This window comes from Lissotriton vulgaris, chromosome 5, assembly GCF_964263255.1.
Source record: "Lissotriton vulgaris chromosome 5, aLisVul1.2, whole genome shotgun sequence".
In the NCBI taxonomy this organism is placed as follows: domain Eukaryota; kingdom Metazoa; phylum Chordata; class Amphibia; order Caudata; family Salamandridae; genus Lissotriton; species Lissotriton vulgaris.
This window is the reverse complement of record NC_141693.1, coordinates 1403605362-1403749540: the sequence shown is the minus strand read 5'-3', so window position 1 is coordinate 1403749540 and position 144179 is coordinate 1403605362.

Sequence of the window (144179 nt, the reverse complement as noted above, 5' to 3'; positions counted from 1 at the left end):
GGCTGAACTCCCTGGTGTCCCGCCGGTATCCCTCCATGTTTTTTTTAGAGTTCTGCCATACCGGGCCCTGCAGTTTGCGGGTCAGGTACTCGCCTCCGCCTTGCGCCACTCCCACCACCCCTGCCAAAACGAGCCAGCCTGCGCTTGTGGGCACATTGGATCGATGGGACCCATGAGTGACGGCAGTGGTGGTGTTGTCTTCCACCTCCTGGGTGCCCGGCGAACCTTGCCCCTCATTGTCAGACTGGTTCTGTTGTGGCTTATGGGCAGGGGTCCAAGCTGTCTGCTGGGATGTGGCGGGAATGGGTGTGATGGTTGGCACAGATGTATCTGATCCAGCAGCTGCACAGGTTTGGGATCCAGAGTGGCCAGGTTGGTTGGGGTCATCCACGGTGTGTTGAGAGGCATCACTGTCGGTGGGGTCAGGGTCCTGCTGAGCCTGGGACTGGGATCCATCTCCCCGCTGGTTGGGGTGGTTTCCACAAGTTGCCCTGTGGGTGTGAGAGACAGACACTGTTAATGCACTATCATGCAACATCCAATTTTGATATCCATTGTCGTTAGCACTGTTCCACCTGCTTTGGATTGTTCACTTGTATATGGATATGTTCTGGGATCAGATTGAAATGTGCTCAGGGGTCATTGACATGTTCGGTACAGTTTACAATGACTGGCACGGCCATTGCTGTGGCTTGTGTCGCCAGCACGACACAGATTCGGCTGTGCTCTGTGTGCCCCAATCTGCACAATGCAGCGTCAATCCTAATGCCTGGTTCAAGCATGCACAGGGTTTAAATGCAGCATGTTTATGATAGAGACTGAGTGGAATTTTTCTGATTTCAGTCAGCAACTTTTGTGAGGTGTTGCTGTGCCGTGAGGGCCACCCACTGCCAACCCCCCTGGACCAGTACACCTTTTTCTGGCACAGGGCTTTAGAATGTGGCACTTCTCTAAGATGCATCACCTTGTCAATGCCCAGGTCCATGGTGCTACTTAAGTGCATCTACAGCGTCCAAAAGCTGTGGCTACAGCATTATGTGAGAGGCACAATGGACTTGTGATTCAGCACTGTGCATTTTTAGCTTGGATGCGTCATCAGATCAGTATTTGTGTTGTTGTGTTACATGACGATTGTGACAGTGGTGCACTCCATTGCCTGTCCCCAGAGGCTCTGTTTCTGTAAGGGGGTGTATGACAGGCCATGCTAGTAGTTTGAGTGTGATTTGCAAGTGGACGTCCCTCGTAGTGTGTCTGTCCCCCCATGAAGCATGCTGCCATGACGGTGGTTGTGAGTTCCTGTGCAGGATATCTGACCTTGTCCTGGTGTTAGTGTTTGCACTGGTCACAGGAGAGCCTTGTGCTGCCTACACCAGGGCCCAGTGTCAGCTATCTTGTCAGTACTTTCACACTACCTGTGCATTGGCATGGTGCATGGGTGTGTACCTGGACCATATGGGATGAGTGCAGCCTCCTACCCTACACCTTGCACCCTCTCACCCTCCCCCTTCCAGCCTTCTGGCACTCCCCTTGCACCCACCCCCATTATGTTAGGCACTGCTGGGAGTCATAGCCACCCACCCACATACCCCCCCATACTGTTAGGCACTGCTGGTAGTCATTGCCACCCACCCACATACCACCCCCATACTGTTAGTCACTGCTGGGAGTCCTCTGCACCCACCCACATACCACCCCCATACTGTTAGGCACTGATGGGAGTCATAGCAACCCACCCACATACCACCCCTATACTGTTAGGCACTGCTGGGAGTCCTCTGCACCCACCCACATACCACCCCCATACTGTTAGGCACTGCTGGGAGTCCTCTGCACCCACCCACATACCACCCCATACTGTTAGGCACTCTGGGAGTCCTCTGCACCCACTCACATACCACCCCCATACTGTTAGGCACTGATGGGAGTCATAGCCACCCACCCACATACCACCCCCATACTGTAAGGCAGTGCTGGGAGTCCTCTGCTCCCACCCACATACCACCCCCATACTGTTAGGCACTGCTGGGAGTCCTCTGCTCCCACCCACATACCACCCCATACTGTTAGGCACTGCTGGGAGTCATAGCCACCCACCCACATACCACCCCCATACTGTTAGGCACTGCTGGGAGTCCTCTGCACCCACCAACATACCACCCCCATACTGTTAGGCACTGCTGGTAGTCTCCCCATGTTACATGAGTTATTTGTATACTCACCAGGCTCCATGGCTCCTTCGATTTCGTGAGCTCCCACCGGTGGTAGCAGGGCCATGACTTTCTCCTCCCAGGGATAGTATTGTGCAGGTCTGCGGGGACCACCACCTCCATTGTGGTGTGCATGGGCTTAGTCTTTGTCCATCTTCCTCTTGACCATCCTCCGCAGATCGTACACCCTTGCCTGGCAATCCCTCCTGGTGCTCCTGATGGGTGCAACAGCATTGACCTTATTGATGATCCTCTCCCACAGGCGTGTTTTCTCTGCAATGCTGCTCTGTCTGACCAATGCACCAAACAGCTGTGGCTCAACTCTGATGACTTCATCTGTAAGGATCTCCATCTCCGGGTTAGTGAACTTTGGATTCTTTGGTGTGGTCATGGTGTGAGGTGGATGTGATTGGGGGTGATGGTGTGTATGGATGAGGGTGTGTGGGTCTGATTGTGAAGGGGGCGGCGTGGGTGTGAATGAGGTAGGGTGTATGTGTGAAGGTGTATGGGTACAGTTGTTGGTGTCCTGTCAGTGTCTTTGCGCAAATAGGTATGTTGCAAAGGATGATGGGTTGTATGTGTGGGCCTTCTTATTGGTCCATTTGTGGGTGTGGCTTATTTTGAATTTTTGGTGGGTGTGTTATAAGGGGTGGATGTGACTTGGGCCCTCTATTTGCCTGTTTGGATGTGGCCAGGACATTGTTTTCCAATGGTGTGTACACAGGAAACATGTTTTGTGGTGTTGTGCGATTCGTTTGCACCCTCCTTGTGCTGGTTTCGGGGTTCGCGTGCGCTTTATTAGTGGGGGTTGTGCGGTTCGTATTTGTTGGTGCTGTTGGCTCATGCGGGACGTTTTTGGGGTATTCACGTACGCTTTATTGAATGGGGTGCGTTTCGTATTTGTTGGTGTGGCTGGCTCATACGGGACGTTTTTGGGGTGTTCGCGTAAGCTTTATTGAGTGGTGTGCGGTTCTTATTTGTTGGTGCGGCTGGCTCATACGGGACGTGTTTGAGTTGTTTCAATGAGTGGTGTGCGGTTCGTATTTGTTGGTGCGGCTGACTGATACGGGCCGTTTTCGGGGTGGGGGTTCGCGTACGCTTAATTGAGTGATGTGCGGTTCGTATTTGTTGGTGAGGCTGGCTGATACAAGCCATTTTCGGGGTGGGGGTTCGCGTACGCTTTATTGAGTGGTGTGCGGTTCGTATTTGTTGGTGCGGCTGGCTGATACAGACTGTTTTCGGTAAGTATTGGTGGAAAATTCGTTCCGCTTGCGGAATTTGTGGATTTTCCGTGATTTCGCGATCTGCGAATTGCGCTAAATTGCAGCAAAATCTACGAATTCACGAGCCGGACGAATTTTGCTCAAGAAGCACTTACAGGGTTACAGCAGGTGCCCAAGTTGAAGCTCATTTCTTTGTAACCATTTACAATTAACTTCAACATGGGCACCTGCTGTAACCCTGTAAGTGCTTCCTGAGCGGCGCCTCGTTGCCTACTTGCAACTATTCTCTGACCCTCGAAGCAGGGTCAGAGAATAGTAACAAGTAGACAACCAGGCTCCATGTACAGGAAGCACTTACAGATATAGATAAAGCAGGTGCCTGAGTTGAAGTCAAATTCAGTAACTGCTTAATCAGCCCCAAAAAATTGTGTGCTTTGTCGAGGCTGGGCAGGTGTGCTTTCTCCCCATATCTACATTCGAAAATTATCTACGATGCTTGCTGGAGGCCTTTGCATCCTTGACTTTCACAAGTGCAATCTCTGTGCAGTTCCTGTAACCAGTAGCTTCTTTCTCCCCATCTGCTGCTCTGATCGGTGCCTGACGTTTTTTATACACAGAAGAGGCATGTGAACTTGCACAGAAGCCCCCCCGTTTGCCCCCCGCACACTAGCGGTGTGCACCATCTTCTGCCCTTTACCCACTATGATGGACAGCTCACTCGAGGGACCCTGGCGCCCTTTGGCGCGATGGCAACGTTAATCAGCCCAAAAAAATTGTGCACTTTGTCGAGGCTGGGCAGGTGTGCTTACTCGCCATATCTACAGTCGAAAATTAGCTATAATGCTTGATGGAGGCCTTTGCATCCTTGACTTTCACGAGTGCAATCCCCATGCAGTTCCTGTAACCAGTAGCTTCTTTCTCCCCATCTGCTGCTCTGATTGGTGCCTGACCTTTTATACACACAAGAGGCATATGAACTCGCAAAGAAGCCCCCCCCCGTTTGCCCCCACACACTAGCGGTGTGCACCATCTTCCGCCCTTTACCCACTATGATGGACAGCTCACTCGACGGACCCCGGCGCCCTTCCGCGCGATGGCAAAGTTAATCAGCCCCAAAAAATAGTGCGCTTTGTCGAGGCTGGGCAGGTGTGCTTTCTCCCGATATCTACAATCAAAAATTAGCTTTGATGCTTGATGGAGGCCTTTGCATCCTTGACTTTCACGAGTGCAATCCCCGTGCAGTTCTTGTATCAGTAACTTCTTTCTCCCCATCTGCTGCTCTGATCGGTGCCTGACCTTTTATACACACAAGAGGCATGTGAACTCACAAAGAAGCCCTCCCTGTTTGCCCCCCCACACACTATCGGTGTGCACCATCTTCCCGCCCTTTACCCATTATGATGGACAGCTCACTCGAGGGACCCTGGCGCCCTTCGGCGTGATGGCAACGTTAATCAGCCCCAAAAAGTTGTGCACTTTGTCGAGGCTGGGCAGGTGTGCTTTCTCGCCATATCTACAGTCGAAAATTAGTTATAATGCTTGATGGAGACCCTCGCATCCTTGACTTTCACGAGTGCAATCCCCATGCAGTTCCTGTAACTAGTAGCTTCTTTCTCCCCATCTGCTGCTCTGATCGGTGCCTGACCTTTTATACACACAAGAGGCATGTGAAATCGCAAAGAAGCCCCCCCCCCCGTTTGCCCCCCACACACACTAGCTGTGCGCACCGTCTTCTCACCCTTTACCCACTATGATGGACAGCTCACTCGAGGGACCCCGGCACCCTTCGGCGCGATGGCAAAGTTAATCAGCCCAAAAAAATTGTGCGCTTTGTCGAGGCTGGGCAGGTGTGCTTTCTCCCCATATCTACAGTCGAAAATTAGCTATGATGCTTGATGGAGGCCTTTGCATCCTTTGACTTTCACGAGTGCAATCCCCATGCAGTTCCTGTTACCATTAGCTTCTTTCTCCCCATCTGCTGCTTATCGGTGCCTGACCTTTTATACACACAAGAGGCATGTGAACTCGCAAAGAAGCCCCAACGTTTGCCCCCCCACACGCTAGCCGTGTGCACTGTCTTCCCGCCCTTTACACACAATCAAAAATTAGCTTTGATGCTTGATGGAGGCCTTTGCATCCTTGACTTGCAATCCCCGTGCAGTTCTTGTATCAGTAACTTCTTTCTCCCCATCTGCTGCTCTGATCGGTGCCTGACCTTTTATACACACAAGAGGCATGTGAACTCACAAAGAAGCCCCCCCCCCTGTTTTCCCCCACACACACTATCGGTGTGCACCATCTTCCCGCCCTTTACCCACTATGATGGACAGCTCACTCGAGGGACCGGGCGCCCTTCGTGCGATGGCAAAGTTAATCAGCCCCAAAAAATTGTGCGCTTTGTCGAGGCTGGGCAGGTGTGCTTTCTCCCCATATATACAGTCAAAAATTAGCTATGATGATTGATGGAGGCCTTTGGATCCTTGACTTACACGAGTGCAGTCCCCGTGCAGTTCCGTAACCAGTAGCTTCTTTCTCCTCAACTGCTGCTCTGATCTGTGCCTGACCTTTTATACACACAAGAGGCATGTGAACTCGCAAAGAAGCCCCAACGTTTGCCCCCCCACACGCTAGCCGTGTGCACTGTCTTCCTGCCCTTTACACACTATGATGGACAGCTCACTCGAGGGACCCTGGCGCCCTTCAGTGCGATGGCAAAGTTACACACACATGGTCACTGGAGGCAACTCTTCTTGCCCTACGCAGCCGTAGTGCAGGAAAAGCACTATACATTTACCCAACGAGGTAGCCCTTACTAATTAGCCAGTAGAAAGTACTCCAGTTAAGTATGGTGCAAAATCGCAAAAAAATCCACGATTTCGCAGGGAAATTCGTGAATTCGGGGATTTTTTTGCGATTTTCCGAACCGCTGATTTGCAAAATTCGGCCATACTTAGTTTTCGGGGTTTGGGGTTTGCATGCGCTTTATTGAGTGTTGTGCGGTTCGTATTTGTTGGTGCGGCTGACTGATGCGGGACGTTTTCGGGGTGGGGGTTCGCGTACGCTTTATTGAGTGGTGTGCGGTTCGTATTTGTTGGTGCGGCTGAATGATACGGGCTGTTTTCGGGGTGGAGGTTCGCGTATGCTTTATTGAGTGGTGTGCGGTTCGTATTTGTTGGTGCGGCTGACTGATATGGCTTATATGGGCCATTTTAGGGGTGGGGATTCACGTATGCAATATTGAGTGGTGTGCGGTTCGTATTTGTTGGTGCGGCTCGCTCATACGCGATGTTCTCCGTATGAATCATGCTTCAGGCGCGACTACGTTTGCCCGTACTAATCCCGTACTCGTCCCTGGTCTGAATAATACTTCTTTGGTCGTATGGCATGTTTACAAATGTTTACAAATCAGACGGTTTGAGTTCCGACGCCATTTTGTAAGGGTCTTCGATTATGGTTCGTACGGTTTGCTGATATTCGGACGTATTTTCTGGATATGGATCTTACCACGCAGTTCAGACGGTCTTTTTTCATTCGTACGAAGACGGCTACGAATACGAATCGTACGACGTTTTTTTCTCCCGAATCGGAATCGGCCCCATTATGTATTTTTGAAAAAATAACTAATTTCTGAATATTTAATACATATATTTACAAATAATTAAAAACATTACAAAAAATGTTAAACACATACATTTAAAATACATACTAAAATACATAACACTAATATAAATATCGATATTATTATCAACAATATTTTTGAAAACAATATTACTTACTTCGATATTACTTACTTTGATATAAAAAAACAATATTACTTCCCTTAAGGTCGATATCCTGGTCAGCTATATTCTTGACATTGATATTCTGTCCCTAAGATATTTAAAACTTGATATTAGTGTAGGCCGATAATAAAAAATCAATATTATGTCAACCAGATTCTGCTTGCCTAATTTCCAGCTGAATAGTTTTGCAGTAGAATATGTCAATGTTTGCAGTCCTTCAATTTGAATAAAATAATTAATCCAATTTTTATTCAGACTCCCCTTTTTGCCTCGGAGTAAGATTTCTCTCATTTACATATTTACAACACCCGCTCCCACACACACCGCATCCACGCCCCATCCAGTGTTCTTTCCTGCGTTTCCCACCTCCCAGCTGTCCAGTCCCCCCGCCGGAACTTCCCAATGGCGGCAACTGTGCTGCCACACGCAGCGGGCGTACCACTGGTGTGTGAAAGGTATATATGGTATATATGGAGTTACAATGCATACCACTATATCACATTCCATTGCAATGCATTGCAATGCATACTAATACTAGGCATATTGCAACAGTGGGGAAGGTGTTGGATTGCTGAGATGTAGACATTACTATTCCCACTTCAGTGAGTGCAACCCTAAAACTAATCCTTGCACCCCAAAGCAAACCCTGAACCCTAAAAATCATCTTTAATCCCCCAAAACACACCCTAAAAATCCTAGTTGACCCAAATGCACACCCCAGTTTTTATGTCCGACCCCCGACACCCATACGCATCCTAAAATTTAGAAAAATACCCCATTACTGACCTTACAATGCGTTGTAATGGAATGCGATGTATAGGCACATGTGTTGTTGGATTTGTGTTACAAAGGCATTACAATGTGATGCCTGAGATATAATGGACGTCTTCCATGCCAAAGGCAAGCCATAGGTAAGCCCGTCTGCGTCCACCTGCCCCTGGCCCGCGCTCAGCACCAAGGACCCTTCCTCTTGGACACTCGACCCCTACGTCGCCAGCACCCTCCTCCCCATCAACCCTGGATGCCACATCGCCTGCCAGGACCAACATCTGCTCAGGACTGGATATTCCCATTGGCATCACTGACGGCTACTAAATCAGCCGCAAGGACCACCTCGACTGTCCAGGAGGAGGCATTGCCATCACCTACAGAAGCACACTCCGACTGATCATGCACTCTAATGACCCAACGTGACCATGGAAAACTTCAACTTCCAGATCAGGACCAATCCCAACCCCATCCTCTGCAGGACCCTCATCTGCAGGCCGCCCGGGCCATGGACACCCATTCTCCGATACCAATATAGACCTCATTGCACACCAGGATCTCCCATACACCAATAAAATCTTACTCGGCGAACTCAAGTACCACCTGGACAACCCCAGTGACCAGAACACAACCCCCTCCTGGGGTAGCTCCCCAACATCAGACTCAAGCAGCTAGTCCCGCAGCAAGCCACATAGCAGGACACACTGTCAAGCACGTCCCCTCTGCCATCAGGACCTTAAACTACAGCCACACCACCGGACTCTCCTGGACGACCATCATAGTATACATCATATCTTCACCACACCCACCGTACACAATCACCATCATTGCCCAAAACTTGGAGCTGGATCAAGGCCACCAAAGTACTTCTCGTCAACTCCCTCAGCACCACCACTTACAGACGATGACACTTTAATTTAATTTAATTTTATATTCTTATATAGCCCCTGATTCGACCCCGAAGGGGTATCTCCGCGCTTTTGCCAGTGGAAGAATATAACTTGTGCTAATCCATGGTCAGAGGGATAGTTAGACTTTGATTATGTGGTTTAGATGTTTATAAATAAATGAGTTTTGAGGGATTTTCGGAAGGTTAGGTGGTTAGTGATTTGTCTCAATATATGAGGCAGTGAGTTCCAGAGGACAGGTCCAGTGTGGGCCAGGGCGCGGCCTCCCTGCCTGGATTTTTTAATTCTGGGTACCTGTATTAACTGTAGATTGCTGGAACGTAAGGATCGTCCAGGAACATAAGGTGAGAAAGCTTTTGTCAGATACTTGGGACCGGTACCTGACAGACATTTGTGAATAGTGCATAGGATTTTGAACTTAATGTGTTGCCGCACTGAGAGCCAGTGGACTGTAGTCAGCAGAGGGCGGGAGGGAGTCCGAGGTGGAACGTTAAGGACAAGCCTCGTCGCGGTATGTTGGACTATTTGCAATTTGTTAAGCTGTTCTTCATTAGCTGATAAGAGAAGACCATTGCAATAGTCCAATCTGCTGATGACTAACGCCTGGACCAGTGTCTTCCTATGACTGTCAGGTAAGTATTGAAAAACCCTTCTAAGCAGTCCAATGGCACAAAAACAGGTGCCAGCCACTTGTTTTACATGTTTTTTCAATGTTAGCGCTTGATCTAATAGCACCCCCAAGTTTTTAACGGCCTGTTTAGGACTGGGAACAGGTCCCAGTTCCAAGGGCCACCACTCGGGGGACCATAGTGTTGCTGCCTCCCCGAACAACATTACTTCAGTTTTTCCTACGTTACACTGTAGGCAGTTCTTAGACATCCACTCTGACACTGCCCTCATTCCATCTGCAAATGATTTTTTTAGTGCAGGCATGAAGGTTTTAAAAGGGAACAGAAGTTGGGTGTTGTCGGCATACGACACCGGGGTGAACCCAAAGGATCTCACTAAGTCAGCCAAGGGGGCCACATACACATTGAATAATGTGGGGCTTAGGCATGAGCCCTGTGGCACTCCCTTGGAGAGCTCCCTAGAGATGGATTTGTGGGAGCCCAACCTGACTTCTTGAGAGCGGCCTGAAAGAAAGCTCTCCATCCAGGACAGAGCCACACCCCCTAGTCCCACATCCCTCAGACGACGGAGAAGCACCTCATGTGACACCGTATCGAAAGCAGCGGATAGATCCAACAGCACCAGAATCATAGACCCCCCTCCGTCCAGCGTCATCCTGATGTTATTGGTCACTGCTAGGAGAGCTGATTCGGTGCTGTGGTTGGGCCTGAACCCTGATTGTGAGTAGTCCAGGCCCTCCATTGCTTCGATATGTTTGGATAAATGGGTGTTCACGTGCTTCTTGGTCATCTTACTGATGTACGGCAGGAGGGAAATGGGCCGGAGGTTCGAAAGATCTGTCCATGAGGATGCCGCTTTTTTCCTTATTGGGTTCACCACCGATTTCTTCCATTCCATTGGGACCTGTCCTTCTGGCAGTGAGATGTTCATCACAGACTGAATGGAAGGTCCTAAGAGGGTGATCGAAGGGGCGACCATTTTGGCAGGAAGGAAGTCATTGGGGGACCCAGATTTTATGTGGCTGATAAGGGGGGGAAGATCTATGTCACAGATTGGCGGGAAGGATAATAATTGATTTTTGTTTTGTTTGGGTGAGTTATGTGGGAGAAAATTCGTATTCCCAGCGCTACTAGAGGCCAGTATTTTATCATAGACGAGATCTCATCACAGAGGATCTGAGAGAATTCATCGGGGCTCTCACAGGCTGTAGGTTTAACAAAGTTCTGTAGTATTTTAAACAGCTCCCTTGGACAATTACCCGCCTCCGTAAGTTGTTGGGTGAGGCTGTTTTTCCTGGCTTGTTTTATGTTTTTGTAGTAGGTTGACTGGGCCTCTTGTTATATTTTCTTGTTCTCCTCAGTTCTCAATTTCCTCCATACTTTTTCCGCTCGTCTGCATTTCTGCTTCTCTATTCTAAGCTCCTGTGTATACCAGATTTCTTGCTTGGAGGATGGATATTGCTTATGTAGCTTTAGTGGGGCCAGAGTGTCGATGGCTTGCTTAAGTGAGTCATTGAATCTATCTAGTGCAGTATCCGCTGAATCCTCATCTGTGAAAGTTGGTTGTTTCCAGCTTTCCAGCAGCTTCCCCACCGATACTTTATGCCACTGTCGACGCCAAATTGGTGGGAGTGGCGCTTTATTTATTAATTTTGTCGGGCCCGTTAAAATGAACTCTATCAGAAAGTGATCTGACCATTGAATTTCTTTAGCAGGTGAGCATCTTACTTTAGTGCAATTGGAAAAAAGTGAATCCAGAGTGTGACCACCTGTATGGGTAGCACCGCTATTCTGCGCTTTTAATCCCAAAGTGGAAAGATCTGCGATTAATGAAACTGTTTCGGGATGTACCAGGTTGTCCATGTGCACATTAAAATCTCCTAGGAGGATGAAGTCCTCCTTGGATTTAAAATGGGGGGCTAGTAGCTCCAAAAGGGAGAGAGCAAATTCCGGATTGGATCCTGGTGGACGGTAAACTAAAGCACCTTTCCAAGAGATGTGGCCTGCCGAGGCAATTTTAAAAATCATTATTTTAAGTTGTGAACTGTACCTTTGTTCTAGAATTGTGACTGATGGCTAAGCCACCACCTGTTTTATTGGCTCGATCAAAATGTAGAATCTTGTAGCCTGATGGAACCCCTAATGTTATGGCTGTAACCGTGTGAGGTTTCATCCAAGTCTCGGTTAGGAAGCAAATATCCGGCTGTATGGTATGAACTAGATCCCACTGCAGCGCGCAACCACCACCGATGGATCTCCAACAGTGCCAACCCCTCAAGAACAGCACTGCATCAGTACCTTACACCTGCATAATGGGAGGTGTAAGGGTGACGCAGCGCCACAGGGATAGAGTGGCCCCATGCATTGCTGGAGTTGGGTCATGGTTGTGACATGACTGCAGCAATGGGTGACATTAGCGCAGACAGATACGTCAGGACTCCAGACATATCTGCCATTACTTGCGTCATGGAGTGCTGTCCAGCAAATACAGCACATCTGTGATGTCGCAAGAAGGGGATAGTGAAAAGTGTTGCAATGCTGTCTTGTCACAGCACTGCAACGCTTTCCATGAGTGAGGCCCTGGAAAGAGCACTATCTTATTGATGGTGCACAGTCCTGCCCTGTAGTTTTGTTGCAGGGCAGTGCAACAACATTGCTTGCAGCGCAGTCAAGAAACAAAACCTGCCCAGGGATTATCTCCATTTTTAAAACCAGTTATTTTCTGGTCTTAAAAAACGGCCTCTAATTGCAGTTAGAGGCAGTTTTTTTGGTCCTCCAAACTTAAGGAGTCCCCTTAAATATCGCTAAGTGGAGTTAGCGGCCGTTTCTGCATGGGAACGCCTCACTTGCATGTCATTATCTCTAACAGAAGTGGCGATCTTTATAATGGACAAATAAAACAACAATTGATGGACAGAATGCAAAACAATGTCATACATTCAGCCCTCATCAGCCAGGATAGCTTGACTCCAGAGGCATAGAGAACACAGGACCCACGTCTGGGCATACCCGTCCCACTCAAGGTGACAAATGCAAAAGCAATTGATGGACAGAATGCAGAACAATGTTGTACATTCACCCCAGTACAGAGATCTGGGCCTAAACCCTCAAAATGCCATTCCAGTTTATCAGAGGTAAGCGGCAGCTTGTACATAAGGCGATAAAAATCTTGCTGCAAACCGTCTGAAAAGTGCCGCTAACACAGTGTTAACTCCTTATACTTATGCCCCTCTCTCCTTTGTGGTTCAGAATTAATCAGGTGTGTTTCACATCCCTAATCCATCCATACAAAACTTGATTAGAAAGAAAAATCAATTAAAGCCACATTTCTCTTTGTTTTCGATTTAGGTATTCATCGGATCCAAGTGCAGTGCAAAGTATACAGTGAAAATGAGGGCAGACTGTACTCTGCTATACAAGTATTGTCGTTGGGGACCGTCACTTATTTTTCCTCTTCTAACATTTCCCAAGAGCAGCAGAAGGAAACGGGCATAAAGATGAAAGAAGAGGAAAGTCAAAGACGGAAACAGGAGCCCACAGGAGTGAGATAAAGAGACAGGGAGTGTCTGGCCATGGGAGAAAGCGGCCTGGGGTGGATTGAAGACTGCATAGTGTTGACATTTAACAGTGCCGGTCGGGGACTTCTGATGGAGCTTTGGGTACCGGCACTCATTATTTTACAAATTAAGCACTGAATTTTTCAAATGGGCTGTGTAGACTTTTTTTAAATTATTTCCAGTGTAATGTTCTTATCGTAAAAGTTACATACCTACCAGATATGATAGCTAACAAACCCGAACGGTGATAGATGCGTTTTATTCAATTCTGTATCCCACTATCTCACTTCAAACACTTATTTAAAGATGTGTCATCACACTCCAAAGATAGTTTGAAGTTTTTCACTCTCTGTGGCTGATATATTCTGGTGCTATTTCTGGAATACAGTACATGCAATTTAGGCACACTGCATATGATAAAACAAAGTGATAATTATCAAAGGCAGATGAAGCATTTGTAGTCAGACTTTTTAGTCAACTATGACAAGACTTGCAGGTTTATACATAATTACAAATTATAGGTTCCTAATTTGAAAAAACTTCGGTCCAATCCCTGAGTTGTTTATTCATTACACGAATCTGAATATAAAATGTGAAGAGCAAGGCTTCTGAAGCTTACAGCCACAATGAAAGAAAAGAAGAGGTTTTGAAAATGCCAATGGGCAGTGTAATATACAGACTACATCACTTGACTTTCTAAACAAACGTGCAAAATTTGATGAACATTTAAGGGAGACTAGAAGTTTAAAAAAACAACTACAGAGTTTGTTCCTGAGAGCTGATTATAGATTTGTGTTTGTAATATATACACAGATGAATAAAACAAATTTATAGGCAGGCAGTTGGGAACATCTGCCTAAATAGTGAAAAAGCCAAGCTATAGCTTTCTCAAGAGAATATTCAAGGAGCAGGGTTATATATTCCAGACTGGAAAAACAAAAAGTTTAAATGCAATGCAAACATTTGTCGTATGCAAGGCTGTAAACAGTGTCGACAGTTTTTATCACAGTACGTCTGAAATCAGTGGTTACTGGTGAGATAGTTCCTAGAGGAAAATTGAGCAAGATTTAGCAAAGACAACAAGGATAGCCATGCACTGGCTGAATGTACAGCAGACCCTGAGACCATGTCTCAATAAATGCCTGTGTAAGGCCTACCTAGCATCGGAAAAACGTAGGAAATAGTGCTGACCTTTTAACTCTTCACACATCGGGGGAATAACAGCTTACTCAACCCACGTATACCTATCATAGTTTTCATCTCAACAAGAAATAGAAACCATCCAACTCATCCCGAGAGGGGCTTCTAGACATTCAATGCACCGGACACTCATACATAGATGGGACTTTGATGTACTGGGCATCTCGGTTGCATTTATTCAATGAACTGACTGTCAAATGACATTGGAATCAGAGGGACAGGCCTAACATGACTCTCATCTTTCTTCAAAAACTATCCTCAACATGTTAAACTTGGCTCCTCCCCAACGAAAAACCCCTGGCATCACCGGCGATTTAACTCAAGACTGCCCTCCTCTGCCAGCTCCCTTCAACCAAAACAGCCATCAAACTAACTTAAAACTTTTCTTACTTTGTATGTGTGCTTTACAGTAGCGTACACATGCAAAAATCACGACATTTAGAGAAATACCTTTTCTAAAATGTAGTACCTGCCTCCTCGTAATTTTTTGACACAAAGACCAATTTGTTACTGTTAGTAGAAATGGCTTTGTGTCAATAACCAAAGGTGGTAACATAATAACACCCATTTACCAACTATGGCTTGCCCCCTTCCTGATGGGAACAGTCCAGCCCGAATTGCCAGGCCAGGTCCTCGGATGTATGACGTTACAACGCATGCTTTTACCACGCATGCCTTTACAACGCGGTTTTTACAACGCATAGTGCTTTGGGGCACTGGATAGTGAATAGTTTAATTTACTATTCCAACTCCAGTCCCCGTGGATAGTAGGGAAGGTGTTGGATAGTAAATTAAACCTATTCCCTATCCTAGAGCGCCCCCCAGCGCAATGCGTTGTAATGGTTTGCGTTGTAAAAGTTGCGTTGTAAAGGCACTGCGTGGTAAAAGTTGCGTTGTAAAGGATGTTTCCCCAAGTCCTCCCTAGTTATGTCTTTAGCTTGGTTCTAGTGAGACCGGGACTCCTATATGGGCATACCCAGCACACTTAGGCCATTAAATGCAAAAACAAGGTGATGGATGATAGGAGAAATGTTTCTCTATCTCTAAATGTTTTGAAGTTTGCATGTGTGCTGTACTATAAACTCCAAATGATTGATTAGGATGCTGCCCGAGTGATAGTCAGTGGCTGATAGGTGGAATGCTCGGATTAATATCTCACAGGTCAATTAATGACACTACTTCCAGAAACCATATCTCCATATGCAATACAAAACATAAACATTTCAGGAGAAGACCAGTTCGAGTGAGGGGCTCAACCATTTGGAACTATCACAGTATCCTTAGGTTTAAAGGGTACAACTTGTAGTTTCTCAGCAAACTAAAGAAACATCACTTTGCTGTCATCTATGGTTCAGAAGCAGCATAATCTCATCACTGCCCTGAATAATGAGCTAACATCCCTTTGCATCAATCCTTCCTCAAAAAAACTAACCCGCTACCTGCACACAATATGGCAGGTATATGATGGTTGTACTCCCCCCCCCCCCCCGACTGCCAAAGCTTCTAAGTTAAAATTTCCTCAATGTATAAAGAACATAGGGGTCGATTAGAATGCTGGTCAGAAAATCATTCCGACCGCCGTTGTAGTGGAAATTAACCGTCCACATGCACAGCGGGAATACCGACGGTCAGATTATGATGAACCGCCAGAAAAATCCAACCGTGGAAGACTGATTCCATGAAACTCTGCCGGGAACATCAGGAAAAGCTGAAAATCATTCCATGGTGGTTGGATTTGCTGCGGAAAGACCCCAAACCACTGTCCGGCCAGGGGATTGACCACACGTGAAATTAGGATACGATTGTGGCGATAGCGGAAAGATCAGTTGTTTCCGACAACAGGATCACAACAAATAATGAAAGGGAGGTCCGGTGGAAGGGCTGTTGCATTCCAACCGCCGCAGTCACACCAGAAGAGTAATGGAAGTCAAAAGCAACCACACAACAAGGCTAGCAAGTGTGGCTATGAATTTGGTTAAGCCTCAAAATACAGCTAACACGTCACAATGACACATCCCCATGGCAAGTACAAAATATATTCACCAGGTCAACCCACACAACACACCTGACATGAATACTCCATTTGACCCACCCACATAAATGAGTATAAAACCAGCCCCTTCCCTGACCAGAAGCTTTTGCACAACTCCACAACTGAAGGGCCCAAACCCACAGCTCAAAGGAGAGGTAAATCAGCACACATCACACCATCACAGCCACACACATACCAGATACATCAGCACCACCACCTTCACACCTGCTTTTTTCCCACATTTGTACATCACACATCATGTCACAGAAGAAGATGCCCAAATTCACTGACAATGAGTTGTCAGTGATGGTAGATCCACATTTGTTTGGAAGCATGGTCCAACAGACAGGTAGCCACAAAAAATCTAATATGGGCAAGGATAGTCAACAAGGTCAATGCAGTTGGGATCACCCCATGCACCCTGCTTGACATCAGAAAGAGGTGGCATGACCTCAAGACCAGGGTGAAAAAGTGTGCCAACAAGAAGACTGTCGTTGGCACTCCCATTCCACCACTAACATTGGGAGGCAAAGATGCTTGCCATACTGCATCCAGAGAGTCTCACAGGAATAGCCGGGAGCAGTGGAGGCTGGTAAGTTACAAAAAAATTCTCCCATTACACTGCTATGTACTGTCTTGCACAACTAGAAAGCTACACTTCCTAGGCTAAAATACACATATGGGCAACTCACTCTTCCCAACACATGTCTCACAGATCTAACATTTACTCCCTCTGATTCACCCCAAAGGTAGATAGCAACATTCCCAGTGTGGCATGTGTACAAGCAGCCAGTACTACAACTCCCACCAGGCACCCTTGTTACACAGCTCAGCAGGATGGAGCACTCATCTTCCCAGCCATGTGGCAGGCATTGAATTACTCACCTTCACCTAAAAGGTTGGAAGCCATCTTAACAGGGAAGGGTGTTTGTAGGTAGGAGGCCAGCACTACAACTCCCACCAGGCCCCCTTGTCCCACAGCTCAGCAGGATGGAGCACTCCTCCACCCATAACCATGTGGCAGCCATTCTATTGCTTATCTTCACCTAACATTTAGGTAGCCATCCTAATAGGAAGGGGGGTTTGTGGGTGGGAAGCCAGCACTACAACTCCCACCAGGCCCTCTTGTCCCACAGCTTAGCAGGATGGAACACCCCCCCCACCCCCCACAACCATGTGGCAGCCATTGCATTGCTCTCTTCAAACTTAAAGGTAGGTAGCCATCTTATCAGGGAGGGGTGTCTGTGGGTGGGAAGCCAGCACCACAAATCCCACCAGGTACCCTTGTCCCAAAGCTGAGCAGGAAGGTATACTCCTCCCACTCATAACCATGCGGCATCAATTTCCAGCCACTGTGTCACCCAACAGGTAGGTAGACAGTGCATGCCCTGCCATCCTTCTCAAAATGCATGAAACGATATGACCACACCAGCCCTAACATGTCATCCAACTTCGCATAGATCAGATCCAAAAGCCATATCCAGTGTGCAGACAGCTAAGCGCATGTAAATCTCTTGGAAATTAAACTTTGCACCACCAAGTCACATGTTGAAGATAATCAGGGCCCAGTCATGCACACCACTGAATGCAATGTGAAAGTGCCATGGTGTCAGAGCATGAAGGCCCATATGAACACAAAACATGCATAGTCAATAGGACAAACAAAGTACAGTGCATGATATGAAAACGAAATGTATAACATTACAATGGCTAGTTCTTGCTTAGCTGAAACTGATTTTATGCAGAGCACAACTAAAAAAGATGCATCACATAAAGTGTGCCACAAGTCGTTAGATGGCGACATGTCCTTGCAATCACACAATCTGTACGTGGCACATGGTTTCTCTTTACATGTCACACCATGGACAAGTAATGTATGTACCTCAACACCATGTCATGATGCTCAGTATCTTGCAGCCATACCAAGTGATTGCAATGTAAAGTGTGTGGTGTATCAGATGTAACATCCAAACATTTTAACACCAAGCTTGTTCAGTGCATTTTGATTACCATTTCACCTCTGTTTAAAGGAGCTCCACAAGCAACTGATGCAGAAGACAACACCAACCTGCAGAGCCAGTATCCCCCTGAACATGAACTCTCGGATGCAGACACCCTACATTTCTCGGATGAGGAGCAAAAACCTGGCCCATCTGGACTGCCAGGATGCATCCACGTCTCAGGCCCTCCTTGTCCTCACCACCACCACCGCCACAACCACAGCAACAACAACAGCGCTGACCCATGCTGCAATGACTTGTGCGGTCTCAACCAAAAGCCCTACCACTGCTGCCTTCAACATTCTCCCTGCCTCAGTTGTTACCAACACCACCACACAATCAGAGGAGGGCAGGGAGAGTTTGCAGGAGTGTTGAGTGGTCAGCAGGGTAGGTGGGAGGGCAACTGAGGGACAAATACAGGAGGACACTAGGACCGTAGCCCTGGCCACCATCGCCAGAGTCCTTGAGGCATATGAACAGACCCAGGGACAGATGGGCCAGGTTGTGGAAGAAGTGTGTGAGCTCTGCCTGCTGCTGAGGTCCATGGACACACATATGGGTCAAACTGTGGACCTCATGGGCCAGCTCGTGGGTGTTCTGAGGGATAGGCATGTGGCCCAAGCATGTGGCCCCATCCAGTGGCCTGCATGCTACTACTACCACAAGCTCAGCTGCGGCCACAGAGAGGGGTGAACTGCAACAAAATGACTCCTTAGACACCGCTGAGCCCACAACAGTGTCCCCCCTGCTAAACGTCTGAGAAACATCAGGGGATAATCACATGGCAATGCACCATCCAAATGCTAGTCGCGGAGCCAGTCATGATGGCACCTCCGTTCCCCTTGACATTGACTTTGTTGACTATCCTTACCCACTTTGCCATGTTGATGGCAGGTGTCTGTTGGACTGTGTGACTACATCAATGTGGTGACTACTCTAATTGTCTCATTTACCATCACTGACAACTCATGACTTCACTTAGCACCATTTTGTCACAAATACTCATTATAAATAAACACCCTTTACACACCTACGTCTTTGTGTCAGTTCCATGTTTATCACACTATGTACAATGCCAACTCAGAATCCATTGCACCACAAGCTCTGATTGTGGTGAGGCATTGAGAGGGTGAAGAGACCTAGAAAGACACAAGAGAATGACATTTACTTGTCAGGTGATGCCTTCACAGCAAGAAGGCACCACTAGTCATCAAGGTACACAAACCAGCACACATTACAATGAGCAACAACATCAATATAGACATGAGGTAGCTGGTCACAAATTCCCTGTGCCACACACATCAGCTATTAGCACAAAGCCAGCAATAACCAGCAGTCAAAAAGCAATTCTAGGCCTTGTCACAACCATAAAAGACAAAGACAACAGACAATGTCACTGTTGTACAAGGTCACTTAAACTCAAGGGAAGTAGTTGTTGATGAGCTGTTGACGCAGGTCAACACCTTCCTCTTCCCACTATCGTCGTCACTTGACATGTGTGGGTTTGCAGGGGGGGGGGGATCTGCTGCTCATCATCATCGAGGAGCAATGGGAATCTCTTTGCGCAAGGCCAGGTTGTAGAGCATGCCGCATGCAACTACGATCTGACACACCTTTTGGGGAGAGTAGAGTAGTGCACCTCTGCTCTTGTGCAGACACTGGAATCTAGACTTCAGAAGACCAAAAGTACGCTCCACCATTTGACGTGTCCTCCCATGTACCTCATTATAGCGGATTCCTAAGTGGGCTCAGCAACCAAGGCTGGTTGGGATACTCAGAGTCACCTAGGTGTGAGATATACAGACCAATTACGTAATATAAACAGTAGCTGAGAACAGCATGTCACAAATACAGCACACTACTTGACTCTGCGTACTTACCAAAAAGCCATGCATGCTCCGGATGCAGATTTCCTATCAGCTGTGGCATGATGCTGATAAGCAGTATGTAGGAGTCATGTGCTGATCCTGGAAATCTGCCACAGACATGGGAGATTATCATATCCGCTTGGCATACCCCTTGCAAATTAATGGAATGGAAATGCTTCCTGTTCCTATATATTTGCTCACATGCCTGTGGTGTAACCAATCCAAAATGTGTGCAGTCAATGACGCCAACAACATTTGTTATGTTTCCAATGTCATACAAATCACCCTTCACAGCTGCCAATTCATGTCTCCTGGGAAAATGGATGTAGCGGTCCTTGTATGTCATCATTGCGGACAGGACATCACATCGCACCATGCTGAACATTGGTTGAGACATCCCAACTGCGCTGGACACAGTGTACTGAAACGAACCAGTTGCAAAGAAATGCAGGGCCGCCATCACCTTAACTGTTGGTGTTAAAGCAGTTGCATAGGTTCTGTGAGGCCTCAGATAGAGCCCCAAATGACCACGTAGGTCTTAAAGGGTGAGGCGATCCAGACGGCATTTCCTTACGATGTTCTCATCCTCCATGTTTGCCAGCACTGTAAATGGACGCTGCACATTTAATCATCTCCTACATAAAATGAAAGTGAACACCTGTTAATTTAAGTCCCCTATGAGATGTGTCAAACATCTTTCATATTTACTGACATCAGGGGCCGCTGTTGGAGCATTTTCCTACGCCGTGTGGGGAACGGCTCAATGTACCTGCCTCTCTTCCTTCCCTTGCCGTGAGGGCAACGGCATCTTCATCCCGTGCCGTGAGGGAAACTGCTGCAGGGTGACCACGCCGGACCCACTGCCAGCGGGTGAACTACAATTCCCAGAAGCCCCGGGGTCCGGCGCAATGCTAGTGACACCATCAACGCGCCCGGAAGCGCATTAAGAGCCGGGAACACCTCCCGCCCCGCAGGACGTTCGCGGACAGCGCCGGGAGAAGCCCGGGACAAGTGTGGGACAGGCTGTGGCAATCTGGGGCAGGACGAGGCTCAGCTGGGCCCTAAACCCTCGCCATCGCAGCTTGGGCCACCTACCCCCATTCCGTGAGACATTTAAACTTTTTAAGTCATAAGGACTCTGATTTGTTATATTTGTTTCAATTCTTTACTTCATTGCATTTTTTTCATGATAGCTTTTGGATTTTAACATAAGTATTGTGTGCTTTGCTGGCGGCTCTACAATGTCTAAACAGAAAACTGTGAAAAACCCTTCAGTGCCTGCCACAATGGATAAATATTTAGTTAAAGTAGTCAAGAAAATGAATAATGACCGGCGATTATCACTGGGCCGTGGTAGTCCCCCCACTCTGTCGACTTCTTAAGGCGTATCTGCTTTAGATGATAGTCGTGAAGCTGAAAGTGTGGATATTATAAACAATGAGGTACCTGTAGTAGCTGTATCCAACCGGGTTGTGATGGATGATGACTCTTCTGACACACCAAACACACCAGTACAGGCTTCCCCAGCCCGTAGATTAGTCAGAGCTTGTAGGAAAGTACCAAATAAACGTGGGGGTAATCGGAATTAAAAAAGAGTAGCAACCCCCCCCAAAAATATAGTAGGCGAAAAGTGTGCTATGGAGAAGGAAGGTACAGCCAAACTGAACACTGAGCAATTAGACATTCTGGTTAGCCTTATTGATCCCAAGTTAGAAAGCATTATTAAACCCTTAGTGGCTAAATTAGATTTGATCTCTGCAGAAGTAACCAGATTTTGGGGGCCTTTTGGATACTCACATTGCCCTGGGTGGAAAACAAAAGATCAACGAGAAGGGCACCAGAGTGAGCAAAGATGTAAAATTCCTTCTGAGGGGAGGCATAGTGTTAAAGAGACAGTCCTACTAGATAACCCACCGAGAATTTGTCAGGAAAATAAGGCTTTTACAGTAGCTGAGAGCAAAGAAGGTTGGACAGAAGTAAAGAGAAGGCGTTATATTAACCTTCCCCCTGGTTGTGCCCTTTATGTGGTCGTCTTAACTAATGTCCCGCCTATTGATACATGCACAACCCAGCCCCAGCAAGAAACACATGACTCTCTAAAAAACAAAAGTTTCATGGTTGCATAGGCAATATGGGTTTCCAGTTGCCTATTCTGACCAAATATTAACAACTAGAAGGGTCAACTGGATTGGAAACTCCACCAAGAATAGCAGGGGTGATTGTGTTATCATTAATTTTAAACATCCCCAACATGTCGCTACTGTTTTGTTAAGAGCTGCATCCTTACCGATTGCTGATAATACTGTCTGTGCCCATCCACTTGGTTATTTTTATAGCCACCTTATTAAAGCTCCCCCTAACTATAGCAACAGCACCAGGCAATTTCCATTTATTTACCGGCCTGGTCTGGATATCCCATTGCGAAATCGATTTCATGCCCTAAATAGTTTGGACTCTAATGATTGACTCCCCCAGGTTCATGAGCCCTCCCTGCGTGAGATCACAGATACCTTGGTAACCGAGACAAGTGAAAACCATTTGGGTCATGAGCCGAACCGGGTGGACAACCTAGATCTGATCTACGACCTTGGGGTCTTATCAAGCAGAACTCAAAGGGAGGAAGATGGTAATAATGTAACTACGATACCCGATAGTATTGGAACAAAGGTTAAAGGGATAACAATTGCTAGCTGGAATATTGCCGGGTTGAAATCAAAGGGGAATGTGCTAGGTTGGCTGGATCTTATTAATATCTATGATATTCTAGAAACGTGGTGCAGGGAAGATGTCAATTTTGAGGGGTTTGTCTCTTACAACTTGCCGGCGCATGGCGCTGGTCCAGGTAGAGCTAAAGGTGGTCTATTGATATTAGTATCTATTTATCGCCCGATTGTAGTCAAAAGGTACACAGTTGTGGGAGCACATGTGCAGATCCTTTGGTTATTTGAGGACCAAGGACGTAATATTCTACTGGTTAATTACTACAATAATATTTTTGATAGCTCAAGGGTAACCGTAGTACATGATCTGGCAAGTGCCATTGAAAATCTAATTTTAGAAGTAAATATTTCTTTTGATTTCATATGGGTTGGTGATTTTAATACTCCATTATGTGAATTCCTAACACAAAAAGTCTGTGGGTTCACAAACAACGCCGGATTTGATGACCTGCACTTTGGTCATAACAGCTATGGGTGAGGCACTACACTCACTTATGGGCTGCTATGATCTGGAAATTCTGGGTTTTGCAAAAGATAAAAATGGTGAAACTATTCCTACCTTTAAGAACCGGCACACTAGTTCGGTCATTGACCATGTGATCATCTCTTCTAGCATTACTTCTAGTTGTGCTGTTCCTAGGACTGAAGAAACTTTTTTAAGTGACCATAATTGTATCATCCTGGAAACAACTTTTTGGGGTGGAAGTTTCGTTAAAATGAGCACCACAGTTACTAATGTGGAACCACACAGACCAAATGGAGTAAGACTAAGATGGGCAGGGGACAAAGCTAATGAATTAATCGGTACTATTGTCAGGGACTGTTTGGTTGATATTATCTTCATCCTTGATAATAGTACCGACTGTAGGCAGGTTTTAGTCTCTTTTAAATGAATCAATTGATGCCAGGTTCACTAGGCACAAAAGGGCTCAGAGTAGAAACGGTCCTGGTTGGTTCGACCATATGTGCACTAGCCTTTTAACTGAATTGAAACATGCACTTGCCAAAAGGCCAAGGGACATTAATAACATAAGAAATTTAAGAACAGAATATAAGCATGCTCTGAAACGGAGGAGGTGTGAGTTACAGCAGTTGGCCTGGGATTCTCTTAACCAAGCTGCTGAATTATCTAACAGTACTCTGTTCTGGGCTACTGTTAACTCTCCTTTTTTGAAGGGAGAAAACACACCAGAGTTAACCTTGAATGTCTCGAGCGATGGCTGGGTTGTCCATTTCTCAAACATTTTTGATTCAAATAGCTATGTAGATTCCAACCTTAGTAGGTGGACTGTTCTACCATTGGATTTCACGGTTAGTGAGGTTGAACTTGCCATACGTGCTAGTAAGGGGGGGAAAGCCCAGGGCCCGATGGGGTGCCCATCGATGTCTATACAGCAGCGCCTGAGGTGTGGAGCCCTCTAATTGGCCATTGTTTTTAATGCCGCAGTATGCACTGAGGCCCCCAAAACATGGGGGGAATCTATTATTATCCCAATATATAAAAAGGGCAGTAGATCTGAAGCGAAAAATTATCGCCCCATTTCCCTTCTTGACTCCTCAGTTAAGCTCATGAGTAGAGTCATGCTGGCCAGGCTAGAGGAATGGGCCGAGCAAGAGGGAATTCTTGCCGACAGCCAGTACGGATTTAGAAAGGATCGGGGTACTCTCGATCAGTGCATAAACCTTGATTTACTGATCGGGAAATATACTGAAGCAGAACAAGGATCACTGTACCTTTCTTTTGCAGACCTAAGTAGTGCTTTTGACATGGTTGACCATTCTATTTTATGGCCAACCCTGTTACAGCTAGGAGCACCTGAGGGTATCATCTTTTTCCTAGTGAGGCTGTACAGGAAATTACAAACATCTGTGCGTTACGGCGCTAAAGGTGAATGCACCCCAAAATTCAGTGTCAAAAGAGGGATTAGACAGGGCTGTGTATTGGCCCCCCTACTTTTTATACTATTTAATTACGGAATCAATACAATTTAAAAAAATGTTAAAGCAGATGCCCCCCCAAATCAAAGGTGTACCAGTCCCAGTGTTATTATACGCCGATGCCGCTGTTTTGCTCTCCATAAATCCTACAGCGTCTGCTCGAAGGATTTTCTGTCTTTATCAAAGACAGAAAACTGATTATTAATAAGGGGAAAATGCACACCATGACGTGTGGGGCCAAATGTACATTTTTAAATACCTTTTTTTCAGATCCAGAAAAGGTGCAACAAGTAGATAAGTTTTGTTATCTTGGTATAACCTTTTCCAAGGACAGAAAATGGTCCAATGAATTCAGCAATATTCGCATTAAAAAGGCCAAAAGTGCCCATGGTGTTTTTAGATTGGCTGCAAAGGTGGGGGACCGACACACCAGAGATATGCTTAAGATTTACCAAGCAAGATGTGTTACAATCGCTTTCTACGGGGCAGGAGTGTGGGGTCACAGAAGTGACCATCACTTGCAGCAGGACAAAAACTCCTTTCTAAAAAAGCTCCTGTCTTTACCAACCTCTGCTCCCGCTGAGCTAATCCATCGGGAACTGGATTCCAATTTTCTAATTGATCTGTTATCCCTGAGGCCACTTATGATTTGGCGGTCAATTTGGCTCCAGGAAGAAAAATCTTTTAACAGATCAATTATTGAGGATTGTATCTCACTGGATAAACATCTAAATATACCCTGGTAAAAATATGTCATTTGTTTTTCAGAGATTTTCAATTGAAACGTCTTGACTGATCCCAGTGCAGCATCCCAGATCCCCAAAATAGAGCTGAAAACCAAATTCTTGGCTTTTACAACAAGGAAGTGGGCCTTAGCCTATGGATCTTTATCTACTGTTATGTTTTATGATAGTTATCTCACTACTGGAGGTTTCCCCAATTATTTGGTTTGGGTGACAAGGCCATCCCACAAGTTTGTGCTGACCAGACTAAGGTTTGGAGTAGCACATCACTTAGTGGCCCTGCCTAATCTTAAGAGACACCCGCTAGGGCCATGTATGTGTGATGGCGTATCTAAACAGAGCACTTTGCACTTTTTACTTTTTTGTAAACTGTATATGAATTTCCGTACTGCCTATCTGAAACCTATGTTTGTTAAATATGGTGTACGTACAGTTAACCAGGCAATGAGTTTAATTTTTAACTTGCAATCTATCGATATCTGTTTTTATACTGCGCCGTTTTTAACCCAGTGTATTAATGTTAGGAAAAGTATGTGTTTTTAAGAACCATGTCTGTAACGTTCTGTTGTTCTTCGCCCTGAAACCTGATGTATTGTTATCTTATGTATGATTCTTTTTGTTGTGCTTTTATGGTTATTTTATATGTACCGAATAAAGCTTCATGAATTGAATTGACTGACACAGCGCCAACAAGTCTGGACTGAAACTACAGCTTAATGCACAACTTACATGCAGAGACACCTTGATCTCATGTAGTTGGACGGATCACTGACAAAATATAGAATACAAAAATATAGAATACCCAAAATATCGAGGAGAAAATATAGAATGACAAAATATCGAAGTCCTATCTAAAAACAGGTAAGTACAAAAATATTGAATCAAAAATATAGTTGAAAAAAATATAGTTAGTCAAAATATCGATTTTTTTTAAATGTCTTAAAATAATTTAAAATTAATTAAATAATAAAAATAATTACATAAAACATACTTAAAAATACATAAATAACCTTCAAATTATTAAATATTTAATTTAAGCAAAAAAATAAACATACAATTTTAGTTTTTTAACACATATTTATTTATATTAACATAATATTCGTAAAAAATATACAATATTTTTACAGTTGGATAGTGAGGGTAAAACTTACTATTACCACTCCAGTGAGTAGGATAAAAGTTGGATAGCGTAGGGGTAAAAATCACTGTTCTCACTCCAGTGAGTGCAACAGTAGGAAAAGCGTTGGATAGCATAAGGGTAAAAATTACTATTCCCAATCCAGTGAGTGCAACAGTAGGGAAAGCGTTGTATAGCGAGAGGGTAAACATTTCTATTCCCACTCCAGAGAGTGCAACAGTAGAGAAAGCGTTGGGTAGCGTAGGGGTAAAAATTACTATTCCCACTCCAGAGAGTGCAACAGTGGGGAAAGCGTTGGACAGCGTAGGGGTAAAAATTACTATTCCCACTCCAGAGAGTGCAACAGTAGAGAAAGCGTTGGATACCGTAGGGGTAAAAATTACTATTTCCACTCCAGAGAGTGCAACAGTAGGGAAAGCGTTGGATAGCGTAGGGGTAAAAATGAGTATTCCCACTCCAGAGAGTGCAACAGTAGGGAAAGCCTTGGATAGCATAGGGATAAAAATTACTATTCCCACTCTAGTGAGTTTAACAGTAGGGAAAGTAAAGATTTAATATATTAATACAAAAAATATATATCAATACCAATAAAAAAATAATTAAAATAAATTGTCAATGTAATATTATGTAATAATTAATCAATTGAAATTCCAGATAAATATTAGTAATACAAATTAATTTCCTATTAATACAAATTAATTACCAATTAACAATAAATTAATAATACATTAAAAAGCAATACCAATAAATAAATAAAAATGATTTACTTAATTACAATTAAATTACTTCCCACCCTATTTCCCTATAAACCCACAACAGAAAATAAATTAATTAAATTAACATAATTATCAATTAATCAATTATTAAAATTACCAATTAAAAATTAATAAATTACCAAATAAAAAATATGTAACAATTAATTCAAAATGAATATCAATAAATAAATTAACAAATTTAATTAATTACAATTAAATTACTTCCCACCCTATTCCCCTATAAACCCACAACCCACTACGTAAAATAAATTAATAAAGTTAACATAATTATCAATATATCAATTAATAATAATTAATTACCAATTCAAAAATGTATTACCAAATAAAAATTAATTAATTAACATTTAAAAATAAAAAAATAATTAGCAATTAATTCAAAATGAATACCAATACATAAATTAACATATTTAATCAATCACAATTAAATTACTTCCCACCCTATTCCCCTATAAACCCACAACCCGCTACAGAATTAAATTACGCAAAATTAAATAACATTAAAAATACTTTTAAAAAATCGATATTATTAAACATTCAATATATTTTAATACCTATATTATATACTTCGATATTTTAACTTTCTATATTTTAAAAATCGATATTACATTACTTACCTTCAACTCGATATTTTTCACCACTATATTCTGTCCATTCGATATTTTGTCCATTCTATATTTTTACTTCGATATTAGTGCTATTCTATATTTTTGATTTGATATTATGTCTGTATACCAGTTGTACATGTGGTCAGAATGTACATACTGACTACCTCCAAAACAGATTCTGACTATGTGAATGGAAAGTAGTACATTCCAACATCTTGTGTCCCAAGCCCTGGGAGCAGATGACACTGCACATGTTTGAAACATCAATACTGCTGACTTCTACGTAGCTACTGTACCTGCCTCACCTTCTTGCTTGCGTCACACAGAGCACACATTTGCCACACAATGAGCGTAGTGTGTGTAAGCAGATAACTATCAAAATGATTTCAGCAATCTACACAGTGAAACAGGCACATTATGTAGTCAGTTCATCATTACTGTGGGTTGATTAGCCATCTCACACATTGACATGTTCACCAATATGAGAGCCCATTACACAACAGATCTGTGTACATGCACACAAATATCATATGTGACATGTGAGTAAGTACATGCCAATGCATAGGAACATGTGCATTGATATGGCATGAGTAGTCATCAGTGAGTTCAATATCACACTGGCATTGAATTTAGAAATCAGGTTGCATATTCATTGTAAGTGTCTAGTGTTCCATGATGAGAATTGGCCATTGCAATTGTTACAGAATGATGTGTCCATAGGTGCAGTATGTGTGCTCCGCCACCGCAATCCCAGTCATTGGCCACAATTGCAAAATGCCAATTCGGGGAAGTGACAGCCTGGCCACCGCCTCCATTTCAGCCAATGGGAACTGCGATCGCGGTAGTGAATTCCACATTTGAAACCCGCGGTAGGCGTTCTCCGCTACCACAGGCCCGGTCATTGGGTAACATTGTAAGATGCTAGATTGCGGTGGAGACCGCCTGGCCCCCGCGTTGTGCCAAAGCCAATACCCATGTCATAGCAGCCAATGGGAACCGAGATCACGGTAGTGAACTCCTTATTTGAAACCAGCGGCAGGTGTGCTCCGATACTCCGATTCCGGTCATTGAGTACAACCAAAAGATGCACGATTGCAGTAGCGATGGCCTGGGCCCTGCGGTGTGACACCGCCAATGGCCATCCTATTTCAGCAATGGGAACCGCGATTGCAGTAGTGAATTCCACATTTGAAATCCGCTGAAGGCGTGCTCTGGTACCGCGGGCCCGGTCATTGGGTACAATCAAAAGATGCACAATTGCGGTAGCGACCGCCAGGGCCCATGGTGTGACACCCCCAATGCCTATCCCATTTCAGCCAATGGGAACCGCAATCCAGGTAGTAAATTCTACATTTGAAACCTGCGGTAGGCGTGCACCGCCACTGCGGTCCCAGTCATTGGTTACATTTGAAAAAAGCTGACCATGAGCACCAATTGCAGCAGCTGAGTACCACTGAAACAACCCCAGGGGGCTATATATGTCTGTGAGAGAGCCACACATTTTAATTGCATCCAGACACTGCTGCCTGCCATTCTTCACCAACAACTGCTGCTGTTCCTGTCTCCTGAACCCAGTGATGGTGAGAACTGAGAACATCAGGGCCTCTTCCTTCACCACAGAGGAGCTGGAAGTCCTGGTGGACGACGTGCTTTCACAGTATGGGAGGCTATATGGTGCTTCAAATGCATTTGTAAGTGTTTCAGAGTGAAAGTTTGAGAGTACTCAGAATCCTCACATGACATTGCTCTGCAGTAGTATGTGCCTGTGTGTGCAAGTTACTGTGCATGCATCCTCATATTTTATATACCATGCTCCATACATGGCCTAGTAAATATTGTACTTGAGTATTTGGGGAGTACGGCAACATGGACATTTCTACAGCCCTTCTTCAGCAAGAAAAATACAAAAGTTGGTCAGCGACTGGGTAATGTAAACGAGTGATACACTGCCAAGTATGCTGACTTCACGTCAATGTGGTGTGTAGCCTTATTTCCACAAATCCAGGGCTGCATTAAAGGATGGGAGGGACATGCAGTGTTTTTGCTGCCATATAGTCACACTGCTGATTTGGACGGTCGAAGTCTGCAAAAAACATTTCCTGTTTTATGTGATGTCATAGTCCACAATGTTTTCACATGCTCATTTGTGATACTGCAAAGATATTTCATCCAGAGGGTGATGAAGAATGGGTGTACAGTTTTCATATTGCCCCCATGGATATGTGTTCATTATGCACAAGAGTAAAATGCCTAAGTGTAACACTTTTGGTGTTAATTCACCTATGACACAGCAGATAAATGTAATTTGGTGATATAATGCTTCCATTGTTTTCATTATGTGTTCTGTCTCGCATGTGTAAGCACTGTTTGCCCTCTCATATTGTACATGCATGTGATTTTTTTAAGTTGGCCCATGTTTAACCTCAGTGTGAGTCCCCTGAACTCAGACAAAACAGAAGTCCTCATCTTAGGTAAATCCCCCTCTGCATGGGACGACTCCTGGTGGCCGGAAGCCCTCGGAAATGCACCCATCCCGACAGACCACGCACGGAACCTTGGCGTCATCCTGGATTCTTCACTCTCAATGAACAGACAAGTCAGCGCCGTATCCTCTTCCTGCTTTAACATTCTTCGCATGCTCAGAAAAACATTTCGCTGGATCCCCTCCGAAACAAGGAAAACAGTCACCCATGCTCTAGTCACGAGCCGACTGGACTACGGAAACACCCTCTACGCAGGTACCACCGCCAAAATCCAGAAGAAACTACAGCGAATCCAAAACGCCTCAGCCAGGCTCATATTAGACATCCCACGCAACGAACACATCTCTGGTCACCTTAAAGACCTCCACTGGCTACCCGTCAATAAGAGGATCACTTTCCGACTGCTTACCCACGCACACAAATCACTCTACGACATCGGACCAGATTGCCTCAACTCTCGACTGTCCTTCTACACCCCCTCCCGCCAACTTCGCTCTTCCAACCAAGCCTTCGCCACTGTTCCTCGCATCAACAAGACCACCATGGGAGGCAGATCCTTCTCATACCTGGCTGCCAAAACATGGAACTCACTCCCCGCTTACCTTCGCCTCACCCAGAACCATCTAGCGTTCAGAAAGCAGCTTAAAACGTGGATTTTTGACAAATAATCCACCTCCCCTTCCTAAGCGCCTTGAAACCCTCTGGGTATGTAGTGCGCTATATAAATGTTTTGACTTGACTTTTTTTTGACTTGACATAACACAGTGTCACTGAAACCTTCCAATCTTGTTTCCCATGCCTGCAGCTTAAGGTCCACCAGCATAAAGCCATATGAAGGGCCATTGCACCCAAGGTGTGGGCTCTGGGTATCTCCAACCGATGGCACACACACTGTCACAAGAGGAGGGATGACGTCTGCCGGCTGAGCAAAAACGTGGCAGAGATGATGCTGGGGGTGCTCCCTCGGACTGACAGGTTGGTGCACGGGAGCATGACACCACAAATGGCCCGCATCTTGACAGTGACACAGCCAGAGCTGGATGAATGCTTGAGGGACCATCAGCAGCAAGTTGTGGGAGAGTATTCTGCGAAGTGTGACTTTGGGTGTGAGTGACTGCATGAATCCCAAGCCTGAGCCAGTACGGAGCTCTGTGATGCCTCCAATGTGATGCAATGGCTTCTAAGTGGCCTCTGTGTTGAGTGCAGCAGTTATGCATTTTCACAACCTGTAGTTTCTCATATGTTTAATACAATGGGCCTTGTCATTGCAAGATGATGTGGCCTTGTGACATATGCTGTATTATGAGTGTCATAGACATCACCTGGCAGTGACCAGCAGTGATCATCATCTTAGTGTGCATTTATAAATGTGTGCTGCACACAACTTAAACTTTGCGACTACTACAAAGCTGACACCAATGCGCAACTGTAGTTGTGCTATAAAGCACAACATGGTGGATAGCAGGAGCTTACGGTAATTGCAAAAGGACATATGGGAGTTTGTATTTGTGGTGTTCCCTTAAAGTGACTCCATCTGTGACAGAGGCAACATGCTGAGATGTATATTTATCTCAATTACAGGCACGTATGTATGCTTACAGAGATTAGTATGTTAGGTTACAAGGAGGCAGAGGCCAGCTATTTGGCTGTGTCAATGTCACATGGGACATTATTGTCAACTATGCATATTTCCATGCATCTTATGATGATTGCATGAAGGTTGCACATGCAGACTGCACATGGTGGTGTGCAACATTGGGGGATCATTTTCTAGTTGTGTGCGTTGCTTGCATATGATGTTTGTGAGTATGGCACTATACTGAACATATGTCTCTGGCCTTTGCAGCATCTACGAAGGGCACGGAAGTACAGGGGGCCGACACCAGTGGGGAAGTTTCTGGCATGACTGCTACAGATGAGCTCACTGACACTGATGCGATCAGTGCCACGGAGGGGGACAGGAGTGCCCTGGATGAGTCACGTCCGGAAACAACAACCTCCACATCATCTGACTCAAGTGGTGACTCCTCAATGTTGGCGCAGGGAGTTTGAAATCTGCCTCTTCTTCCACCACACATCGTCCAATGTCCACCCTCCTGGATGCTCCCACAAGTGCTGTCTGTGCCTGCAGCCCCATGAAGGGTAGAGTCGTTTCAAAATGCTTTATTCGGTTTGTATAGATACAACCATATAGCAACATTCATAAATACATTTGAAGTCACTTTTATAAAGAATGATGAAACATGCTAAAACAATTACATTAGTACAGGTAATCAAGATAAAATCTGGAAGAGAAAATAATCACTAAGTATAGCGTCAGTTTACACGTTTGGTGCAAGGAATGCCGGGAGGAGTAATACTAAATGAAAGGCCTATACAGGGCAAAAAGTGCAGTAGTGTGTGCAAAATAAGCAAGGATTGGACATAGCATTTAGCAGCAATTTAGCAAATTAATGCAAAACATATCACATCAATGTACATAGGATAACCACATGTAAATAGCAGCCATTGTAAACGTTTAATACAACATGCAAATAGGTGGTACTTAAACAAGAGACCTATTCTAGGCCTAAAGTGCAATAATATGTGCAAAGTATGCAAAAAAAAGGGAACGTTTGTATTTAGCAGCAATTTTTAAAGTGTAGTGCAAAATTTGCTAGGTGAGGTAGTACCAGTCAAGGCGAGGCTTAGACTGAGCATAAAGTGCAATAGTGTGTGCAAATTATGCAGGGGATAGCTAAAGTGCAATGTCTACAACTTCTCTTACGTATTTTGGCATCAATTGTATACAATCAGAGAAAGGCCTGAACTGGGCATAAAGTGCAATAATTGTACAAAAATATGCAAGAGTAACTAAGGTGCATTGTCTATAAATCTATTACATATTTATCAACAAATATATACAAAAAATTTTAAAAAAAGGTATAAGTCCAGAGGGAAACAAGGCCAAGGGAACAGTCAATACAGGGTCTAAAATCATGATAAAAACCAGAGTTCACGTATAAGAGAAATGCATAAGGTTTGAGGGTAGCTCACAATTGATCAATAGGTGTCTTTTCCAACGGGAATCATATAATAATTGATTTCCTGTGCCTAATACATTTAAGGACAAAAGTGGCTACACGATAACATATGTTAGGGGACGACAGGTCAAACAATAGTTGCATTGCAGCTCTTATATCATACGTACTGTATTCTAAAAATAATTGTTTTAGATAAAATTTTCTAAAACCAGTATAAAAGTTACAGAATAATAAAAAGTGGCAGATACTCTGTTTCGATTTCCCATCGCATGGGCACGGGCAAGACCCCGGCTTCTTTGTAGTAGGGAAGGCCACCAAATGGTGGACAATACCCAGCCTCAGGCGTGCCAAGACGAAACGATGGGAGTTAATACTGACGAATGTAAGGTATGATGCAAATCCTGTATTTAGATTGTATTCCAGGTACAGTTTAAAAGTACTTTGTGTAGCATACCCCTTCATTCTGATCCCTTCAGCATGATCTATGTAGGTAGTTTTAAGGTCACGCTTCGTTAAAATTGATTCTGTTGGGGTATCTTTAAAAATATCCTGACCAAAAAGGGAATTATACCAGTAAGAAATGTGTTTTAGCCAGGGGATTTTTGAGTGCTGGTCCAGTTTAATACAATCTAAAATTAATTCCTGGGTAAACTTGGTTTCGTCTTTGGCCCAGATAGAACGCCAAAGGGAGAGGGGACGTAGTGCAATTAGGTCTGTGGCATGGTGTATGCCCAACTCCCTATGTATAATTTCATTGGAAGCTGAGGCAGGAAGACATAATAGGCGTTTAAGGTACCTATTTTCTTCCTGCTGAATGGAGAGGGCAATCTGGGAATTATATCCCCATATCCCTGCTCCGTAAAGGGCAGAGGACATGCACCTGGAGTTATAAATAGAAATCATCTCCCTTATTCTACGCCCCCCTAGTTTGGAGGCGAATCTGAAGATGCAGTTTGTGTTTCTAATCATCTTCATGCCTACGCAAGATTGCTCATTTGCCCATCTCCCGTCCCCAGAGAAAGTAATGCCTAAGTAACAGAAATGTTGCACAGACTCAAGTTTATCCCCATCAAGGAAAAATGACTTGCTTTTCTTTAGTTTCTTCCCACAGGTCATAGTCATAGTCTTACCCTTATTAATTTTGAGCATTCTGCCTTTAATAAAAACGTTGAATTTGTCAATTAACTTTTGGAGCCCATTCGCGGTCCTGGAAATCAGGACCGCGTCGTCCGCATATAAGAGGACGGGTGTTTGTTTGCCATTTATCATAGGGGCATCTGCATAGGACTCTTGTAGGGACTGATCGACCTGATTTATAAAAAGGGAAAACAACAAGGGTGCTAAAACGCACCCTTGCCTAATCCCTCTACCTATTTTAAAAAAGGGGGTGCACTCTCCATTTGGTCCAAATCTAACCTTGCTTGATAAGCTACTGTACATTCTGGCCAGCAAGTGAATAATTTCGGGGGGTGCGCCCATAGCGAGTAATGTTGGCCAGAGCAGTGTGTGTTCCACTAGGTCAAACGCCGAGCTTAGATCGGCAAAACACATGAACAAATGCCCTTCCTTTGCTCTTGTGTACTTGCCGATGATAAGCTCAAGGTTCACACACTGCTCCATGGTTCCTATACCCCTTCGGAACCCATACTGAATGGGTGATAGGACTTTATTGTCCTCAACCCAGGACTCTAATCTTCCCAGAAGCACGCGACTCAATATTTTTAATGACGAGTCCAAAAGAGAAATTGGGCGATAATTACGTGCTTCAGCCCTTGAACCTTTTTTAAACAATGGCACCAAAATGGATTGACCCCATGAGGTAGGTAGTTCATTCTCAATAGCAGCATTAAAGTAACGTGTTAAAATAGGCGCCCATAGGTCAGTCTTAGATTTAAAAAAGTCCACAGGGACCCCATCTGGGCCCGGGGCTTTCCCCCCCTTGCTTTTCTCTATAGCATCCTGCACCTCATTTAAAGATACTGTAAACATTAATTTCTCCCATTTAAAATTAATTGGCATTCCAGTTAAAACATTGGGATCTGCAGCCAAGGTACAACTAAAAGAACAATCAGAGTTAAAAATCCCAGTGAAATGTATAATCCAATCTTGACAGCTGACATGCGAGGTAAGTTCGGGGATGTTGTCATTCTTTAAGAACGGGCTGTTTACAGTGTCCCAGAAGAGTTTGTGATCTTTTGTTTCCGCTGCCCGATCTAATTTAACCCATGCCTCGTCCTGTAGTTCTCTCTTCCGGGCAGCCAGGGCGATTTTGTAGTTGTGACGGTCTTCCCTTATCTTACAGTGGTCTCTCGGTTGTGTATCTAATGAGGTTTTTAGCCTTTTTAGTGACTGGACACAGTTATCATCAAACCACGCTGTCTTGACTTTTCTTGGCTGCCTTGATTTGCTTGTCAATGATTTCTCAACAGTTTGGGTGATAGTTAGAAATTTAGACAGCAAGATTTCTGGGCATGGTGTTGGGGATAAACAGTACTCCACTTCTCCGTAGCAATTAAGGATTACGTTGGTGACAATTTTGGTAGGGTCAACTTTTGACCATTTCACCCTCATCCCATTTGGTCTTCCTACGGAGATGTCCTGAATAGGTTGGCCGTGAGAGTTCCTTTTTGACGGCCAGCCCAATAATTCGACAGATACACTGTTGTGGTCACTGACCATTTGTTCGATTACCCACACATTTATATACGTTGCAGAGCTGGAGACGATAATGTGGTCTATAAATGATTGGCTGTTCCTTCCATGGAATGTCGGGCATCTAACATTGTTAGCATTCATATTGCATTCAAGAAGTTCCAAATCATATTTAGCCAGTAGGTTATTCAAGGCACTTCCTAGGATGTTGTGTGGGAAGTGGTTGAAGACGCTGGTAGTTTCCCTTCCAGAGTATTCCTCCCTGTGGCCACAAGCCCCCTTGAGTGCATAGGAGCACGTTTTGATATTAAAATCTCCGGCCCACAGGATTACCGCTGGTTTAATGGAGCTTGATAACATTGTGTCAATAGCCTGCTCGATGTCGGAGATAAACAACTCCTGGCTGTGGCTAGCGATGTTATTGTAGAAATTCACAATTATTAGATCTTTAGGTCCATTATGGGTCACACGCAAAACGGATGCATAATCTCCCAAGACTACATGGTTACTGACCCAAAACTCAGTCAATGTGGTAGATAGCAGAGTCACTAACCCCCCCTTAGCGCGACCGGCCTGCGAAGCCACAGCCAGCACGCTGAAGGAGGAATATCCCTCGACATGTACTTCTGCTCTGTCCCACGTTTCTTGAAGGCATATGATGTCATAGCCTTGTTTAAGAAAGCCATCCCATACGGGTGTATTTACCTTGGAAGCTAGGCCCGCTACATTCCATGTGATAACCCTCAGTGAACTTGCCCTAGATACATGGGGTGGAATGATTTCTGTTGTGGCTGTCGATGACATTTGATCGCCTAGATGGTTTACAACAGTACAGGTGCTGTTAACTATCGTTGCCATGTCGTTAGGGCTGATTGTGGGGTTCTCGATGGAAGGTTCATTTGCAGGGGGGATTTCAGGTGGGCATGTACGGTTGGGGTTGGCTATCGTGATTGGATTATTTAGACTTAGAGCAGAGGTGTTTATATGGATTTCACTTTCTTCAGTAGATGTATCCGGGAGTCAATCGTTTTCATCAAGAGGGTTGAACATCTGGAATCTATTAGATGTTGGAACCGTAAATTGTCCAAAGATGTTACTTGCAGGCCCGATTGTATTGTGGTAATTAAGATAGTTGGGGTTAGGCATTCTATACAATTCCATAGGTGGTTGTGGAACATGCTGGTTATTAAATACATGAGTGGTCGGGGGATACAAAGGGTGGGAGGGGTACCCGGTTAATTGTACAGGTGCCTGCTGTGCAGATGGATAAGGTGTATTAGTTGCTCTAGGATGTTTAAAGTTCTGCGTGGGAGTCTTAAACCCCACCAGGTTTCTATAGAAATAATCCAAAGGGAACAGGGTTGTATTGTATTCATTATCAGAGGGGATGGGTGCGTTCAAGATGGAGTCACGCGCCCATTCGGTGGTTTTATAATTTATTATTACGCAGTCCCCGTTTATTTCCTTTTTACTTGGACCCACCCATCCTACCCTTTGAGTTGAAATAATTTGGCCTGCACCACTTAAGGGGAAGCCACAGTTGTGGACCAGCCAATATAAAATTTTATTTTTAAGAGTTTCGCTGTTTTCAAATTGGGAGGGTTTGAGTTTTGGTACGTTGGCAAGGATTGCTACCAGAGGTCTACTTTCTGGTGGAAGATTGATGACGGCGGGGATGATATTGTTATAGTAGCTACGCGCCGGTGGGTTCCTACTTGCTGAGGTGTGGTCCTTGGGCGCCTCCCCAGTTGCTCTGTGAGAAGTGGAAGGGGATGGGCCGTTATGGGTGTTACTTTGTAAGGTTACGGTTTTACAGGTAGGTGCTGGTGGATTCGTATTGCTCACTGATGGAGCCTGTGGTTTAAGTGCAGTATGGGCAGTTGTTTTAGCCTTATTCCTGGTAGATACATTTGGGATGGGTAAAGTGGTTTGTGTAGTTTGTATAGTTTGTATAGTTTGTATAGTTTGAGGGCCGAGGTGTTCAAGGATGTCTAATTTCGCTAGGCCCAATTTTTCCAGGTTTTCCACCTTTTTACCTATTTGGTCAAGTTTGTCATTTAGGGGGGCAATAAGATGTTTCATAGCATCCGTGATTTGGACCAGTATAGACTCCATATTAACTACCGTTCCTGTATTAGGCATCAATATTCCATTAGATGGATCTATGGGGGGTGTTGGTAAGATGGTCTTCTTTCTTTTGCCCTTTGGTTTCATACATCCCCTTAAGAAAGCCTGCGGTTTCCTAATGTGAGTGCGTCTGGTTCTGCGATGGGCAGTGCCCTGGTTGGTTATATTACTGTCGCTGCTATTGTTGGCTAGGTCTATTATATGCATAGTATCTACATTATCGCAGGTAAACAATGATGCGCTAGGCGCAGCACTGGGGCCCGGTTCCTCAGATGGTAAAACATCAATCTGTAAGTTAGGAGTTAGGGATAGGCGACTGTCCATATCTATGAGTTTAGTGGGAGATGTAAGAAGGTCTACTGTAGGTGGAGGCACAGTTCCAGGGGGCCCTGTGTAAGATTGCATAAGAATGGAATCGTTGGATAATGCTGTCATGTTGATATTATATACAGTGCTATCAGCAGGTTGTGGTGTGCGGTGAATTAGACAGGCACTAGGTGGTAAAGACAAGCGTCTCTCAGTGTTTTCGATGGCATTTGCTACCACTACAATTGTCTGTTGAAGCATGCGATCAATAGCAGTTAACGTTGGTAATGGTGTCTTGGTTTGGGCAGCGGTCCTTGCAACGGAGCGTGTGTTGATAGGCGTTTTTTTAACCATGTTCTTGGTGGTGGGTTTAGATGCAGTTGGAGCCATTAGCAATATATATTAATCACAAATCGGTGTTACCTTGTTAGTCGCTGCGAAATTGGCCAGGGGGTAGTGCCCAGCCCAGGCTCTTCAGGCCTCTGAGGGCCACAGAGGGACCGCCCTTTGCCCGGGCTTAGCCCCGGGCACGTCCCCGCGCGCGGTCCCGCAGTGCGGTGAAGACCGGCCCCTTAAGCGGCGCCTCCGGGCGCCAAGCCTCTACGCGACTTCCGCTCGCGTCGCGGAGGCTGCTGGGACTTGTAGTCTCTACTCCCCCTGCACGGCTGCAGGCCCGATGGTGAAGGGCAGCAGCGGGGGGAGGAGACAACAGGCAGCTGGCGCGATGGAGGAGGCACTGGGTCCCCGTGCTGTGTGGCTTGGAGGTCTCCGAGGTCCCTGGGTCTTGATTAGCAAGCAGATGGAGGGTCCGTCGAGCAGGTAGGCTCGCTCCCTGAAGCGCTGTGGGCGACACCCGTTCCTTCGCAAAACCGGCCCCTTAAGCGGCGCCTCCGGGCGCCAAGCCTCTACGCGACTTCCGCTCGCGTCGCGGAGGCTGCTGGGACTTGTAGTCTCTACTCCCCCTGCACGGCTGCAGGCCCGATGGTGAAGGGCAGCAGCGGGGGGAGGAGACAACAGGCAGCTGGCGCGATGGAGGAGGCACTGGGTCCCCGTGCTGTGTGGCTTGGAGGTCTCCGAGGTCCCTGGGTCTTGATTAGCAAGCAGATGGAGGGTCCGTCGAGCAGGTAGGCTCGCTCCCTGAAGCGCTGTGGGCGACACCCGTTCCTTCGCAAAACCGGCCCCTTAAGCGGCGCCTCCGGGCGCCAAGCCTCTACGCGACTTCCGCTCGCGTCGCGGAGGCTGCTGGGACTTGTAGTCTCTACTCCCCCTGCACGGCTGCAGGCCCGATGGTGAAGGGCAGCAGCGGGGGGAGGAGACAACAGGCAGCTGGCGCGATGGAGGAGGCACTGGGTCCCCGTGCTGTGTGGCTTGGAGGTCTCCGAGGTCCCTGGGTCTTGATTAGCAAGCAGATGGAGGGTCCGTCGAGCAGGTAGGCTCGCTCCCTGAAGCGCTGTGGGCGACACCCGTTCCTTCGCAAAACCGGCCCCTTAAGCGGCGCCTCCGGGCGCCAAGCCTCTACGCGACTTCCGCTCGCGTCGCGGAGGCTGCTGGGACTTGTAGTCTCTACTCCCCCTGCACGGCTGCAGGCCCGATGGTGAAGGGCAGCAGCGGGGGGAGGAGACAACAGGCAGCTGGCGCGATGGAGGAGGCACTGGGTCCCCGTGCTGTGTGGCTTGGAGGTCTCCGAGGTCCCTGGGTCTTGATTAGCAAGCAGATGGAGGGTCCGTCGAGCAGGTAGGCTCGCTCCCTGAAGCGCTGTGGGCGAGTCTCCTTGCCCCTGCCCTCAGTGTGGAGGCGGTGGACCTTTGTGCCAGCAGTGTGGGGGTCAGACTGCTCTCCTGAATGCCTTACAGGATCATGTCAAGAAGTTGGCACAGGTAGTTGCCTTCATGGAGGGCATTCATTATGACGTGAGTGGGCTACACAGAACTGTCCAGTCTTTGTACTCCACAGTGACGGCAGCCATTCAGCAGTCACAGGCTCTCAGTCCAGCTCCAGTCCCTTCAGCAACCACCCTGCCAGTGGCACCACCTGACAAGAGTGCCCACACGCCACTGCCCTCAGAAACCAAGTCTTCCACACGCAGCACCCGACAGCAGCACTCCAAGTGGTGCAGACCACAGACACCTTTTCCACAACACTAAAGAGGCACACAGGAGCGCAAATCAAAAATCCCATCACGTGACACTCAGGGGCCTCAGGCCAAGAAGCAGGCCTCAACCTCACATTCATCAAAATCACACCATCCAAAGGCACTTCCATCCCACACCTGCTCCCAAAGACAAACAAACAGTTGCCCTGTCTGCTGTGAACCTGGTGCCTGCAACGACTAAGCACAAAGACTTCTCTAAGGTAGATTCACCCACTATGTCATCTCCCACCCACAACCCTGTGAAGCTGGGACAGGAGAGATAAGTGAGGGTTTACCTGATCACCAGGGGATGCAGGGGAAGAGGCAAGTCCTCCTCAAGCGTACCACCAGACCCATCAAATCCCCACAGGGAGAGCCATCTGCACCTGATACACCTTAGGTCGAGAGTGAGGCTGTTGTGCCCACCCCACTTCCCACTCCAGCCAAGACACGTGTGGGCTAAGGAATCCCCAAGAAGTTGAGACCCATCTCTCAACATTCACTCTCACACAATGTGTCCCCCAGCAGCATGTCTCTACCTCCCCGTGCCACCACAGCACCTTGTCCAAGAAGCCCTCAGGCTCCCACAACCACTGATGCCTCTACCTCAGCCAGTCCTCTCTCTCCCAGGTCCAGTCATTCAACTGGCCTGACAATCAGCCACCTCCCAGTTCAACTGACATCCGAATTTGAGGCAAAGTCCCACTCCCAACACCATCTCTCGCACAGTGGTGCCTGGACAACCCATTTTTATCCCCTAAGCTGGGGTGATTCCAATGGCAGCGTACAGTGTTACCCATTCCCTGTGCAGTTTCTCATTCACACATGTGCATACTTTGAATTTGTATTAGCCAATGGCCTTGTTGTTTGTCATTTTGGAGGCCCATTCCCTGTGCAGTTTGTCATGCACACATGCGCACACCAGAACTATGGACTGGCCAATGGCCTTGCTGTTTGTCACTTTGGATGCCCATTCTCTGTGCAATTTCCCACGCTCACATATACATACTTTGAATTTGTACTGGCCGATGGCCTTGCTGTTTGTCACTTTGGATTCCTATTCACTGTGCAGTTTCTCATGCACACATGCACACACCGGAACTATGGACTGGCCAATGGCCTTGCTGTTTGTCACTTTGGATGCCCAATTCCCTGTAAAGTTTCTCATGCACACATGTGCATACTTTGAATTTCTATTGGCCAATCGCCTTGCTGTTTGTCACTTAGGATGCCTATTCCCTAGGCAGTTTCTCAAGCACACATGTGCATACTTTGATTTTTATACTGGCCAATGGCCTTGCTATTTTCTGCTTTTGATGACTATCTGGTTATTATGTAATAAAGACTGTTACTCCTGTTGACTGCTTTGTCAGTGTCCTTGCTAAATAAAAGTTTTTATGTATGGGTATCGGTTCATGTTACACATGCTCTGTATGCCACTTTAACATTGCCAATTACTTGTTTCACTTCGTCAGAGCTTTCCAGAGGTAACAAGTTCTTTTGTCTTTCTTGAGTCAGAGGCTTGAGGGTGCAATGATGGTTGTTTGTGATGATCTACTATTCTCCTAATCATTCTGTGGTCAGGTTTGCTAAATTATACACATGTCATGTCAGGATGCAATACCAGAAAAGAGGTGAATGCTATCCCCAGGATTACTTGTGGGGTGGCCCGGGTCCGGCATTACTGTGGGCTCTTTCTTGATGTGTGCACAGCAGTGTTGGTGTGTAGTCATCTTGTGTGTGTCTGTGTACATAGTCACATGGGTAAATTATAATGTGTACACTTGAGTAGTCATACAGTGTGCATAGCCCGTCATTGTCAGCAGTGTTGATGTGTATGTGCCCCTGCAATGTCAACTTCACACATGTATGACCCAGGTAATAATGTGTGCCTGTTGGATTATATTGTTAGACATGCCCTTCAGATTGTGGGCACATGTAGGAGTTGTAGGTTGAGCACTGTGCAGTGTGTCGATGTGTCCATGCACTCCTGGGGGACACCTACTTGTTGTTGCTGCCAGTTGTGAGTATGCAGATTGTGTGACTGCAAAGTCTGTGTTGTGTTTTGTTGATCAGCCATGTGTCTTGTTTATGTTTGTGCTTACTGTGCTCACCTGCTCACTCAGCCTCACTGACATTATTAGTGAGTTTTCTCATGCATTGCTGTCACTTGACACATTTTTGGCTCCAGTATGGTATGTGGTATGAGATTGTGAGTAACTCCTCTATGTGTTTTTGCACTGTACACTCCTCACCTGTCCACACCACTTCAGTCTCATGTCTTCAACTCCATGTGTGAGGATGATCTGTGTAAAGGACCAATGTGCCACTCAGGAGAGTTTTACAATTAGTTTCATGTTATTTTCTTCTACTAGTTTGCAGTCATGGTTGCTCATGTGCAGTGCATATGTTTGAGCAGCACAGTCCTCTAATCATGTTGTTTGCATCTGGGTTTCCCTGAGTTGTGCATCTGTGGGTGAAGGCTAAGCTGAATGTGTGTTTGCTGAGGTACTGCTGCCCTTCCTGAGTGTGATGTTATCTGTGTAATTCAATGATTTGTGTTGTGGGAGTTCATGGTGGGGCTCTCAGATATGTGTGCTACTGGTTTTGTTGTTGTGCACACACTGCTTGGTGTGCATGCAGTGTTGTCAATGTATGTTGGCTTTGTATTTGGTTGGTGTGCATCCCCCTGATATCCAGCTGAGTTTGCAATAGGATGGATTGGTATGTACATCTGTTGTGTTTTTTTATGGATGGATGCAGTGTTTGGCCTGTGTTGGCTTTTTTCTACTGACAGGTGCAATTTGTGTGAAGTTCTATTTGCATGACATTGTGTGTGAGTAGTTTGTGCATTGTGATACATTCAGATGTGTGTTGCATGTGTACTGTGCATTTTTTCTTTGCGTATGTCACATGCAGCAAAGTGGATTCATGTTCATGAGGTTGCTTTGAGTGCGCAATACTGCCCTGTCCTCCTATTTTTGACCTGTCACTTGTCAGGTTTGTGCATTTGCATGCTTGTGGTACACTATGACACCATGTTCACTTAATGACTGGTGTGGTGTAAATAACAGTGCTAGCTGATTTGTCCCCTTGATCCCAGTTTTTGTTCATGATTGGCTTTTGATGACACAATTATTGTTTATGTTGAGGTAGGGTGTTTGTGCATTGGTCCAGCGTAACAATGTTGTGTATTCTGTCTAGGGTCACACTGCCTTTCCACTTTTTGGCTGCACACGGCTGGGCTTGTTGGACTTCTGTGGATGTTGTTTGTGAGATTTGTGTTTGGCTATTGTTTTTGGGTCAGAATTGGTGCAGACATCCCTGAGTGAGTCTGACATTTTTAGATGCACCACAGGGTGTGTGATTGTTTGTCAGTGAACTCTCAGGACATCATTTACACCATTATGTGTGTTTCTCACAGGTGTTGAATGTTGCAGGTGTGAGATGGGGAGATGAGGGGTATGTGTGAAGGTCCTACTTGGGTTTGACAGTCAGGAAGTGTGACAATGAGCCATGTGTCTTGTGCTGGTGGCATGCACATGTCAAGGTAGTTGACACAGATGTGTGGCTGGTCACTGTATGACTTCTGACACTCCCTATCATTCCTGTACCTATTCATGGCTTGCATTGATGTATCCCTGAGTTGTTGTACAGAGGTCACTGTGGTTTAATTTCACTCACTGTGCCACCCATGTCTGATTTGAGGGCCTAAGGGTAGTGTGATATCCTCCTCCTCTTGCATGTGATGGACACATGCTATGTGGTTTGCTCCACGGCTTTCCAGCACTGTCCACCTCACTTTGGGCTATCCCATTTATTGGGCTTCATTGCTTCTGACATATGGTATGTGTATGTGGCAGAGTGTCAGTGTGGGTTCTTTCTGAGGGACTTGAAAAGCAGTCTGAACAGTTCAGTGGTTGTTCATATGCAGTGTGAGTCTTTCATTTCTTAATTATACTCTGTTTGTTTCACATGAGTGGAAGGTAGGTGTGAGGAGGAGGGTTGTCTAGCCCCTGACCTTCTGTGCAGGGTGTTCATCTTTGCCCCCACCTTCCCAGTCAATCTACCTTGCCTTTGATGTTTCAGGTGCAAGGTCTAGCCATTCCTGGCTGATAAATTGTGCAGGGGGCACAGGAGGGGCACACAGCATGTGCCCAAATGGGTGTGGGAAGCATACTGTGGGTAGGGTGAAGGTGGAGCCATATGAATTAGGCCAGAATGCTCATGCAAGGCACTGGGCCTGCCTTCTATATTATGTGCAGGTTTTCCAGCATCGTCACTGCTTCAGTGACTTTCTAGGATCATTGCAGTGATTTTGCAATTGATGGGTGACCCGGATGAGGAGGTGTGGGTTTTCTATCAGGCAGGACATGTGTGAGTACACTGGCGGATATGTTCCTGTCCCCACTAGAGTGTCTGATGTGGACAGGAACCGTATTTAAGCAGAGGAGTTGTATATTGTGGTTGTATGCAAAGTTGTGTTTTTACATACCTGCGGTGTTGCCTGCGGTGACATTTTGCTTGCTGGTAGTGGATGAGAAACAGCAGAGGAAGGGCTTGAAGAGCTGGATCCATAGTGGTCAGAACTGCCTAGAGGTGACTGGGAATCTAGTTTCGCTCTCCGCAGTAGTGCTACCTCCGTCTCCGGGTCACTGAATTCTCCGCTGTGGTGTGATGGGCTATTTGTGGCATCGTGATTTGTCTGGCAGTCAGGACGTCATTCTGCACAGCGGTGTTTCTCCAGTGGCTCCCTCCGCCACCGTTGCGGATGGAAATTTCCGGAGGATCACTTAACTCCAAAGCTGATGGAAAATGGGCTACTGTTGCCCATTGTAATATGGTGGATGTGAGGACCACTAATGGAGTGCTTAAAAGGACATTTTACACCACCACCGGGCACGCTGATGTGCCTATGACCGCCATCTTAATGAGCCCCTTAGTTTGAGTCTCGAACAAATACATTTTTAATTGATCCTGTCTTGTTTTACCTTGCTGAAGCGAGTTGATGATTATGATGATATGATGTCATATAATAATAATGATAACAATAACAATCATGGTCATTAGAAGAAGAATAAAAATAATATTCAATTCTATTACTTTATTTGAATACATATTGCATCAATAAAAGTACAATAAAAAGCCATACTATCCACTACATGATAATAATCATAAAACATAAAATATAATATACAATAATACAAATATGTCCCTGTCAAAAGTGCATAAAGGGCTTTATCATATTTCAGAACTATACTGTGGTCATAGACCAACCTGCTATTACAGCTGCTTTAAAAAAGGCACCAAGGCAAATCGTTTCATTTTCATCTACCAGGTGAAAAAGTAATTCTAATACGTCCTTCAGATGTCTGACTCTTCTATTCTTTAAAAAGGGGACCAGAAAAGGTTTGGAATACATAAGATAAAACTCACTGAAAAACATAAATTGTGACATTGATTGTCTGGAAATGCCATTACAGGGACATGGTAAAAAATAGAGAATGTGACTGTAACCCTGCGGAAAACATAACAATTATTTTGCTGTATCAGCCCTATGTTGAAAAAAAAGGCTTCATTGCCAGCGCCCTTTGACACTGGTCAAATACATTGCCATGCTATCGGGATGGGTAAACACTATATAGGTTACCATGCTCTTCTTCACAGAATCCTTGTGCAGTCTGTTGGAGGTTGCCTGATCGTATAATACCTGTGGCAAATTGTTTCTATTGATATCTAAGTTATTGATCTCTGACCCTGCTCGCAGGCAGGTCGCTCCCCATGCCGCCAAACGGCTGCCAGCTGCTTCGTGCCTGATACTGCTGCCCGCCTTCTCTCGCCGTTTTCCGGCTGTTCCCACTCCCCCCTGCTTCCCCATTGGCCACCGGCTCCCGCCTCCCAGCTGCTCCTCCCTCCCTCTCCCCCTCTTATGGAGGCCGTGCGGTGGTGAAGGAGCGACCTCTGACCCTGCTCGCAGGCAGGTCGCTCCCCACGCCACAACACGGCTGCCAGCTGCTTAGTGCCTGATAATGCTGCCTGCCTTCTCTCACCATTTTCCTGCCGTTCCCACTCCTTCCGCCGCTACGTCCCTGTGGCCCCTCCCCCCTGATTCCCCATTGGCCACCTCACTCCCGCCTCCCAGCTGCTCCTCTCTCCCTCTCTCCCTCTTATTTATTTTTTATTTTTAGAGTTTTCTATAGCGCGAACTTGAACCGATTAGGTTATCAGAGCGCTTTACATAGCACCAGTTCCGTTACATGTTATCACAGCAGTTTACATAGAATCAGTTACGTTGCACATTTCAGGATCTAGAACCGATTAGGTTATCAAAGCGCTTTACATAAGACAGCATTCGATGTCCAGTGCCCTCCTCCGCCGTGTAGCGGGGGACCTCTTCCAGCCCTCCGAAGTCGTCGAGCTGTCGGGACTAGGCTCCTGGAATTTCAGCTGCCCCTTTACAACTAATTTGTTTGAAGTCATGACGGAAATCTCAATCCCAGCAGCAACCAAGTGAGCTCTCTGTCTCCAAGTTTCTCTCCGCGCTTGGTGATAGTCTAGTATTTTGGATTTAGGCAGCTCGCACTGGTCATGTCACGTGACAGACTTCAGGAAACCTCGTTGTTTTGAGAGTTTTTCTCAAGGTCATAAATTCCCACAGCACAATATTTCCATCTTAATTCTTATGCGTGGAAATAACAGGAAACTAGCAGCAGGTCGGGAGGCAGGCCAAAAGTCCAAGAGAGGGCAACACAGGATTAGCAGGAGGCCGGGGACAGGTTGGGGCGTGCCAGTGGAAGCGGCGATCGCCATCAGAAGTCGCCTCCGGCCGCCATCTTAGGGTCAGGCAGGCGCTGGGAGGATTCCCTCGGTGGAGGCAGCGCAGCGGGCATGCAGCAGCAGCGCGCAGCAGGCGTGCCGCTGGCGCGCCAAAGGCAAGCCCATCTGCACCCATCCGCGCCTGGATCGCGCCCAGCACCAGAACCCCTGGACCCCGCAAACGCCACAACACCAGACTCCGCTACGACACCAGCACCCTCTACGCACTCAACGCCGGCTGAAACCACACCTGATTCCAGGCCGCCTCGAAACGGACTCATGGACCTTTCTCCTGCCACACCTGCAGCTTCACCTGCGACAGAGCCACCAAACCTCTAAGGACTGGACCCAACCACCTCTGCTGCATACTCCTCAACACCCACCGTCGAGCTCTGGGATCTGCTCGATACCTCCGTCTTCCTGACCGAGACCTGGTGGTACAACTCCTCGGCGCCCGACATCACCATAGCCTTCCCGGACGGCTACAAGATCACCCACACGGATTGTGCGAACGGAATCCGAAGAGGAATAGCCATCCTCCACAAGTCTACCCTCAAGGTCACCACCCACGCAGATGACACCCTCAACACCGCCAAACACCTGCACTTCCGGATCCACACCGACCCCAATACCACCCTCAGAGGAACACTCATCTACAGACCCCCGGACCCCGAGCTCAGTTCAGCGACTCCATCGCCGACCTCCCCAGCACCCACGCACTGGCCTCCATGGACTACATCTTCCTTGGGGTCCTGAACTTCCACCTTGAGAACATCAACAAAGCCAACTCCGCCACCCTGATCAACAACCTCGCCAACCTCGGCCTCAGACAATTTGTCACCACACTCACCCACGCCGCTGGCCACACGCTGAACCCCGTCTTCTCCACAGGCACCCAAGTCGCCTTCTACCACACCACCGAACTCCACTAGACCGGCCAACGCTGCATCCATTTCACCTTCAAGAAACCAACCATGCACCACCGCACCCAACAGCTACCTCACCGCTGCTGGAGCAAAGTCACCCAAGACCAGCTGATCACCAACTTCGCTCAAAACCCAACCACCGACCCCACCAACCCAGAAACCACAGCCCGCAGCCTCAGACAGTGGATCGACCACTGCCCCAACACCCTCACCCTGCTGAAGAAACCCTCCAAAAACCACACAAGCAAGAGAGCCACCTGGTTCACCGACGAGCTTCAGACCTCCAAACGCACATGCCGAAAACTGGTGAAGATATGGCTCCACAAACGCACACTGGATAACCACGCAGCCCACAAGTATTCCACCCGCAGATATCACCACCTCATCAGATTAGCCAAGAAACCCTCCCTCAAAGACCACCTGGATAGCAATGCACACAACAGCAAAGAGCTCTTCAGCATCGTAAAGGAACTCTCCAACCCTAGCGCCAACGACATACCGCCCTCACAAGAACTTTGCGACTCACTAGCTATCTTCTTCCTCCGCAAGATCACTGACATTCATGACAGCTTCAACACCACGACCGCCCAACTACGCCAGACCCCACCTCCCCTGTGAACACCAACAGCACCAATCGCCTGACCTCCTGATCCAACGTGAACAACAACGAGACATGCAAGGTCATGAACTCCGTCCACTCAGGATCTCCATCAGACCCGTGCCCACACCACGTATTCAACAAAGCAGACACAGCCATCGCACCCCAACTACGGAAGGTCATCAACATCTCCTTCAAAACAGCAACATTCCCGGAAAGCTGGAAGCATGCCAAAATCAACGCCCTCCTCAAAAAGCCCAAGGTGGACCCCAAGGACCTCAAGAACTTCCGGCCCATCACCCTGCTCCCGTTTCTGGCGAAGGTCATCGAGAAAGTCGTCAACATGCAACTGGATCGCCACCTAGAAGACAACAACATCTTGGACCCGTCCCAGTCCGGGCTCAGACAAAACCTCAGCACCAAGACAGCTCTCATCGCCGCCACAGGCGGCATCAGGCGCCAACTTGACAATGGCGATACATCAGCCCTCATCCTCCTGGACCTGTCATCCGCCTTCGACACGGTCTACCATCGCACCCTAAATACACGCTTCCTAGAAGCCGGAATCCAAGAGAAGGCCCTTCACTGGACCACATCCTTCCTCTCCGGCAGAACCCAGAGCGTTTGCCTCCCGCCCTTCCGATCTGAAGCCACCAACATCATCTGCTGCGTCCCCCAGGGCTCACCCCTCAGCCCAACGCTGTTCAACGTCTACATGGTCCCCCTTGCACAAGAGGCCCACCAACACGACCTCAACATCATCTCCTACGCCGAAGACGCCCAGCTCATCATCTCCCTCACCAAGGACCCGCACACCACCAAAACAAACCTCCACGAGGGAATGGAGGCCGTTGCCGACTGGATGAGGAACAGCCGCCTGAAGCTGAACTCAGACAAGTCTGAGATACTCATCCTCGGACCCACCCCCTTCTGCCTGGGACGACTCTTGGTGGCCGACCACACTGGGAACAGCACCAACACCCACCGACCATGCACGCAAGCTAGGATTCATCCTCGACTCCTCCCTCTCCATGTCTAAACAGGTCAACACAGTCTTCTCCTCCTGCTACAACACCCTCCGCATGCTCCGCAGGATCTACAAGTGGATCCCGACCGAAAAAAGAAGAACGGTGACACAGGCCCTCGTCAGCAGCAGACTGGACTACGGCGACGCACTCTACACAGGAATCCCAGCCATACACCCGTCAACGACTTGCGGAATTACGTAGGAGCACTAAAGTGATGGACTATGTGTAGTGTAGACAGTGTATTGGGGTGGAGATGGCTAGAACTGAATTAAAAATACCTATCTAGTGGGCGGCATAGATTTATTCTTGTTCCTAGTCGGTATGATCTAAAAACGGAGTAAGACACTAGGGGTCCTAATTACAATGGGTTATGTGTACCTAGCATTTTAAGTCAACATGTTTCGAGCATTCCCCAAGCTCTTCATCAGGACTACACAGGGACCAGCCCTGTGTTCGCCATTCCTAATCATTCTCAAATGAGGTGAGAAAATACTTAAATATTTAAATACTTTGCAAAAGTAAAGCATGCATTAGTACATACATATTTGGAATTGTCACAAAGTCTCTGTAGGGTACAAAAACACATATAGGTTAAGGGGTTCCAAGGTCCCTTTCATGTTACATCGGAATCTCTGTAACAGTAATCGGTACTCACATCATTATTGCGTCACTCACAGCACCTTTCATATATTTCCAAATTGGATTGGCTGCTGCTATTCATGTAATTAGGTTACAGCGCTTCTCCATACCAGTACCCTCAATCAGGAATTGCCCCAATCCCACCCTACCTCCTTTGCTATACGCCAAGATGCTTGAGTGATCTAACATACCTCCTTGTGACCACAGTAATCCCTTTCTGGCATTATCGCAATTGCCTCAATACTTGCCCCCTGCTATTATGCTTGGCTAAAATTCCCTCGGGCATGCAATTTTTATGTCCTGATGATGATCCCAATATTTTTTCTACCGTATTGAAACGTTGTCGACCTTATATGCACTGTAAACGCAATTGAATTAATTACTGATGTGTAACAGTGTCTCTACATATTGTTTGCTTGTTGCATTTCTTAATACAAGTTACAATCATTTTTTGACATGCCTCAGCCTTTATCTGAATTTGTAAATTTCTGTTAATTTGTGTCCTTGTATATATGTTGCATTGGAGGCAGGATTGAGTCTCACTTTTATTGTTGTGTTTTATGTGATTTGATACATTATTACATTTCTGTCTGCAGGACAGCTTTGATTTAGCACTGATTTCAGGCCTAAATTAATTGTTTTCTGTGTGAATCTCTTCCGCCAGGGACTATTTTGTAATTGTAAAGTACCACTACCCAAGGTCCCTGACCATTCCAATTGGTTCTCTTGTTAATTAAACACATTGTTTTATCATGTGGCCCTGTCTTGCAGCAATTTAGTGCATCTAACCAATGTGCCTTTGCCAGAAAGCATGCAGGTATTCTTTGTTCCCCATGCCTCCTTACTTGCTGTAGTTGTTTGACCATGTGACTGGCAGCCATTTTGTGCATCCAGCCAGTATGCCTTTGCCATTTGACTGCATATGTTCTTTGTACCCCATGCCTCCTTGCTTGCTGCTGTTGTTTGACAGCTTGTTTCCTTCCCAGTGTAAGAATTGGCTTTTGTAGTTTGGTTTGCCCTGTTCCCATCATGCACTGGGACAGGAACAGACTAATTTGCATACAGCCAGGTTCTGAAACTGGGATGGTGCAGTGAGCTAAAAAACGGTGTTGGATCTAGCCCTGATCTCTTGACTGGGTGAGAGTATTCTGTTTAATTCAGAGACTCTGTCCCTCACCACCCCTTGTTGTAAATATTTTTGTCCACCCTAAGCGTGGAAGGGTATACTCAGATGTGACTCCCTTGCTCATTGCACCATCAGGATTCAAGCAAGCCGGGCCGAAGACGGCTGAAATGCCAGAAACCGGTCCCCGGTAGCTTGTTTCCTTCCCAGTGTAAGAATTGGCTTTTGTAGTTTGGTTTGCCCTGTTCCCATCATGCACTGGGACAGGAACAGACTAATTTGCATACAGCCAGGTTCTGAATCTGGGATGGTGCAGTGAGCTAAAAAACGGTGTTGGATCTAGCCCTGATCTCTTGACTGGGTGAGAGTATTCTGTTTAATTCAGAGACTCTGTCCCTCACCACCCCTTGTTGTATATATTTTTGTCCACCCTAAGCGTGGAAGAGCATACTCAGATGTGAGTCCCTTGCTCATTGCACCATCAGGATTCAAGCAAGCCGGGCCGAAGACGGCTGAAATGCCAGAAACCGGTCCCCGGTAGCTTGTTTCCTTCCCAGTGTAAGAATTGGCTTTTGTAGTTTGGTTTGCCCTGTTCCCATCATGCACTGGGACAGGAACAGACTAATTTGCATACAGCCAGGTTCTGAAACTGGGATGGTGCAGTGAGCTAAAAAACGGTGTTGGATCTAGCCCTGATCTCTTGACTGGGTGAGAGTATTCTGTTTAATTCAGAGACTCTGTCCCTCACCACCCCTTGTTGTAAATATTTTTGTCCACCCTAAGCGTGGAAGGGTATACTCAGATGTGAGTCCCTTGCTCATTGCACCATCAGGATTCAAGCAAGCCGGGCCGAAGACGGCTGAAATGCCAGAAACCGGTCCCCGGTAGCTTGTTTCCTTCCCAGTGTAAGAATTGGCTTTTGTAGTTTGGTTTGCCCTGTTCCCATCATGCACTGGGACAGGAACAGACTAATTTGCATACAGCCAGGTTCTGAAACTGGGATGGTGCAGTGAGCTAAAAAACGGTGTTGGATCTAGCCCTGATCTCTTGACTGGGTGAGAGTATTCTGTTTAATTCAGAGACTCTGTCCCTCACCACCCCTTGTTGTAAATATTTTTGTCCACCCTAAGCGTGGAAGGGTATACTCAGATGTGAGTCCCTTGCTCATTGCACCATCAGGATTCAAGCAAGCCGGGCCGAAGACGGCTGAAATGCCAGAAACCGGTCCCCGGTAGCTTGTTTCCTTCCCAGTGTAAGAATTGGCTTTTGTAGTTTGGTTTGCCCTGTTCCCATCATGCACTGGGACAGGAACAGACTAATTTGCATACAGCCAGGTTCTGAAACTGGGATGGTGCAGTGAGCTAAAAAACGGTGTTGGATCTAGCCCTGATCTCTTGACTGGGTGAGAGTATTCTGTTTAATTCAGAGACTCTGTCCCTCACCACCCCTTGTTGTAAATATTTTTGTCCACCCTAAGCGTGGAAGGGTATACTCAGATGTGAGTCCCTTGCTCATTGCACCATCAGGATTCAAGCAAGCCGGGCCGAAGACGGCTGAAATGCCAGAAACCGGTCCCCGGTAGCTTGTTTCCTTCCCAGTGTAAGAATTGGCTTTTGTAGTTTGGTTTGCCCTGTTCCCATCATGCACTGGGACAGGAACAGACTAATTTGCATACAGCCAGGTTCTGAAACTGGGATGGTGCAGTGAGCTAAAAAACGGTGTTGGATCTAGCCCTGATCTCTTGACTGGGTGAGAGTATTCTGTTTAATTCAGAGACTCTGTCCCTCACCACCCCTTGTTGTAAATATGTTGTTTGACCATGGGGCACTGGCTGGCATCCATTTTGTGCATCCAGCCAGTGTGCCTTTGACAAAGGCTTGCATGGATGGAGGTGATATCAGTTTATTCATATGCTTGAGGATCATTGTGGTATGTAGATTAAGAATTTGATTTGATGACCAGTTCTTTTATATGACACACATTATTTTTTATTTAGCATCTCCTTGTCTCACAATAGGTTTTTCATCTTCCCATGCAAACATCAGCAATTATTGATTATTTTAAAATTGTAATTTCATCTTTTTCATTTTTGTATTTTTCTTGTATTTTTTTATTTTACTTTAATTTGTTTAACTTTAATTGTATTTTATTTTACATTTTTTAAAATATATATTTGTTATTTGTTTTTAAGCTTTTTCCATTTTACCTCGTCGATCCATCCATGCATGCATCCACCACAGGAACACATGAGTGCACCAGCATTCCGTTTTTTAGGTATAATTCCATTTCCTCCCAGACACCCTGACTGTGGTGCACTCCAGAAACATCATTCATTTTTTTAATGAATATTAATTTCCCTCTTTACCACATTCCCTGCCATAAGCGCACACTAACCTCCATTTTTTTTTATAGACTATTATTCCGTTCACCCATGCAGTTCCCTGAGTGCAACAGGAGTCTCCTTTAGAATATATGGACATAGAGGAAAGAGCTCTATCTGCATATTGTGTATTATCCAGAGGGGGTATTAAATGTTATGGTATGGTGGTGTGGTTTGACTTTAATGTGGTTATACTACCTAAGTACACCAACACCAATAATATTGCCTTTGTACTAAAACTGCAGTAGTTCCATGTTTCACTAAATGTTTTCCTTGCTTGCTTCCTTTTAGGTGCGCAAGAGAAAAAGAGACTTCACCCACTGTAGTGCCAAACAGAAGGCCTGAACATACAGCGACATCACACGCCAGTCCTCCAATCTCTTCCTCTTGTGCACCTTAGTGCCACTGCCAACTGAGAGCTTTAAGATGGCCCCAAGGAAAGCTGCTGCTAAGAAAGTGCTTAATGAGAAGAAGTAGCTTTTCACCAGTGGTGTGTGGGCACAAAACCTTTTCGCACAGCGTTGTGTACCTGCTGCATTGTCCTACAGGGTGGAAGTTGGGAGCAGCACTCCAGCATCAACAGCACAACCCCAACTTAAGCCAAAGAACATGTCTGTCAGTAAGGTAGCCACTGCAATCATGTCTATGCCGACAAGCAAAGATTTGAATTGGATTTGTCCCTTTCGCAAAGTAGTTCCCAATCATTCCAGGAAACAGAGTAAAGTAGACAGCAGCCACAGTCAGCAATAGCACATCTTCCTGATGTTGTAACAGAACTTGAGGTTGAGCATCCTGCCGAGCAAGAACCTCCTCTTTTAGAATAATTGACTCTCAGATGTACTACAAGAAAAAGGAAAGGTACTACTCCACCATTCCCACCAAATGCTAAATCTGATGATGATGATAGGGATGCGGCGTGGACCCTGCCAAAGTCCGTAAAACACCAGGAGAGGCAAGGGAAAAGAATAGTTTGTGAAGCTTTAGAATTATAGAAGGGGATTATGAGGAGGATGGTGATGACAAGCTAGTCATTGTGGAAGATGACACAGAGGAGTCTGATATTGCTATTCAAACTGCTCTCATGAATATGGCACAGGTAGTACCGACAGCTCCCATGTTTACAAAGTCCCAACTGAGACATGCACTAACCACTACATCAGTAAAAGTAGGCACTGCAGAAAGGCAATTAACGAGCCCAACACCGCCAGACGCAACTTTCGAGAAGGCATGGAAGCCGTCGCCAAATGGATGAAAAACAGCTGCCTTCAACTAAACACCAACAAAACAGAAGTACTCATCATGGGCCCAAACCCCGACGCCTGGAGCGACACCTGATGGCCCACCGCCCTCGGAAACCCGCCAACCCCGACAGACCACACACGCAACCTGGGAATCATCCTGGACTCCGAGCTCAAAATGGACCGCCAGATCAACTCTGTCTCATCTTCCTGCTTCCACACCCTCCGCCTCCTTCGTAAGACCTTCAAATGGATCCCCCTCGAACACCGAAAGACAGTCACTCACGCCCTGGTCACCAGCAGACTCGACTACGGCAACGCACTCTACGCCGGAATAAACAAAAACCTCATCCGCAAGCTACAGAACATCCAGAACGCCGCCGCAAGACTGGTCCTCAACCTGCCAAAACACTGCCACATCTCCCAGCACCTGCGCACACTCCACTGGCTCCCCGTCGAGGCGAGAATCACCTTTAAGATACTCACCCACGCACACAAGGCCCTCCACGGCACCGGACCAGCATACCTGAACAGCCGACTCAAATTCCACGCACCCCAAAGGACCCTACGATCAGCCCAGCTTTCCTACGCCGTGGTCCCCCGCACCAGAAAGACCAGATCGGGAGGCCGCTCCTTCTCCTTCCTCGCGGCCAAAGCATGGAACGCCCTTCCGCTCCACCTCAGACAGACAACATCGCTCCCCATCTTCGCAAGAAACCTCAAAACCTGGCTCTTCGACAGACCCCCTCCTTGATGGAATGGAACCTGCACCCCCCACCCCTATCGCCTTGAGACCCTTACGGGTGAGTAGTCGCGCTTTAACAAACTCCTGATTGATTGATTGACGTCACACCCACCTACCTCCAGTTCTTCTTCAGACTTTGGTCGTGGCCCATTAACAATGTTCTCCTCCCCAGCATGAAACTTTTTTATGATTAACAAAGATGAGGAGAACATTGCATTTTGCACCATTTGCCCCACTGGTGTTCATTGAGGTAAGCCTGGTTCACATTATGGTACATGAGGCCAAAAGACTCATATGAACATATATCCTCCAATCAGCTGGGAGGAGTCCCTTAAATAAATTGCTGAACGTGGTTGTGGCGCTTAAAGTGAGGCAAGCCATGAAACATCAGCTACAAGTCCAATAACGGTGGGATGTGATGATCATGCAAAGCAGCCCTGTTCCAAGCAATGCACCAGCAGAATCAACTGCCTCTGTGACTTCACAATGGCACAAGACGTAGACACCACAACATGCAGTGACTGCCACACCATGATGCGCTCTGAGACTACCACCACCTATTTCTCAAAAGTCACCTGACAGTGGCCCCCAGAAAAGAAGAAATAATTACAGGCTACTATTACGGGCATGTTTAGGCAGGAGGGGCCCTATGACCACAACCACCCAAAGGCACCCTTGTTGAATGGTGAGCTGGCAAAATTGTTAGCGCTGGACCTTCTCGCCTTTTCTTTTGCAGAAGGACTGGGATTCTTAGAATTTGTGGCAGCCAGCTGCCCAAAATAAAAAGTTCCAAGTCTGACTTATTTTCCAGCGTTGCTGTTCCAGTGTTGCATCATGATGTGTTGGCACAATCAGGAATAGTCACGTGAGAGGGAGGAGCATCGCTGAGTCGTGGAGGAGAGCGGAGCGAGGCGAAGGCTCCTAAAAAACTGCCGAAATACTGCCGGCTTGCAGAGAAAATGCCTGGTCTTTCCCTGAAACCTGCGAACTTGCAAATCCGTACCCCAGCAGGAGAGGAGAAGGGGAATAAGGCTGTATCCCCCGCCGCAGCTTCCGTCCGTCCGTTCATCTGTTGTCATCTTGACGAGGTGAGGCGAGGCTGTGTTTGAGGCGAGGGAGGGGGGCAGAGGCACAAGACGCGAGCGCGGCTGCCGATTGAGGCAGCCGCCAAGTAAGAGCCCAGAGAGTTGACTAGAAAGGCAGCTTGACTAGGTCCAGCCAGCCCAAGGTCCTCTCCGTGAGCTCCTCTCGCTGCCATTCCCACCTTCTTTCGTGTGTCCCCCAGTCAACACCAGCCAGCAGTTAGTAGATAGTTAGTTAGCAGAAAGTAATCAGCAACTAGTATACCTAGTAGCCTGCCGCCAAAGAAGTCACGGGAGCTGTTGGGGTCAAGTTTCCCAGTCCGCCCTGTCTGCCCAGATATTATCCTCTCAGTGGCACTCTCAGTGGCACTACAGTAAAATTGTGCCGCTCGGAGGTGGATTCGGTGAAGAGACTTCTATGGGGCATTGTGTACTACCGGCGCTACTGCGAGGACTGGCTGCCCGTGCGGCAACGTTCTCTTCCCGCCCCCACCACACTTGGGAGCATATGCTTACTTTGGCTGGCCTGATCTCTTGCTGGACTCTGGGGGGTATCCTGGTTCTCTCACGGACAGTGTGCAACTTGGGGCTATTCACTGCCTGGCTCCCCCGCTTCGTGGGACTGCGAGGACCAGCGTGCCTTGTGGCTTGGTGATCTCCCGCAGCTGGTCCTCTTCCCGCTCACACCTCCATTGGTATTTAATCACACACTTACCTGCGTCTCACGGGACGCTCGCGGGGGAAGCGCGGGCGAAGCCCAGGCCAAGGGCGGGCCCGATGTAGCCCGTTTGAGACCGAGCGAGACTGGACTGGGCCCCCCCTCTAACTCCTGGCTTATAATGCCCTGTTAATGTTTGGACTTTTTGATATTGGAGTAAGTGTGCTCTGGTCTTACTTTAGACACAGAAATGCCTGCCCGGGAGAAAAGGAATAAGACTGTTGATGGGTCACTGTTATTAGGTACACTAGATAGTTTTATTACTAGAACGAATTCTGTTATAGATCAGGGGATAAGTTTGATGGAAATGCGGGTGTCACAGGATTTGGCATTCGCAAAAAGGTCTTCTATGGGTCACCTGGCCAATGCACATACACCGGAACCCACTAACAGAACAAATACCACTGACATTGAGGTGCTTATGCACAGTCCTCCCAGCCGCAGGGTTCTTTCTGCTCCCTGCCAGATCCCAATACACTCACAATAGTGGATCCGCTAACAGGCTTAGAAATTGTGAAAGTGGTAACAGAGGCAGTAGAGGACAGTCCCCAAAATTTAGGAAATACTAGACAACTACGAGGAAGAAAGGAGGGGGCAATACCAAAAAGGAAACAGCCTGTGCCTGTTGCTGCAAGTAGTAAAAAATCTAAATCCACTAAGGGTTTGGATCAAAATGCAACAACAACTGCTGTAAAACCAGTGGCAGTTTTGAACAATCAACATTCCAGTATTGAAGGCAGTGGTCTCGCAGGTTCAAGTCATGTTGAGACACCAGGAATTAGTGCAGATAACAACATAAATAATATACGGGGAAGATTAGGTTCTGAGGGATTTGACGAGGACTCCTTTTTAAATAACTTGGCATCCTTATTAAAATCCTTACTCGCCCCTTTGGAAGAGAGACTTCTGGGAATCGAAAATCAGCTTATCAAGTTGAAGGTAGAGGTAAAGAGCAGTAAGGCGGGTAGGAAGCCCAAAAACAATTCAACGGGTAGACAAAAAGTAATTGTGGCACCCGATGTACAGCCCACACAGCAACACACGGGACCAGTGGTGCTATCCAAAATAAGTCTCCCAAAGGTAGTAAAAGGTCCCAGAAACTCTCACTATACTCCTGGTTTTGTGGGCAAAGAATCTACGCCACTTGCATTACAATCTAAAGCTGGTGAAAGGGACACCTTTGATGAAAACCCCAGGCGGGTGAAACCAGTATTACTGCCCCCACAATCGAACCCGTATGTTATAGTTCTAACGGGAGTTCCCGAACTGAAAAACTCTAGTCATGAACCATTCATCTGTTTAAAAAACAAGGTAGTACATTGGCTCAATATAAATAGACCGCTACCCCCTCACATGCGAAGTAACATCATGATGGTGCGCAGGGTACCCTGGGTGGGACATACACCGAAAACAGTCGCAGGAGATTGCGTTTTGGTTAACTTTAGAGATCCGCACACGTGGAGTATATTTGCTTTTGGGAGCAAAACAACTTCAACACTAACCAAGGAACAACGATAGAAGCTACACCTCTATTGTTCTTTTTTCCACCATCTACTTGCTCGGACATCGCTGGAGTATGGTCATACGTGGGGCATGGACAGGGACATGCTAGGGTGGGTGGATATAGACAGGGACCTCCATACTTAGAGAACCACCTATCATTACAACATACGTTTAGTCCTCTGGAAATGGTTGACTGACTGAATAGCTTTAAAATCAGTATCAAGTCTCTAAGAGGGGGAGGAGGCATAGGGCAACGCTCCATCCTCTTGAAGCAAGATCATTATACTAATATTGATTGCCAACCTAATGTAATTAGTATATGGGATTCTAATGTCAGTACCAATCCAAGAATTAACTGGCCAGATGTAGTGAATAGTAACAGAGTTCCAATTTCTTTGATTAGTGAAGGGGACCATTTGAGAAATGAGCCTGTTTCAAGTCTTATAGTAAATAGGGAGTCCACAGGTCGGGAAGATCTAATTACGAGCCCCACAGTGGAAAACGGGACCGTCAATATAGTAGAAACTGATACATCGTTAATAGAGAACCACAACTCCAAGGTATTAAGACCTACTGTGTCTGAGAATAAGTTGGCTATCCTGTCATGGAATATTGCTGGGTTAAGATTAAAAAGGGGGGACACAAACTGGGAGGCTTTTCTTTCAGCCTACCACATTATTGCCCTACAGGTAACACGGGAAGCTAGAGATAGTTACTACCTGGATGGTTATCAATCATTTATTACATTTGCAATACTATCCACGATGGGGAGACCTAGGGGTGGCCTTCTGTTGTTATTTAGCCTGAAACTCCTATATAAAGCGGTGTTAGTAGTGACAAGTTCGCCAAATATCTTAGCAGTAAGATTGGAGGGGGAAAACCTGCCTACAATCCTAGTGGTAAATTTTTATAATTCTTTTACCAGGAGCGATGAATTAGACCATTTAACAGCATTATCAGGGTTTTTGGATGATTATGATGAACACAACAATATTTTTCATTATTTGTTAGTGCTTGGTGATTTTAATACTCATGTTTGTCACAAGCAATGTTTGCAGAATATGGATTTCGAAAATGACCCACATGGGAATACTCATTTTGAGCACACTAGGAGTGGGTTGTATTTGGAGAGTTTTTTTATCAACATATTATTTGTTTGCCCCAACGCAATGGGAAGCTCAGCGCCCTGTCCCAACGGTAAATGGACAAGGCAATGAATCCATTATTGACTTTATTTTAGTGTCATGTCTTTTGATGGATGAAATAGGCCCTTTTAGTGTCGAACATAGAGGTTTTAGTGACCACAATCCACTCATGTTGACCATTAATATCAGGGCCCTTAAAAGTGAAATTGTCTCATCCAATATCCCAAATACTAACATAGCCTCCAAATGTCAAGGCCGCAGACTAAGGTGGGAAATGATTACCCCCACAGATTTTCTGGAAAACCTGAACAGGAGTAAAGCTGAGGATCTGACTACATGTTTAGGTGTAAACTCAGACCCTATGGATATTTTGGATGCTTTTAATCGTATTAGAGAACAGGTAGCAGCAAATTTGACCAGGAAAAGTAAAATAAGGCCTAAGAAATTGAAAAATTGGTTTAACCAAGCCCGTAGTGACACCCATGCAGCACTTTTAGAAGTGCTAAAAGAGTCTGGTAAGGACGCGCAGAAGATAGCGGAGGCAAGAAGGGCCTATAAAAAGGCTAATAAGTGGAGGAAAATTGAGCTCAAGGACATGGATTGGGAGGAACTGACCAAAGTGAGTGTTCTGAAAAGTAGCACTCAATTTTGGAATGTGATCAATAGTCCCTTTTTTAATGAGACAGAAAATACAAATCAGGACTGTCTCATCCCACCAGAAAAGTGGGTGGAGCATTGTGGTGGCTTTATGCGGAAATTAATAACTCATCTCTTGTGACTCAAGGTGATATTTCGCAGGTGGGAAAGATCACTTTTACTAGAGAAGAGGTCCTGGAAGCTATTGAAACCACAGCACATGGGAAAGCCCCTGGTCTTGACGGGGTACCGGCAGACCTGTATAGAGCATATCCCCGTTATTGTGCAAAGATCTTAACTTCAGTTTTTAAGGCAGTTACTATAGTGGGTCCCCCAGCATCCTGGGGTAAAGCAGTTATTGTCTCAATATTTAAGAAGGGCTCAAGAGAGGATCCGGCGTGTTATCGTCCGATCTTTCTCTTGGACTCGGCTGCAAAGATAATGGGAAAAGCCGTCTTGGTGCGGCTGACAAATTGGCTGGAAGAGAATGCAGTTATTTCAGACCTACAGTACGGGTTTAGGAAAGGAAGAGGTACTGCTGGCCAATGCCTCAATTTACATCTTGTCATAGGAAAGTACACAGTCGCTAAGAAGGGGGACATCCATCTAGCTTTTATGGATCTGTCCACTGCTTTCGACCTTGTAAATCGTCAGAAATTGTGGACTTCCCTGTTTGACATAGGTCTGGACCCGGTACTGATATCCTTTCTAGCAGTCATCCATAATGACACTAGTGCAGCAGTCCGCTATAGTGAAAATGGGAGCCTAACGGACTCTTGGCCTGTAAAGCGAGGGGTTAGGCAAGGGTGTATCCTTGCACCTTTACTGTTTACACTCTATATAAATAAATTGGGTGATGCCCTAATTTCATCATGTAAGGACATCCCGAGAGTTGGCCCAAAAAAATCCCTGCATTACTATATGCTGACGATACTGTGCTAGTCGCTAGGACGGCAAGAGGATTACAATTACTCCTAGACTGTTTTACTAATTTTATGGACTCCCTGGATCTGAAAACAAATTTTAAAATATCACATGTTATGTCACTAGGAGGTGGACGGGCGAAAAGAGCACCTTTTTTTCTGTAAAGGACAGGCACTTATAAAAGTGCCTACCTTCCCATACTTGGGTATTGTATTTGACGATAGAAGATCGTGGGTAATGCAACGTGCACTGAAAAAAAACACATTAGCGAGGGCCACAAGGGCCCTGATGGGCTTTGCAAAACGTCTAGGCTGTAAGCCATTACCAGCTATTATGAAAATCTATAACGCCAAATGTTTGCCCATGGTATTATATGGGAGTGAGGTGTGGGGTTACACTGATTCAAGTGAGATCCAAATGGCAGAAAATGTCTTCTTCAGAAAAGTATTGTCACTACCACAATCTACAGCAACTTTTAATGTACATGAAGACCTGGGGGCTGGTTATATTTCTGATCAGATTGCTGTAGCACCGATACTAGGGTGGTTAAGAATTTCGGCACAACAGCCCCAAATTTAAATCAATTAATTATCCAGGATTGTTTGACCTTAGATAAGGCCTTGGCTATACCATGGATCCGTTACAATAAAACTCAAATGGACATAATGGGTAGCCCGGATTTATTTAGAAACCCTAGGGCCTTAAGTAAAATTGCAATAAAGACAGAAAAATCCCAATTTCTAAATAGGTTGAAGGCCCAAAGGGAAGAAGAGGAATTGATAAAACCATCAGTTAGAAACTTTGTTATGTGAAGCACGGGGAGAGAGATCCAGCCGTACTTAACCACTTCCCTGCTAATGACAAGGTCAACTCGTCATGGGTTTTACCTGCCCTGTGCTTATGACGAGTTGACCTTGTCATGAACAATGGGAAAAAATGATCTGCAGCACCCAGCGGGAAAACCCCTTAGCAGCCAAGGTGTTAACATTTATTTTTTTCAAATTCTTTTTATTAGCAGAGTAGATGTGGACGTTACATCGTGTTGTGACATAATCATATTTCAAGCATTCTTGTACATACACATATCCATGTCAAGTATCTCAGTAACATTTAACATTTAACATTTTCCGTTTTGATTTTGTCATATAGCCCAACCATATACAAACTAAACTCCCCCCACCCTCACCCTCCCTCTCCCAGCACTCAATTAGTTACTTTGAGAATACATGTTACATGGCTATAACTAGCACAATGGCATCACATGTTTTAATGCACCACGTGTCACATGGGGACGATATATCGTATGATAAGTCTATTAGGTTTTGCCTTTGCACCTATATCTGCTGGGTCTGCCGAGGTATGTATCAATACTGGCCGTCTAGGGGGTCATGGTAGCTCTCCTCTTGTCTCTCTGCCTCTACGCAACTGATAGTTCAGAGTCCGATTCAGGGTAGCCATCAGCCTCGAAAGCCCCCAGTGTAGTATTCCATTCCAGGGAGGATGAGTTCTTCCTGAGGCCCCTACGCTCCTCACGTTGCAGTGCCTCGCCCTCTGCTCTACCCCAGCGTATCACCTCTGCCCTCCACATTTCTGGGTTTGGCGGTCTAGCTGACTTCCATCGCATGGTTATTGTGCGTTTTGCCAGTAGTAAGGCCAGGTCTGTGAATCGGGTGGAGACACTTTTTTTACGCTCTGTAGGCCCAAGCCCTAATACAGAGTAGGCTAGAGTGGCATATGGCTTGGAAGGTGCCAGTTTAATTAGGGTGTCATGCACCGTTGTCCAGTAATACCCCAGTTTCAGGCAATCCCATAACATGTGTATCAGATGCGCGTTCGCCGTGCTGCAGCGGGGGCAACTATCAGGTGTGTTAGGGAACATTGCGTGTAAACGGTGCGGCGATAGGGATGCCCTGTGTAAAATCATGAGTTGTATGAATTTAAATTTAGGGTTGCTTGAAACTTTTTGGGGGAATTTGAGGATACGTTCCCATTCTTAATCTCTGAACGGCCTACCCACATCTTCCTCCCATTTAGTTCTAAGGGGTTGTAGTGAGACCGCCCTCCCAGTTCTTATTCCGTTTGTGATCCATTTCGTCAAATGACTGCCCGTTCCCATGAGGTATTGCATCGTCAATAGTGGGTTCGTGGGGGTTCCTCGCCTGTGGGCGCCCATGTCCTGGTTATGTACCCGCGCACCCGGGCATGTAAGAGGAATGTGCCCCCCGGTGTATAGATATCTTTTATCTAGGAACCCGATTCAATATTGTGACTTTATGCCCCTATACGGCTATAATCAATAATATCCCTATAATGGCATAATAATCAGAACCATATTTCAGTAAATCGCCCCTGCAGTCCAAGACACGGCAGCACCTACTTCCTTAGATTCCTAGAGAGCACACCGAGTTCTTTCGACACACCAAAACCCCAGCAACCTGGGAAAGCCCCGCTTGCTTTGTTTTGATTTGTAATAGAACTCCTGCGAGCACTGTAAGAACGGCCAGTTCTTAGTGACATCTTTATTGACGTCTTATGTCCAAACCTTACGTCAAACTCGGCACCTTTCAGGTATAAATATACCAACGTTGCCTTAAGCAAACACACTGTGGTGATTCTGGAGCAGAGCAGCTAATCTACTTTCTGAGAGCCCAGCAGAAGCGAGAAGCCCACAGACGCTGCCCCTCCTCTTTGACGAGCTGAGAAAGACGCTGTCTTTTTTCCTGCTGAGAAAATCCAGCTCCGGCGTTTCCAGCCTACCCTTGCGGGTGACTGGAATATTGAGTCCTGAGAGGGAGATACCAGACCTCCTACATTCTATTCCCAAGGTACAGTGCTGACTAAACCCTTAGAGAGTATTCTTGAACAGATCCTTGGCAACAAACCTACTTAACTTAAACTGCTACTTACTTACTCCTTCCCACATTTTAGGCTTAGGTCAGGTACACCGGGGTAGGAGTAGTTTAGAAGCACCAGTTGAGCACGTTAGCCTATGTATATATGTATACATATTTTATCCATTTTAAAGTGTCTTATGGCTAAGAAACCATATCAATGCTTTTACAGTATTATTTCATAATACTCCTTTTACTGTACGTACTTTACTTTACAATAAGTATTGCAATTGTGGCAATTCATTTCTCTTGCATGAGAATGAAGACTGCTCAATAAATAATACCTTTTATTGAAAACGCCCGTCTCTCTATTCTCTGCACCCTGGTGAAATTAAATATGCACAACTGACTGAGTGAAATAGCTGTCTATTGTTTCACACAACTCTAGAGATTGACTCTTATTCTGAGGGAGCAAAGTTGTCATGTTTATGCGGTTGTCGGAAGCTGAATCTCTTCTTGTCTGAGCCAGGGAAGCTGATCACTTCCTATTCAGTCAAGAAAGTTTCCAGTGACCTCTGAGCTAGCTGGCGCAAACCTAAATTAAGTGTAACATAGTCAGTAGAGACCTAGAAGACCTCAGTCCTACGTCTACACTGCTGTTTATTTTATTCCAATGCACAGGGTCTATAGGGAAAATAGGAACTACACTACATGGCGCCCAACGTTTGGTAAGGCGATAAAACTAACGCAAGACGTTAGAGTAACTCAGTTGTGCTTTTTCAAACAGACCCTTTCTATTTCATGACATGCCTCAGCCTTTTTCTGAATTTGTAAATTTCTGTTCATTTGTGTCCTTGTATATATGTTGCATTGGAGGCAGGATTGAGTCTCACTTTTATTGTTGTGTTTTATGTGATTTGATACATTATTAAATTTCTGTCTGGCTGGACAGCTTTGATTTAGCACTGATTTCAGGCCTAAATTCATTGTTTTCTGTGTGAATCTCTCCCGTCAGGGACTATTTTGTAATTGTAACGTACTACTATCCAAGGTCCCTGACCATTCCAATTGGTTCTCTTGTTAATTAGACACATTGTTTGATCATGTGGCCCTGTCTTGCAGCAATTTAGTGCATCTAACCAATATGCCTTTGCCAGAAAGCCTGCAGGTATTCTTTGTTCCCCATGCCTCCTTACTTGCTGTAGTTGTTTGACCATGTGACTGGCAGCCATTTTGTGCATCCAGCCAGTATGCCTTTGCCATTTGACTGCATATGTTCTTTGTACCCCATGCCTCCTTACTTGCTGCTGTTGTTTGACCTTGGGGCACTGGCTGGCATCCATTTTGTGCATCCAGCCAGTGTGCCTTTGACAAAGGCTTGCATGGATGGAGGTGATACCAGTTTATTCATATGCTTGAGGATCATTGTGGTATGTAGATTAAGAATATGATTTTGATGACCAGTTCTTTTATATGACACACATTATTTTTTATTTAGCATCTCCTTGTCTCACAATAGGTTTTTCATTTTCCCATGCAAACATCAGCAATTATTGATTGTTTTTAAATTTTTAATTTAATCTTTTTCATTTTGTTTATTTTTGTATTTTTCTTGTATTTTTTTATTTTACTTTAATTTGTTTAACTTTAATTGTATTTTATTTTACATTTTATAAAATATATATTTGTTATTTGTTTTTAAGCTTTTTCCATTTTACCTCGTCGATCCATCCATGCATGCATCCACCACAGGAACACATCAGTGCACCAGCATTCTGTTTTTTAGGTATAATTCCATTTCCTCCCGGACACCCTGACTGTGGTGCACTCCAGAAACATCATTCATTTTTTTAATGATTATTAATTTCCCTCTTTACCACATTCCCTGCCATAAGCGCACACTAACCTCCATTTTTTTTAAAGACTATTATTCCGTTCACCCATGCAGTTCCCTGAGTGCAACAGGAGTCTCCTTTAGAATATATGGACATTGAGGAAAGAGCTCTATCTGCATATTCTGTATTATCTAGAGGGGGTATTAAATATTATGGTATGGTGGTGAGGTTTGACTTAAATGTGGTTATACTACCTAAGTACACCAACACCACTAATATTGCCTTTGTACTAAAACTGCAGTAGTGCCATGTTTCACTAAATGTTTTCCTTGCTTGCTTCCTTTTAGGTGCGCAAGAGAAAAAGAGACTTCACCCACTGTAGTGCCAAACAGAAGGCCTGAACATACAGTGACATCACACGCCAGTCCTTCAATCTCTTCCTCTTGTGCACCTTAGTGCCACTGCCAACTGAGAGCTTTAAGATGAGCCCAGGAAAGCTGCTGCTAAGAAAGTGCTTAATGAGAAGAAGTAGCTTTTCTCCAGTGGTGTGTGGGCACAAAACCTTTTCGCACAGCGTTGTGTGCCTGCCGCATTGTCCTACAGGGTGGAAGTTGGGAGCAGCACTCCAGCATCAACAGCACAACCCCAACTTAAGCCTAAGAACATGTCTGTCAGTAAGGTAGCCACTGCAATCATGTCTATGCCGACAAGCAAAGATGTTGAATTGGATTTGTCCCTTTCGCAAAGTATTCCCAATCATTCCAGGAAACAGAGTAAAGTAGACAGCAGCCACAGTCAGCAATAGCACATCTTCCTGATGTTGTAACAGAACTTGAGGTTGAGCATCCTGCCGAGCAAGAACCTCCTCTTTTAGAATAATTGACTCGCAGATGTACTACAAGAAAAAGGAAAGGTACTACTCCACCATTCCCACCAAATGCTAAATCTGATGATGATGATAGGGATGCAGCTTGGACCCTGCCAAAGTCCGTAAAACACCAGGAGAGGCAAGGGAAAAGAATAGTTTGTGAAGCTTTAGAATTATAGAAGGGGATGATGAGGAGGATGGTGATGACAAGCTAGTCATTGTGGAAGATGACACGGAGGAGTCTGATATTGCTATTCAAACTGCTCTCATGAATATGGCACAGGTAGTACCAACAGCTCCCATGTTTACAAAGTCCCAACTGAGACATGCACTAACCACTACATCAGTAAAAGTAGGCACTGCAGAAAGGCAATTGACGTCACACCCACCTACCTCCAGTTCTTCTTAAGACTTTGTTAGTGGCCCATTAAAAATGTTCTCCTCCCCAGCATGAAACTTTTTTATGATTAACAAAGATGAGGAGAACATTGCATTTTGCACCATTTGCCCCACTGGTGTTCATTGAGGTAAGCCTGGTTCACATTATGGTACATGAGGCCAAAAGACTCATATGAACATATATCCTCCAATCAGCTGGGAGGAGTCCCTTAAATAAATTGCTGAACGTGGTTGTGGCGCTTAAAGTGAGGCAAGCCATGAAACATCAGCTACAAGTCCAATAACGGTGGGATGTGATGATCATGCAAAGCAGCCCTGTTCCAAGCAATGCACCAGCAGAATCAACTGTCTCAGTGACTTCACAATGGCACAAGACGTAGACATCACAACATGCAGTGACTGCCACACCATGATGCGCTCTGAGACTACCACCACCTATTTCTCAAACGTCACCTGACAGTGGCCCCCAGAAAAGAAGAAATAATTACAGGCTACTATTACGGGCATGTTTAGGCAGGAGAGGCCCTATGACCACAACCACCCAAAGGCACCCTTGTTGAATGGTAAGCTGGCAAAATTGTTAGCGCTGGACCTTCTCGCCTTTTCTTTTGCAGAAGGACTGGGATTCTTAGAATTTGTGGCGGCCAGCTGCCCAAAATAAAAAGTTCCAAGTCTGACTTATTTTCCAGCGTTGCTGTTCCAGTGTTGCATCATGATGTGTTGGCACAATAAGGAATAGTCACGTGAGAGGGAGGAGCATCACAGAGTCGCGGAGGAGAGCGGAGCGAGGCGAAGGCTCCTAAAAAACTGCCGAAATACTGCCGGCTTGCTGAAAAAACGCCCGGTCTTTCCCTGAAACCTGCGAACTTGCAAATCCGTACCCCAGCAGGAGAGGAGAAGGGGAATAAGGCTGTATCCCCTGCTGCAGCTTCCGTCCGTCCGTTCCTCCGTTGTCATCTTGACAAGGTGAGGCGAGGCTGTGTTTGAGGCGAGGGAGGGGCGGCAGAGGCACAAGACGCGAGCGCGGCTGCCGATAGAGGCAGCCGCCAAGTAAGAGCCCAGAGAGTTGACTAGAAAGGCAGCTCGACTAGGTCCAGCCAGCCCAAGGTCCTCTCCGTGAGCTCCGCTCGCTGCCATTCCCACCTTCTTTCGTGTGCCCCCCAGTCAACACCAGCCAGCAGTTAGTAGCTAGTTAGTTAGCAGAAAGTAATCAGCAACTAGTATAACTAGTAGCCTGCCACCAAAGAAGTCACGGGAGCTGTTCGGGTCAAGTTTCCCAGTCCACCCTGTCTGCCCAGATATTATCCTCTCGGTGGCACTACAGTAAAATTGTGCCGCTCGGAGGCGGATTCGATGAAGAGACTTCTATGGGGCATTTTGTACTACCGGCGGTATTGCGAGGACTGGCTGCCCGTGCGGCAACGTTCTCTTCCCGCCCCCACCACACTTGGGAGCATTTGCTTACTTTGGCTGGCCTGATCTCTTGCTGGACTCTGGGGGGTATCCTGGTTCTTTCACGGACACTGTGGAACTTGGAGCTGTTCACTGCCTGGCTCCCCCGCTTCGTGGGACTGCGAGGACCAGCGTGCCTTGTGGCTTTGTGATCTCCCGCAGCTGGTCCTCTTCCCGCTCACACCTCCATTGGTATTTAATCACACACTTACCTGTGTCTCACGGGACGTTCGCGGGGGAAGCGCGGGCGAAGCCCAGGCCAAGGGCGGGCCCGATCTAGCCCGTTTGAGACCGAGCGAGACTGGACTGGGCCCCCCCCCTCTAACTCCTGGCTTATAATGCCCTGTTATTGTTTGGACTTTTTGATATTGGAGTAAGTGTGCTCTGGTCTTACTTAAGCCATAGAAATGCCTGCCCGGGAGAAAAGGAATAAGACTGTTGATGGGTCACTGTTATTAGGTACACTAGATAGTTTTATTACTAGAACAAATTCTGTTATAGATCAGGGGATAAGTTTGATGGAAAGGCGGGTGTCACAGGATTTGGCATTGGCAAAAAGGTCTTCTATGGGTCACCTGGCCAATGCACTTACGCCGGAACCCACTAACAGAACGAATACCACTGACATTGAGGTGCTCATGCACAGTCCTCCCAGCTCGCAGGGTTCTCTCTGCTCCCTGACAGCTCCCAATACACTCACAATAGTGGATCCGCTAACAGGCTTAGAAATTGTGAAAGTGGTAACAGAGGCAGTAGAGGACAGTCCCCAATTTTAGGAAATACTAGACAACTACGAGGAAGAAAGGAGGGGGCAATACCAAAAAGGAAACAGCCTGTGCCTGTGCCTGTTGCTGCAAGTAGTAAAAAATCTAAATCCACTAAGGGTTTGGATCAAAATGCAACAACAACTGCTGTAAAACCAGTGGCAGTTTTGAACCATCAACATTCCAGTATTGAAGGCAGTGTTCTCACAGGTTCAAGTCATGTTGAGACACCAGGAATTAGTGCAGATAACAACATAAATAATATACAGGGAAGATTAGGTTCTGAGGGATTTGACGAGGACTCCTTTTTAAATAACTGCCATCCTTATTAAAATCCTTACTCGCCCCTTTGGAAGAGAGACTTCTGGGAATCGAAAAACAGCTTATCAAGTTGGAGGTAGAGGTAAAGAGCAGTAAGGCGGGTAGGAAGCCCAAAAACAATTCAACGGGTAGACAAAAAGTAATTGTGGCACCCGATGTACAGCCCACACAGCAACACACGGGACCAGTGGTGCTATCCAACTTAAGTCTCCCAAAGGTAGTAAAAGGTCATAGAAACTCTCAACATACTCCTGGTTTTGTGGGCAAAGAATCTATGCCACTTGCATTACAATCTGAAGCTGGTGAAAGGGACACCTTTGATGAAATCCCCAGGCGGGTGAAACCAGTATTACTGCCCCCACAATCGAACCCGTATGTTATAGTTCTAACGGGAGTTCCTGAACTGAAAAACTCTAGTCATGAGCCATTCATCTGTTTAAAAAACAAGGTAGTACATTGGCTCAATATAAATAGACCGCTACCCCCTCACATGCGAAGTAACATCATGATGGTGCGCAGGGTACCCTGGGTGGGACATACACCGAAAACAGTCGCAGGAGATTGCGTTCTGGTTAACTTTAGAGATCCGCACACTTGGAGTATATTTGCTCTTGGGAGCAAAAAAACTTCAACACTAACCAAGGAACAACGATAGAAGCTACACCTCTATTGTTCTTTTTTTCACCATCCACTTGCTCGGACATCGCAGGAGTATGGTCATACGTGGGGCATGGACAGGGACATGCTAGGGTGGGTGGATATAGACAGGGACCTCCATACTTAGAGAACCACCTATCATTACAACATAGGTTTACTCCTCTGGAAATGGTTGACTGACTGAATAGCTTTAAAATCAGCATCAAGTCTCTAAGAGGGGGAGGAGACATAGCGCAACACTCCATCCTCTTGAAGCAAGATCATTATACTAATATTGATTGCCAACCTAATGTAATTAGTATATGGGATTCTAATGTCAGTACCAATCCAAGAATTAACTGGCCAGATGTAGAGAATAGTAACAGAGTTCCAATTTCTTTGATTAGTGAAGGGGATTATTTGAGAAATTAGCCTGTTTCAAGTCTTATAGTAAATAGGGAGTCCACAGGTCGGGAAGATCTAATTACGAGCCCCACAGTGGAAAACGGGACCATCAATATAGTAGAAACTGATACATCGTTAATAGGGAACCACAACTCCAAGGTATTAAGACCTACTGTGTCTGAGAATAAGTTGGCTATCCTGTCATGGAATATTGCTGGGTTAAGATTAAAAAGGGGGGACACAAACTGGGAGGCTTTTCTTTCAGCCTACCACATTATTGCCCTACAGGAAACACAGGAAGCTAGAGATAATTACTACCTGGATGGTAATCAATCATTTATTACATTTGCAATACCATCCACGATGGGGAGACCTAGGGGTGGCCTTCTGTTGTTATTTAGCCTGAAACTCCAATATAAAGCGGTGTTAGTAGTGACAAGTTGGCCAAATATCTTAGCAGTAAGATTGGAGGGGGAAAACCTGCCTACAATCCGAGTCGTAAATTTTTATAATTCTTTTACCAGGAGCGAAGAATTAGACCATTTAACAGCATTATCGGGGTTTTTGGATGATTATGATGAACACAACAATATTTTTCATTATTTGTTAGTGCTTGGTGATTTTAACACTCATGTTTGTCACAAGCAATGTTTGCAGAATATGGATTTCGAAAATGACCCACCTGGGAATACTCATTTTGAGCACACTAGGAGTGGGTTGTATTTGGAGAGTTTTTTTATCAACATTTTATTTGTTTCCCCCAACGCAAGGGGAAGCTCAGCGCCCTGTCCCAACGGTAAATGGCCAAGGCAATGAATCCATTATTGACTATATTTTAGTGCCATGTCTTTTGATGGATAAAATAGGTCCTTTTAGTGTCGAACATAGAGGTTTTAGTGACCACAATCCACTCATGTTGACCATTAATATTAGGGCCCTTAAAAGTGAAATTGTCTCATCCAATATCCCAAATTCTAACATAGCCTCCAAATGTCAAGGCCGCAGACTAAGGTGGGAGATGATTACCCCCACAGATTTTCTGGAAAACCTGAACAGGAGTAAAGCTGAGGATCTGACTACATGTTTAGGTGTAAACTCAGACCCTAGGGATATTTTGGATGCTTTTAATCGTATTAGAGAACAGGTAGCAGCAAATTTGACCAGGAAAAGTAAAATAAGGCCTAAGAAATTGAAAAATTGGTTTAACCAAGCCCGTAGTGACACCCATGCAGCACTTTTAGAAGTGCTAAAAGAGTCTGGTAAGGACGCGCAGAAGATAGCGGAGGCAAGGAGGGCCTATAAAAAGGCTAATAAGTGGAGGAAAATTGGGCTCAAGGACATGGCTTGGGAGGAACTGACCAAAGTGAGTGTTCTGAAAAGTAGCACTCAATTTTGGAATGTGATCAATAGTCCCTTTTTTAATGAGACAGAAAATACAAATCAGGACTGTCTCACCCCACCAGAAAAGTGGGTGGAGCATTGTGGTGGCTTTATGCGGAAATAAATAACTAATCGCTTGTGACTCAAGGTGATATTTCGCAGGCGGGAAAGATCACTTTTACTAGAGAAGAAGCCCTGGAAGCTATTGAAACCACAGCACATGGGAAAGCCCCTGGTCCTGACGGGGTACCGGCAGACCTGTATAGAGCAGATCCCCATTATTGTTCAAAGATCTTAACTTCAGTTTTTAAGGCAGTTACTATAGTGGGTCCCCCAGCTTCCTGGGGTAAAGCAGTTATTGTCCCAATATTTAAGAAGGGCTCAAGGGAGGATCCGGCGTGTTATCGTCCAATCTTTCTTTTGGACTCGGCTGCAAAGATAATGGGAAAAGCCGTCTTGGTGCAGCTGACAAATTGGCTGGAAGAGAATGCAGTTATTTCAGACCTACAGTATGGGTTTAGGAAAGGAAGAGGTACTGCTGGCCAATACCTCAATTTACATCTTGTCATAGGAAAGTACACAGTCGCTAAGAAGGGGGACATCCATCTAGCTTTTATGGATCTGTCCACTGCTTTCGACCTTGTAAATCGTCAGAAATTGTGGACTTCCCTGTTTGACATAGGTCTGGACCCGGTACTGATATCCTTTCTAGCAGTCATCCATAATGACACTAGTGCAGCAGTCCGCTATAGTGAAAATGGGAGCATAACGGACTCTTGGCCTGTAAAGCGAGCGGTTAGGCAAGGGTGTATCCTTGCACCTTTACTGTTTGCACTCTATATAAATAAATTGGGTGATGCCCTAATTTCATCATGTAAGGACATCCCGAGAGTTGGCCCAAAAAAATCCCTGCATTACTATATGCTGACGATACTGTGCTAGTCGCTAGGACGGCAAGAGGATTACAATTACTCCTAGACTGTTTTACTAATTTTATGGACTCCCTGGATCTGAAAACACATTTTAAAATATCACATGTTATGTCACTAGGAGGTGGACGGGCGAAAAGAGCACCTTTTTTTCTGTAAAGGACAGGCACTTATAAAAGTGCCTACCTTCCCATACTTGGGTATTGTATTTGACGATAGAAGATCGTGGGTAATGCAACGTGCACTGAAAAAAAACACATTAGCAAGGGCCACAGGGGCTCTGATGGGCTTTGCAAAACGTCTAGGCTGTGAGCCATTACCAGCTATTATGAAAATCTATAACGCCAAATGTTTGCCCATGGTATTATATGGGAGTGAGGTGTGGGGTTACACTGATTCAAGTGAGATCCAAATGGCAGAAAATGTCTTCTTCAGAAAAGTATGGTCACTACTACAATCTACAGCAACTTTTAATGTACATGAAGACCTGGGGGCTGGTTATATTTCTGATCAGATTGCTGTAGCACCGATACTAGGGTGGTTAAGAATTTGGGCACAACAAGCCCCGAATTGAAATCAATTAATTATCCAGGATTGTTTGACCTTAGATAAGGACTTGGCTATACCATGGATCCGTTACAATAAAACTCAAATGTACATAATGGGAGGCCCGGATTTATTTAGAAACCCTAGGGCCTTAAGTAAAATTGCAATAAAGACAGTAAAATCCCAATTTCTAAATAGGTTGAAGGCCCAAAGGGAAGAAGAGGAATTGATAAAACCATCAGTTAGAAACTTTGTTAAGTGAAGCACGGGGAGAGAGATCCAGCCGTACTTAACATTTATTTTTTTCAAATTCTTTTTATTAGCAGAGTAGATGTGGACGTTACATTGTGTTGTGGCATAATCATATTTCAAGCATTCTTGTACGTACACATATCCATGTCAAGTATCTCAGTAACATTTAACATTTTCCGTTTTGATTTTGTCATATAGCCCAACCGTATACAAACTAAACTCCCCCCACCCTCACCCTCCCTCTCCCAGCACTCAATTAGTTACTTTGAGAATACATGTTACATGGCTATAACTAGCACAATGGCATCACATGTTTTAATGCACCACGTGTCACATGGGGACGATATATCGTATGATAAGTCTATTAGGTTTTGCCTTTGCACCTATATCTGCTGGGTCTGCCGAGGTATGTATCAATACTGGCTGTCTAGGGGGTCATGGTAGCTCTCCTCTTGTCTCTATGCCTCTACGCAACTGATAGTTCAGAGTCCGATTCAGGGTACCCATCAGCCTCGAAAGCCCCCAGTGTAGTATTCCATTCCAGGGAGGATGAGTTCTTCCTGAGGCCCCTACGCTCCTCACGTTGCAGTGCCTTGCCCTCTGCTCTACCCCAGCGTATCACCTCTGCCCTCCACATTTCTTGGTTTGGCGGTCTAGCTGACTTCCATCGCATGGTTATTGTGCGTTTTGCCAGTAGTAAGGCCAGGTCTGTGAATCGGGTGGAGACACTTTTTTACGCTCTGTAGGCCCAAGCCCTAATACAGAGTAAGCTAGAGTGGCATATGGCTTGGAAGGTGCCAGTTTAATTAGGGTGTCATGCACCTTTGTCCAGTAATACCCCAGTTTCAGGCAATCCCATAACATGTGTATCAGACGCGCGTTCGCCGTGCTGCAGCGGGGGCACCTATCAGGTGTGTTAGGGAACATTGCGTGTAAACGGTGCGGCGATAGGGATGCCCTGTGTAAAATCATGAGTTGTATGAATTTAAATTTAGGGTTCCTTGAAACTTTTTGGGGGAATTTGAGAATACGTTCCCATTCTTAATCTCTGGACGGCCTACCCACATCTTCCTCCCATTTAGTTCTAAGGGGTTGTAGTGAGACCGCCCTCCCGGTTTTTATTCCGTTTGTGATCCATTTCGTCAAATGACTGCCCGTTCTCATGGGGTATTGCATCGTCAATAGTGGGTTCGTGGGGGGTTCCTCGCCTGTGGGCGCCCATGTCCTGGTTATGTACCCGCGCACCCGGGCATGTAAGAGGAATGTGCCCCCCGGTGTATTGATGAGTTTTATCTAGGAACCCGATTCAATATTGTGACTTTATGCCCCTATACGGCTATAATCAATAATATCCCTATAATGGCATAATAATCAGAACCATATTTCAGTAAATCGCCCCTGCAGTCCAAGACACGGCAGAAGCTACTTCCTTAGATTCCTAGAGAGCACACCGAGTTCTTTCGACACACCAAAACTCCAGCAACCTGGGAAAGCCCCGCTTGCTTTGTTTTGATTTGTAATAGAACTCCTGCGAGCACTGTAAGAACGGCCAGTTCTTAGTGACATCTTTATTGACGTCTTATGTCCAAACCTTACGTCAAACTCGGCACCTTTCAGATATAAATATACCAACGTTGCCTTAAGCAAACACACGGTGGTGATTCTGGAGTAGAGCAGCTAATCTACTTTCTGAGAGCCAAGCAGAAGCGAGAAGCCCACGGTCGCTGCCCCTCCTCTTTGACGAGCTGAGAAAGACGCTGTCTTTTTTCCTGCTGAGATAATCCAGCTCCGGCGTTTCCAGCCTACCCTTGCGGGTGACTGGAATATTGAGTCCTGAGAGGGAGATACCAGACCTCCTACATTCTATTCCCAAGGTACAGTGCTGACTAAACCCTTAGAGAGTATTCTTGAACAGATCCTTGGCAACAAACCTACCTAACTTAAACTGCTACTTACTTACTCCTTCCCACGTATTAGGCTTAGGTCAGGTACACCGGGGTAGGCGTAGTTTAGAAGCACCAGTTGAGCATGTTAGCCTATGTATATATGTATACATATTTTATCCATTTTAAAGTGTCTTATGGCTAAGAAACCATATCAATGCTTTTACAGTATTATTTCATAATACTCCTTTTACTGTACGTACTTTACTTTACAATAAGTATTGCAATTGTGGCAATTCATTTCTCTTGCATGAGAATGAAGACTGCTCAATAAATAATACCTTTTATTGAAAACGCCCGTCTCTCTATTCTCTGCACCCTGGTGAAATTAAATATGCACAACTGACTGAGTGAAATAGCTGTCTATTGTTTCACACGACTCTAGAGATTGACTCTTATTCTGAGGGAGCAAAGTTGTCATGTTTATGCGGTTGTCGAAAGCTGAATCCCTTCTTGTCTGAGCCAGGGAAGCTGATCACTTCCTATTCAGTCAAGAAAGTTTCCAGTGACCTCTGAGCTAGCTGGAGCAAATCTAAATTAAGTGTAACATTGTCAGTAGAGACCTAGAAGACCTCAGTCCTACGTCTACACTGCTGTTTATGTTATTCCAATGCACAGGGCCTATAGGGAAAATAGGAACTACACTACATGGCACCCAACGTTTGGTAAGGCGATAAAACTAACGCAAGACGTTAGAGTAACTCAGTCGTGCTTTTTCACACAGACCCTTTCTCCCGTAAATACTCCAATAGACGTCTGGAGTGGGTAAAAGGTTAAAATCCGCCGGAACTTAGTAGGAAGAGATTCCTATGTAGAGTTTTTGGTTTAGTCAGCATTGAAGGATACAGTGTTCCAAAATATTGTGCACCTAATCTTTTGTCTCCTTGGAAACCTGCTCTGCAAACTTTCATTAAAACAATGTCAGAAAATGGTGATAACAACGAAACTAATGAAGCCGTAGTAGATGCGAATCAACGAGGTTTCGATGTTACAGGGTTTAATGAACCGGGTGCAATTATCCTCCCGGCAAACATAAGAAAAACTATAACTTTAAAACTTATAGAACACGGACTGACATCACGAGGTGGTACATTCATTTTCATGATAGAGGCACACGAATATCGGCAAACAGAGGTATTCTATTCATGGATAAACTATCCAGCGGCAAACGCTACAACACACGAATTCCACTATTACAGAATAGAGGAACCACCGGATGAATATACACCTTTCGAGGATATTGAAATACCACTAAATTACCAAGAGCACCTGCTCTGGTTTAAAGGCGCCCTAAAACATAATGATCACATCACCAGGCTCGGTCCACTAGGTAGACCAGGAACAACGTGGCCGGTTCTAGCCAGCTACACACCACACCCAGATATTGATAAAATGTCAAGAGAAGAACTTTTAGCACAGTACACCAAAATTACTAATTAAAATTCACAGACAGTTAGTCCAATATGTAATGCGGACTGCAACAGTCCAACCAGCTGTTAATATTCCACAGCAGACCCCTTATCAGGGGAACACAAATAAAATTACACCACAGAACATACAATCATGTCTAGGAAAAACACCTGCAAAACGGGAACAAATTCCATTCTGGCTAGCACAGAAAATAACTCAAATAGAGGCAGTATTCCCGAATACTACCCCTATTGAGAAACACAGAATTCTGACCATCTGCCTTCCAATGGGGGTCGCACCACATGTGGAGGACTGTGACACTTGGGGCACAGTCTTTGCTTCCATTTACACAAAAACACATGGTGTTCCGTCCATGGCGGTAATACCAGATTTGCTAAAACAAATTCAGAATGAATACAGGCCAGAACCTGCTTTAACTCTTGGTATGAAATTACTGAAAGGCTTCAAGCAGGTCTCGGCTATATTATTAGCCAACATAAAAGGAAAAGCAGCATCTGTGGCAATCCGCCAAAAATTTAAAGAAACAGATATAACAGATCAACCAATTGAGCTTGCCAGAATCATAGAAAAATGCTATGAAGAACCTGGAAGAGATAGTTTGGGTGGGAAACCAGTAAAACGCCAACTACTTGAAAATCCTGAAAAATTATTTATTAAAAATAATCTAAACACTCCTAAAAAGAGCTGGGATGGAAATAAACAATCCACTCCCAAAGAAAAAGGTTTCCAGTCCAGAGGAAGGTCTCCTCGGCGGAGAGAAAGAACTCCAAGCCGAGAACACCAGTCTCCCCAAAGGGAGCCCTCTGAAAAAAGATACAACCTTCGAAATCGGGATAATTCGAAAAAGCCTGATAGATATCAAGATATTGATACACGTCCCTCGCGATCTTTTTCGCAGAAATCGGAAAGAAGAGGACGGTCAGAACAAAGGGAAGAGCACGCCATGTCCAAAGACAAGGAACCTGCTCAAAGTCAAAAATTACAATTTCCAAGAAAGAAGGTAGCCAGTATTAAAGTAATCAAACATGCCGAGGATACTGAGGACACAGCTGAAAAACGGAGAGTGGGCACAGACAATGCTAGACAGCGCAGCAGAAATCAGCATAGCTCGCAAGATCCTGATGATTCATCTGGAGACAGTGGACACGAATGAATACATTCAAGTGGAAACTGCAGATACCAGAGTTAGCGAACCTCATAAGATGTACGAAATAACATTGCATATAGAGGGAGATAAGACTAGGAAAATAAGGGGTCTATTTTGGGATAACCTCTCAAAAGCCTATGACATTCTGTTAGCCGAGAAAGACTGGCCACCAGAGTCTGTAAGGGAGTGCCCTCATGGCGAAGAAATGATTATGCCTGCCTTCTCAAATCACATTCCAATACATAGAAAATATATATATGCCAGAAAATGGGCAGTAGCTCAAGCCCCTGCATTATATAAAAATCACGTAGGGTGGGATGAGGACTCTCCCCCTCACAAAATCCAGTTAAAATGTCAACCTACTGCACAAAGGCAGTACCCGATTAAGCAAGAAGCTAAAAAACAGGTCAGGGAGATTTTAGATCAACTTGAATACCAAGGGGTGATTGAAACATGCACCTCTCAAATGAACAATTCTTTGTTTCCTGTCTCCAAACCAGACGATTCATATCGTCTAGTCTTGGACTACAGACACCTTAACTCAGGTTGCAAAACATTTGCGGTACAAAATTCGCACAGTGCGGCACTAATGAATAACATAGTTTGCAAAAAATACAAAACAACATTAGACATTTCTAATGGATTCTTTTGTCGAAATATTGCACCAGAAAGCAGGTACTTGACCGCTTTCTCAATAATGGGGTCACAGAAAAATGTTTGTAGACTCCCACAGGGATTCAAGAATAGCCCAGGATTATTCTCAGCCAGAGTAACAGAGTTACTACAAATGTATGATGATGAGGCATTATCTTATGTCGATGACATCTATCTCACAGACGATGACTTGGATACTCACTTGAAAAGATTGAACACCATAATACTTGGGTTCGCAGTAGAGGGTTACAAATTCAATTTTAAAAATTCACGAATTGCCCATCTAACTGTCCTATTTTTCGGATACAAATTATCAAGTGAAGGCAAAAGCCTAGCAGACAACTTCTTAGAGAAGTGCTCTGTACTCCAAGCTCAAAAAACGCTGAAGAACTTACAATCAATTCTAGGCTTCTTGAATTTCGGAAGAACTTACATCCTAAATTATGCAGAGAGGGTTAAACCTCTCTACGAATCAATAAAACCTGATTTTAAACCAATAAACTGGACTCAGAAACACACAGAAATCTTGAGATCACTGCAAACAGACATGTTAGCTAAAACAAAATTAGAAACACGTGACAATACACGCAACCTTGTAATCCGAGTCATCCCAGGAAGATGCGGATTCACGTACCAGACCTCTAATGAGGGAGAAACGGTACCAATAGCTTACAAATCGCATTTGTACACAAAAGCAGAAAAAACATTCAGTCTTACAGAAAATACTGTAAAGGCAGTTCAAACTGCTGTAGCAAGAGAACGAGCCCAAGCACAAGGAAAAGGAATAACTGTTTTCACAGCAGAATCAGCCTTCGAGGCGCTTTTCAGCCCAGTAAATCTAAAAACAGTGGCACTAGATCCAAAATGGATACAGTGGGAAAATTCTCTTGATACAGAAAAAGTGACATACTATTATGTCCCAAACATGAAAAAACTGAATGATTTGAAATATGAAGAAGAATATCCTCTGGCAATCGAAATTCTGCCTCTCCAACAGTACTCTTGTATAATCTATACAGACAGATTTGTACAGCATTACAATGTAGATGATAAATCTTACAATGCAGCCTGCGCGATTGTTAAAGGTTGCTGGCTCTGCGGTAAATTCAGACCGCAAATAACAAAAACTGAATCACTGAGAAACTGTTCGGCTCAGCGAGCTGAAATCAGATCTTTAAAGATGGCGCTTGAAAATGCCGAACGTGAATTCCCGACACTAATAGTGTGCGATTCGCATTTCTGCGTCAAATCTTACAATAATGATTTGCAGAACTGGGTTCAAAATTATTACAAAGACAATACAGGTGCCACAATCAAGCATAAAATGCTTTGGAAACAGGTAGTTCTTTTACAGAAAGAACTACAAAAGACTCACCTGATACACACTCTGAGTCATCAACGTGATGGCGTTCACGTTGCAGGGAATTCATTGGCTAATACTGCCACAGCGGGAGCAACTCAAACGGCTTCCGTAGCCACAAAAAAGCGTTCAGAAAAATACATAGACGGGGTAACCATGCTGGCGGTAAAAACGTCTTCAAAAGGCAACTGTGCAGCACTACCCATGAACTATCCACTCAATTATACATACTTAATTGATGCAAACTCCGTTCCTTTTGCTCGAATCCCTGGAGTGGGGGATAGGGTAATTCCAAACACGAACCGGAGAGTCTTAATATTAGCAGACGCACACATGGGTGATGGTCCAAGGCGCAAACAGATGAAGGAATCTCTGACAGAATTACAATCGGAATACTGGTGGCCGGGGATGAGCTTGCAACATTATAAATTTGCGAAGAGCTGTCCAGACTGCAACAGAGACGGCAGTAACGAGCCAACCGGAGTAATGCCATGGCCATTTCTGTAGTTAGCACAAGGCTATCTATACATAAAACGCAGCGTCCTATTCATTTCTTTATAGACTAAATATACTTAATATTGTGGCCCCAGCGCTCGGCTGACGCCAGAACTGTTATAAAAGATTTGCGAGTCTTTATCGGTACATACGCGATTGCCATGATTCATTCTGACCAGGGTCCTGCTTTTAGCTCTCGAGCTTATAAGGAGGCCATGACCGGCATGGGCATTGGGTTGCGGTACTCTTGTCCCTTCCATCTTGAGGGAAACGGGGTTGTGGAAAGAAAAAACCGAGACATAAAGCAATCTATAACGGCAAAGGTATTAGGTTCGGGTGATGGGTGGGTCCAGCATTTAACAAGTGTCCAACGTAGTCTTAATAATCTGCCAAGAAATTCTCTAAAAGGTTTCAGCCCGTACGAACTATTGTTCGGAACTAGAATGTATGTTCAGGACTTAGATATTCATGCTTCAGTGGTAGAAGATAAGAAAAAATGCTTTGACATCAAAGATCGTTTGGCTGTTTTACAGGACTTAAATGAAACAAGAAAAGCCCTGAGCAACATCAAGTTAAAACAGCAGCCAACAACCACTGAAGACACACCACCTGTCCCAGCAAGACCTGTCTGGATTCCAAAGATTGGGGATCTGGTCAGAGAGAAAATAGCGGTGAAGAAGGAATTTGGGCCTTCTTACAGAAAAGCAGTACCTGTCTTAGCAGTCAACGGAACAAGATCAGTTGTACAACCGCCCCTTGCTGGTAAAAAGGAGAACCGAGTTGTATCTATCGACCTGGTAAAACCACAATCATGTGGCCAATAATAAGTAGTAAGCCCAGTGGACTCCCAAAAAATAGCAGAATACCAAAATTTGCTACAATCCAAGAGGTTCAAACTGAGAGACTAATCACATTTGATAAACCTGCAGTGAATAAAAAAGGACTATGCAGAAATGCCATGGAACTTGTGCCTCTTGAAACCCAAATTGAAACAGTTCATCAAGAAACACCAGTCTACAATGATGTAGCATCAGAATGTGCTAATGAAACACAAATTGAAAAAACAATTCCAACAATTGACAGAACTGCATCTGGCTACTTCATCAATTTCGATAACTTTTCTGAAGATCAAAGCGAGTCTGAAGTAACGCCAGCAACAAAGACTTTTAAAGACAAAGCAACAGAACTCTTCCATCAACTCAAAGAAACTTATCTCATTTCTCAATGGTTAGAATTTGGATTGTGCTAGGTGTATTTTTCCTCCTGCTTTGGCTCATCATGGTACTTTGTTTGGGAAAATTCATTGAGGGAAAATACAGTACATTGGACACAGCAAGTCAGAACATCAACTTAGTTCTGAAGCCACACAAGTCATCTCACATCGAGAAGAGAGAACTATCATCAGTGAATGTCACAGTCATTCCAGTACCCGGCGGGGTAGTTTGGGACAAAACAGATTACGAAATATATGGACCGGTCGAACTCTTGAAATATCCTCATCAGTTTAAGGTTTCATTAAGTGACTTTGTAAAACCAAGTACGTTCTCTGATGATTGGGAATTTGAAAGCATAAATAATAAGATGTCAGATTTAGTAATGTCAGCAAAATTTACAAAACATGATTATTTGCAAGGTTCATCGAAGCATGCAGATTACTTTTTGCATAAATCTGCTCAACCTAGAAATGTTTTTAAATATATCAATGGGAACATTGTGCAACTCCACCTAAAAGCAGTTCAAAAACATTCTATGAGAAATTCCAATACTTCTCAGGGTTTAACACAAGTGATGCAGAAACATTCTATTATAAACTGTTAGATAAAAGAGGGACAAAAACCATGCTGACAAATACTAAATTGATCTATTCAGAAACATTTTATGAAAAAATGATTACATTTGGTTCTGATTTCTGGAAAAATAACATTGAAACAAAAACCATCTGGGGTACAAAAGAATGGCAGGTACAAGGCTTAGAAGCATTATTTCGAGCCTGCATGATCCCAGAACAAATAATGTTCTTGAATGACACCATTCAACAAACTACCTGTTTTGGTCTAGCCAAAATCAAAGACTTAAACAAATCGTCTATTCCAAAGCCAATACCTGATAACACAACCACAGATATTGAGATAGACTTATCCCAAATTTTACATCAAAATAGAACACATCCTGATTGGAAAAAGTGGTTAATCTGGCCAACAGACACAAATAAATGTCAAGATAGATTCCTGAACAAAATACAGGGGTTAAAAATGACCAGAGCAGACCCTAGATACTCCCAGAGACAACATCCAGGGATAGTAACAACATACAGTGTAGGAAAACTATGCCTTGAATGGCTACAAACATCCACACTGGCACAAATTAAGCAACACTTGTCTTTACTTATAGATGGTGCTGACTTGCTCGATTTCATAATGGGACCACGCAAACAGCGTCAAAAACGTTTCATAGCGGCCAGTATATACACTGCTTACAACGAGGCATGGAAAGTGACTCAAATTGAGACAGCAGAGAAAATACGAGAAATTGATCGTATTAATTTGGAAAAATCACTTTCTGTTGTGGACAATGGGTTAATGACTCTGTCCTCCAGAATATATTCACTGGACTGTATTTTATAATCTTCTATAGCTATAATAGATCAGGACTTGCTAATGTTACAACATGGTCAGTCTCAATTGCGTTCTATTGTACAGCTAGGCTGGACGTTGCAAAACCTCCGTTCAGGCTATGTGCCTTGGCGTTTAATCAACACAACGTCATTGTTCTCTATCTTTAACCTTACTGATAAACAAATCAGTTTGGCACAGAAAGGAGCAGACTATACGATTCTGAGCATTGAAAAACTTGAGAGATTACCATTGACAATGTCAGAAAGACCTGTCATTGAATGGATAATACACGGAATTATCACAATTCCGATAACAACTTTCCAATTTAAAAAATGCCAAGAGTATATACCAGCCGGCCAGTATGAAAGGTTGGGTAAAGGGTACATTTAGTCATCATGGAAATTACCTTATACACACACATGTTATAGTGACAAAAACCAGAATGTATTTCTTAGTGGTAATAATTGTAAACAATCACTAAGTGGTATACTTCTGTGCCAAGGTATTAATTTACATGGGGCCTGTGAGGGGACTTCAAATAACCTTTCATGCCACCAGCACGGCACACCTGCAGCACAGATAGAGCCATTCTTCAGACAACTTTCTAAAGTGAGTTACGTTCTAATAACGGACCACAGCTGTTGTGGCATGGTGCCAGGGAAAGCATATCTCGTAAGCGTTAGGTCCATGGTCACTTGCTGTATGCAAGCATTGTATCCGAACGGCCCTGGAGACTCAGAGGCGACAATTTGGCCTCTGTTGAATATCTCTTCTATACGAATTGATACTTTAAGCAGAATGAAGTCTGTGCTTTTACAGACAACAGTGCCCATCACGTCATCAAATGAAACGTATGATCTTCAAGTTGCAAGGACGTCAGAGATACATACACTTTAACAAGTAATTGCCCCGTGCATTTCGCAGAAATGCTATGCCAAATCCTAAATATGTCAGATGCCAGTGGCATCTCGAATATATTTAAGACAATTTTTTCGGGACTGTTAATACCCTTCAAAGCAGTCCTGGGCATCTTTCCCAATTTTGTCCATTCGGTTTTTGGTGGCCTACCACTAGTTTTGGGACTCGTAGCAGGAATCTTATTTTTGACTCTTCTGCTCCGATATGGCAAGCCAAAATGCAGACATGACTCCAGCAACGATGGAAGAAACGATCCTAGCAATACGCTACTGGGACTGCATAACTAAAGTCCTTGGATTAGCTCGGCTGAGAGATCTGAATATGACCTGGTTTCTTTCATTCAGACCTATATGGCAGAACTGCATCTTACCTGTGCTTCGATGTATGCTATGCGGAGAAGAATGCGTGTTAGACACCTGTCTTACAATCCTACAATCAGCAGTGCCAATGGATGTCGATACTTTGCTGAGTCCAGTAACGGCTCATGCATCGTGTTGTCCCCAGCGGTTACCCATCCTGATGACGGCATTCGTTGAGACTTCTGCACTACGATTAGGTGGTGGCAGTGAAGCAAGAAATGAGAGCAACATCACCCAGGTACGGCCTTCTGTGAGCATTGCTGATCCCGACACCCATGATAGAAATCATTCTCACGACTGCCCGGTTACAGCCTTTTCAACCATGGTCGAACTTTCACCTTAAGCTGTAGACTGTTTTTTTGCACATCTATCTGAAGTCATGTTCTGCCCTGAACCAAAAGAATAACTTTTAAGCCAACCGGCACACAGCGTTCCCCTGAACTCTGAATTCGGCCTTTAGCTTTGAAAAACAAAAGCTACTGAAAACATTTGGAAATATTTTCTCCCCTGAAACGAAATTAATTTTTTTCCAAAATTCCAAAATATTTACCTTTTTTTGGCACGTGTACTCTGCTTACAGTAGAACTATTCATAAAGAACAGAGCTTCTATTTTTAACTAATCTAGAGACAAATATGTTACCGCAGCCTCTAGCACACTCACAAGCAATTTCATTTATAAGTGATTAAATAGTCTCGACCTTCTTTCCTGTAATTAAGAGACATTTCATGTGTGATTTTCGCAAATCGTTCAACTGAATATATATGCAAATTTTGAATGATTACACTGCTTAAACGTACAGTACCTATGACGTTCCATGTATTTCGCATACACCATTTCGAATACAAAATGTATTTTGGGGTGGGTTGGAATACACATGAATCTTTATTGCTTAGCTTTTAGTAATTGATGCACATAAAACCGTGGAGTGGGTGATATATTTTATCTAGGAACCCAATTCAATATTGTGACTTTATGCCCCTATACGGCTATAATCAATAATATCCCTATAATGGCATAATAATCAGAGCCATATTTCAGTAAATCGCCCCTGCAGTCCAAGACACGGCAGAAGCTACTTCCTTAGATTCCTAGAGAGCACACCGAGTTCTTTCGACACACCAAACCTCCAGCAAACTGGGAAAGCCCCGCTTGCTTTGTTTTGATTTGTAATCGAACTCCTGCGAGCACTGTAAGAACGGCCAGTTCTTAGTGACATCTTTATTGACGTCTTATGTCCAAACCTTACGTCAAACTCGGCACCTTTCAGGTATAAATATACCAACGTTGCCTTAAGCAAACACACGGTGGTGATTCTGGAGCAGAGCAGCTAATCTACTTCCCGAGAGCCCAGCAGAAGCGAGAAGCCCACGGACGCTGCCCCTCCTCTTTGACGCGCTGAGAAAGACGCTGTCTTTTCTCCTGCCGAGAAAATCCTGCTCCGGCGTTTCCAACCTACCCTTGCGGGTGACTGGAATATCGAGTCCTGAGAGGGAGATACCAGACCTCCTACATTCTATTCCCAAGGTACAGTGCTGACTAAACCCTTAGAGAGAATTATTGAACAGATCCTTGGCAACAAACCTACTTAACTTAAACTGCTACTTACTTACTGCGTCCCACGTATTAGGCTTAGTTCAGGTACACCGGGGTAGGCGTAGTTTAGAAGCACCAGTTGAGCACGTTAGCCTATGTATATATGTATATATATATTATCCATTTTAAAGTGTCTTATGGCTAATAAACCATATCAATGCTTTTACAGTATTATTTCATAATACTCCTTTTACTGTACATACTTTACTTTACAATAAGTATTGCAATTGTGGCAATTCATTTCTCTTGCATGAGAATGAAGACTGCTCAATAAATAATACCTTTTATTGAAAACGCCCGTCTCTCTATTCTCTGCACCCTGGTGAAATTAAATATGCACAACTGACTGAGTGAAATAGCTGTCTATTGTTTCACACGACTCTAGAGATTGACTCTTATTCGGAGGGAGCAAAGTTGTCATGTTTATGCGGTTGTCGGAAGCTGAATCCCTTCTTGTCTGAGCCAGGGAAGCTGATCACTTCCTATTCAGTCAAGAAAGTTTCCAGTGACATCTGAGCTAGCTGGCGCAAACCTAAAATAAGTCTAACATAGTCAGTAGAGACCTAGAAGACCTCAGTCATACGTCTACACTGCTGTTTATGTTATTCCAATGCGCAGGGCCTATAGGGAAAATAGGAACTACACTACAGTATGGTGAGTCTCCCGAAAGTCCTCAAACGACATAACCTGGCCATCTGCAAACAGGTCTCCCATCTGCATAACCCCCGCTTCCTGCCACGCATTAAGTGTTTGGTTCGAGAGCAATTCCGTGCCTAGCGGGACTCCCAGAAGTGGTATCGTGGGGGCATACGAGGACGTAGGGGACGTGTATTTCACCGCCCTCCTCCAATATGTGATCGCTAGTCGTAGTAGGGGAGGCGTGTGCCTGGGGATCTCTGACCTCGGTAGCAACAGGGTGTGGATGGATCCTTTGGACCAGTCCGTTTCTGACATACTAATTTCGTGTAGGTTGCGGGATGCCAGCCAGTAGGCCAGCCACTGCAACTGGCAGGCATAGTTATATGCTCAAAAATCTGGTACACCCATTCCGCCTGTCGCAGTGGTAAGTTGCAGTTTGGTCAGACTAATGCGCCTCCGTCCCGACCCCCATATCAGTTCCGTTAGTATTGTGTTCAATTTCTGGAATACAACGGCTGGGATCACAAACGGTAGTCCCGTGTAATAGTAAATTAGTCGTGGTAGGACTACCATCTTAGATATGGCTATTCTGCCTGCCACTGACAATGGTAGAGCGGTCCAGAATTTCCCCTGTAATTTTAGTGTTGCAGTGGCCCGGCCTAGAATGCCTTCAATCATGTCCTATGCCCCCCTATACACTTGTATCCCTAGGTATCGGAAGGTTGACACCGCTGTCTGGAAGGTGTGTGGTGTAAACGACAGTGGGGTACCTGGTTTCAGTAGCAAGACTATTAAAGCCTGTAGGGATGTCTGCGGTAAAGTATGGGTACGCAACGCTTCTTGGTATAGTATGTGAAGGCACGGGGCAAGCAGGTCTATATAGGTCCTGTAGAACTCAGCCGGGAGGCCGTCCGTTCCTGGGGTTTTATTCCGCAGGAGTGAGCGGATAGCTTGTCGTACTTCCGCAAGCGTGAGAGGTCCTGCTAGTTCCTCCCCCTGTTTGTCCTCTAGGCGTGGTAGATCGATTTCTGTCATAAACTCGTCAAACGCTGTGTCTGAGAGGTGTTGATGTGGGCCATATAGTGTCTCATAATAGTCCCTGAAGGCGGTATTAATGGTTGTTTGTGTCGTGCCTTGAGACCCCCTGTGATCGGTGACCTCCAGTATGGGCATGTGCGTTGGGACATCTTTCACTATACGCGCCAGCAGGGGGCCTGATCTGTCTGCTTGTGTGTGTTGTTTACAAGTGTATTCACTGTAATCCAGCACGCGCAGTTCCTCTAACAGTTCAGCATGCTGTATATTCACCTCCTGTAGTGGTGTGAACGCTAAGTTTGTGCCGGCAGCTTAATTTTCTAACATAGCCAGGCGACCCTCCACCTCCCTGAGTTTCTCCACTACATTCCGTCTCATACCCACGCGTGTTCCTATTTCCTTCCCTATGATCGCCACCTTAAAGGCATCCCATTCGATCTGACGGGAGCTAGCAGTATTCGTATTCACTGTGAAGTAATGTGTAATTGCCTCTGCAATGGATGTTTTGAATACAATGTCTTCAAGTAGTTCCGTGTCGAGGCGCCATGTTGGTATAGGCATCAGGACTCTACCCCATTGTATTGTGACTTCTACTGGGCTGTGGTGAGATAGAGTTTTCCCCATACGTTCTGCTATTAGAACTGCATCCAGCAATGATTTGGCACAGAAAACCCGGTCTATCCTGGTGTGCAGTTTATGGGACAGGGATAAAAAAGTGTATTCCTTGTCCAATAAATGTTTACAGCGCCATGTGTCGGCTAAGTCCCAGCCCTCCGCCCATTGCGCTAGTGCGTCTGCCTGTCGCCTGCTTTCAGTGGCCTGTAGGGGTGGATGCGATCTATCTAATGTTAAATCCAGAACCGCATTAAAATCCCCGCCTACAACCCAGGGATATTCTACCCAATCCGCCAGTACACTATTAATGCTCGTGAAGAAATCGGATTGACCCGAGTTCGGTGCATACACACTACCTATGACAATGGGGAGGCCATCTAGTACACCACGGACAAATACATATCTACCCTCTGAGTCTGCTCTTTTTTCTACCAACTTAAAGGGCACCGAGTTTCTGAGCCAGACAGCCGCTCCCCTAGAAAACACAGAGTAGGAGGTGGCAAACAGTTGTCCTTTCCATTGCTTTTGTAGTTTTACGCTCTCCCCACTGTTCAAATGTGTTTCTTGGAGGCAGGCCACCATCACCCTTCTTCTGTTGAGTTGTGCCAAAATTCTATGCCGCTTGTGTATGGACCCCATACCCCTTACATTCCAGGTGCACATTTTATAGTTATTAGGGGTCCCCATCATTGTCCGTGGAGGTCATGTCCATCAAGCTTCGTGCCAGTAAGGCCATGTGTAGGAGAAGAATAAAGTTGAGTGCCCCCTTAACTTGCAACCCCTGAACTTCAAGGTCCCCGAGTAACAACCCCCAAGGTCCAAACATTTCTGCCCAACGTGGGCGAAATTTAAACCGAAACATGTCTATTCGTTGGGCAGTGGGGTCCCACTTTCACTCGCCCAAGGCCTGTCGATGGAACTACAGCGTGCCCCAAGCTAGTGTGTCCCCTAATCCCCGCCAACCCACTGCTGTCCGTGTATGAGTCTCATACATTACCGACCGGTTCTTCGATGGATGCACTCGTAATTCCTCAACCGCTTGCGCCGTAATTTTGGGGAACAGCTGCAGGCTGTCCGCAGAACCTGATACCTCCGTCTGTGTGCCTGATTTGCTGCCCATGTCGGAAATGTCCCTTGCATTGTGGGCAGCTATCGCAGCCGTCGTCAGTTGGAACACCCCCGTCAATTTCCCAGAGCGGTCCAATTTCGTCTTCCCACTCACCGCCGGTGCGTTCGAGCGGTCTCCTCCTGAGTTGTTCCGCCTCCGCTCCTCAGGGCGCGATGATCCTTCGCCTATGTCCTCTTCAAATGGTTCCTGCGTGTTCGTGGGTGTCAGAGTCACCTCCATCCATTCTGCCGCCTCCTCAGAGGAGTCAAAGAAGTATGATTTGTTTTCATATAATATTATAAGACGGGCAGGGAATAGCAAGGCATACTTAAAGTTCCTGTCTCGTAACTTGCGTTTCACTCCCATAAACGTCGATCTGGCTCTCTGCACCGCTGGGGTGAAGTCAGGGTACACTGAAATGGTTTTATCTTCATACCTTATTGGTGCCTTCTCCCTTGCCACTCCTAAAACTGAATCTCTGTCCTTATAATTCAGAAGGCGTGCTATCAGTGGTCTCAGCGGTGCTCCTGGTTTGGGTGGTCTTGCCGGCATTCTGTGCACCCTTTCAACACTGTATAGTGGGCTCAGTTCCTGTGGACCCACAATTTTCTTCAGCCAGTCCTCAACAAATTGCGTCGGATTTTTCCCCTCACTTCGTTCCGGAATTCCCAAAATTCGCACATTATTGCGGCGAGCCCGCCCTTCTGCGTCATCCAGTTTGTCCCATATTAATTTAATATGCTTCTCCATATTCTCTAACTTGGTAGATTGGTCTGTCTGTTGAGGTATGAGATCATCAAGTGCGAGTTTGTGTTCTGACACCTTTTCGGCTAGCTTGTTATGATCCGCCCTGAGGAGCGACAAACCTGTCGCCATGTTGTCCATGCGGAGTTACAGTGCTTCCCGGGAGGCCTTTATTTCAGCTAAGATGAGGTCTAGCTTCGCGTCTTGCGTGCACTTGCCTGTCGGTGGTATGATTTCTACATTGGAGGAGGCCAACGGGTCCTCCGATCCAGTGGATTGAGTGTCAGCGTTCGCGCCTTGATCCTGCACTTTGGTCATGTGTTTCCCCATAGCTCTCGTCTGCAGGGTGGCGGTGGTAGGGTCCCGTTTGTTCTGATCAGTCCGGTGTTCTCCCGTATCCGATACTCCTCTCCTTCTGCCCCACCAGCCAGCACTTTGGTCAGTGCAAGGGGGATGTCTTGCGGGGTCGGGGTGCATCCAGTTTAGGTCCCTGGTCCCTTAGGTGTCTCAGCTCAGCACCAAGGCTTGCACACCTTCAACAGCGCCTGAAGTAGTGGCGCTGACCAAGAGTAGGGCAGCGCCACTTCCAGCATTCCAGGGGGTCGTAAATACCACTATGCCCCTCCTGCCACGAATGCTTCCCAGGGGGGCACTTCTGTTTATTAGGTGGTGGTGCGCGTGAAGTCTTACCACCATGCGCGGTTAGTACACTGCCATATCCGCGTGTCTCGATGCTGTGTGGTGCCCAGTTAACCAGCACTGTTGTTGTCCCGTCTCGACCACAGATGCCGTTACAATAGCAGTGGCGGCAGCTCCGGGTCGGTAGCTATCGGCAAAATGGTGCCGAACCTCGTGATCTGGTCGTTGCGGCGGGCGCTTCCCGGGTGTAGCTCCAGGGCCCAACTCCGTATTGTGCGCAATCCTACGTTTGCGTGTGAGAGCGCACCTCAATGCGCTTCCCCTCCGTGGGTCGCCTAGCAGTGTCACACCGTCACAGTCCTTCTGATGCCGCTGGTCCAGGCACCGTGCACATCCACCCCCGGCCGGGACCCAGGTGTCTGTATGTGTACGGGTGCAGAGCCGTCCTCGGCACTCACGCTATTGTGGCCCAGCCTGTAAATCCTGTAAATCCGCTTCAGGGCAGTGCGCCGATCCGCCGTTTCCCGCACTGCGCAGCTGCCGCCGTCCCTCTCCAGCTCGGCCCGGCTGGTAATTTAGGCGGCGGCTGCACCTCGAGTATCTAGGCCTCACCAGCGCCGACCTTCCCCTTCACTCACGGTTGGATTGTAGGACTCGCGGCCAGTCATCGCCGGTCGGCCACGTCCACGGCGGTGTCAGCGGACTCTAGTGGGTCGGCAAGGGCCCCGGGGTTGCAGGATAATCAGCAATTATTGTGGGCATTGGACGGAGCTAGCGCGCTACACGTCCGCCATGCTCAGCTCGTGGCCACGCCACCCACCGTACTTAACATTTATAAGCAAGCCTTTCCATCTGTTTGTTTTATTAAGGTTTAAACATAATATGCTACCACGGTTTGTTAAAAATGGAACTTTGGGCCCATGCCCATGTGATAATAATTCGGAGCAAAATGGCCTTCACATGATCTTTTTCTGCAAGTTTTACGAACTGCAGTGAAAGAAATGTATCCTGCCACTGCTGAGAGGTTGTAATTTAAAGTGAGGCCAGCCCTGGTCTATTTACAGATGCTTGGGTCTGCTGTAGTATGTTTTGGGGTGGCAAGCTACATTATATGGGCTGTGAGATGTCGTAAGAAAATATTGCTACCCTAATCACCTTTCTCTGCCCTTGCCTGTTTCTCTCTGGAGTATAATAGAAAGTCTTTATTAGTGATGATTACTAGATGAATTTTGGAATTTTATATAATTAACAAACTGGGTGATAAACTTTTTAGCTTGTATATGTATATTGCAGTATATTTAGTTGTGATAATTGTGATATGGAAATCTGATCAACTGTGAAATGAAATATTGTATGCGCTTTGATGGTTTTAACATTTTTAACCGAATAAAGCAAACTTTGACTCTGACTCTGTGTTGCATTTGGGTGGACAAGCTTTGCAGCAAAGTGCTGTTCACACTATCCACCTGACGACAGTCATGTGGACCACTTGTAAGGTGACTGATTACATGTGCATCACTGCACACTAGATCTCTTTTTTGGAGGTAAAGCTAAATATATCTATAGATCTTGGCCCTGAAGAAAGTTTGAGGGCATTTGGTGGCATACAACAGTGGCCCTGTTTTCCATGAGAAAATGGTATACAGCTGCAAACATCGAATGACTGCGACCCAGAGGTCTCAGAATTAGATTTGTTGCCACTGACAATGACAGTAACATAATCAAGGCATGGCAGATGGCGGTATTACAGGATCCTGTTTATGACCCTCCTACAAAAAGAAGGCAAAGTCAGCAACCTACTTACCACTTGCAGAAGAATCTCCACTCATTACAGCCATTCATTTAAAGCCCGGAAGCAGTTGTGAATTATTCAGCATTCTAGTAGAATGCCAGTTAAATTCCTGATACAGGATGTGCCAAGACACGGGAATTCGACCTGTTACATGGTGCAACGTCTGTTTAAGTAGCACAAATAGATCAATAACTATGTCATTCAAAGAGGATTGGATGCAGTTGGGAAAGCTATGACCATGGATGCATAGAAATGGGACCTAATCAAATGCCTGACACAGATGCCACTCCCTTTTGAGGTTTCACACGGGAAGTTAGCAAGGAGGACAGTACAATGGGCCAAGCTATCACGTTGTTGCACCTGCTAAAGGCCCAGCTAAAGAAGGTATCTGAAAGGTTCACCCTCGCAGGTGTGAATGAAAACAGAAAAGTGCATGCCTTGGTTGAGAGCTTACTCTTTAGATTGGCTTCCAGTACAAGGCTGCAAGGAGACTTCAACTCGTCCAAACAGTGCATAAGTGCCACACTACTTGATCCATTGTACAAAATAATTGTGCCCACTTTCATTTAACTTCTGAAGAGGATGTTTCCAAATACAAGAGGTGGATTGTTGAGAAAGCTGTAGACCTGGGAGAACAATGGCTAGAACTTAGAGTCCCAACCCGCAGTCCTGGGATGCCACCTTCAACTTCCAGAGAGGGCGGTCTTGTCTCATAACAGCCAACAACAATGTTAACCAGAACACCGGCAACAACAGAAACGAAAGGACTGGACCGAACCTCTGAATTGTATTGGTATCACTCTGCATGGCTTAGGTCCAGTGCAGAGGCAATGGATAAAGAAATCAAGCAAGTGGCAGCACCAGTGACCACACAGAGGAAGTTCAAGGAGTATCTGGCCAAAGAGGTCTATGTGAATCAAAACCCATGTATGTATTGGTATGGGAAGATGCGCCAATGGCCAGTGCTCAGCAGGCTGGCAATAAAGAATCTGGCTTGTCCTGTAGCCAGTGTGGCTGGTGAGCATGTGTTCAGTGCAGCTGGTGCAGTTGTTCCAGTGAGTAGGACCAGTCTCTCACCCCAAGCCATTGACTATGATCAAAAACAACCAACATTTCAAACCATATAATTATACAGTTCCTAAAACAACTCATGGGGAGGAGGAGGAGGATTGGTCAGAATCAAGAGTGTTAGCTGACCAGCTTCTGAGTTGAAACACTTGAGTGTAAGGGCAAACTGTACTTCCCGGACTGAGTGTGCCAATGCCACTATAGAACATTTTAATTATTTCTATTTTAACTTCTTTCTTTATGAATAAGAAGTAGCTAGTGGAACATAATTGTTGTGTCAGATTTATGCTGCCCCACCATTTTCTAGTCACATATATTACCAGATTGGAGTTGGACCAATGGCAGTGAAGAAGTCTCCACAATTCTTTCATGACATAGGAGACAATTCCTGCTTCCCTCACAGGCTGCCTTTTTTTAATCACTTAAAAGGGTGGCCCCAGAAGATCGTTGCTATACAAGAGTGCCAATACCCAATTCCAATGTGTTGCCACTGTCAAATATACAATTGTGTACCTACGACCAAGATACCAATGCTTGGATTGAAACAGATAACTACAACTAATGCAACATTGAGTGAGCGATTGTGAGTGATGATTAATTATTCATGTGCTGACAATGAGAGAGGGTGTTCAACTGTAATATGTGAACTTGATTGTAATTATTTGCAATGTTTGGAACCTGACTGATGGGTGACCAATTTTCTTAGAGGGGATTTGCCTTTACAAACGTAATTAGCAACAATTAACCTGTACAATCCACTCCTGTTATCCTTCTTTTTTCTCATCACCTATAAAGACTTCCCCGGCAGATCGTTTGATTAACCAAACTGCCAAATTGATGCTTGTGTAGTTTGCATAAAAAGAGAGATGCAATTGTGTACCTACCACCATGCTTGTGTTGGAACAGGTAGCCGTTGCACCAATGAGTGATATATTATTGAGTGATTATGAGTGATGATTGATGATTCATGTGGTGGCAGATAGTGAGGGAAGATGTTCAACTGTAATTTGTGAACTTGATTTACAATGTTTGGGTCCTGAATGATGGGTTATCATTTTGTTCCTGCAGGTGATTGGCCCTTTTACACTTGGCTAGATTTACTTGCAGTGTCCACTCCTTGTTTCTGGTTCTTTAGAGACTAGACCAAATACTTTAGTTAACAACAATAACCATACAGAACACTTCAGTTCTGCTTCTCTACTTGTTCTTCAACAGCAGAACACTACATGTCGATCTTGCTCGGGTTGTGACTGGGACAGAGTTACTCGGAGTCCGGAGGGGGATGCTCAGGTTCTTGACTAACTCATCAACAGCTAGAAGCAATATGTTATTGACTTCATAGGGAAACCATGACTCTGAGACCTAGTACTCAGCTATTTGAAATGGAGAGAGGTACTTTGATTTGTGAAATGCTGCTGGGTGTGTGTGTTGCTCTGGTAGCAAAAGTGAAACTCTGAGTCCTCTATTTTTGTTGCTCTGCCTCTTAGTCTTCTTGGTACACTCCTCATGAAGCTTACCTTCCCTCTGACCTTCTCCTTAATTCTACATTACAGGTTCTGTTTTACAATATGCAGCCCTTTTCATAACCTGCACAAACAAAAGGTGAAAGCTGATCTCAACACTACTGCTTACCTACTAGACAGGTCCCCAAGAGTGATGAGCATTCATGAGGAGAATGCGGATGCATCCACCTAATTTTGCAATAAAGTATCATTTAATTTTTAACAATCATATTTTTAGATCTGCATGGGTTTACTCCTCCATAATTTTATTTTTTCAAACCTAGAAGACAGAACATTTAGATATCTGATATCACGGGTCTCTGGAGGAGAATGACTGTTTGCAATGCATTTAACTTTAATGTCTGATGGTAATCCCTTCATTTCCTTCTACAACAGATTGATGACGATGATGTGCTGCTCATCCCCCAGATGAATACTGTCCTCATGTAGTTTTTTCTTTGTCACAACATTCCCCGAATCCCCTTCCGCATCCATTCATCAAACCTCTAACCCCCTTCCCCTAGGCTGTGTGATATATTGAGGTGTGACTTAATTTACGCCATAAATTGATCACAGATTTGGTGGGGCGTATCTGGTGAAAGCGACACCAACTCACTGCAGTATCTTCTATGACCAAAGCAATAGCCCACACTGGCCCCATTTACTCAATCACACATAAAAGTGATTTTCATATTTTAGATATAGAAGAACATTAATTGTCAGCATCATCATTCAGTCCTTCTGTTGCATGAATGCTCAACTTTGTCCACTCTAGAATTTAACCCACTTTTCATGACTTAAGGATTTTGTAACTTTCATTTTAATTACATTCTAACTCCCCATTGCTAAGAAGAAGTTATTCTTGCTATTTGTTGTTATATGTTCACTTCAGTAATTCTTTGATATGTCATGTAGTAGTCTGGTCCAAATTCTTTGTACAGCTATGATATAAGTTATGATATATAGTTTTCAGGCCTTTTGTACTCAAAGGGGTCTAATAATTAATACAGACAAAACTAAGTTTTTGCTGTTGAACCCACCCAAACAATTAGGTCGCCCTCCGACATTAAACTCTGTCCCTCTAGAGAGGGTTCCGGAATTTGTCTATTTAGGCATTCGCCTCACTGATTCCATGCAGTGGAACGCGCACATTCAAAAAATGCTTATCAGCCATAAGAGAATAGTAGCGCTCTTCTACAACCAAACCAATCGCCCCGGTTGTTGCAATCTACAAAGCTAGAGGGGTGAGTGCGGCCCTGTACGGGGCGGAACTCTGGGGCACATGCAATACGGTGCTGTTAGCCAGATCCGAGAATAAATCTCTGAAGGATCTTATGGCTCTCCCAATGAGTACTCCTTCCATACCGTTGCTTTTAGATATAGGGTGTCGCTTGATTAAAGATCAGGCCCAAATTCGCCCATTGCTCCTTTGGGCATGGCTGTGGCGAGTCTCTGAATTGGCCTCTTACGCAGAAGGTCTTTTGGAGGTAATGTCAATGCATGGTTGGTCACAAATTAAGTGGTTAAAAGATGTTAAAATTTTACTATGTGAGTTGGGCCTCGGAGATGCTTGGGAATCTAGAACTGCTCCCCCGAAGGCCACTCTTAAGAAATTGTATTGGAATTGGATAACTAGTAGTAATACCTCTAATTTGATGCAAGGTAGAACCACTACTGAGTTCCTGAGGATTAAGGACATGGCCGTCTATGAACCATACCTTGACATCATTGCCAATCCAACTGACCGGGCGCTGTACTTTAAATTTAGAGTGGGAACCCTTCCAGTAAGTGAATTGAATGCGTGCTGGAAGGCTTCGCCTCAGACTTCATCTTACTGTCCAGTTTGTACGACACAAGTTGAGTCTGTTGCCCACCTGATGTTCGAATGCCCGGCATATGAAGTGCCAAGACATTGTTGGTTGAAACCAATTTGCCTTGAATTAGGCACTCTGCACCATATTGTGGCCCTACGTATTCTGAAGTCGGATACCCGGACTCTGTTTTTATGTGGTGTATCTAAATTTTTAGGATGGGCATGGTCCATCCGAACTAAAAGGCTTTTGTTATCTATTTAAATGGCTGTTTTTAAATCGAATTTTACAGTCTGTTTTTACTGAGCATTAATGTTTTAATAGGGTATTGTAAAAAAACGTATTTTTTAAATGTGTTGTAAATTGCTATAAGATATGTTTTTATCGAATAAAGCCTTCAATCATTTATTCATAAGTTATAATACACTAACTCAGTGTTTTTATTTCCATTTAGTTGCCTGAGATAGATAATCCATCAGATTAATCCTATATTTGGAGTTTACCTGGGTGGGAGTGGGACTTCGCTTGTGAAGTTGTGATGCCTTCGCTTTTACAGTCATTTATAGATAATCTTCTGATTCCATGCCTGCTGCTTGAAGTAAGAATAGAACTGGACACAGAAATCGCAAAATTGATATTGCAGATCCATTGAATTAATGTCGACAAAGAAGGGCCCTGGGTAAAACAGCTTTCCACCAGAATACCAAAAGATAACTGTCAAATATTTGGAGCTTCTTTTGGGAAAACGTTTGAGGGAAACCCTGTATATATTCGAGGCTTGTGAGCTGAATTGAAAAAGGCTACATTTCCTTGAGCACCACAGGTGAAAAAGCTACATTGTACTGTGGCATACTCATTATCTTGCTTTTCATCTACTTCATTCTTAAAATTGCTCTATTTTTCCTTTTTTCATTTCTATGGATGTATGTCTATAAGGCTGTTAAATGCTTATGATAACTCAATAAAAATGATTCTAATCATACTAGTACACTGAATTGTCCCAATCATGCATGAGGACGGCTTGCAGTTATTTTTTGTGTTTTCTTCACACAGATCATTTTATTCAGCCTTGATTTTGAGCTTGCAAAGCATATTTTAAAAATAAGTTATCTCTTAATATTTTAAAATCTGACTTCCTCATCTATAAGCCCTCTGTTGTAACCCTGGGCGAAGTACTACGCTACGCTCGCTGAGTTTGCGAAGTTTGCGCAACTTCGCACTACTTGAGCTGCACGTAGCACAGTGCGAACATGCGTAGTGCAGCGTAGCGTAGCGTAGTGCAGCGGTCAGTTTTTGCTTGTTCGTGGTTCTGAACGTCATGTTCTCGACCACGAGCAAGCAAAATGACATCCCGGCGAGATTCTCAATGCCCGGAGGTCAGGTTTCTCATTGTGAGTGGTTGTGCATGCTCGCGACCGCTCTCAATGAGAAACTACCAGTTCGTGTTGAGAAAGCTGCCGCTCGAGTAATAATCTACTCGAGCAGCAGAAAAACTACAGCTCGCACTGTGCAAGATGCCGTTTTCAATGATTGCACAGTGCTGGTTGCTTGTCCGCACTGTGCAATCATTGAAAACGCATCTTGCACAGTGCGAACATGCTACTACGCAGCTCGCGTAGTGCTACGTGAAGTTCGCGTAGTGCGAAGTGCACTTCGCGTAGCTTTGCGTAGCGCTACTTCGCGAACTACGCCCAGGGTTAGGATCTTTGAAATTTGACACTGTATTGGAGGAATGCTTCTTCACTTTGGTGCTCAAACATTCCTATTTTCTTTCCCTAGTAATTTTCAATATGTGGCTTGATATGACTATGGGCACAGAAGGCTTAACTCAACTGGACTCATCTCAAACACAAGCTGGGATACATTCTTGGCCTTGGTTTTTCCTTGAAAAATGTTGTACCATATCTTTCGCTTAAAATTACCATTTTGATTCTATATTTCCATTCATAAAACGGCTTCACTTATTGCTAGGCTTGCCTCAAGCAGGTGCAGAAGACAGTTGCATCCCTGAACGGTAATTCATTCTAATGACTTAAACGCCTCCTTGCAAACTTTTCCTGCTCCTGTTATGTCACATTTAGACATCATTACTAGAGTAGAACATATTAATGACGGGACAAAATGTTGAATTAGACCAGAACAAAGGTGTTCTCATAGAACCGTTCTCACAGAGGACTTGGCTTCAGTAATGAAATGGTATAGGTGTTGGAAAGGTTATGGAAAACAAACAATGGGGCATATGTACTAATAGTGGATACACAAAATTGTGCACTGCCCTTTGCAAACCCAATGAGGGTTTGTGAACCAACTTATGTACTGTTAGACTAGTTCGAAAAATCACCATTTGAGTAGGTTGCAATCTGACCTACCTTTTTGAATATTATTCCCAACTCCCCAACAAACGTTTTTGAACATTCACAAAGAGGAATGGATTCCACCAGGGCCCATTACCCTTCGATCTCTTTTGAGGATCTGGTATTTTTTATGTGGTTTGTGACTGAAGTTATGGTCCCAAAATATTTATACAGTGTATTGTGAATCCCAGTTTGGAAGGGATGGCCTAAACACGCCCTTTCCAAATTTTGATTTGTTGCTCATTTCTAAACCCATTTTGAGATTTCAGTAACCATTGATTGAATCATAAAATTGATTTATTACATAATAAAAAGCCATTTAATGCATAACAGGCCTTGCGACTGCTAAATAGCTGAGGGCATCTGGCTCTATAAATCTATCCAAAAACATGCTTATAGTGGAAATAAAAGCATATAATAAATTCTGCAGAAAGACTAGATCTGCCATTCTTAATGCTGACAACCACTCAAGAACAATTTTTAAGACTGTCAAAAGTCTTTTTTACTTCCCTTCATGAACTCCCGCATCTATTTTGCCATCCATAGAAGTATGTGATTCTATCTTCAGTTATTTCGAGGAGAAAATCTCAATGTAGACTAACCTTCAACAATGAGAATCTTTACATTAAGTTCTCAACCTATTGTTACACAATTTTTCCTCGAAAAGTTGGACACCACCTTGGTTCATGTACATGCAATACATCTGGTTTACTAAATTATCCCCGTACTGTGCATATATTTTGTTTGTCGCTCAAGACCATAGCCCCTTAACTCCTTCTTTGCAATACATTTTTGATCGTGGCATCAGTACCTCGTCTGAGGAAAGAACTGGTAGTTATTCTCTTTCTGAAAAGTCCTATGGCATATGCTTCGATGCAGAGTAACTAATGCCCCATCCCTCTCCTCCATGTCCCATCTAAGAGCTTAGAAAAATAGTAAAACACCACCTCTCTGCTTACATATAATCTAATAATAGCTTGCATAGCTTGCATAACTTGCAGGAAGGCTTTTCTTCCCTCTTCATACTAATAAGATTCTCTTTTAAATCTTAGTGCTGCCTTTGATACCGTCCTCAAGTCCATTCTCCTCCAAAGGCTTTGTTCTCTCTGCATTAAAAATAAAGCATGTGAGTGACTCTCTTTTGTCTTGAATGAAAGTGTCCAATCATTTGTTTTGTCAACATTTTAATCTCAGCCTAAGCCTTCGTTGTGTGGGCTACCACAAGGCTCTTTGAGATCTACACTTTTTATTTACTTTGGCTGACCTAATTATTGGGTGTATTTATTTTCTTTACTGTCCTACGCACACAACATTTAGACTGTTGTCTCTTTTGCACATAGGTCTTCAGCCTCTGCCTCCAATTTCCATACTTATCTGTCTGGCATGGATTAACAGATGAGAACAAATTAATTGACACTAAACTGGGGTAATATCAAGATGCTCCTCTTTGCAGAGTTTCTATGATGTAGCCTGCCTCTAGTGGCGGCAGGCATGGATCGGCGGTGGTGACGCGGGGAGGACTGAAAATAAATACACATACCTCTTCACCACACCATTTCTCTACCACTTCTCTTCCTGACGAGTCTAGAAATGGTAGCAGGAAGCATGCAGGCTTCCCTAAGCCAATCACAACACTGCTGTCACCATGACAGCAGCGTCGTAATTGGTCTGAGCCATGTGGTTCGGAGCTCAGATGGGGACTTTGAGCCTGTGCATGTTCTATACCCAGGCTGTGCAATACAGCCGGGTGGATAACATAACATGCTAAGTGCGCATGACAGTTTGGCTGGCCAGCCAAACAGTCCTTTGAACTGGGTGAAGCTTCACTCCCCAAAAAATTTGCAAAAAGGATCCTGTATGTTTATCTGTCCCTTATGAAACAACCAATGTCATCTCTTTTTTTTTGTTTTCTTACTTATGTGGGATATTCAAGGTAAGGCCTTTGTTTCTTCTGGACTCTGCCAACTTGTGGTTCAAGTGACTATTTTAGAGCATATAGACCACTGCAACTCTTTGTACTCCGACCTGCCAAAAAGATCAATATAATTTATTCAACGTTTTCTGAATCTTTTTTCAAGACGGCTACTTAATCTTTCCTTGCACAATGCTATTTCATCTCATGTAATAGAACTTCTCTGGTTGCCTGTGAAGCAACTTCTTAATTTGAAGGCTTGGAGCCCGATTCGCAAAGGTAAACTTAGACATGGGTCTAAGTTTATTACTTTTTGGCATTCACAAAGGTAGGTTGATACTAGTAACTTTACTACAAGTATTTTTACTAGTAGTGACTTACCTTTGTGAATACCAAAAAGTATTAAATTTAGACTGACATTTAAGTTTACATTTATGAATTGGGTCCCCAGAGTGTTGTTCACAGAGCCCAGTCTTTAACGAACTCAGAAGTAAGAAACACATCTTTTCTTTTTTCTTTTAAAATCTTTCTATTGCAACAACACAAAACCAGCAGTACATCAGTGATACAGGTTACACTAGTGATATGTTGACCAGTTGTTTACATTCTTATTTTTTTGTTACCTCAGAGGGTATTATTTTCGAGATTCAGTGCCCAACACACAAGTGCAGAACCCCATCACAGCCCTCGGAAGCCCCGCCATTGATCTTAGAATTTCTCCCATTTTTTAGGACAACCACTACTTTGGTAGATTGTATGCTCAACCAGCCAGCAGCAATCCATATATATTTGCCAGTTCCTGACTTGTGGTAGTGCTCTTGCCCCCAGCACGGTACACTTAGCCAAGGAATTGCACCTTTAAGCGGATGCTGAGCTCAGCTGTAGCCTCTTTGTTAATAGTTCCTCATATTTTCTGGATTCGACCAAGAGGCACAGCTTTTTCATCTACTATCCCAAAACTATAGAGCACTTTCCCTCTCCATCTCTGGTCCGACAATGATTCATAAGGGCCTAAAAACCTGGTATTCTATGGAGCTTATACGCATTACACAGTTTAGTGCCAGGACACCCTTTTTGGGCAGGTGCACGCGCTTTACAAATCCATATTATAGTCATCATCATGCATTTTAAAAGTCTGGGCATTCATTGTGCTGCTGCCTTGAAAGCTAGATTTGAACCCCTAACTTGTATATGTTAAACCAGCTGCAACTACTTCTAGGAAGTGCAGAGATTCTGGTTAGTGCAAAAACATGAACACCTTTACCCTAAATAAGTGAATTCTATATGAAACACAGCGATAGAAGTTTTGAAAATGTGTTTTTACCAAAGAAATTAGCCGACTGTAATGTATCTTTCTGTAGTAAACTGAATGTTTACTGCTCATTATCAAACCAGCAGAATTAGAACAACTATCCATTTTATGGTGAGTAGAAAACACAGAAATTGTTATTACAAAGGGAACATGGTCAGCTTAATTCAACATATATGTGTATAGGGACACTGGCGTCCATGTTCTGGGAGAAAGTTTAGGATACGGCGTGGTTCCATCCTGCTCCTATTACTTATGCCAGCCATGACAGCCTCTATGAGGTATCCTAGGATATTGCCTTCGGAGGAAGGCACCGTTAATAGTGTTTAGATGTATTACACTAAATCCAAGAGACACCAAGCAATTAAATGAAGCATCCAGCCCGTAATGGCTCTGCCACATAAGAAGGATGGAAATGGCTGAAGTTGTTGATGTTAGTGCCAGGCAAAATCTAAACTGGGAGACTCTCCGAACAGTTTGCAGACTATATAAATTGACTGGCGGACAGAGAAGTGTGCCAGCCTGGGCATCGGAGTCAGCCAGGCCGCTTCTTTCTTGCCTCGTGAGTTTGGGCATGTGTTGTGGGGATGTGTGACACGGTGACTGTGTGTCTACTTGAGGCGTATGCCCATATCTCCAGCCGTCTATCACTTGGCCTGTTGCTAATCTACTTTCAGTCTCAATTAATCCTCTTCATTCTTGCACAAACGTTTGTTCAGGTTTTGGGACAACCCAGCACTGGCAGACACTGTGCAAAAAAGCTAACATGTACTCGGCTGGATACTTGCATCATGCCTTTCTTGTATCAATACTTAGTGAGAGGGTGTGAAGATGGTAGGGAGACACGAGTTTATGAGTCACTCTTAAATGCATGCATTGATTCTGTCATTGATTTAAAGTGCACAGTACTAAGAAATGTGACTGCACAAAAAAGCTCTTTCATAGAGCCCAGATTTGTTGAAGGCTTTGCTATATTTGCAAAACCTCTGTCTCAGATCCTATGGTCAGGAACACAACTTCCATGTGGATAGGGATCTGGCAGCACAGGCAGGTGCTGTGCAGGCCACTCCCCACATATTTGAAGGGACGTTCAGAGCCCTGTCGACTGCAGCAAGTCACTACATCTCCATCCATATTAGTATCTACGCACATTTCTCTGGAAAACGTAACTGATTTTAATCCAATTTTCATTAACTGGATAAATGATCTCATGCAGAACGATGACAATGCCACGAATGACCGTAGACTTTGGGCTGTGGGTCAATGCACATACTCATCTCCTGTGCTAATAGTAGTATTCACTGCAATTCTGTGAAGGAATAAGGTATCTGCATAGAAATGAGCATCACTTTGTGCTTTATGCATGCACCTGCATCAGTGCCAGCTACATGCCTCACGCTCCTCCCAGGTGCCAAATTTGCATATGCAGACAATATGTTTTTTGTAGGCTGCAGGTGCACCCTTAAGAAATCCCATCCGAGTCTGGGTCTTTGCTCCATAAATTGAAGTGTTCATTTACATGAATTCCTCGGTGCCTTAAATTCATGACCAAGCTGCAGCTCTAGCAATTATAGCGTTAATCAAGGCTCTCAGGGGCATATTTATGACGATTTCGTGGGGCTCTTGTGCAACGCACAGGGGCGCAAGAGTGTCGCAAAACCTGAGTCAGATTTTTCAAGACACAGAAGGCCCTGCATCACTTGATAAATCCAGAGTAATGCAACCCAATGTTGCATTGTGTTACTCTGCCCCGCAGCGGCGTTCCCAGGGTGGAGCATGGGTGTTCCCACGACCCACGCATCCACCCACGGATTTTGACACAATCCCAGACTTACCAACATTGGGAATGCCTCAACATGTAGGCGAAATATGATTATTTCTCCTCTCTTTTATTGTCTTCTGCATCACACATAGGAAGAGGAAAAAGCTTCAGAGGGTTGTTTTTGTGCAGGAAAGTGTCCTTTCCTGCACAAAAACAATCCTGTCTGCCAATCAGGCACCCTTTCACCATGGCTCAAGGGTGCCTGCGTTAAAGCTGGGCAGTCAAAAGGGCACTAGCGCAAGGAAAGGACAGGAATGTCTTGTAATATTTTAAATACAGCACATTCCTGCCCTTGCACGCTGCGTGATAGCTACATAAATAAGCGACTCAGTTTACTCATTAGTGTAGGCTTATGTGTCAGAGCAATTCAGCCATTCAAACCTTTTTGGTCTTCTTTGCGGAATCCTTCTAGATTATCACCTTTTATCTGCAAAGTTGTGTGTTTTTAGGAGCCTGCATTATTCAGCACCTAAAAGCTGCTATTAATACAAATTTCACGTTTCATTGGAAAAGCATGTCAGGATGCTAAAAGTACCTAAAATCCCTTATTTGCCTCAATGTCTTCTAAACAAGGTTTCCCTTTCCTATATGAACCCTGAAAATTCCATGAATTTTTTTGCACAATAAGCAAAATATTCATATTAGGCATTTTGCTGTGTAAAGGGTACAATATGTGCAAACGTAATTGATTGACACCAAAAGTTGTGTCCGACAGTTTTCCATCTTTCACTTTTCCATCCTATCCAGAAAATGTCAGGGTAGTTAGAAGCATACACTTGTTTTCAGGTAGAGCATTTTCATAAAACGTTTCTGAAGTGTTTAACGTTAGCATTCATAAGGTGGAGAACTTCAAAATGCACCCAGATTTAACTCACTCCCTAAAAAAGTTATGTTGGTCACACCTACTTCCCCAAACCTAACCTTTGCGCGAACATCTCCAAAAGCTAACACCTGCCCTGAGCAGTTTAGCCATGTTATTCAATGGGAGTTGGATAACATGGCTATGAGCATTAGCTCGGTAATGCATGAATATCGCGGACTTTTCAGCGATATTCATGCATTGCGGCGATTTTTATCGCATTTGCGATAAACCTTGGTAATACCAAGGTTTATTTGCGGTAAAAATCGCCGCAGCTCAGCGGTAAATTTTTGTCTCTAACCAAGCAATAGCGATAATTATCGCTATTGCTTGGTAATATGCCCCTTGGTGTTTGCTTCTTAACCCCTTCGACGCTAATGACAAAGCCAGCTCGTCATGGGTGTTACCTGCCCTGCGCTTATGACGAGCTGGCTTTGTCATGAATAATGGAGATCAGAGCATTTCAGCACCCAGCGGGAAAACCCATAGCAGCCAAGGTGTTAATTAAAGATATAGATTTGCACCTACAGATATATAATAACCTAGGTTGATCCCTGGGAATACATTCCTTCCCGACAGCTGGGCCACTTGATAGATTTCTAAGCGTTTACGTTTTGGGAAGGCGTCTAAGAGGAGTTTCTGACTACCTGCACAGGTGGGAGTTTGTTCGCATGCACAACCTAACATGGTATTCCAGCTCGTAATCTCTTCGTGTAATGACGTATCATGAGTGGAAGCCGCCTTTTTAAAATTAAAGGGGCATATTATCAAGCACAGTGTTAACATTATCACCGCTTTAGCGGCAGAAAACTGCTGCTAAAGAGGCGATAATAGGCTTGATAATACGCCGTAGAGAATGCCCATAGAAGCCCATGTTCACACCAGAAATGGGCTTCTATGGGAATTCACAGGGGCGTATTATATAGCCCATTATTGCCAGTTTAGCTGCAGTTTTCTGCCGATAAAGCGGCGATAATGTTAACACTGTTTCTTGATAATATGCACCTAAGTCTTTTTCTTCACTCATAAAAGTGATAGGTTGCATGTGTAATGTACCTTAATGTGCCTACATAGTCGTGACTTGTCTAGAAATCCTGCTCACAGCATGTTATCAAAATCCCACACCAAACATGGAAATGTCATGGCTTGCCATAGACCAACTTGTAAAGCATTCACACTAACATTTTTTGAGTGTTTAATGTTTGCTCGCTGGTAGACCCGGCAACCGGAGGGTGATATTCCCCCAGTTCCTTTGCCTTACTCCTCCATATTTGCTGATCTTATTTTTGTTCCTAGTACAGTGGTACTACATGTGCCCAGGGACTATAAATTAAATGCTACTTGTGGGTATGCGGTACGAAAGAGGGTGGTGATGAACGAGCATCCGAATCAATCAAACACTCACACCCAGTCAAAAGATCTGGGTTTAATCCATCACCTTTCTTTAGCCCACTCTGCCACCCCAGTTCAGAAATGGCTATACAAAATCAGTCTGACCCTGTGCCTCATGGGACCAGTCCAGCCCGAACTGCCAAGCCATGTCTTCCCTGGACCGGAAACAAGCTTCCGAGGACCGTTTTCTGGCATTCCAGCCATCTTCAGCCCGGCTTGCTTGAATCCAGTGGCAAAGTGAGCAAGGGACTCACGTCTGAGCATACCCTGCCACACTTATGGCTGCCAAAAGCGGTACAAAAGGGGGTGGTGATGGACGGAGCATCCGAATCAATCAAACACTCACACCCAGTCAAAAGATCTGGGTTTAATCCATCACCTTTCTTTAGCCCACTCTGCCACCCCAGTTCAGACATGGTTATATGTAAATCAGTCTGACCCTGGCAGTTCGGACTGGACTGTTCCCATTAGGCACAGGGTCAGACTGATTTGCATATAACCATGTCTGAACTGGGGTGGCAGAGTGGGCTAAAGAACGGTGATTGATTACACCCAGATCTTTTGACTGGGTGTGAGTGTTTTATTGGTTCAGATGCTCCGTCCATTACCACCCCCTTTTGTACCACTTGTGGGTATGCAGCACTGATTGTGCCACACACTTAAATTGCCTTTTAAACATTTCTCAGACCTGCCATTGCTGCCAGTGTGTGCAATTTAAACTGCCACTTCGACTTGGCAAAATAAACCTTTTGTCTGGCATAAAGCTTCTAGCTCATATGACAAGGTACAGTGTATTCAAAATGTGGGACATGTACTTTTAACTTTTACATGTCCTGGTAGTGAAAACATTTAAAATCATTTTTCATTGTTGCTTTCCATCTTGGTCGACCTGAACTTATGACTTTGTCCCAGTCTGATGTGACAATTTAACCACAATTGGTGCTTTTGGCTTCTAGGCACTAGTTTCATTTACATCTTTAAAATTACATATCTCCTGTTCTACTGATTAGACTTTTGTCAATTTGGTCTCAGATAATGTATTACATTTTAGTCTATGTTTCTAAATTGGTGTGGATTTTTTTAAATTGGTGTGGATTTTTTTGTGTTGTGTTTTCACTTTATTACTGTTTGAAGTGCTGCATACATGCTTTATGCTCTGCCTCTGAGTGGTGGTTGAATCCTTTTGTACCAAGATATCAGAGGGATGAGCAAAGGTTAATTTGGGGTTTACTAGTGTTTCACCCTGACGTGAATTGTGGTTGCTGCTTCAGTAGGGTTTCACCCCCCAAATTAGTAAGCCAATTTCCTACATTTACTGTGCATAATTGTACTCAGACTTTATAACTAATTTCTTTATTTATTAAGGGGTTTTATATAGCGCTAGCCAGACCTGAAGGTATCTGAGCGCTTTACAGCATAAGTGGTAGGGAAATCACAAGAGAAATAACAGTAGTAAACATGTTGACTCAATGGTGAGTCGAAAGACTCGGATCAGAGTGCACATTGCAAAGCAGGAGATCATCACAGAAAAATAACAGTGGTATACATGTTGGCATGTGGCGAGTCAAACGACTCAGATTAGAATAAACATTGTATTGCAGGAGATCACAGATTCTATGGGTGATAAATACATATATACACAATACGAGGGGAGACCGTTTCCAGGAGGGTGGGCATAGGAACGAGTCAAAAGGTGGGTGAGGTAGAAGTCATAATATTAAGGTGGATTAGTGCTTCAATGGACAAGAGTCTGCATTCAAGGGGTAGCTGTCCATTCGGAAGGGAATGGCTAAGGAAGACGTATTTGAGCTGTCTTTTGAATTTAACAAAGGAGGGGTTAGTCCTGATATGGACTGGAATGGAGTTCCACATTTTCGGCGCATTTCCAGAGAAGGATCGAGATGAGATTTTATGTTTGGGAGTTTTTTGGGGGTTGAGGAGTAGTGTGTTGGTGCTCCTGAGGCTCCTTATCTGGCGGGTTTCTTGAATTTAGCGACTAGGTAGGTGGGTTTCCCAGTGTGTGGAGCTTTGTGCGAGAGACAAGCAGTTCTGAAATTGGCACTCATTTCAATTGGGAGCCATTTTAGTTCTCTGAGTGCTGGCGAAATGTGTTCAAATTTCTTCACTCCGGTGACCATTCTGGCTGCTGCATTAAGAGTTGATCTAAGGGGAGCTAAGCAAGATTTTGCTGTTCCTGTGAGGGTTGCATTCCCATAGTCCAGTCTGGACAACACAAGGGATTGCCCTAAAATGTTATTTAAAACCAATTCCTTCTCCCATAACACATCATAGAAATCTTGTGTCTATTGATTTCCCAGGCTGCAAATAATCCACGTTTTGTTGGAGTCAACATAGGTCTAAACATTAACAGTTTACCATAACACATTGTACATGAAGCACTTCTTTCTCCACAAACCTACCCTGAAAACATCAAACCTTTAGATGTTCCAAAATTCAGATCACTCCTATAAAGCACTAAATGTTGCTTATTGTGCATACACATACATCTGCAATTTTTTGATGTTTCCATTATATTTTGCATGTGGTGTTAATATTCAGAAAATGGCATTGCTTTCAGGTGCCCACCCTGAAAATTATTCACATTAATGACATTGTAGAGTAACTTTATATAGCTTTATGTGCTAAGATTGTCTAAAAATGTGACTCTTTGCAAAGAAAATACACACACCATGATTTGTCCAAAAATATGACTCTTGGCAAAGAAAATACAAACACCATGATTTTTACACTCTGCAACTATAGTGCTAAAGATCTTGGTGGACAATATGCAAAATATTCACATTTTTTGCATACGTAATCCTACTGAACGTGTCAAGAGTAGATCCAGAAGAATTACAATGTCACTCGTGTAATTCATGGCATTTCAAAGATTTCATGTTACATTTGTTATGCGAAATTCTCCAAATTACGCCATTAAGCAGTGTAATAATGTACTATTGGTAGTAAAATCTTCCAGCGAGTGCGCAGGAAGAATGCAAATTGCCCAAAAGCAATTGGCTACTGCTCATGCCACTTATATTTTGTTGCTCTTTTTCACTCTAAGATGCACATTTGCATCATAAATTGAGGTGAGAGTTCACTTCACCTCAAATATAGGGCTAAATGATAAATTTCCATTTCACATAATTAAACATCATTTTGCATATTTTTCCAGAGATTTTGCATAATCATGCAAAAGCAAATTAAACAAACTATGCACACCCCATATCAAGTAGTACATGAATGTAAATCAGTTGGAGTCAGGTATACGAGTGCCAGGCTTTCTTTACAAATAGGCTAGCTCTAGAATTATTAATTGCCAAAATATTTTTGAAGGTTAAAGTTTATTAGCTCCACACACCTACACTGAACATTCAGAAACATCTTGATGTTCAATATGTTAGTTATTACCACTAATAATAGGTAAAAGGTGCCTACAAGGGATTTTATTTAGTAAAAATAATTCCTATTTAAGTTAAGTTGAAAAGATTCAGTATCTATAAATTCTGAACCAGTGCAAATAAATTTAGTAACTTGTGCAAACGATGTGCAGAAAATCAAATCAGTAACAACAAACACCGGAATATCTTTTGATCATTATATTTTTTCATTTATAACTCAAAATTCATAGGGTACAATCAACACTGAACTTGATTTCAATGCATAAAAATGAAAAAGGTACAGTATAATTTAAACTATAGTTCATAAGTAAGAAAGATCCATTCCTAATAAAATCCCCAAAAATTACATATATCTTCATAAATAAAACAGTCACTTAAAGTACATCAATACGTGAGGAAGTGGATAGTACAGTCGACATTTCGGTCTTCTATCGTATGAATCTCTCAGACCATCTTCAGGACAATAGAATCTGCATTTAGCAATGACCCTTTTAACAGACTTGTCAATCTATATGACCTTGACAGTATTGGGTGGAGCAGAGCAAAGCAAGAAGCACCAGTGACTGCCTTTGGAATTCACCCAATACTGTCAAGGTATTGACAGTATTTGGGAAAACCATCACACTTGCTCTACGTGCGGTCAAACCGGTTTTAACTGCCAACGGGGGTACGGACAACACACCAATCGATCTCAATTGGCTTCATTGAATATGGGACCTAGTAATAATGGAGAAACTAAAGGCCTCTCTAGAGAACAACGTTCTGCAGTTCAACAAGACATGGGCACCCTGCATAAAACTTCTCGTGGACTAATTCAGAGAGCTCACATTCCCTATATATTTACGAGTAGTATAGCTCACAGCATCTAAGAATTCAACCTCTTTACACTGAACTGGACACAACCCAGACACCGCAACTAGTGACCTTACGGAACACCCCACCTCAACCTTTTCTGTAGAGTGACGCACCCATCAAGGTCCCATCCCCTCTGACAATCTTATTTAACCCCTCCACAACCCACCGACCCCCAATGCTGATCCCCCTTCCACACCCCCTCCACCTCCTCTCAATTCCTTCCTCGCCAGCCCCCTGGATGTCGGGGAGCGACATTGCTACAGATAAAATTCAATAAACAGATTTGAATATATGTGTGTCCACCTTCTTAATAATTTGTCATTTCACACTATATTTGTTCTGGAAGCTTACCCTTTCAATACAAAAACCTATGTCTAGTCAAGCTCTGAACCATTACACACATTTTATAAGTGCTGGCAGTACAGAATACATGCAATCTGTAGAATGCTTGATGAAATGTAAATTTTCTCATAGATACCGCCTGTTCAAGAAGTCGTGAATTGTTTACACAAAGCCCAGTATGGCTACCTTTGTAGATCAGGTTCTGCATCAAAAACTATGAGTGCTTTCACTAATCCACCCAGGTGACACTCAAGTAATGTCTCCTTTACAGGTATCAGCAGAAAACTTCCAATATGCATTTATTGAGCCACACATTTTAGCATCAGATCACACTGAGGAAGCTCGGCAAAAAATTAACTCAGCGGTTATTACAGCTATTGACCATATTGTGCCAATAAAATCCTTCTTGAACCAATCCAAACACCAGCAAACTGCCTTGTTTACTCCCCTATTGTGAAGCCAGAAACAACTATGTAGAAAATTGGAACGAGTCTCGAGCTTATCTCATAAGGAGTTAGATAGGAATAAGTATTGTGTTTCCCTGTCCAGCTACCACAAAAACATAAAGGCAGCTCGTAAAATGCACCTCATGTCTCAGCTGACTTAGTCTGGTAACTCTTCCAAAATACTGTATCAAATTCTCAACGCTTGTACTAACCCTAAAGCTTGCGAGAGTCTAGAGACTCCTTCACAAAAACTATGTGACAACATTGCCTCACACTTTCCCCAGAAGATTGAACTCATATACAAGAAAATTACAGCAGTGTGTAATCCGTTGCAGATCCCTATGGCCTTGGATCATTTGGAAAGGACAAACCAGCTTAAGTTAGATTCCTTTCCTTCTATTACTCTAGCAGAGGTTAGAATCCTGATTCACAGGATAAAATGCGGATCTCCTGTAGATCTAATCCCTGTAAAATTTATTCCAGCCTTGGAGAATCAACAGTCTCCCATGGTGCAGCGCATTATCAACTTCTCTCTTTTAGAGGGATAGGTTCCACAGGATTGGAAGGTTGCCCAGGTCAGACCCATCCTCAAGAAAGCTAATTTTCCATGGCCAGACCTTTTCAACCTCCGTCCCATCTCTCTTCTTCCATTCTGGAGCAAGATAATGGAGAAACACGTGAATATCCATCTGTCCAATTCTGTCGAACTATCTGGATGTCTAGATCATTCCTGTCCGGGTTTAGGCCCAAATACAGCACTGAATCTGTATTACTTACAGTAACAGATAACATCAGGATGACCCTTGATAAGGGCCATTCTAAGATTCTGGTGCTGCTGGACCTATCTGCAGCATTCAACAAGGTCTCCCACAGTGTCCTGCTCAGAAGACTAGGGAAAGCTGCAATAAGAGACTCAGCTCTATCCTGGATGGAAAGCTTCTTGTCGGATCACTCTCAGACCATCAACCTAGGCTCGTATCAGTCGGCTCCAGCAGGTATGACCAAGGGAGTAACACAGGGCTCATGTTTGAGCCCCACTCTTTTTAACATCTATACAGCACCCTTGGCTAACCTTCTGAGGACATATGGGTTTATCCCCATATCATATGCCGATGATACTCAGCTTCTCTTTCCTTTTGACAAATTCTCATCTTCAGTACAACTGGCATTCTCCAATGGGATGAGGGCCATATCGCACTGGGTGCGAACAAGTTCCTCCAGTGCAACGTAGGAAAAACCGAGATCATGCTTCTGGGAGAAGCCCTCCTTCTATAGACACCTGATTGGTGGCCAACAGATTTGGGACCCCCCCCTCCTAAGCTCACAGTGAAAAACCTGGGGGTTCGTATTGACCAAGATCTCATCCTCAAAGACCCTGTCACCCAAACAGCAGGTACATGTTTTCATGTAATCAGCTTGCTATGCCGAGTTTTCCCCCTGCTTCCTGACCCTGTCAGGAAAACTTTAGTCCAGGCAATGGTTTTAAGCCGCCTGGACTATTTCAATGGTCTGCTGATATCGGCAAACAATGCCCTGCTCAGCATACTACAGGTAGTACAGAACACGGCAGCTTGGCTGGTCCTTAATGTTCCACCTCTGACCTCTTCACAACTTCTTCTCGTGAAATTACACTGGCTCCCTATTCGCCAACGGATTGAGTTTAAAACATGTTGTGTCATCCATAATGCTCTGGCTAATCTGGGCCCCTCCTATCTCGCCGAAAAATTCATATCGTATGTTCCCTCCAGATCCCTACGCTCAGGTGCTAAACATTTTCTGGTAGTACCACAAGTAAAAAAAGCAGACTGGGAGGCAGAGCCCTCTCTTACAGTGGACCACACCTATGTAATAAACTTCCGCTGCCCCTGAGACAGTGCTTGGAACACTTGCAGTTTAGGAAAATGCTGAAGACCTTCCTTTTTTGCCATGACTGATTATAACTAAGGTACTGCTATTCCTTTCATTTGAAGATAAGCTTTTAGTGCTGGCTCAAACCTACCTGTTGTTATTGTAAGAGACCTAGTGGTAGCATTTTTTACTGCACTTTTCCAGAAACTGTAATCCTTTTAATTTCATGCCGAACGTTTGGGATTTTAACTGTGAAGTAACTGCACTTGTGAAATTGTACCTGACATTGCGCCAGCATTTAATTGTGGTGAAGCTTTCGTTTAAATAGAACTCTGTACAACTTTGACACTGCATAATTTGACACTTACCTAGACTGTGGGGTTAAGCATTATCCCGACAGGAGTGTAACAGCACCTCGGCACCCTGGAGTCTCCCCGGTCCACTGCCAGTCATTAGCGGACTGTTTGTTGTGGAGGGAGACCCCAGGGAATAGCACATACCTCGAGCTGACCCACTTCCTGACAGGGCCAATCAGAACTGCCATTTTGGCGAGATTAGCGGTCTAGCTTTTCCGTTGTCAACCAGGTCGGGCACTATAAGGGGAGGAAATGGAACGAGCGCGCAATTGATTTGAAGATAAGCATCGTAGCATCCTAGTGCTGGCTAGAACCTGTTGGTATTGTAAGAGACCTAGTGGTAGCATTTTTTACTGCGCTTTTCCAGAAACTGTAATATTTTTTATTTCACGCCGAACCTTTGGGCTTTTAACTTTGAAGTAACTGCACTTGTGGCATTGTACCTGACATTGCGCCAGCATTTAATTGTGGTAAAGCTTTCGTTTAAATAGAACTCTGTACAACTTTGACACTGCATAATTTGACACTTACCTAGACTGTGGGGTTAAGCACTATCCCGACAGGAGTGTAACAGCACCTCGGCACCCTGGAGTCTCCCCGGTCCACCGCCAGTCATTAGCGGACTGTTTGTTGTGGAGGGAGACCCCAGGGAATAGCACATACCTCGAGCTGACCCACTTCCTGACAGGGCCAATCAGAACTGCCATTTTGGCGAGATTAGCGGTCTAGCTTTTCCGTTGTCAACCAGGTCGGGCACTATAAGGGGAGAAAATGGAGCGAGCGCGCAATTGATTTGAAGATAAGCATCGTAGCATCCTAGTGCTGGCTAGAACCTGTTGGTATTGTAAGAGACCTAGTGGTAGCATTTTTTACTGCGCTTTTCCAGAAACTGTAATATTTTTAATTTCACGCCGAACCTTTGGGCTTTTAACTTTGAAGTAACTGCACTTGTGACATTATACCTGACATTGAGCCAGCATTTAATTGTGGTAAAGCTTTTGTTTAAATAGAACTCTGTACAACTTTGACACTGCATAATTTGACACTTACCTAGACTGTGGGGTTAAGCATTATCCCGACAGGAGTGTAACAGCACCTCAGCACCCTGGAGTCTCCCCGGTCCACCGCCAGTCATTAGCAGACTGTTTGTTGTGGAGGGAGACCCTGGGGAATAGCACATTTCTTGAGGTGACTCACTTCCTGCGAGGGCCATTCAGAACTGCCATTTTGGCGAGATTAGCGGTCTAGCTTTTCCGCTGTCAACCAGGTCGGGCACTATAAGGGGAGGAAATGGCATGAGCGCGCAGCGGACGTGCGCAGCGGACGCGCCAAAGGCAAGCCTGTCTGCGCCCGTCCGCGACCTGGCAGGGCCCAGGGCCAGTCCCCCTGGCCCCCTAATATCTACAATAGGTAAAAACTCAGTATCCTACACAAGCTCCCAGCTTATGGACTTTAATAATATGACTACCACTCATCACTGCCCCAAATTCAGCATGGACGCTCTAACCAATAAACCATCACCCAGTTGTCTCAATTGTGTGTTCAAGCTAGTTCCACCTAGCCTGTCCCTACCCCCCAGCACTCACCCCTCTCATGCCAAACCTGAATTAATCAATTCTGCCCTCATAAACGCACGTTCCCTTTCCAAGCATAAATTTGAAATTCACGAATTATTAACCAATTATTAACCAAACTGAAACGATTCAACGGTCTGTGAAGCAATGACCTTTTCCATCACGCTTTCAAATGCCCAGTCATTTAGAGGAACCCTTCTTTACCATCCACCAGGCTCCCAAGCTGACTTTTTGACAGCTTTAGCTAGCTTGATAGAGCCAATGGCAGGATCTCCCGACTATACCATCCTGGGAGATTTAAATTTTCACTTAGAATCCCCAGATGATTAGGACTCCTCCGCCCTTATAACTGATCTCTTATTAGCGGGTCTACAACAGCTGGTTACAAAACCTACTCATAGGTCGGGCCACACGCTTGATTGTCTCTTCACTAATAATCGCAACATTTCCCTATCTTCTGTCATACCCCTGGCCGGAACTGACCACTCTGCAGTAATCTTTACCACTCAGATTAGAAAGACTAGCAGTTGGTGCACGGGCCCCCGCGCTCCTAAACAACTCCGAGCATATAGGAACATTGATGCCCTTCTTCTGCTAACAACTCTGTCTTCTACCCAGCATGACTGTACAGCAGACCACGAGCTAGCGACTAACAATTGCTCACATTGGCTACACAATACCTTTAGTACCTTAGTACCTACTAAGAATGTTTCCACCAATCGAACTACCCCTTCCACCCCTTGGTTCTCAGAGGCGCTTAGACTTGAGAAACAATGCTGCAGAAACCTAGAAAGACGTTGGCGTATACATTATGAAAACAATGATAAAACATTATACATTATATAAGGACGCGTTGACCAAATATAAACATCTCATCGTCTCAGAGAGCAACAAATATTACCTTATACAAATAGAGTCAGCTCAAAACTCCACCAAACAGTTATTCCAGGTGGTAACCAAACTATTTAGCCCACCTACTAGCTTAGCCATAGATCCCTCTCCGGTCCTTTGTAACTCTCTTGCCAACTTCTTTGAAGATAAGGTCAATCAGATTTACTCTAACTTCTCAGCTCAAGTCAACCCAGGCCTCCCTAAGTCATTCACGTCAACCAATGTCCCAGCCACGGAGTTCCCAGAATTCAGTCAGGTCCTACCTGAGCAGATAAGAGAGCTCATTCTCTCCACCAAATCAGGATCCCCTCTCAACCCCTGCCCCCCTTCCATTTTAAAACTCATTCTTGACCTCATAGCTCGCATCCTCACCAATATTTGCAACCCAATGTTCCACACAGGCTCCTATCCTTCAGTTTGGAAAAAGGCCATCATCAAACCCTTACTCAAAAAAATCGAATCTTGATCCTCTTGAACTGAAAAATTATAGACCCATCGAAAAAGTAATGAACACCGAATTAGCTCAATTCATCGACCATAACAATCTTCTGGATGACACTCAATTTGGATTTAGGAAGGGCCATCGGACCGAGACAGCCCTAATTAAGGCATCTGATGAGATCAGAATGATCCTAGACAAAGGCAGTGCGGCAGTCCTGATCCTCTTGGATCTATCCGCTGCCTTTGACACGGTCGATCATTCCATCTTGATCGACCGTGTCTCCTCCATTGGCATCCACCACAAGGCCAGAGCCCTTTTAACCTCATTCCTTGCCAAACGTACCCAGTCAGTCAAAATTAGCATATTCCAACCGGTCTCCCTAGCTCAAACACGGGAAGCAATCCTGTTGTGTAAATCAGGGTCTCCATCGGATTCCTGCCCCCCTCGGATTCTGCATCAGTTAATTGACGTTGTCAATCCTATAATAAATAACATTGTTAATACGTCGCTCAGTACAGGCAAAGTCCCTTCAGAGTGGAAGAAAGCCATCGTAAAACCACTCATGAAGAAGAATAATAAACCCACCTCAGATCTTACTAATCTTAGACCAATCTCTCTCCTCCCCGTTCTAAGTAAGATCACTGAGCAAATGGTATATAGAGAACTAAAAAATTATCTTGAAACACATAATGTTCTATACCCTCAACAATCAGGTTTCCGCCCACACCATTCTACGGAAACAGCTCTGATAGAGCTTACAGACTGTATAAAAATACTTCAAGATGAAGGAAAGAATGCCGTCCTGATCCTATTGGACTTCACAGCCGCATTCGATACAATCTCGCATAGAATACTGCTCAGCAACTTGAGACACGCTGGAATCTCAGAGGTGGCACTAGCCTGGCTGACCTCCTTTTTGGAAGACAGAACCCAAACGGTCACTCTGGGTCCCTTCCTATCGATTCTGAGCCCTTTATTATTCAATATCTACATGGTTCCCCTCATCTCTTTAATTGAGTCGTATGGCATTTTAGTAACATCATATGCCGACGATACTCAATTAATCGTACCTCTGGATAGGAATCCCAGCAAGGCGGAACTTAATCTAAAAAACTTAAATAATTGTTTAAAGGACGTCTTCCTTTGGTTAGAAACCAACCAGTTAAAATGCAATGTCAATAAGACAGAAATCATCCCGATGGGAAAAAAGCTTCAGTTTTGTCCCGCTGATTGGTGGCACGAAGATTCCCCAGCCCCTCCATCGGCTGTTGCCTCAGCGCGAAATCTAGGTGTCTTATTTGACGCCGAATTATCATTTGACCAGCATGTAAGAAATGTGGCTGGAAGCTGTTTTAGCATTATCAAGTCCTTGAAAAAGTTTTTTGATTTCTTGCCCATAGACGCGAGAAAGGCCGTAGCTGTGGCTTTAATCCTTGCCCGCCTAGATTATTGTAACTGGCTCTTGGTTGGAATAAATAAAACCACTTAAGAAAGCTACAAAGCGTACAACACGCCGCAGCCAGACTGGTACTAAAATTACCTAGACGATCATCTGCATCGGCGGCTTTGAAGGCCTTACATTGGCTGCCTCCTAATAAGAGAATTCTTTACAAGATGCTCATGATCTCCCATCGTGCTTTCAATAATAAGGGTCCAAGATATCTCACCAAACGATACATTCATCAAGGAGGCTAAGATCTTCAGACTGCAATCTGATTTCTATGCCTAAATTCAATCTTAAAACCAAAGGGGGAAAACCCTGACACATCTCTCCTCTAAGGCCTGGAATGTCATGCCCAAAGATCTTAGATTCCTTCAGACAGAAGGCCTTTTCAGAAAGCAACTAAAGACTTGGATCTTCAGCCTATCATCAGACTTTGTTAATACTATCATTTAATTCCCTCACACCGCACCACACACTGTATCTGTTAGCGCCAGGATGCTCCTTTCGGAGCGATAGTGCACTTTATAAATAACAATATACAAATATACAAATACAAACTCAGCGATTTTTACTCCCCTGTATTTACCCTTCCATGTGGTGTGCCCCAAGGATCCTCCCTAAGTTCGACCTTATTTAACATCTATGTGTCGGACTTGGCCAGGATCATTAAAGCTCATGGGATGAGGTTAACATTTTACGCCGACGACACCCAACTGGTGCTGGCAGTACACAATGATGGAGTAGAAGTGGCTGCTAGCTTCCAGGAGGGAATGTTAGCTATTAGCTCCTGGATGACGCTCAACTGCCTAAAGTTAAACTCCGAAAAAACAGAGGTAATGATGTTCGGAAGCCTATCACCTAGTTTGTCCCCCAACCAATCTGGGACCTCCTCAACGACCTGTGACTAAGGTCAGGAACTTGGGCGTGATGTTCGATGGCAAGCTCTCGTTCATCCACCACGCGAACTCGGTAGTTTCATCCTCCTTCTACACCCTTAAAATGATAAGGAAACTTCTTCCCTTTCTGCCCCCCAGTGCTGGTAAAACTCTGATGTGCTCATTAGTTTTGTCAAAAGATCGACTATTGCAACGGACTCCTCCTAAATGCTCAGGAGAAAGTCATGAATAAATTACAATTAGTTCAAAATTCATAAGCCAGAGTACTGTACTGTAGCCCTAAGTTTAAATCTATCTCCCCAGTCATACGTCAACTTCACTGGCTGCCTATCAGAAGCCGAACTAAATTTAAGGCTCTCTGCATCGCATACAAAGCAATTAATAATTCTGGACCTGAGTTCCTAAAAAAAAGTACTTTGCCCATACACCCCCATCAGATCCTTGCGTTCATCTTCTGCGCAACTTCTCACCATTCCACGCACAAAGAAATCCTCATGGGGAGATCGACGCTTTGCAGTGGATACTGCAAAACTATGGAACACCCTCCCTCTTCGCATCAAGGCCAGCCCCACCCTCTTCATGTTTAGGAAGCTAGTAAAGACATGGCTCTTCAACCAGTAACTACGCATCTCGGTTGCTTTATATCATTCACAGCGCCGAGACACCCCAGGGTATTTGTGCGCTATATAAAATTCATAAATAAATAAATAAATAAATTCCTCACCATCCTGCTGAAACGTAGAGAAACCCCTTGGGGGGGTCGATTCTAGCGCTATGGAAACAAACACAAATACAAATTACACAAAGTGGCACAAATCAGGGTAAAGCTCTATTTGTAACGAGAACAGGGCACCTTCCCAGTACAAAATATATAGTTTTGGTGGTAGAAAGTAAATACTCTTGCAAGACTCTAGGTGACTTTTTGCCCGTGCAAAATCTTTGTAAATCTGGTTCAAAAAATTTTCTCCACAAGAGCTTTCACTCCCTTACCCACAGCTTCCAGTTGCCTATTTTGAAAAGCATTCACAGTTAGCTCTTTTTCATTTCTACATGTTGTTTCATAAGCAAAGGTTGGTTAAAATATTACTACTTTGCCTAGAAACATTGCAGATATATGTGTCTTTCTTTCTACATCTATTTCTACATGTTTAGAATGTCAGAGTAGAGCCACGCGTCATCAGTTTCCCATGTAAATGTGCAGGGAAAGTTTCAAACTTTGAGAAGAATATTATGACTCTAGGCATTCCAATCTACACATCCTTCTCCTTATGCTTGAAGGTGCAGCATATTTCTTAATGTACCTACATTTGCTCTAACAAGTCCACGACATTGTTTACAAATTAAACAAATTATGTGCATTATTAGGTCACTTAATGTTGATTGATAGGCCCGCCAAACCACTAATGATTTTCCAATGAAATCTGCAGAGTATTTACGTCTAATCCCCTAAACATTTATTTTAAATTCAAGATCTTTTGGTAGCCCAAAACTAGTTATTTTGTATGACGCATAGGCCTTGATTAAAAGTTAGGCAGTTTTTTAAACAACACCTGTTCGATCGGATGCATTTGATTACAAGTAAAAAATTGCATACAATGTTATTTAAGTGTGTTAAAAAATTTAATCCAATAAATAGCGTCAGTTCTTTAAAAATGCACACAAAATTACGACGTTCAATTTCACAAAATGTAATTAGGATTGCACTGTTGACTTTTAAACGTATAGAATTTGCCTCAGAAAATCTCCTCCTTACCAAAACGTGCTAATCTACTACTTCGCCCCATAGGATGCACAGAAAGGCAAGTAAATATTTAAAACTTGTCGGTCAGTTGAACAATAACCAAATAAAAATGATTTAACAATCAATATGTGGTTTCAGATTGATAAAGCCAGAAAGTGCCAAAAATACCTTCACACGGGGTGACCCCATCTCTCAACTCAACGCCTAGGAGCCTGAGAGCACTAAACTCTGCCTCCAGCGTTCTCACAATATACCTATGACTATGAGACCTAATAATGGGGTCCCATGACTGTCTGTGGACAGATCACATTATCACAACATCAAGGCACCCACCATCCATGATCGTAGCGCTATTTCCTCTTAAACAAACATAACGTTACTGCAGATACTCAGTCAGACACTCCAGGGAAAAAGCAAGCTCTATACTACAAATGGTAAAAGACATTATATTCCTCACCGAAACCAGGCTCAACAATCCATCCTGCCCAATGATTGACCTATTGGTCCCATCCAGCTACTCAATAAAAAGAAGAGATAGAGTGGGTAAACTAGGAGGTGGTTTTGCAGTCATACACCATAAAGCACTGCAACTTAAATGTTTCAATTATGAAGAATACTCTTTGTTTGATTATTTAGGGGTGGAACTCCCCTTGTCAAACCGGATAAAGCCAAATTACACCTAATATTCCATCCGCCTGGTAAAAAACAAATCTTCACCAAGCAAATAATTGATGTCATTACCCACCATTCACTTCTACCCTCAAACGATTTTTCCAGCATTCAATCTTCACTTGAATGACAATAATACTGCACAGACATCCTAAATTACCATATTTCTGAAGACCATCAAACTCACAGAATTCTGCAATTGGCCAATGCACAGCAAGTGCACCACCCTAGACCTTCTGATAGGCTAGGCTGATCACCATGGGCTCTAGATATCTGATAGACAGGCCAGATCACAGCATGATACCCTTCTACACAAATTCAGAACAACTAGCAAAAGGCATTCACAAAAGCTGAAATTTTGGTCCATAGTCACCAAACAAAACAACGTGTTTGAAATTCTCACCAAAACTCCACAACAGTCTCATTCCAACCATTTCTATTCACAATGCTGTATACCTTAACTCACCCTACAATATAAGCAAGTCAAATTTATTATAAAAAGTAGTACCTTTAAGACTCATGAGGCAAAGAAAACGCCCTCCTACAACTCGTACAATGAAGACCTAAATGAAGAAAGAAGATTACTCAGAAGGGGTAGGAAGAAGATGGAGGCAAGATCCCTTAGCGGCAAATGTATCTCAACTAAGGTCTGTAAGGAACAGTTATAAGACATGCACCTGTAAAGCAAGAGCCACCTCATTTAAATCACAACTAGATGCACCAATGAATCATTTGAACAAACTTTTCAAGATAATCAAGCAACAGTCATCTCTAAGCATGAGATTAGACATGAACTGCGCAAATCAAAGATGCAATGAATTTGCCAACTTCTTTAATGACAAGATCAAGAACATAGAACTATCACTGCCACGTACAATTCAACCCGATCCAACCCCCCCATCTTGGCACCACCCAGGTATTGAGGTCAGTACACGGAATGTACTTGAATTACTGGGAAAATTAGAATCTTGTCTATTTATGCTTCTTGATCTCTCCACGGCCTTTGACACTCTTAACACCAACATTCTACTAAACACCTTAAATACACAAATGTGTATGAAAAGAACTGACCTCAAATAGTTCTCCTACCTCAATAATCACATACAACAAATTAAACTAAGGGACTTCCTGTCTAAGCCACCACATGCCAACCAAAGTTTTTCAAGGGTCCATTCTAGACCCAATTTTCCTTAACCTTTACATGGAACCCCTTACCCCAATTTCCCACCAGACCAAAATACAATACCATGTTTATTCTGATAACACTCAACTGTACATAGAAATCACTTCCCTAGAGGATATAATCAATCTCAACCAAAGACTGACACATATTCAAGCCTGGATATCAACTAACTACATACAACTAAACCCACTGAAGCCTGACTTTCTTCTCATCCCCCTTTCCACACAAGACATTACTAATCAACAACTGACTACAACAACTGAACACCCAAGATAGTGGAAATTACCCTTTTGACTTCTGTGGACCCACACTTAGTCATTTCTGGAATCCATGGACCCAAACTGAATCATTTTTGGAATCCGGGAACCCTCACTGAGACACTATTGGAAATGGGAGGTCACGGCCAAAGTAATGTTTATGATTTGAACAGCAAAACAATACATAAAACATCATCAAACAAATACAAAAAATTATGAAATATTTTATATAATACACAAACAAGTATTCCAAAAAATTGTTTAAATAAAGGGTTGGGGCTTATCTGAATCCAACTTATGCTACCCATAGTCACTATTATATTCTGTTAGATGCTGTTTGACTGCTCCCAAGAATCAATCTGAGGATACCAACTACATTTTTACCCATCATTTTCAAAATCTTTAACAATTACAGAACGTTTAAAATGTTGTAATTTACATTTAGTTCCTTTGTTTATATACACTTTTTATCCGTTAATATTATTAAATTTTCTAAGCAATCACGGACCCCCTGAGTAGGCATCACAGGATCCAAGGGGGTCCCCAAATCGCAGCTCAAGAAATGCTGCCCAAGACTGCACACTAAAAACCATTGACTGTACAAAAATCTCTCTGAATCTACCTCAAAAAGCATCTTAACATGATTACCCTCATCAATTCCACTACCAAAGGTGCACTTTACCAACTCAAGTTTCTAAGGAAAATCAAGCCATTAATTCCCTTTTCCCAATTTCCAAAATGTGGTTCAGGTCCTTGTAATCTGCAGACTAGATTGAAACAATGTAATCCTTACTGATACAGCCAAATATCCACTGGCATCACTAAAGGCTGCGCTCAACACTGCTGTAAGACTAGCAACCGGAACAAGTCACTACAATCACATCACTCCCTCACTGATCACTCTAAAATGGCTACCTATCAAAGTACATTTCATCCTAAAGATAGACTGAATCACATATAAAGCACTACACTAAGAAACCCCAAAAGACATGGTAAAGAAACACACCTTGTCCATTGGAAGCCTACCTGTGATCCTCTTCTGGTAGTATACCCAGGATATGAAACTACCTATCTCCAGAAAGCTGAAAACACCCCTCCTCTCTGTTTGTCTAGAACAGTTTGATTGCATGGAATAGGCGATGATCGGCATTAACCAAAGGAGCAATACTACATGTAATCCTACCATTGTAAACTGTAAACTGTCTGGACATATCCAATTGAACTATATGTTATGTTTACCGGTAAATTAATGTGTACACTATTACCAACTTATTTATATTGTAATGAATGTTTCTAAAATATCATTCCTGAAGGACAGCTGAAGCCATACAGTTATTGTTCTCTTCTCCAAATGAAATGCTTTGTATTCAAGTTTTTAACTTTTAGAAATGCTTTTTAAATTTGTTTTGAATGATCTGTTATAATTTATGCTTTTAGACTATGACATTGATTGCAGTGCTAACAGGATTTTCTCTACTAATATAATGCTGGTCATTGTTGTATTTGGTGTATTTCTTTTTCATGTGGACCTTGTTGAATAAAATGTTACTGATTGAGTTGATTGGTTTGCAATGGCTTTGACTAATCAGACATACACAAATGTAGACTGTTCAGATGCATCCCGTGCAACGGTAGCATTACTAATATATTGTGGTTTACCCTGATAATTACCTGTATATAGTGTTATGTATTGTAACCAATATGAGCACAAACAACCTAACTGCAAAGTAAATTGCCTGGAGATGTTGTAATCGATTTGCTTAAACTGTCATTATAACTGAAATACTTACACTGAGGGGACATCACCCAGAGGAAACCAAGACCACCTGCCCTGGAACCTGTTGCATATGTCTCTGCTTGCTTGCCAAGACCAATGTGCCCTGTGAGAAAGAGGAGCATGTTGGAGGGAACAAGTTCCAGTTGTGTGCCCTGTCAAGAGACTCCTGGTGCGAGGTGTAAGGAGACAGCAGTGAATTGAATGGGTCATAGTCCATGTGCAGGATTAACTCAGTGACCTCGGTATGGTGGGAGACGGCTACTATAGACTGAGCCATGAATCGAGTGGTTGGTGGTGAGCGCTTAGTCCGTGCCACCTCATTGGAGTGACTCTGTATGCCAGAGGGGACCACAGCAGAAGCGACTGAGCCAACAACACGCCAAGACTTGTGTGGACCTTAGCGGTGACCCCACATGCCAGGAGGGGCCGTGGTGGGATAGGTGGCTCCACCGGAGAAGTCTACACCTTCCCAGCAGGTACAACATTAGCCCCCTATGCCAGTGGGGGCTACTGGCACCTATTATTGGCAAGATTGGGCAGTCACCCAGGAAAACAGAAGCTGCAACCTGCTGGTTAGAATTGAGCACCATGGTCTAGCCTCTGATCTTCCCTCTGGACATTGGAGGATGTTGAGAGGACTTTGCTCCTAACCTGGGACTCTGTTGAGAGTACATAACTCAACTCCCTGTCCCAGTGTGCAGAAGAACTGAACTTACTGCACCAAAGAAAGCCTGAAGCACCACTGATCGTTGTCGACGCCAACCGTGCTACTAGGAGAGAACCTCTGACTACAAGGTGCTGCCTGGGGTCCTGTGTGCAGACCAACTCAACTAAGCAGGTTGGAAACATTGCAAGTGCCGTCTGTCAGGGCACCCACTGAAACGCTCAATGCTTCCATGCTGCTAGAGCATGTAAGACTTGAAATGTGCCATTCGGGCCCCAGGGGACTAGCTGCTAAAGGTGCTGCAGCACCTTAGACACTTTTGACAATTTAGTAAGAGTCAGAGTGGACTCTTGAGTAAGGCCTATAGTGAGCACTCCCTGGATGCTGCATCAATGAATGGGGAATAAGCCTGACCACATTACAAGGAAGAGGGTGGGACACGGATTTGCAAGGCAAATATTAGAGTTGCAACTTAAAAAAGATTGTGCTATTGCTTATGAATGTCATAATAAGTCTTTGAATATGCAGAGTCAGAAATAAAATATTATTTTTTAATCTAAAAACAGCTATTTGCCTGGACATTGATTTATTGATTTTATTGAGTAGACTTAGAGTTGTGAGTCATGTTCACTAACCTACATCTACGCTCCCCCTTCTGAAGGAGCCTTTAACTGCTCGTCCATAGCTATCACTAGAATCTAGTGCAGAATCTGTGTTTGGCCCAGTTACTCAGAATCCATAGTAGGTCAGGCCCAGGACATCAGGAGTAAAAGACCTCAACTACAATGGTTGTGCCAAGTAAACCCTGCAGGCCCCATGGCCCTCTGAAAGGTGTTTTGACACCTATATAAAATTACATATAACGATACAAGTTTATGTTTCAGTAGAGTATTCATTTGAAGGTGGCCACAGATTGAGATGGCTGTATTTGAGCAGAGCACCAAGACACGCAGGTTGTGAGGCCAATATTTCCATGTCCCTATCACCTCTACCTTCCTACCTCTGATGGGATGAGGTCCTTGGTCAGTAAGGGCATACTCCACAGCAGACATCATTGACTCCTGCGCACCCATCTTGGTGGATGATGAGCACACCGTCTTCCGAGCTTGCTTGTCCCACCCAATATCCGAGTACAAGCCGGCTCTGAAAATTTTGCAGACGACTCCTGGGAAAGACTAAGCTGTGGACAGGTCGAATCATGGATGAGTCCACCCGAGGCTCTTGTAACAGCTTTTCTGCTCCAGGAGTGGCTGGATTCCTCTCCTCTCCCTGCCCATTTTCTACAACTGTGGGGCTGAGAATGTTGCCTCCTTGCTGTGGCCTGCAATTCTGTATTTGCATCTGTTGAGAAGGTAGGCCACACTGCCCAACGTGTTTATTCCTCCCTGGGGTGTCCAAGGAGGCAATGGGCCTCTCATTCCCTACTTGAGCACCAGTGACTCCTCATTACGTCTCGTCATTGTGCCTTCACCTACTATCAAGAAGGCAAGTGGTAAGTTACTAGGCATCTGTTGTACAGAGGAGTTAGGGGGGACTTCAGTCTTCTGCAACTGCAGCAGGCCAGGAAGCAAATAACTTATCCAAAAGGAGATTTCTGCTCTAGGCTCTCAATTGGGATTCATGGATGCAAAGATGTCATACCTCATGTTGGATATAAATACATTGCATGCAGATATGTGTTATTTTCAAAGCAATGTGGATGGCTTGGAAACTAGGTTGACATCTCTTGAGCACTGGCTAGATACTGCTGCCAAGTAGACCCTGACCTATCACTGTGTGCTTCCTCCGACATGAACACGCCAGGCAAGTGCTCACAATGGCAAAGAAACATGGCCTGTTAACACTGGAAGGCCACAAGATCCAAATCTCTGCAGATGTTTCTACAGAAACAAATGCCAAGAGGAAGGCCTTCTTGCTGTTGTGACCCACAAATCTGGAAATGTGACATGAAATGCGGCCTCTTGTAACTGTCCACGATGTGGATCACAATCAAAGGAACTTCCAGGGATTACCCTGACCCAGCAGACCGAGCCTGTTTTCTCAACAGCATGGACGAGCAACATATGGACACAGCACCAACACAACCAAAGGACAGTGGACCCTCCAAAAAAGCTAAGCAACCCCTTCAATGCCATGGCAAATCACAGGACTGTGTCTCAGAGAAATAGATGGAGAGGGAAAGAGCAATCCAGACTTTGAGACCCAGAGACAAATGCAAATATCTCCTGAAATACTCAATGGTGTAGGGGGCCAGAGGCTGTTGCTGCAAAGGATGACACTGATTTTAATGTTCAGGTGAGCATATGCTGTGCCTTTCCCTGATTGTTTTTATCTTTCTGTTTGTTGCTGTTGGCTCTCTACGCATTGCTCTGCAACTCATTCCTGATTATTGTCCCCTGCTACCACTCATTCAATTGCCCTCCACTTTCGTGTTAATGGTGTTATTTCACAGAGCCCCTATCCTTTCTGACCTCCCCTTTTATTAACATACAAGAACCATAGCCCTGACATTTTGTATTCTTCTATATGCTTGCACTGACTGCCACAAATTCCGGTCTGACCAACTGTGTCCTTATTTCTCGACCTCAGGGGCCACTGATCCACAGATCCTTTTATATTCCTCATTTCCCCTCCCTTACCTTCTACCTGACATCCTTTTGCCTCCTATACTCATTTATTCTATTCTCTACAGCATCTCCTCCATGCTGAACTATTGTTTTGGGCTTCCTTTAATTCATCCTAAGCTGTGCGGGTCACACTATAGGTCACATAGTCTGTCCACTAAGTGGGTGCTGCCCCGCACTTGCTGGAAGAAATAGAGGAACTAAAAGTCATGACCAAAAGCTACCCGCTGCCTCGTTCCACACAGTCTAAACATTAACACAGAGAGAAATATTTAGGCACTAGAGACCCAATTTACACTTCCCTCCAACTCCCTATGCCAACCCCTACCTCTCCTCCATAATCCCATCCCCCTGTAGCTTATGCCAGCTCCTTTCTCCTCAAATAGACTACCCAAACCCTGATACCACCCTATTTTTGGGCATAGTAAACACCATCTCCTGAGCCTACTCCTACACCACTTCTATTCCCACAATGCCCACACATCAACCCTCTGGTGCTACCCACCTGTATCAGTCACTATGACCTCACAGCTCTTACGGAATTTTTCCCACAAGGTGAATGGCTTAACTAATTACATTAAGCAGAAAAGATACTCTGATATTTGCTGAACGAACGGACAGATATTGCCCTCGTACAGGAAATGCACATATCATGGAAGAAGGCATAAAAACTAAAACTGGACTGGATGGTGTCCGTCCTTTTCAGCTACAAATCCCACACCGAGGCATGGCCAAGAAACCTACAGACTTGAACCCTAGGAAACATGGAGTCAGCATTTTAATATGGAAGAAGTTACCTTGCACACTGCCACAGTCCTGGACAGATGAGGAGGGAAGCTTTACTGTAGCAAAACCCTTTGCTGGGGAAAAGTCCTTGTGTGGGTTCCAATTATACACCAACAGGGGCCAATAACACTTTCCTCTTCAACTGAATAGCATCCAGACTACCTCACAGGTTGTTTTGGAATGAGACTAGAACCTAACCTCCGATGCCCTCTTGGACATAACAGGACCTTTAGATCACTTCACAACAGGGTTAGGGTCCTTTTAAGAGAAAGACAGGAAGACCATTACCTCACTGATATCTAGTGCCTCCTTCATCGAACAGATAAACTTTCCACTCTACTGTACATGAGACACTATCACAATTGACTACTTCCTCCTGCCACATCAGTGATACCCATTGCACTGCACAGTGACATCCTGGAATTGGCGCTCTTTGATCATTTCCCTATTTGCTTCCAATTAGATTGGACTCTGTAAGAACTTGGTTTTCTGGTTAACTGGGGTGTAAGCCCTGGTCAAGCAGCAACCACAATTCATGTCAGGGTAAGACCCATCAAACTCCAAGTTATCCTATTCTCACACCCTTGGTAGATTGGCACAGAGCATTCAGGCGTAACTTAGAGGCAATGTGTAAAGTATTTGTGCAACACTTAAAACAGTGAAACAATGAGAACACACCACAAAAGGAGCCCACAGCAGATTTAGAAAGCAGAGTAAAGAACTGCAGATATTGAATATCAAAGTTTATCATGAAAATAGCACCAAGAATCCCAAAGTGCTACTTGGTGGTATCTAATCGTGCCGGACCGGGACAAAGGTATAAGTTCAGGCCGACTATGATGTAGCACGGGCTGGCTACATAGACCCAGTTAGGCCAGCTGAAAAAGTACTTTAAATCCTGGTTCAAAGAGTTACATTGATCTGTGTCAAAGAAGTGCCCAGCAGTCAAATCGATGCATCAGTTTTGAGATGCGGCAAGGCTATGCTGCGAGGCCCTATTGCGTAGTTGTCAAGGATCCTCTTGTCATGGCTTACGATGCAAAGTCTGTCATTAGGGATGTGGCACTCTGATGGTGATGCATCGGTTCCCAAGAGTGGCAAGCCTGTGAGGCAGAGTTTGGTGTTTTCATTGTGGCTGCCACCGATGAGGGATGTGAGGCTCTGGGCTGTGGATGCCCCACACTATTGAGGCAAAACGTATCAAGAAAGTTAGAGCGGGAGGACAAACATTCTCCCACCTGGCTGCAACACACTTGAATGAACTACTGTTTGACCTACGGCTTACAAAACACTACTTGGCTCTCCGAAAGAAACTAAAAACCCATCTGTTCCCTAAAGCCTAAGCGCTGGATATACTGGCTTCAAACATTACTCCTGCCATTTGATCTCGCTTCTCTAACGCTGTGATGTAATTTTGGATGAATGTTGCGCTTTATAAATAAAAAATAAAAAAATAAAATGGGTCTGTTCTGAAAACATGCAGGGCTACGATGCAGGTTTTTTGTGAATGGTCCAATCCATGTTGCAGCAACAACGAATTGGTTCTCCTCAGGAATGCACCACTCAACCCAGGAGATATGTTGTTTCTGATTGGGGAAGCGTCGCTCAGCAGAAAAGATGTGCTGGTTCTGGTGGCAAGCATCTTAAGCCCACTTCTGATGGTCCTGCACTGGGATGACACTACTTGGCAGAGTCGACTCACAGATGGCAGAGTCCACGTGCAGGAAGATGGAAGCCAGTTATGTCCCTGAGGCCTCAGATCAGGAGCCAGATAACTATCCCTTGGAGTCACTCTGGGTTTTGGGTTCAAGAGCTGCAGATCCAGTCCCTCTCACAAAGGCAAGAAGGCAGCAGTTCAGCACAGCAAAGCAGAAGTTACCCAGAGTGCAATCCAGCAGAGTGGTAGTTGTTCAGCATCCCAGCACTCCTTCTTCCTGGCAGAGAATCCACAGTTCCAGAAGTGTACTAAAGTGGTGATGTCTGATGTTCTTTTATAGACAATTCTGCCTTTGAAGTGGGAGATGATTCTAGAGGCATGCCATTTGAAGTGCACAGCTGCCCTGTCTTCCCTGTACTAGCGCAAAACTAACTACAGAGCCAATGCAGCCCTTTGTCTGGGGACAGGACCCAGTCTATTCAAGTGTAAGTGGGTCTAGGACCAGCTCCTCCCACCTATCTTGCCAGTAAAGGCCCACTCAAACACACCTAAACTTCCATTGTGTGTGGCTGTCTAGAACAAATACACAAAGCCCAACTGCCCACTTCACCCAGTCATGTGACCAGAGACAAGCTGCAGGCACCAAATGTCTAAAGGCTGAAAATGACAACTTTCTAACAGTGGCATTTTTAGATCTGTAATTTGAAATGCAACTTCATCATACGTTAGCATTTTAAATGAGGAATCCAGAGACACCAAACCTGAATCAGTTATATCTTATGTTAGTCCTGACAGCCTTAGGGTGGTTTTTCCCCCAACGTCTTGCCTACCTTCTCAACTTTTTCTGACCTTGTATTTACCGGTTTGGGACCCTGCTTACCAGTGCTAAAATGCTTGAGTTGTCTCCCCTCAACATTGCAATATTGGGTCATCCCCTTTTGACATGTTTAATTTACTTATAAATCACTAGTACAGTGCACTTCATATGCCCAGGGCCTGTAAATTAAATGCAAGGCCCTGGATAACCCAGAGGGCAAGGTGCAATGTCTAGGATAGGCACTTTTAAGATATGCATGAGCTGGGGTTAAAACACTCTGAAATTCATTTTTCACTACTGCCAGGCTTATCTCTCCCATAGGATAATATTGGAATTCCCTTATTACATTTCTTAATGTAATTCCCTACTGCAAAATGATGGACTTTTCAAGTTTGGTTTCTCTGGACTCACAATTTAAAATTACAACTAATGGTAAAGTCAGATTTTAATGTGCCAGCCTAAAAATGCCCCTTTAAGAAAGTTAGATTAACACATTAAGTTGACATTTTCTTACTTTAGCAAATTGGTGCTTGCTGCCTGTACTTGTTCCATCTGGGGTGGGAGATAGCTGGGCTTTGTGTATTCCCTCTAGACAGTCAAACACAAAGGGAGCTTAGGTGTTACCTGATGGGCAATCCTAGGAAATGGAAGGGAGGAGCTGGGCACAGCCTCACACTTGCACCTGAATAGGCTGTGTCGTGTCCACACAAAAAGTTCTGCATACCCCCCTGTAGGGAGGCTGAAGTCAGGGCAGGAAACGGAAGACCTCTGTTCACTTCAAAGGCCTCTCTTTGAAGTATCTCCTACTTCAAAGGCGCAAGTGTGTGGAAGTACTGGACCTCTGACACCAGCACTTCAGTACACTTCTGGACCTGTGCCTACTCTGCAAGGGGGGAGAACTGCTGTGCTGCTGAGAGGACTGTCACTCTACTGGACTGCTGATATGCTAGATTCCTGTCTTTCTGTGTTGCCCTGCTGTCTGCTGTTTCGCTGCCAGAGTGAGAAGGACTGAACCTGCATCACTTGAATCCAAAGTGACTCTGAGGGTTTGCTGGCTTGCCTCCTGATCTGAAGTCTCAGGGACATAAAAGACGTCCAACCCTTCTGTACTGTACCTGGACCCTGCCATAGGTGAGTCTGCCCTGCCAAGTGGTGCCTCCAGAGTATTGGACCCTTGGAAGTGAGGCCATGGTGCTTGCTTCAACCACACCCATGCATCCATTCTCCACCCAGCTTATTGACATTGTTGCCTGGATCAGGATTGGTGCATCAACCTGCTACATTGCATTCAAAACCAGCACATCTCACTTGGAACTGACTCATCCTCTGCTGCAGGAGTAGTATCAGTGCATCGTATTCGAAACCAGAGCATCACACTCCAAATTGTAGCAACGCCGCATTGCAAGGAGAAAATGGATACATCTTTTCCACTGTGTGGCTTGACACCGACGCATCACTTCAGCTGCACCCCACATCATCTGTGGCAAAGAAAGCTGGATCAAGGAACTTTTGTTCAGAAGGCCTGACTGGGTCCCTGTATTCAGCTCATGCTCCAACGCTGTTAGCCTAAAATGTTGACTTTGTTCTGGTCTGGCACAATCAGATAATCCACATAAACATTTACTGCTTCTAAGCGCTACTTTACAGTTTATTCTTTAAAAACACATATCTCAACTTCTACTTACTGGATTTTTGTTGTTTTGGTCTTATTTTTAAGCTCTATTGTTCTAACCTGATATGAAGTTTATTTGTGGTGCACACGTTATTTTCGGGTGTGTTTGTGACTTACCATGACTACGATAGTGGTTCCTGTTTGGACAGAGTGCGTACCTCTACCAACCAGGAACCAGATTTCTAACACCTTCCCTTTTGAAAATGTCATTTATACAACGTAATAAGGTATTCCCAATGTTATCCTATAGAATATATAGGCCTTGTAGTTGTGAAAAACAAATGTTTTTCACTACTAGGACATGTAAAACTTAAAAGTAGATGTTCTGCTTCTTAAATACATTGCACCCTGCAATCTGGGCTGGTCAAGGACTAACCTAGAGGTGCCAAATATGTATTAAAAAGAAAGGCTTGGGCCTGGCAAAAGGTTTATATTTCCACGCTGAAATAGCAGCTTAAAACTGCACCCCAGCTATGCAATGACAGACCTGAGCCATGTTTAAAGGGCTACTTAAGTGGGTGGCACAATCAGTGCTGAATGCCCTAGTAGCATTTAATTTACAGGCCCTGAGCACATGTAGTGCACTTTCATCTGGGCTTATAAGTAAACTTATAGGGCCGTTGAATCAGTTCATGATACAGGTCATGACCCTATGCTAGATCCATCTAAAGCACTGGTTGTAACTTTACCTGAAGTTCTTGCAAGCCTGAAGGCGGCTAAGCGGGGCAAGGCGGCTGGACCGGATGGCATACCAGCCGACCTTTATAAGGCCAATACTGACTTATGGGGGCCATTGCTAGTCCAGCTTTTTAACGTTGCCTTGGCAAAAGGTTTAATCCCTACCTGGTTTACATCAATTATAGTCCCGATATTTAAGAAAGGCGATAGGCTGAACTGCACATGTTACAGGCCAATTTCTTTATTGGACTCCTCCGTAAAAATTCTTGGGAGAGTGGTTTTACTTAAATTGCAAAGCTGGGCAGAAGAACATGGGGTGCTAAGTGATTTTCAATATGGGTTCCAAAGGGGTTTAGGGACCATAGAGCAAGGTTTAAATTTGTTTAATCTGCAACAGAAGTATATAAGGGTCAAAAAACAACGCCTATACCTCACTTTTGTTGACTTATCGTCAGCCTTTGACTGTGTGTCACACAATAAACTGTGGGCAATTATGGCTGAATTGGGGGTAGACAATGCTATTATATGCTTCTTGAGAGACTTATACTTCGGGGCTACTGCAACCGTTCGGTATGGGAAAGAGGGAGAATGTAGCAGACACTTTGGGATTGGTCGTGGTGTACGCCAAGGGTGCGTCTTAGCACCTTTTCTATTCTTGCTATATACAAATGTTTTGGAGCGTCGCCTCGTACAGGAGGGCAGGGACATGCCTATGGTGGGGGGAAGGCCCGTCCCTTCCCTTTGGTACGCTGACGACGCAGTCCTGATGGCACGCACCCCAAGGGCACTTCAAACTTTGGTTACATCTTTTAATAGCTTCATGCTTAGCTTGGACTTGAAAATTAATTGCTCTAAAACACTGTCTATGTATTGTGGGACAAGAACAACCAGGCATTTGAAGCCAATTTTTATAAATTCCAATCCCTTAGAGAAGACCGCTACTTTCCCATACCTGGGCATTTTGTTTCATGAAAGTGGTTCATGGACGTCTGCAATTAATGCTAGAACCCTGCTATTCTCCAAAACTATCATGGCCTTACAATGTTTCATGAAAAAGCTAGGAAAGAAACCCATAACGGAAATTTTAACTATCTATAATGCTACTTGTATATCTGTAGCTACTTATGGCTCAGGATTGTGGGGCTACGCGAATGTTAGTTCAATTCAAATCATGGAAAATAAGTTTCTACGCCACATTTTGTCCGTACCTGAGAGCACTGCGACCCATATATGTCATGCTGAGCTGGGCGTGGTGTTTGTGACTGATATAATTATGATTCAGCCAATTCTACTCTGGCACAGGGTTTGGACAAATGAAGAATGCGTGGTTAACCGGGCTATTTTAAAGGACATTCTTGTACTGGACAATATTAACAACTTCAAATGGATATGTTATGTCAGAAACTTTCTTAAAGAATTAAGTTGTGCCCAATACTTTGAGGACCCGTTATCAATGGCACACATATCAAGAAGAGGTTTGAAAAATCTGTGCATTGCTCACCTCAGGGTCAAAAGACAAACGGAGGAAGTAAAAAAAAAAGACGGTTTCTGCTCACCAAGTGATTATAAATGGAGAGAAATTACAGCCATACTTGTCATTATATATGTCCAATCATGAACGTTTCCTTTTAACCCGGTTCAGACTTAACATTCTATTTAGGCTATTATCTTTTCCTGTGATGAATTGTTGGACGAAAGAATTATGTCCTTGCCCATGTGATGATGTTTCCCCACAATCTGATATCCATATTTTATTCTTTTGTAAATTGTATCTATTTTATCAAAGAAAACATATCATTCCCATACTCAAAGAGTTAAATGTATATAGATGCTGCTTAGCGTTTTTAGAGTGTCAGAAAATGGAAACTGTTTTTATGGTAGCATCCCTTGCTGAATTTTTTAAATCAGTTTTTAAGTGTCGTACATCAATCCAAATCAATTAATTCTTTTCATGCTGTATATATGCATTTCTTCTGGGTGTCTTTTTATGTGTTTCTATTATTTTTTCATTTAAATGATCATCTGACCCATGTAAATTGTACCTTTTCATGCTACTTTTATGGTTATTCTTTGTTTTTAACCGAATAAAGTACTTTTGAATCTTGAATCTTGAATCTATAAGTAAACTAAATATGTAAATTGGGTATGAGCCAATAATACCATGTCTGGAGGGGAGAGCACATTCACTTAACACTGGTTAGCACAAAGGCCAGCACAAATGAGGTTAGCAAAATTTAGGAGGAGGAAGGCAAAAGGTTTACGGGAGACCCTGAAAAAAGGGCCATTTCCAACAGACTCTGAGTAAGTCCAATACAAAAGCATTGTGTCTTAATATTTCCCATTTCAAACTACCTTAAGAAAAAGGCCAGCTACAGTCTCATCTCATGATATACGTAGCAGACAATAAAGGGTTGGTATTGTCAGCACAAACTCATACTGGGCAAGGTGATGCAAGATTCTGTGATCACTAATAGACATAAAACATAGAAACAAACAACACTTCAACGTGACATTGCCCCCCTTATTAAGCAAGACATTGTTCACCCAAGGGAAATGTCTCACAAAAGCCTTTAAAAAGCCAGGATAGAACTGAATACCTTGCTCATCACAAACGTTGAATATATGCTATATAGACTTAAGGCCCAACATTATAAACAAAGGGGAATAAGGGCCATTTGTTCACTGCTCAACTTCGACAGCCAGAGGCTCAGGTGGCCTTCCCTATGATCTGAGATCAATTGGTTCATCTGGATATGACCCAAAAAGTATCACCTGAGCATTTGAGGATTATGACAAAGCACTCTATGGCTCACAAAATCCGGAACAATAAATCCTGGAAAGACACTTTCTTTATGGGTAGCAACCTACCATGTTTGAACAAGTGGGTTGGCACCACTGGAAAGGGAAATTTCTAAAGAGGAGATACAACAGCCAGTTTGCAGCTCTCATAGAACAAAGCCCCCAGTGAGGAAAGTTTATAGGGGGAATTCTTACAGTAGACTAAACATGAGGCTGTGGACTGCCAGTATGACACTTCAAAGCAGGTGGAAAATACCAGGAACCTTTCCTCCCTCTCTAACAATCCCTTAATAATGGCAATTGCTAAACATGGAAAACCCCACTTTTGATTTGTAGCTACCACCCAATATCCCAGCAAAACATTGATGGTAGTAGTATTTTAGCAGGGACCGTAGCCATTTGTGAACTCTATCCCATGTCCTACGGTCCTCCAGAGATACCCAGGAAGACAGACTGCCACTCTCTAAATGCCATAAAAGCCTTTGATAGGATTGAATGGGCTTACATCCTTCATACCATTCAAAGACTCGGTCTAGTAGATAACTTGGACATGGTCAAAGGACCTTTCCGAGACCTCACAGCACTGGTTAACTGTGGTAGTTTTCTGCTTAATTCCTTTTTGGTGTCATGGGGTACCCACCATGGTTATCCCCAATAATCACTTCTCTTTCTACCAGCCCTAAAACTCCTGGAGGCAGTAGTCTATCAAGCTAACCACACCATGCGCATACCCATGCATGCTGGCCCTTTAAAAATAATTCAGTATGCAGAAGACATCTTGCTTACCCACACAGAACTCCCCAACGCACTGTGGCACTTGAGTCCACTATTTCCGCTTTCACTGAAGTTTTGGGATTTATGATCAGCTGGGAGAAGAATAAAGCCCTCCTTATGTTGATGACTAAAGTGGCCACAGCTCACTACAATTTACAATGGTGACTAAAACACCTCAAATATCTTGCAATATATATTACCAGAAGTCTGGAATATTGTCTCAACCAATCTGGACCCCCTTATGGTTCAGACCAAAGTAGAATACACCAAATTGGCACATCTCAATCTCTCACCGTCTAACACAGTTCAGACAGTGAAGGTTGTGAAAGTGCACTGGTTCACTTATGGACTTGGTGTGCTCTTGCTCTTGGTCAAGACTCATACCCTTCATTCAAGCTCTCCAGCATTAGACACAATCTGGCAATATGAACTGGTGTTCATTTAACCCTTGTACTAGGACAGAAAAGTTCTCTGCATCGTTATGGGTGTGTAGCCCTGCCCAGAGTGCCCAACTTGACTTATATCTGGATTTTGATGCTGATTTGTATTTTCTTAGGCAAACACAGGTCATGTGTGTGTGTGCCATGACATAGACCTCTCTGACAGATTGCAGATTTGTTGGATCGGGATGTGCGCCGAAAGTGCTAGTGTCATAGAGGTGGAAGGGGTCCACCTTCAACAAGACTTACACAGAATATGCACTGGGATGGCAGCATTCTGTTTCATGATCAGTCATAGTGGACCGGTCCTTTATAACCTGTGTCACTGGAGCAAGGCCTACAGATTAACTCACCTTTTTAAAGTTCTGCTGCTGTGTTCTTAACTCACCATTGGCCCACATCAGTTAAATGTAGAGTGCTTTGCAGCGTAAGAGTGGTAACTCTGCTCTTGATGTATGTATAGGTGTGAAGGGTACAGTACAAGGTACAGCAGTGCAGTACATGCGTGGTAAGCACATGTAATGGGTGTATACCTGCAAGGGATACATAACATTAGAGATATACTTCTGTACAATGCGTGCTCAGTTAAAACAGGAACTGTGTATAGGTAAACTTGTGAGAAGTACAATACATGACGAGTGAAGTGTTGTAACTTGCAAACATGAGGAATGTGGGTACTGCCACAATGTTAGTTTGCAAGTAGCACTCCCTGTCACAACACAGAAAGGCTACAGTTCAGAGCAGTCCATAAAGAATTAATAAATGGGATGAAAGTATGTCTACTCCAATTGCCTGTGTTATGGGACTGTGAGCTTCAGATTCTCTCTGGCTCTGACAGAGAGCCTTCAAGAGGAAGAAGAGAGAGGAAATGGTACACCTCAAAAGAAGCAGGACACCCAACTTAAAATTGGATAGACCCAGAACATAAATCACATTTCGTGTCTGGAAATCAACTATAAGAAGGAGAGGATGGGGCCCCAAAATTTGTCATCTGCCAAGCAGGTAGACAGGTTGTGAGAGGAGGGGAAGTTCTGCAAGACTTTTTCCTGTGACCTGGATTGGGGACTAAGGCCTCCAAGTCTCCCAGTTGCTTGAGGGAACATCACCCAGGAAACCTGTGCTGGTGCCTGAATTATAAGCACCTGCCTGCTTGCTAAGACCAGTGTGCCCTGTGAGGAAGAGGAAAGGATTGGAGGGAGTGATGTATGGTGGAGAGACCAAAGAAGTGGACTCCCGGTGTGAGGTGTGAAGAGACAGATGCTACAACGATCAGGTCATGACCCATGTGCAGATTCCTTTTGGTGACCTCATAATGCCAGGAGGAGGCAGCAGTGCCATTAGGTGCTTCCGATACCTAAGTGACTGCAAGGATGGGGCCTTCCCATGAGAAATGTGAGCTGTGACCCATAGTTCAGCATGAAGCAACAAGTATTGGGCCAGTGATGTCCCCGTAAAAATTAGGATTAGGATGTGTGCATCGCTGCATTACCGGGTTTTCAGCTGGGAATCAAAGAGTCTAGTCTCCTCCCGTGTGCAGGGAGCAAGACTTACTGAGAGGGAGGAAACCCTCAACACCTCTGATCGCTGCTGAAGGTGGCCATGTATGCTCAGTAGAGAATTGCGTATATCCTACGCTATGAAAAAGACCAGATCAATGTGAGTGCCCATGGTCTGGGCGCACGGTAGGGCGTTGCAAACCACCATGCTGATGGAGTGGGTAGAGCTGATCACAGGTCAATCGGCCACCAGCTGACTCGCTGCTGAGTGTACTGCAGACCCAAACTAATTTAGGCTATTTAATGAAAAGTTAGAGTGAACTCTTGAGTTAATGCCTACTAGTGAGCATTCCCTGGATGTGGCCACCAGCGAATGGGGTATTACCTCTAACACTATAGAAAGAGAGGATGGGATAGGGATTTGCTACTGAAACACTAGAGTCCCAACCTAAAGAGGAAATGTTTTATTGTTTATAAATGTTGCACCATTGCTTTGAATGTGTAGAGTTAGAAATAAAATACTTCTTTTTTATTTTAAATTGAAGTATTTTTCTGGACATTGAACTATTGACACTGCTTTGTGTTCTTTAAGCTATAAGCTGTGTTCACTGGCCTGTATTCCCACTACCCACATGGGAGCCTTGGACTGCGCAACCATCGCTACCACTGACAGTAAAGTGCAGAAGGGGTACTTGGCCCAACTGTTCAGGATCCATAGTAGAACAGGCCCCGGAACATCAGGAGTAAAATACCTCAACCACCAGGGTTAGGCCTAGTAAACCCTGCATGCCCCATCTTCCTATCAAAGGGGTTCTGACACCTCTGATTTGTGGTCAATGATGATGGAGATGGTATACTGTTTGATGGTGCAGTGGATGGTTCACTGCTGTCTCTTTGTGCAACATGTGTCGTCTAAGGTAGGATCATCTCTTGCTTTCCTATGACTTTTACTAGTGTGTCTAATGCTGATGCATTACAACAGTGCGCTTCCACCATTTGTCACTTCAGAGTCAAAATTGAGGCTGTAAGTAAGTTAAGGGCATGTGTACATGCAAGTGATTCAAGCATCTGATTTTGCCTTTGTTGGTGTGTGGCATGGTCATCCTGACTGTCAAGAGTCTACTTATCTGATTCACCAAGGTCTTGCGCGGGAACAGAGATGCTAGAACCCTAATCCCCTTGAGCAATGTCGGTGGGTCAGGTCCCTGAACCCTCCCTTCATTACTCCCAGGGAAGGGGGTGTGGATAAAATAACAAACAGAGAAGAGAATGGTCCTGCGAGGGTTCCCTCTGGTCTCTGCCTTCTGGTAGTTTGGTAGATGTGAGGAACCTAAAAACAATAACATAACATTACACTCCTACCCTCTATTCATTACTAGCCTATTCTTATGTGCATGCCTTTTCTCTGCTCACCCACCCTAGTGCTGCAGGACCTTGCTTCTCTTCATGTATTTGGCTTGGCTTCTGCTCAGCCATCAGTTGACACTAATATAACAATAAACACCAATGAGTTAGTTAGGTTTCTTTAACTGTGGCAGAGTTTAACCTAATTAGTTTGGGATAGGGAAAGAGCACTTCACTGGCAATCGAGCATCCTGTTTAAATGGGGTTCTGTTTTAACTGTCTTTTCCTTTTTTATCATTAATAGTTTGGCTGAGGAATAACTCTGTCCCTCTTTTCTCCCTTGCAGGTTTACTGGGTCCTTAGAGTTGTATCTCAGCCAATATGGTAAGTACTCTCTTTCTTTACTTAGTCTCTCTTTGTTTTTACACACGTGTTAAGTCTTTCACGCAGTCAGGCTTGTTGAACTTCCGGAGCCTTTGAATTGAGCAAATATATATATATATATATATTCATTTACATTGGCACATCATTGATAGAAAAAGATTGCTGCCTTGTCACTTAGCTTGCTTTCTCTTGATGACTTGTGCTGCAGGCGCCTCTCGCCCGGAGTTTTTCTCGAGAAGAAACTTGAAACCTCTGGCAGGATACCGGTGAACTCTCCTCAGTTGTTTTCTGTCAGCGGCGAGACGTTATCTTCGAGATTGCCGCTTCTCTATTGCTAAACGCGGTAGCTGTGACTTACACTGGAAGAGCGCGCCTCAGGCAGTTGACGGCTGTCAAAGGTTCCTGACTTGTGAGGCGGGCGCTCGCAATACTCTACAGACTCGCGCTTGACTAGTTGCGCCGAGTCTGCTTCAACGTTTCTGCCTACTCTCTGAATTACTGTAATTCTCCAAATATGGACTGTGACTAAATTTCTCTTCCACTTGACACGACGAACTTCCTCAGCTAGGGTCTTCAGTGAAGTGCGCGTTTTTCATGACGCTCGCGCTTCACATAGTAATCTCAGCAGCTAGGATCTGGAAGACTAGAACGTTCATTGTCCTTTACGCTGGCCACGACGGCGGCCATCTTACATCTCCAGGATCGTACTCTATCTGCCCAAGTGTCTGGAAGGCATCCTGATTTTCTCCCTAACGCAGTTGGATTGGTAATGACAGAACCCACAGCTTGAGTCCTGACAGTACCCCCCAACAAGGTAGGTCCTTCCCTTCTTGGCTTGGTAGGGAATCTCTGATGAAAAGATTTTACCAATCTTGGCGCATGAACATCCTCTTCCTGTTCCCAAGATCGCTCTTCTGGACCATAGCCCTTCCAGTCTATCAAATAATACAGTTTGCCTTTGGGGCATTTGGAATCCAAGATTTCTTTGACTTCAAACTCTGTTCCAGTTTCCAACTGGATCGGTTTTGGCGGTAGATGGCTCCTCAGACTTGTGGAAACCTTTTTTAACAGTGAGACATGGAAAACTGGGTGTATTTTCAACTTAGGTGGCAGTTCCAATTTGTAAGTGACCTGATTGATTTGTTCTTTTATAGGGTACGGACCAATAAATCGAGGTTGAAACTTTCTGTTTCCTTTGAGTCTCAAATTTTTAGTACTTAACCAGACCCGGTCACCTTTAACCAAAAGAGGTCCTACTTTTCTCTTCCGATCGGCATATTCCTTGTACTTTTCTTTAGCCGATCGCAGATTGTTCATTACGTCTTGCTGAATTCGAGACAAATGTGACATGACTTCCTTCACTGCTGGAACTGCCATTTCCATTTGTCGAATGGTTGCATTTGGATGTCTGCCATAATTTACAAAGAAAGGAGAGAAACCTGTCGAGATGTTCTTGGCATTGTTATGAGCAAATTCTGCTGCCCACAAATATTCCGACCAATTCCCTTCTTCTTTTAAGAGGAAGAGTCGTAAATATTGTTCCAATTCCTGGTTTACCCTCTCTGTCTGCCCATCTGTTTCAGGGTGGTAACTAGTGGAAAACCTAACTTCTGTTCCCAACCCTTCCATAAAGGCCTTCCAAAAAGGGGACACAAATTGAGGACCTCTGTCTGAAATGATTATTTTAGGAATTCCATGCATTTTAACGATCTGGGCACTAAAGTGTTCAGCTAACTGTCTGGCTGTAGGTACCCCTTTTAAAGCTGTGAAATGGGCCATCTTTGAGAAAGCATCCACTACCACTAGTATGGTATCGAACCCCTGGCTTACCGGCAAATCTGTTATAAGATCTAATGTAACTGTGTGCCA